The sequence below is a fragment of the Tenrec ecaudatus genome, chromosome 3, assembly GCF_050624435.1.
Source record: "Tenrec ecaudatus isolate mTenEca1 chromosome 3, mTenEca1.hap1, whole genome shotgun sequence".
Classification (NCBI taxonomy): Eukaryota; Metazoa; Chordata; class Mammalia; order Afrosoricida; family Tenrecidae; genus Tenrec; species Tenrec ecaudatus.
In genome coordinates this window covers 194,270,397-194,414,575 of record NC_134532.1, presented here as the reverse complement: position 1 = coordinate 194,414,575, position 144,179 = coordinate 194,270,397, and the positions used below count along the sequence as shown (strand labels likewise).

Here is a 144,179-nt window from a genome sequence, read left to right as displayed (position 1 = left end):
TTCGTTCAAGGTCTGCTTCACCACACAATTGAAATTTACATCTCTTGAGCTTGGGATTGACTGTTGGTGACGTGACTGTTGGTGGCCTGGCTGACTGTTGGTGACCTGCCTTGCTGTTTGCTGCCTGTGCCAGGATAGCCTGAATCTCTCTACAGAGGATTACGTGGCAGCCCTCAAGACTTCAAGGACTGCCAGTGTCTCACAACTCTCTCACGGGAGTGAGTTGCACTGAGCCATTTGTAGTGCCTTATAATTTAACTGCTCATTTCTTGTATTATATATCTATCTACCTGTATATAACTTTATTTCTTGTGTTATATATCTATCTGTATATATATATATATATATGTATATATATAAAATTATTAGCAATCTTACGTTGTATCTCTAGAGAACCCTGTTTAACACATGTATTGTTACATTCATGTTCTTGAAGTTCTGAAGAGATATCAGTCAGTATATGAACACCTCCTGATTTCAGATTCTATACCACAGTATAGATGTGTATGATTATACCCTAGTTTAATAAGTAAACTACCTTTTCTATGTAAACTCAACAGTGAGGTTTATCTTGAAAATCTAGCGATCCCTGAGAAATGTGTGAATCTATGCATTCTGTTATCTCTGCCCCATACATATATCAAGTACTATCAATCAATAGCATAGGCATTTTGAAAAATAAACATCTATAGTAATTAAGAATTTTAATTGTATGGCGATCCTAGCCCTATTTTGTTGCAAAGTAAATTTTGAAGTTACCTTTAAGTTACGGTCTGAGAGAGAAAAGTGCACTGTTCCCTTGACATATGAGCTAGCAGCAGTGTATGCACGGCATATTTGTAACTGACAGCGCCTATGGCTCCATTTAGGTCTGATTCATCAGTCATGTCATCTGCTAAAAGTACAAGAAATAGTGGCGAGACTGGAGTGCCTTCGGAGACATGCTTTCACACTTCCATAAGGTTATTGTACATCCATTAGCCGGATGACAAAGGAAATGCCATCTTAGTTGAGTGAGTGGATGCCAGGATGCTAAAGGCCCTATTGTTTCAGGTGAAAAGGGCAAATGTGCATCCTTGGAGGATGGGAACTTTTGATTCTTTGTCCTATGTCGTCACACATGATGCACATTGTCTTTATAGATTTGCAGGAATGAGGCTCATCAACATCAGTATAACATGACAAATACAGCTGGACCTAAGAGTTGGCCTACATGAGTCTTCATCCATTTTCTACTGATGGCATCTGACTTATAACAAATATCAATGACAAATGAATGTCAGCCCCCAATGAGTCAGTCACACGGAAGGTCTCACATAAGCTTTCCAGAATACACTTGGAGAAATATAGGAAGGATGTTAGCATCTGTAGATGATATTACACCAGAATTGGGAGTGCAAGTGGTTGTTGGCTAAGGATCACATTGTATTGAAGTTTTTAAAAATGGTAGAATAAAAATTAAAATAAAAATGAATAATATTTTATAACAAAGAATTTATACAATTCCTAATGTAGGAAATGCTATAGTTTCAGTAGTAGAATGCTTGCCTTCCAAGGTAAAGATTAGGTTTAATTCTCAGCCAATGCACATCAGTCAGAGGAGGCGTGCATGTTGCTAAGATGCTGACCAGGTTTCACCAACTCACTCAGACTGATATGGGCAAGAAAGAAAGGAGTGGCATTGAACATGCATAAAACAGCCAATGAAAACACTGTGAGTCGCACTTGATCCTGAGTCTAGCACAGGACTGGACAACACTGTTGCTCCATCTGCCTGGGTTCACCAGACGTGTGAAATGACTTGATAGCAATGACCAACAATGATTATTTAGGGGTGATGAAGGAGAAAACAATTGAATATGTATAATCTTATTGGATTAAGTTATCCTACACCCCGCAGAGTTAAGAGTAGATTCTGGAAATCTAAGCCAATTTTAGCTAGACCAATTTGTCTCAAGGGCTTATCTTTAGATCTAGTTAAAAATGCATGGTCTCATGTCAGACATAATGAATTTGAAATGTCGTGAATGAGGTCCTAGAATATAGATATTTTAGCAAATGCCACATTGATGATTTTTGAGATCTATGGTGACAGGCCAAATAGTGGGTTTCTGTACTTGGATCAATAATCTTGCTCTCTCCCTCCTCTATTGCAGAACTCAGTGCACTGAAAATGATGGCATGGGAGATTACCTGAAGGGTGGTGTCACTAAAGTCAGTCAGGATGTAGTATGTAATCTCTGACTAGATTGGATATTAATTTCCTTTCTGAACAATCTGGAGTCAAAAATAGCTTAGCTCATGGGAGGTAAAATGGATGAAGTCTAAGGGATTTGCTACAATGACACTAACTAGAAACTGAGAAATGAAATAATTGCAAGAAAAGCTCTTCTCTAACGAATAAAGCACAAGCTAGCATGTCTGAATAATATGTTATACCACCCAGTGGCATCACAAAAAGTTCTGTCAGCATCATGCTTTTAAAATCCATCTTAATTTTAGGAACTAGTTTGATATAAGAATCAAAGAGTCCGTTTTAGTCTTCATTTTGAAAATAAAATACCAGATAAATTTTAGTAGAATTACAAACCACTACTTTTAGATGCATTTTAAACTCTTAGTGGTGAGTTCTTAGGTTTGTGTCCTCTTTTTGGTAAGATACTAACTGGGATAAAACAACAACTCTAATTTTTTAACTCAATAAATGTTACTCATATAAATGAATAAGTAGCATCAATAATTTTGTAACAATATCAGTATAAAATTTTATTTTATTCATTGTTCTAATATATTAGCATGAATTAATGCATTTATTTATAATAAAGTTTATATCAATCTAAGTTAATTTATTGAGTACTTAGAAATACCCTTCAAACAACTTGAAGGAGGTTTCTTGTAACCGTCATTTGATTGGGGAATTTAAAAAATGAAATTTTGTAAATGAGCAGAGTCACAGTATATAGTGAGTATAGTGAGGGCATTGATTTATCAAAGAAAGAATTGTGCCGGTTGTTGCTGTGAATATGAAGTATCCTTCCTCTCATTACATTTGCTGGGTGCGGGGGCACATGATTAGGTTAATGGCCTAGATCCTGAAGCTTTCAGATTTCAGTGGAATGCTACTTGGCCATTTAGTCAAATTCTGTCAAGCATCCTTCCATTTACAACACCATTACCCTTTGCTAACCATATATAATTTAAATGATTGATACAAATAGATGAAGGCAATGTGTCATCATCACCCTCCTGAATAACACGGAAGTCCAAAATATCCTCTTCTCTTCTCCAAAGTTATACTAGATTTGAAAGCAAACAAAGGGCAGGAGGACCAGATCAGAACAATATTTGATTCATGGTTTTGCTATTTAGTATCTGGCTGATCTTGGGGACAATTCCTTATTCATGGAGATTCTTTCTTTCTTGATCTATGAAATGGAAATAATAAAGAGGCACTGTTGGATAAGCATTGAACTGTTGATGTCGAGGTTGTCTGCTATGTAAATATTTACTTTCCTTGACAACTTATATAGATAGAGTCACTATGGCTTAGAATTGAGTCAGTGACTCTATGCATAAGAGATGGTAACATTGACTTGCCTAGTGTGCAATTCCCACATTCGTCATGTTCAAGGTGATCCTTACAGCCATTATGTCAAGTCATCTTATCAAGGATCTTTCAATTTTTTGCTGTCTCTTGCTTCACCAACTATGTTGTTCTTTTTCAAAGACTGGTTTCTCATACTAACATGTCCAAAGTACTTGAGAAGAACTTTCCCCACCCATGCTACTAAGGAGAATTATGGCTATATTTCTTCCAAAACAGATTTATTTGTATTTTTTGAAGACTCATTATTCTGTATCAGCACCATAATTCAAATACATCCATTGTTCTTTAGTCTATTCCTTATTCAATGACCAAATTTCACATTCATAAGAGGTCATTGAAAATACCATGACTATGGTCAAGTGCTCCATAGTCCTCAAAATAATAGTCTTGAATTTCAACATTTTAAAGAGGTCTTGTGCAACAGATTTACCCAGTACAAAATCATTTTGTCTCTTGACTGCTGCTTCCATGATTATTTATTATGAATTCAAGTAAGATGAAATCCTGGACAACAGCAAACTTTTCTCTGCTTATTATGATTGTACCTATTGGTGCAGTTGTGAGAATTTTAGTTGTCTTTATATTGAAATAATCCACACTGAAGGCCACAGTCCTGGACCTTTATCAGTAAGTGCTTCAAGTCTTCCTCACTTGTGCAACCAAGATTGTGTCATTTGCATATTGCAGGGTGCTAATAAGCCTCCTCCACATGATACCACATTTCTCTTTATATAATCCAGCTTCTCTGAGTATTTGCTAAGCATGAAGATTGAATAAATATGAGGAGACGATACAACCCTGCTGAACACCTTTCCTGATTTTTATTGAGGAAGTATTCCTTTATTTTAGTCATACAACTGCCTCTTAATTCATATACAGTTTGTGATGGAGAACATTGAAATGTCTGGAGTTCCATTCTTCTCAAAGCTATACATAATTTATTATGAAGCACAGTCAAATGCCTTTGCACAGTCAATGAAACACTATATGAAACAATGAACATCTTTCTAGTATTCCCTGGTGTCTGTTCAGAGCTATCTGATATCAGCAATGATATCCCTGTTCCAGTCTTTTTCTGAATATGACCCGAGTGTTTGGCAGCTCCCCACTAATAGACTGATGTAACCATTGTTGAATGATCTTCAGCAAGATTTTGCTTGCATATGAAATCAACAATACTGTCTTTTAATATGTGCATTTCTGTTTGGTCGTCTTCCTTGGGAATGGGTACAAATAGTTGTCTTGCAAACTTCCTGTCAGAGATGAATAACTGCCTCCACTGCTTCATCAGCTGGTTAAAACATTTCAATTGGCAGTCCATCAATTCCTGGAGCTTTGTTTTTGGCTAATGTCTTTATTGCAGCTTGGACTTTTTTCCCTGCTGTACCACTGGTTCTTGTTCATATGCTCCATCTTAAAATGATTGAACATCAACCTGTTCTTTTTATTTGGTGATCTTTCTATCATATTTTACCATCTCCTGCATTGTTCAATATTTTGCCAATAGAAACTTTCAATATTAAAACTCTAGACTCTAATTTTTTTCATGATTTATATCATTTTAAGATATGCTGAGCATATATAGGTTTACTTTTTCCTTTTTTTTAGAATACAATAATTTAATTATACTTATTTGAGATTCATGGTCAGTTGATAATATATATCAATAACATAAATACAATGAAAATTATACAAGAATAAGTAAAATATAAATGTTCAGTGTAAGTATCTAAAAAAATAGAAAACCTATATAAATATGAGACACTAATTTTCTTATCATGATTTATATAATATACTTCATTAACCTCCCTTCCTTTTCCCAACCAATCATTTTCTCATTCTAAATATGTTCACATTTTCACATAAACCTTGGGTCTTCTTGAGCTTTCTTTTGAATATTTTAGTTCACCTCTTTATTTAATCATTTTATTGTCTTAGCTAGTCTATGTTTAAGAGTATCAGCACCTTAATTTCTCTCCTCTGTTTTAATTTTTTTTAATTTCTTCATGTATGCTATTGATATCATTCCACAGATCATCAGGTCTTCAGGCATTAGAAATCAATGAGTCTATTCTGTTCTTGGATGTTCTGAAAATTCAAGTGGTGTATATTCAAAATTGTATTTAGCTCCCATGCACATGTTTCAATTTTCTTCAGTTTCACTTGAACCTTTATATGAACATTTATTTTGTGTTCCACAGTCATCTCCTGGGCTGATTTCAGCTGCAACTTTGAATCAGAGGTGTGAACAGAACAAGGGAATATTGCATGGTTTAAAACCAGGAACTGTGTGCACCAGGTTGTATCCTCTCATCATATTTACTCAAACTTTATCCTCGGCAAATCATCAAAGAAGCTCCATTATATGAGGAAATGTGATTCAAATTTGGAGGAAGACTTATTAACAACCTGCAATATGCATATGACCTAAACTTGCTTGCTGAAAGTGAGGAAGAATTGAAGCATTTGTTGATGAAGACCACGAAGTATAGCTTTCAATATGAATTACAACTCAATGTAAAGAAGTCCAAAATCCTCAATAAGGAACATCACAATAAATGGAGAAAAAGACAAAGTTGTCACAGATTTCATCTTGCTTGGATCCACAATTAGAGCTCATGGAAGCTGTAGCCAAGAGAAAAATAGATGCATTGCATAAAGTAAATTTCCTACACAAGACCTTATTAGAGTATTGAAAAGCGAGGATTTGCTTTTTGAGAATTAAGGTGCACATAACCTGCGTCGTGATAGTTCCGAGTGTGTCGTGTGCATTTGAAAGTTAGTCATTGAATAGGATGACTGAAGAACAATGGATGTAGTTGAATTGTAGTTCTGGCAAATAATTTTGAAAATCCCACGGGCTGCTAGCAGGAACAAGCCATCTATCTTGGAAGAAGTACAGCCCGAGTGCGTCTGAGAGGCAAGGATGGTAAGGCTTTGTCATACGTACTGGGTATATTGTCAGTGCCTGGAGAGAGACACATTCTTGGTAAAGTGGATGGCAGCAAAGAATCGAAAATCCTCAAGGAAATGGGCTGACCGAGAAGAGTGGTTGCAACAGTGGCTAAGCGATGGTGTAAATGTGAAGATGGTACAGAATCAGTGGTTTTTTTCTGTTTTACATAGAGCTGCTGTTCATCAGAACTGACGTGATGACACCGAACAGCACCTGAGTGTCCACCATTGCCTCTACCCACAGGTGAATGAAATTGTACTCCTCCATATTCCCCCTGCAGAAGTCCACCGATAGAGTCCCTGTCTGTTGTTGAAAAAGATATTTGCAATGAAGAAACTGTTAGTCTTGCAAAATTCTACCATCCGATCTCCAGCTTTGTCTTTCTCATAAAGGTCACATTTTTCCTGATGCTGTCACTTCCTCTTTGTTTCCAACTTTTTCATTAAAGTCTCTGATAATTATCAATGGATTTTGATTGCCTGTTTGATCCATTTCAAACTAGAAAACTTGGTAAAATTCCTTACTCTCCCCATCACCAACTTCAGTGGTTGGTGCATAAATTTTAATAATAGTTGTAATGGCTAGGTTTATTTTCATGTGGATAGATATTTTCCTATAAATGACAGCATTGTGTTTTAAGATATATCTTGAATTATCCCTTATTTGAAGATGAATCCTACACAATTCCTCTTGAATTTCCCATTATCCCTATAGTAAACATATGATTCATGCAAATCGGCTCAGTGCTAATCCATTTCTGCTCCCTAAGGTCTAGCATATTGATTTTTATGTAATCCCTTTTATTTATGACAGCTCTACTTTCCCTAGATTCGTATTTTTTACATTCCAAAATCCAATGATTAATATTTGTTACAGCGGCTGCTTCTTCTTTTGAGCAGCACCCCATCAGAAGACGAAAGTCCGGAAGAGTTTTGTTGATTCTCTCTGAAAGTGACTCTTGGTCCTTCATGTTTTGGGGGCCTTCCCAGCGGAGGGGCTCATCTTCTGGCTCTCTCTCTCTGGCGTTGGTCTGCTGCTATTCCTGAGATTTTCATCATCTGAAAATGTTCTTCTGCTATTCATAAAGTTTTCGGTGGCTAATTTTAGAATTGGACCATCTATTCTTTCTTTATAATCTCTTCTGAGTCTGGAGATTCTGCTAAAAATGTTCACTTTGGATGACCTTGACAGTTTTGAAATATCAGTGACATAGTTAAAGCATCACAGCAAGAAGCAATCTACTCCATTACAAAACTGCGGGGGTTATTAATACATACAAAATTCTCCAAACAGGATCTAGCAAGAAGAAGGTAATCTTTTAACCAATTGTATAGCTATATCTAGCCCTTAAGTGTTATCCTTGGTTAAAAAAAAAGGAGTTAATAAATGTGAGTTGAACAAAATACTTATAAATTGTTCCACTTGGGTCCTACCAAATTTAAAACTTTCACAATTATAACAAAATTCATGCTTAAAAAAGTTGGTTCTATTTATAACTAATACAAAATTCAAACCAAACTCACTGCAGTTGATGCAGGCTCATAGCGATCCTATGGGACAGCTAAGAACTGCCTCTGTGTTATCAAGAGGGTAACGCTCTATGGGAGTAGACAGCCATGTAACCTTGGTTAGGGTGTCAGGTAAATATAGGACTGCACAAGTGAAGATTAGTGATTGAAAGAAGCCCACCAACTGCTCCCTGGGAGAAATACAGCTTATCTGAAATTGCTATGAGTAGGACTGGATTACATGACAGTGGAGAACTGTTGCTGTTTGCTGTCGGTAGTTTATTAAGCCCCTAAACCAAACCAAACAAAAACAAACAAACAAAAAAAAACCTCGCCAATGAGTCTATTCCAACTCTAAATGCCCTTCTGTAGTTTTTTTTTTAGGTGTAAGTGAATCTTTATGGAGTTGTATTGTATCATATTTCTGCCAGGAACAGTGGGTTTGAACCACTGACCTTGAGGTTATCATCCCATATCTGAGCATATAACACTACTAGGATTCCTTAGGTAATACAAATTGTTAAATACTCAACTAATAACTTAGGAGTTGGAAGATGAAACCCTGCCAGAGGCACCTATGAAGACAGGCTTAGTGATATATTTTCAAAAGTTCATAGCCCAGAAAACCTTATGGAGCAACGTTTTACTATGCATATAGTTCAATATGAGACAGGGTCAAATTTAACAATTAACAGCAATCTTTATTTTAGGCTGTAAAAGAAAAACAAAACAATAAATGGAAATTTTTGAATATTTAGATTTGGGATAAAATCTCAGTGAAACTGAGCATTAGAATTTGTATGAAGCAAAGTTTCAACATTGCTCATTATGTAAATATATAAGTGTAGGAGTATTTCTCTCTCTCGTGTGTGTGTGTGTGTGTGTGTGTGTGTGTGCAATAAGGTAAGAAATGACTTTGGCCCTCTACTTAAAACTTATCTCAGTACAAGAACTGTTTGTTCTAGTAATGTGGCATTGTATGACACTTACTTTCCTGACATGATCGCTGAAGACAAAATGGGTGCATAAGAAAATGTGGTAAAGAAAGCTGATGGTGCACAGCTATTAAAAAATATAGCGTCTGTGTCTTAAAGCCTTGAAGTTAAACAAGTGGCCATCTAGCATGAAAGCAACAAATTCCACATGGCTGAAACATACCACCCAGTATGATCATGAGGTGTCAACAGGAATAGGTATCAGAAATTCAAATACAAGCAAAAAAATTGACATGAAGGAGTATAGACAAAGTGGAGACCTTAAACCCACCTGTAAGATAATTGGACAGTCCCTCACATAAGGACCACATAGAAGGGATTATATATCTAGGGTGCAGTATAGCACTGATGAACTGTAAAACTGTCCTCTAATTCTTTGATATATCCTCCCCTAATGGTCTTAGTTTTACCTCATTAATCTGGTGAGAACTGTGTATGTTCTTTTGTAATTAAGAAAGTTTGATGCATGAAATACAAGATAGATAAATGCTTCAGAAACAGTAATGGGAGTAATGATTCCCTGAGGGTGCTGGAAAAGATGGGGAATCGAATAGAAAACTAAAACCACCATTCTTTATGCTTTAGAGCCTGTAGTTCTTACCATGGAAATCACAACTTAAATTTTCTAAAATAAGTAGGAAAGTTAACAAATAATAAGAAAAGTAAATAAAGACAATTACTGATTTCCAAACCAAACTCACTGCCATTGAATCAATGCTGACTCATAGCACCCCTGCGGGTTCCCAAGGTGGTGCCTGTTACAGGAGTAGAAAGTCCAGTCTTTCTCCTGAATTATTGACTTAGGGATGCACTGTGGAATAAAATGTACTTATGTGCCTAGATGTTTATCTTAAGTTGTATTTTAATTGAAAAAACTTGGCTTCAGTTAAAACTAAGGAAAGTCTCAACTTTGAATATGAATTTTCTAAGATTTATTTTTGCTTGGGAGTGGGATAACAATCAGAGGCTGGTTTTGGTGTCATTTGCTTCCATCAAGTCAATTTTGACTCATAGTGATCCTTCGGTACAGAGTGGAGCTGCTCTTGTGGGTGTGCAAGGCTGTAAATCTATACCCTATCAGAAAGCTCCGTCTTTCTCTGACAGAGCTGCTATGTATAATCCACTGTTCTACCAGGGCTTCTATTGCTTTTTGATAGAAGATAATAATGAAGTACAAGCTTTTGTTAAAAAAGCAATTTTCTGGTTAAAACCAGATAATTTAATTGCATATAAAGAAAGATAGCTATGATACTTCTTAGGAATATGTTTTACAATTTTTTATCAAAACTAAGCAGCAGGATTTCTGAGATGATTTAACATTTTTTTTCTAATAGTTCTACATGTTATTTAAAGTATGCAGCCTCAATCAGATACCGTGCATATTACTGTACTCTCAGGAAAATATGTAAAAAACTAGTAACTTAAATTGTGACTTAAAATAAATGAAATAATATATCTTAAAGTATATTGGAGTACAGTTTTATTATAATTGTGATTGGGTTTTCCCCACAATATTACTTATTTAAATATGAATCACTTCTCTTGAAAATGCCCAGGTAAAAGGTTAATGTGCAAGAAATACTGAGTTATTAGGGTATAAATTATAATGCACAGAAAAAGGGAAAAATTGACCATTTAAGATTAAATTCTCAACATTATTTGTATTCATTTTCCTTTGCCTTCCAATCAAGATTTTATATTTTTAGGTGGAGAGAATTGTGACCTTTCTGGCATTTGAGGTACCAGTGACATAACTTCCAGCATCATGGAAACATAAACACCACCACAGTACAACAAACTGACAGACAAGTGAACCGATTTCAGCAGAATTTCCAGACTAAGAAGATAAATCTAAAATGACTTGCTTAGGAGCTCCTAAAAACCTTGTGTATAGCTTCAAAAAAATTTCAGATACCAAAGAACTAATGAATAGAAGCAGACTATTTTTGAAGAGAGAGCCAGAACATGGTCCCTTGGGTACAAGGATACTTGACATGTGACTGAGGAGAAGCTGCTTGTTCAGAATGGAGTGGACCATGAAAATATGAGTGTGGGAAAGTCCATGGGAGTGCAGCCTTCAGATTTTCCTATGCTGATGAGCACCACTCAAGGTAAGGAGAAACAGCTACAAAAATCCGATAATGATAAGAATTTGGGACTGGGCAAATAGATAACATCGCGACAAAACAGAAAAGTTTAAAGTTGCCAAGGATTTTTCCTTGGTTGCATACACAATAAAGCTCATGAAAGCAGCAGTCAAGAGACCAAAAGGTGCATGATATTAGTTAAATCTGTTGTCAAAAAGGAGCTATTATGAATAAAGATCCATATTCTAATCATGAGAGAGCTGAAAAGAGCCATTGGTGATTTTGAATGAGGAAACTATATGATTTCCTATGCCAGGAATAACGCAATCAGGAGAAAGCCATAGCATTCACTGCCATGAAGTACGTTACCAAATCAATCATGAAGTACAACGTTACCTGATGGGACTATATTTATCTATCTTCAAGGAAATCCAATCAATACAGCTAGTATTCAAATTTTTACACTAATCACAAAACCTAGTGATGACAAAATTAAAGAATGGTAAAAAAGACTTCAGTTGGAAACCAAGCATATAATCAAAACATATAAAACTAATGGATTATTAGAAAGCTAAAGTTGGAAACATTGAGAAAAGAAAAGTTGCTGGAAAATATGGACTTGATGATAGAGAAGCTGAAGATTACCTGATGGAATTCTGTAAGACCAACCACTGATTCATAGAAAATACCTTTTTTTTTTTTTTGAAAACACAAGGGCAACAGCACATGGACTTCTCCATGTGTAATACAAGGAAATCCCATTGACACTATATGTAGAAAGAGATTATGGAGAAGCTCAATATCAGTAGCTAAAAGCAGGCCATGGGCTGAGTGTAGAACAGAACATCATCTGCTTATATGTAAGTTCAGGGGGAAGCTGAAGAAAATTAAACAAGTCCACAAGAACAAAAATATGTCCTTGAGTCCATCCCACTTGCATTTCAAGAACATCTCAAAACAATTTCAATGCACTTAACACTAATAACAGAAGTAATGATGAGCAGTGGAAGACATAAAACCATTATTCATGAAAAAATCAAGAAGTGCTTTCTTTAACCCATTATTCATGAAGAAAGCAAGAAGTGTTTTATCATTAAAAAGATAAGAAAGATCAAGGCAGATGTCAGAAAGAAGCCTGAAACTTGCTCCTAATTGTAGAATAGCTAAAGTAAATGATGTATTAAAAGAGCTGCATAAAAATTTTTAAAGAGCAACACAAAATGAAAAAATAAAATATTATAATAAATGTGCAAAGATCTAGCCAAAAGGGTTGAATATGTTAAGTATATCTTAAAAAGGAATAAGTTCAACTGAAGTTGCAATAATGAAAGATTCGTTGGGCAAAATATTGAATGACAGAGTATGCATCAAGGAAGATAGCAAGAATAGACTGAGTCAATGTACCAAAAAGAACTAGTCAACATCCACGATTTCAAGAGTTAGCATATGAGCAATGACCAATGATTCTGAAAAAGTTAAAGCTGCAATGAAAGCACTAGCCAAAAACAAGGCTTCAGGTATTGGTGGAAAATAAATTCAAATGCTTCAACAAACTTATGAAGCCCTGGAAGCACTCAACTAAGCTGGGAAATTTAGAAGACAGCTACTTGGCCAACTGACTGGAGATCGATATTTGTAGCAATTCCAGTGAAAGGTGATCAAAAACACTGCTCAAACTATAGAAGCGACCATCTAGCTCAGAAGCAACAAAGCCCACATGGAAGAAGCACACCAGCCTGTGTGATCACGAAGTGTCAAAGGGATCAGGTATAAGAACGGCATCATCAGAACAAAAAAATCTTACCATAGTGAATATGGTTGGGAGTACATAGTGGAGACCCAGAGCTCATTTGTCGGCCACTGGAGATCCCCTCGCAGAGGGGTCTAGGGGAGGAAATGAGCCAGTCAAGGTGTGATGTAGCAATGAAAAACACAACTTTCCTCTAGTTCCTAAATGCTTCCTCCCCCCCAACTATCATGATCCAAATTCTACCTTGCAAGTCTGGCTAAACCAGAAGATATACACTGGTACAGATAGGAACTGGAAACACAGGGAATCCAGGGCAGATGATCCCTTCAGGTCCAGTGGTGTGAGTGGCGATACTGGGAGGGTAGAGGGTGAGTGGGTTGGAAAGAGGGAACCGATTACAAGGATCTACATGTGACCTCCTCCCTGGGGGACAGACAACAGAAAAGTGTGTGAAGGGAGAGGTCGAACAGGGCAAGTTATGACAAAATAATAATTTATAAATTATCAAGCGCTCATGAGGATGGGGGAGTGGGGAGGGAGGGGGAAAATGAGGACCTGATGCCAGGGGCTTAAGTGGAGAGCAAATGTTTTGAGAATGATGAGGGCAATGAATGTACAGATGTACTTTACACAATTGATATGTGTATGGATTGTGATAAGAGTTGTATGAGCCCCTAATAAAATGATTAAATAAAAGAATATTGCCACTGATACCGTTTGCCAGTAAAATTTTGCTGAAGATAATCCAATAACAGTTGCAGGAGTACATGGATGAGAGTGGCTGGATGTTTAGATGAAGAGAACTTGGAACAAGATATACCATTGCTGATGTCTGATGGATCTTGGCTGAAAGCAGAGAGTACAAGAAAGATGCTTCTGTTTTAATGACTATGAAAAAAGATTTGACTCTGGATCATAATAAATTGTGGATAACCTTGAGAAGAATAGCTAATTCAGGACACTTCACTGTGTTCAGGCAGAACTTGTTTAAGAATCGAGGCAGTTTTTCAAAAGGAATAAGGGAATCCCGCAAGGTTGACAGTGAGGAAAGTTGTGTCCTCTCACTGTACTATTGAATCTATATGCTAAGTAAATCATCAGGGACTAGCTCATAGGAAGAAACATGTGGCATTAAGGTTGGAGAAGACTTAACAACTTGCTTTCTGGAAGCAAGGAGAAATTGAGGCACTCATTGATGAAGATCAATAATCGCAGCCTTCTGTATGGATTACAACTCAATGTAAAGAAGACCAAATGGACAAAAGGTTGACGTTGTTAAGGATTTTTTCTTGCTTGGGTCCTCAATCAATGCTCATGGAAGCAGGAGTCAAGACATTAAAAGAAACATTACATTCGGTAAACATGCTTCAAAGATATCCTTTTAATATACTTTAGAGCAGGGCTGCTCAATACGTTGATCGTGATTTGCTAGTTGATCACAAATGTAGCGTGGGTAGATCACATGGCATTAAAAAATATATATGTAAGGCTATCATCAATTCCGTCACTTAATTGATATACAGCGCAGCCAATCAGGTGCAAACTTAGGTGTCGAATGCACGTGCAAACAATTGTGCTAAGTGCCGCAAAACTGACAAGCTAAGTTATCGACAATTTCTAGACCTTGGTCTTTTTCTCTTAAATGCAAAAAAGAACATTAAAATGAGTGGAGGAGCTGGACAAAGTAAGAAGACAAAAGCATATCACTTCCATATGGAATGGGATATTTTGATAGTATAAACCAACATTCAGCTGAAGTCCAGAGCACGCGAATAGTTCTGGAATGTACTCACAGAGGGAAAGTACCCAAACATGAGAAAATGCGCTACCTCCTGGACTGCATTATTTGGCTGTACTTATTTATGTGAGTCAGCCTTTTCCCACATAAAGATCATTAAGTCCAAGCACTGTTCCACCGTGACGGATGATCATTTGGAAGTGTGCTTGAGGCTGGCTGTCAGTAGCTACTCTCTGGAATATGCATCCCAGGCTCATTCCATTCAGTGTAATTCATCAAAATAATCTCAAGTAATGACAAAAATGTGCATAGTCAATTGTGTTATGTTATGCAATATGGACTCATGCATGTAAGCAAGGTACATAAACATAAAAATTATACATGTAAAGAATTCTCAATGTATTTATGAATAAATGTAATAAATAAATAAATGATTTGCATTTTTGTAGCCTGCATGCTGAAGAAGTGAGCACCCCTGATTTGGGGTATTGAAAATCAAGGTTGTTACTTTGAAGACTAAGGTGCATCTGACCCAACTTATGGTATTTTTTTATGGTACCACTTCATACGCATGTGAAAGTTGGACTTGCATAAATAGGGCCAAATACAAATGGATGCATTTGAATTGTGATGCTAGAGAAGAGTATTAGAAATAACATGGACTACCGAAAAGACAAACCACTCTCTCTTGGAAGCCATATTGCCAGGGTACTATTTAGATGCAGGAATTGTGAGACTTCTTACATGCTTTGGACATGTTAGGAGAGACTGTTCTCTGGAGAGGGACATCATTTTTGGTCAAAGAGAGGAGCAGCCACGGAGAGGAAGACTTTCAAGGAGATGGACTGACACCATGACTGCCACATTTGCCCCAGAGAAGGACCATTGTCAGGATGATGCAGGGCCGGCCAGTGCTTCATTCTGTGTTGCACAAGGTGACTATGCATCAGAACTGAATGGATGGGACCTAGCAACACAACCAACAGATGATTGTAGTCGAACATTGGACTAACTCATCTAGTTCAAAATGAGTGAGGTTGAAGCATACTAACATCAAATTGAATCTGATTCCTAAATAAGTTTTCAAGACTATACAACTTTATAAGATCAGCTAGCTTCATTGTTCACCCTCAAAGCAACTAGTGCCTTAGAACTGCTCAATTTGCATTTTGTGGCCTAAGTTAAGCTGCTAGTGTCAGGGGGTGGGGCAACAAAAATGAAAGAAACCAATATTAGATACCTAAGCTATGTCACAAAATAACCAATTGATGATAGACAAAATATTTCATGCAACTGAAAGTAGTTTCACGCTACGTAATAATGAGATCTCTGTACCTCAGAGTATTCTCAGATAATCCATATGAGAACTTGAATAACAACCTGAATTTCCATGCATCAAAAGGAAAGGCAAATTCTACTCAGCTAGTTATCATGGCATCAATTAGGTTATTTCATTGGGTTTTAAAATATCCATCTTTCCTAATGATTTTTATTTCTTCCAGGAAAATAAGTAATTTATTGATTAAGAAAACATGATTCATATTCAAACATTTTTCTTAATATCATCCAAACTAACACGGATTTATATAATCCCCACTGCTAAAGGTCAATCTATTGACCTAGTGTCAAATCTGGTGACATTTATAATTAAGACTGAAAAGAAAACTAGAGATTAAATCAATCAATCAATTAAAAAGAGCTATTTTGCAAACAAAGCAAAGCTATTGAGTGTTTTTAAGTAGGGAAAAGGTATGATCAGATTTACACATATCACTAAGATGGACAATTGCAAAGAGCAAGATTAAAGAGCCACATGAATGCTGCATTACAGCGAGATGAAATCCCATTGATCAGGAACTTAGAGGATGAATGGGAATTAAAGCACAGCCTCTGATCAGGTTTATCGGCACGTTCAAAGTAACATTCTCACTTTTCAACACTTTAAAGCGGTCCCGTGCAGCAGATTTACACAATACAATGTATTGTTTGATCTCTTTAGTGCTGCTGGCAATTGGAACCTACTCAGAGGCGCTGAACAACAAGCGTTCATGGGTTAAAGGTAGATTCTGACCTATTGTCAATTAATATGGGCATATTAAAGTCAAGTGTCAAACAAGAAGGCTACAATTCCTTATGTGGTGTAATTCTGGGCCTTCAGCACCCGTGGTTGTCGCTCCATTTTGGAGGGCATTTGCTACTAAAGAACAAGATTCAGATGGGATTAGACCCTTAATCGAGAGTGTGCATCAGGCCACACTCTTGTTTCCTGGATGACATCTTTGAAGAGTCCACCTTCGAACCGGCCACTAAGCAGGCTACCGTCTTTGTTTGCCTTGGAGAAATAAAGGTGCCAAGGTTCAACTTCACACTTTCATCATCACCTCACCTGCAAAGCCAGACTCCTGGTCCTGACTGTGCTTTGGTGAAAACTACAAGAACAATGGTAGCTGTTCAACACTCTGGATTCTGGATCCACAGCCTGCATTTGGCTTGCCTCTGCCGGACCCTAAGATTTGGGGGTGTCAGCACCCAGAACCACGTGAGACATTTCCTCAGAGATTAGTGTGTTTCGGTGGGATGTGGCAGCAAATAGCAGAACCCAGGCATGAGAAGTGGTGGGGCAATGGAGCACATTCGTATTTTGGAAGAGTTAAAACAGTTGGAACCCCTTCAATCTCCACCTTCTTAAAACTAGCCTCTGATGAGTTCTCACACAAGACATCATTACCACGGACTTCACAATCAGTTCCGGCTAACTGGCTGAGAGACGGGAGCATATAAGTCAAGAAAACCATGCAAATCCCTGATGGGGAAAGTGGGGCGCTGAATGGAGTTCGAGGTCAACTGATTTTGGAGAAGCAAGAGTGGCACAATGAGTTAAGACCTGGACTGCTAATGGAAAGGTTAAAGGTTTGAATCCACTTGTGAGCCCACCACAGTAGACAGCTGGAGCACGCTGCTTCTATAAAGATTTGCAGCCTCAGAAACCCTCTAGAAGACACAGAGGGTCATATGACAGATCTTACTCACCAGAAATGGGCTACAGTGAATGCATTCGATTTTGTATTAGTGTATCCATGTGCAAAAAATACACAAACACATACACACACACACACACACACACACACAGCTTCATGGTGGCTTAGGGATTTCACATTGAGCTGCTAACCTAAGATAAGCAGTTCCTGCATCCCAGATGAAGAAAGCTGTTCCTTTCTACTCCCTTACAGATTTATCATCTTGGAAAACCACAGGGGCGCTTGTAGTCCATATGAGAGGGTTGCTGAGTTGACCAAATTGACAGCAGTTATTTGATGAATTATATATGATATACGATATGCGACATATGATATACGATATATGATATACAATATATAATATATATATATATATAGCTATCTCTCCCTCTGTATCTCTCCCTTTCTGTTTTCTTGTCCTCCCCACTTTCTCTCTCTAAGGGGAGAGAGCAAGAAATAGCCCAGACTTACTAGTTATATACCCAGGTGCTGAAGTTTGAGCATCCATCCAAACAGCAGCTGTTGTACAGGAAGACCCGTCAGTCAATTCCCACAATATGGGTTATGTTGGGGTGTGTTCCGGTCTGTTTGATTTCAAAGCAGAGCAACTCACATGAAGAGTAGACACGTCTCGTAGAGTTTTCGAAATTGTAATCTTTATAGGTCAACGCATCCGGGTTTTCTCCTACTGAGTTCTTTAGTGGATTTCAATCACCGAAGCTTTCGGTTGGAATCTGGATGTGCCTCCAGGATTCCTTCTACAGAAAGATTACGGTCTGAGCAGCACTAGGGAACAATCCTCCTTTTCATATATGTGGCAGTTACGTAATCTGGTGTCAATGGAGTCTAGCCAAAGAGACCTTTGTGTGGGCATGTCCTTCTCCTGAGTCTTCTGGGAACTCCTGTATTACCTCCTTGGAGATAAGAAACTCTCTCTCTCTCTTTCTCTTTCTCTCTCTCTCTCTCTCTCTCTCTCTCTCTCTCTCTCTCTCTCTCTCTCTCTCTCTCTCTCTCGGCTCACTCCCTGTGAGACATTTCTGAGAAGGAACCACCTGAAGATACCCTGAGGCAATCAGAGTTTCAGAGCTGAAGGAACCACGTGGAGACCCCCTGCCAGCACTGAGATGCTCACAACACCACTGGATTCACAAGACTTCCAACCACTGGCCTGTGATCCTCCTGCATTCAGCATCATTGTGTCTCCTGAGTCTGAAAATGACCTTTTAGATTGGTTTGGGACATATGGACGAATATCGGACTTAACTTGATCTGGACTGGGCTGGGATGCTTTCTCAATACTCAAGTGCTCTTGTAGATAAAGCTCTTTCATATACACATGCATGTATTAATTTTTTTCTCTGGTCTGTCCAGACAAACACAACATAGATTTGCTCTGCGTCAGAATTGACTGGATGGTTCACAGTAATAATATATGTGCATGGATGTAGTATATAATCATATTGTTGAAGATTTTCTAATTTGGGTTGTGTGTTAGGCTAGGTTTTCAATATAACAAGGCCAGTGATGCTTTAAAATGTATATCTTGAAATAAATTTCTATCATAAAACTAGGTCACATTACTGTAGAAGTCAAGTTCAAGTTTGTTCAGGTTCAGAGTCTGTAATTCAAATGTTCAGCAGGAGATTTCTTCAGACTTATATAACTTCCAGAGTTGATGAACCGAAGATTAATTGGAAGGCAACAGGCTAATGACTACAGAGGTGAATGAATCCAATGTCAACAAGTCAGATAATAGGCCACATGACTCCCTAAATAAGCAGGCAATATGTCCACCATTGGCTCAATGCAGCATCCAGAAGAGCAAGAAAATAAGCACGTTTTCACACCAGGTCCACTTATATAGGAAGTAAGTCATACCTCATAGGAAGCTTTCTTTCAATTTTATCAGGGGTGACCTGAATAAGGGGGCTGTAATCCATATTTACCTTCTTACAGTTTCTTGGCTGCTCACAACAGATCCCATTATGGAGTTACATTATACTAGGTCACATCATGGGGAATTACTAGTCCTTGGCTCCCAAGCCACTGAGATTTCTGTTCCAGGCAAGTTGACAAAAAAATCTAACTATAACTAGCTCTAGAGAATGTCAACCACATAGAATTATATGTGGTCTTAAACCATTAAAAAGTACTTGATTCTGCAAATTTCTACTGATTATCTGTTATGTTGAGGGCTGTAAGTTGCTGGTTATGCCATGAGAGGAAAACAAAACTGGACATGGCTTTTGCTCTCATGGCTCTGCAATTCCACTCACAGTGAGAGTTTGGGTGAAAAACCACACAGACATCTGGTAACACCAATTTCCAAATGTAATCAGAAAAACCTCAACAATATATCTTCATTTCATTTTGTTGTTTTTTACATTCTCTGTGAACATAAAGTAACTACCTAAGGGCTGTAATTTATCAAAAACAATTAGAGTCTAATCATTCTTTTGTTTGGAAATTCATAGGTGATTTTGGTTACTATTCCGCACTCTTATTGTTCACTTAGGCATTTATTCGATCTTGAATGCCTTTCTCCCCCACCCCCCAAACTTCACTAAGAACATCGAAGTTTTATTTCCAACATTTCTAAGTACCTTTCCCTCATCTGTTGCATTCTGCAAAATCTGCAGAAATTGCACACCACAGGTGCTACATAACACAGCTTATTAAACCACGTTCTCTGTAGTAAGAAAACATGCATAATTCTTATCCCATTAAAATTATTTAATTAGCTTCATGTTTTTTTCTGTCATCATAGGGGATTTTGGTAACAGAAAAAAATGAACAACTCACCTAACAAGCAATGTTTTAAAGATGGGATGAAGTCAATGGATAGAACATTTAAATAGGGGAAGGAGAGACCTTTTAGTCACTTTTACTGTTTAGCTTCATTTCTGGTTTTCTACCAGCGGTGCAAGCTCAAAGCAGGACTACTCTCCCTCTATGTCCTTGAAGTAAAGATGATGACAAGATTTGCACTACCAAATGTGTTCATTTAAATGCTAATTTACAAACTTACATGTTTTCTTTCTGAGTCAGACTGTAGAAGAATCTGTGCATTTGAATTCTGATACTGGTGAAGAATGTTAAAAGTACCATGGACTGCTAAGACAAACATGTCTTGGAAGAAGTACAGCCAGAATGATTCTGAGAAGCACAGATGTGGAGACTTCCTTTCACATACATTGAACATGTTATCGGGAAAGACCAGTCCCTGAACGGGACATCATACTTGATAAAACAGATGGGCAATGACAAAGAGAAAGATCCTTGATGAGATGGATTGACAGTGGATGCAACAATGGACTCCAACATCAGAACACGTGTAAGCAGGACACAGAATTGGATGTTGTTTCCTTCTGTTGAACATAGGGTCACTATGAGTCGGAACCAATTTTACAGCACTTAACACAACAACAAAAACGTTCTGTGTAAGTAATTGTGATAGTTACATAATTTCATGTCAACTTGTTAAATACGTTATAGGGGTTAAATCTAGCATTCAAGTCATAGCCAAAAATGCCTCTGTGTGGGCATGGCCTTCTCCTGAGGATTCTGGGAACTCCTATATTCCTCTATGGAGGCACACTCTCTCTCTCTGTTGTGGCTTCCTGCTGGCAAGCCACATGGAACTATGCTGATAGAACCAGAGCCCAGGAGCTGGAAGAGCTACGTGGAGACCCATACCAAGCTGAGATGATTCCACCACCACTGGATCCACAAGACTTTCCACCCATTGGCCTGTGATCTTCCTGCATAGTGTCATTGGATGTGCTGTGTTAATCTGAAGAGGAATTCATAAACTGCCATGAGTCAAATGGGCCAATACTGGACTTAAGGACTTGAAGTTGACTGGGCTGGGATGTTTTCTTAATATACAATTAGTCTTTTATATAAAGCTCTTTCTTATTCACCTGAGTGTCCCTGAATTTTGTTCTCTAGTCTACCCAGGCTAACACAGTTATGTTCCAGATACTGGGAATTCTCTTGAAGTATATCCTTGAATGCAAAAAATATATATATGTATGATGAACACCCCCCAAGTTAATTAAAAGTGAATATGGAATATTAGACAAAAGATTTGATTGGTTAAGACTATTAAGATTATGATATTGCTACTCCTGGATTACTGTTCCTGGATTCTGTGGGTCATGAGCTCTTATCTCTTATCCGTACCTGTGTACATGTTCCGGTCTATCACAGAGTAAAAGGCAGCACTTAGGTTATGATAGTGGGGGGTGAGGAAGCCTCAAGGAACCAGAGGAATATTGTGTGTTTCATCGGTGCTCTACTGCACACTGACTCGTCTCTTCCTTGTGATCCTTCTGTGAGGGAATGTCCCATTGTCGACAAATGGGTTTTGGGTCTCTGCTCTGAATCCCCTCATTCTCAACAATATGCTCTTTGTTTGTTTGTTTTGGTTCTTGTGATGCCTGTTACCCGATACCATTGACTCCTCATGATTACACAGGCTGGCGTGCTTCTTCCATGTGGACTTGCTGCTACTCTGCTAGATGGCCACTTGATTAACTTGAAGCCATTGGACTAGAGATACCAGGAGGGTAGGCAGAAGGTGAGGAGAGGAGGTGAGGAAGGGGAACTGATTGTAATGATTGGCACATAACTATTCAACCTTCCAGGGGTTTGAACAACAAAAACCATGGGAGAAGGGAGATAGTAGTTGGTGTAAGATTTGAAAATACTAATCATTTATCATTTATCAAGGGTACGTAAGGGTGGGAAGGGGAAGGGAGGTGAAAAAGAAGAGCTGATATCAAGAGCTCAAATAGAAAGCAAATGTTTAGGAAATAACAATGGCAACGTATGCAGAAATATGCTTGATACAACTGATGTCTGTATTGTTATAAGAGCTGTAAAAAAACAATAAAGTGGTCTTTTAACTAAATTTTTTTAAAAGTGCAAAAAAAATTTAAAAATAAAAAGATGATGAGTGTTGTTTATGTCATGATGGACACTTAGCTGTAACTGAGTTGGCTCAGGCACATGGTGAACCTGTGTATAACAGAATGAAATTGTACTGATTACTGCATTGTATTCATGATCACTGGTATCTTTGCATCCATTTTTGTGAAACCGGTGTCTATGTTGCTTATTAACAGTTACCTTAACTTTCATTGGACCTCAAATTTACTAAGCACAAACATTTTCCTAGTTATTCGTCCTTCCTTACATTTGCAAAGTAACAAGGCAATGTTCTCTGACAATATTCTGTGATGCACGGAATCCGATAATTTTCACAAGTAAGTTTCAGAAATAGGTTTAGAGTCCTTTTTTATTTCTTTCATAGTCTGACTAAGTCTGGAAGTGCTACAGAAAAGTTGCACCACAACTGATCCTGCTGGTATATGAAATACTAATGGCATTGCTTCCCGCATCATATCAACCCTCAAGCCATTAAAATACCAACAGTGAGAGAAGACTCTAAATAAAAACAATGAAAACTCAATGGAATTTTGTTTCATAGTTTTGACTCTCAGTAATGCAGGGAAAGAGGTGTGGGAATGAAGCAGGGGGTGGGCGGGGATGCAGGCAGGAAGAAGAAATCTTATTTCTTGTACTCTACTGCACTGAGGGTTGAGCTTAGGTGCGTGGTATCCATAACTAAAATATATCTAAGGTGCGTAGGTAACATTCCAATGTGTCTGTATTGCATGTCACAAAGTGGAAACTTGAAGAAGTATTCATTGAAAAGTCTGCTTAGTCACTTCAATTACATTAAAAAAATACCCAAACTCAGTGCCACCAGGTTGCTGCCCACTCTTGGTGACCCTTTAGGAAAGGGTAGAACTACCTTGGATGAGTTTCTAAGACTGTCTCCCATGGAGTGGCTGGTAGATTTGACCTTCAGACTTTGTGGTTCACAACCCAATGCATAACGAATATGTCACCAGGACTCTTTGTTCAACAAATGCTAAATTTTATTAAAGAAATGTGGTGTTTCCAAAACAAATAAGGAAACTCACTGCTATCTGTTTATTTCTGACTCATAGCAACCCCATAGGCCAGAGTAGAACTACCTTTGTGAGCTTCTGAGACTGTGATTCTTTTGTAGGAGTGAAAAGCCCTGTCTTTCTGTATCAGAGTAACTGGGCGTTTTGCAGCCCAGCAGGTAACCATGATGCCACTGGGACTCCAGTGTTTAGTGCTGTTTCATTATTTAAAGCTTTTGAGCCATAACAGTTGATAAAAAGTCTATCTATCAATCTGAAGACAGACGTGCCCTGGGTGACACATTTGACCTCCCCCAGTTTCTGGGGGAGGAAGAAATCCAGCTCCACACCAGCTGAAGGTTAATTGCAACAAGGCAGAGATAAGACATGCCCACCCTCCATCTTTATTTTATCTTGTGTCTGACAGCAACTGGTGCTCCTGTGGCGCTCTGCTTCTCCCCTGCTTCCTAATCCACTGCAGTGCCACGCGGCACTCAGACAACACTCCCAAGTGTGGGTTTTATTGGGGAAGTTAAAAAGTTACCTTAAGTCAGGATCAAAAACCATTAAGGATAGACTGATCTACAGCAATGTATCTTGCTCACATAGTACCTGAGCCTCTGCTTCTCAGACACATGGCACCTTGGTTTATGCCCTGCTCTATTATCTGGGAATCCCATGTGTTGCTCTGCCTCATAGTATCATGGTCTTTTGACCCAGTATAGCATTCTCACAATCCAAATCTTTAACAGCAAATATGTGCGTGTGTATGCATAATCCTTATAAAGTAAAGAACAAGATCTAGAATAAATTCCTTAATTGTATTACTACAGTCATCTTAGAACATACAGATTTTAGTAACTTACTCATTTAGTAGCGACAACCAACATCCTTACTAAATTCCCGTTACCGGCGAAAGATTATTTTAGAATATGTGGAAAAAAGATGAATCGGAATGCTCACAATAGTGTCATCATGGGATCTGGAGATAAAGAAGGAAGAAAGTAAAGTTGAGGACCATGAAAATCCTGTAATAGAAACATAAAGAAGATAAATAATGAGATTTTATAAAAAATGGAATTTTTCCTTGTCCATTTTTTAAATTTAATTTTATTTCATAAGACCTAACATCAATTAACCTAATAAATGCTAATTGATAAATCAAAAGAACAACACTCATCAGCATCCATTAAAATAAAATAACCCATTAAATATTAAAATATCATTATTCACTATTTATTTAATAAGTAGCAATATATTGCAAACACTCTAAATGTTTGATATATTAGTGACATTAATAAAAGGAAAAAATTCTCCATCTTGTGCTCTTGTTTTTCCCCCATATCATGTAATTCTTGTGACTTTTAATAAGGATTTCCATGGAAAAAATACACAATACTTTTAGAGCCCAGTTTACACAAGAAAGAAAATTTGTCTTCTTATCAGACTTACATCATAATGTTATACTAATCAAATAACTAAGTAAAGCATACATCACCTAAAGTATTTAGTCAAATAAATAAGAACATAAGAGGAAGAAAAAGGGGTTAGTTTCTTTAACATAATTTTTAATAAAAAATTCCAGTAAAAATTATCTGAGTGCCTAATAAAATTCTCAAAATGAATTTTATGCATATTGAAATTGTTAAGCTTAATATAGGGGAGAAAAGCTAGAAGTGGCATGGAACGTTCTGTGTTGCAAAAGGATTAAAACTTTAAAGAAAGTGGTCAGGAATAACTCAATGAAAAAGTTACATCCCAGGAAAAATCAGAAATGCTTATGTAATGAGTCATATACTCCAAATATCTCGGGAAAGCATACATGTTGAGGGAAAAACACATGTTATTATGAGAGATGATTAAGTAGTGCATTGGAAGGAAACAACAAAAAACCCCTAGCTAACCAATGTTGCTGCAGTGGAACAAACAAACACAAAAGGTAGGATAGGCATTCATTAACTATTTCAGTACTAGGAGATTGAGTAGCAGAATGGTTGTGAAAATTTGTCTTTCCTAAAATAAAGAAACTTTGGCAAGTTTCCACCGTGGATAATTGGGCATACTTTATATTATAACCATATAATTCTCATTGCTGTATTAAGAAACAGTCCCAAGCACTGGAGGCAGGAGAGAGAGTGAAGAGATAGTGGAGAGATATCCAGAAGAGCAGATGGGAGACCATTTGGGAAGCTGGCTCCATAATCCCAATGCCTGACATCACTGGGACTAGAGTGACAGCCCAGGAGATCATGAGAAGTGTTTAGATTCCAGAAGTAGAACTACGGATTTGTGATAGAATGGAATGTGAAGTAGGAGAAGAAGGAGACTCTAGGGATTTATCCTGGGCCATGCAAGGATTGTCATTTACTGAGAGAGTGAAAATAACGAAAAGAGCAGATTGGGACATAAGGGAGATAACAGAAGCTTAGATGCCAAAAGTCATTGGTCATAAGTAATTTACCAAAGAAAGAACAGTAGGCTCTGAAAGTCAGCTGAATAATTTGGGCACTCAAGTGAGCTTTTAATAGCATGTACCTAAAACATGAATGCCTCGTAATTGTTACTTTAGCTTCTATTCCTTTGTTGCTAAGTTTCTCATTTGATTTCTTTTCAGAACACAGCAATGTGTACATATTATATATGTGTAAACAATTTATTTTATTTTTGTTGTTGCAAATATACACAGATACACATACAAGCCAATAATGTCTCTGTGTCCAATTTAGGAGCATTGACTATCCATTTCAGATGGTGGATCATTTCTCACTCCCATTTCCCTAAATTGTTCCTCTCCATTAATGTAAACTTAGACTTCCATCTACTCTTTGTAATTTTTATGAATTTGTCTCACGTGGTCTAATTCATGGTGATACTATGTACAACAGAAAGAACTCTGATCACTCCTTCACCATCCTCATTCACAATCGATGTCATATATGAGGCCACTGTTGTAGCCCTGTTTCAGTTCTCTCCTGAGGTCACCCTCTTGTTCAGTGTCCCTCTTCCAAGCATGATGTCTTCCACCAGAGACTGGTGTCTCTTGATAACATGCCGAACATATATGAGACAAATTTTCCTCCTATCTTCTTCCATGTTGCATTCTGGCTATCACTTTTAAGCCAAATGTGTTCTTCCTTCTAGCAAGCCAAAATAATTCAATATGTTCAATGGTGCTACATAATTCAAAGCCAACAATTATTTTTGTCATCCTTTTTCACTGTCCATATGAAGGAGAATAATGAAAATACGTTTGGGGTTAGGCAGACTTTCAGTCTCAAACTGAAATCTTTGCTTAAAAAAACAGATCTACTGCACCACAGTTACCCAGAGCAATATATGGTCTGATTCCTTACTGCTGCCTTCACAGCCTTGGTAATTCACTTCAAAAAGCACAATGTTCAAGACATATGTGTTTTACTAAAAGGTGAATGATTTATAAAAGGTCAACTTGACTGGAGCCAGATGCTTAATGGTCTTAATTTTAAAATTAAGACCTAGCAATATTCTATGATGATGTATCTAACACAATGTAATCAACTTCATGATAAAACTGGTGTGAAAAGTTCATCACTTCTACCCAGATTGGGGTAGAATGCAATCTTCTTAGGCAGACCACACCAATTGAAAGAAAGTTTCTTTTGAGTGTGTCCTACCTTCTATATCAATGAACACTGTGGAGAAGCTTGCTTGCTTTTTGACAGGTTTGGATCTTACATCTGACTCAATAACCTCTAATTCTTTACAATTAAGCTATCATGAGAAGCCACCAACAGTCTACTATTCGACTTACCATCTGACCTGCTAAACTTGGAGTGATGTGTCCCACATGAATCTTGCCTGTTGTACCAAATGGCCCGCATTTTAACTGAGTTTGACACCCCTTCCCTAGAAGAATGTGTTCAAAGTGTTCTAGGGATTGATATGTGACACGCATCTGTCAGCACAGAGCCATAGATTCACTCGCACCACAGTAGTGAGGAATAAATTTGTGAAGCAAACTCCAGGAAATCTGCAGTTTGCTGTGGTTGTCATTTTATGTAAGACACGTCTGACCATTGGAATTGTCCTAATGGAATTAAGGTACCTAATTCAGTGGGTCTGATTGGGATATATAATAGTCGGAGGCAAGCGGCAGCATTAAATCAACAAGGAAGGTGAAGACAATAGCAGAGTCAGAGCAGTATAATCAGAATATTCTTACTGCTATGGATTATGGAGTTGGCCACTTAGGAAGTGTGTCTCTGGGAGTGAACTAGATGGGGAAGTAACACAATATTTACTAGATCTGTACAAGTGGGAGTACTCTAGGTCAGATAAATGGCAGTCTAACTCAATTGTCCCAAATAGAGTCATAAACCAGCAATCAATTTCCAGACTTGAACCATGCACAGGCTCCCAGTACTTTTGCTGAAAGGGAGGCTGTGCTCCTCTGAGGAAGGACCCCACTACCGCACCACATTTAAGCCATTTGTCTTTCTCTCCTGACCTTCCCCAAAGGAATATATATTTTTCAACAGCTCCTGTTTATTGTGGTAAAAATATAGTCATACTTTCTGGGGATTTCTGGGCAACAGTTTAGAATTGCCACTAATCTCAAGAAACTCAAATATTTTAAATGCCCAATGGCCAGAGTAGGGGCTTATAGAGGTCAAGCAATTAATGAACTCTTAGCTCAGGTTCATCTCAAAGGAGTTCAGTGACTCTCCAGAACTACAATACAGTTATTTCCAGATTTCCAGAATGCATAGTTTAAATAAACATACTCAGAAATTGAAAATTGGATGTCTGAGTGTGGAATAATACGCTGTGGCAGGAAATGCCACTAAGAAGCTATTGGAACTGCCCCTGTCCAGGACATAGGTAAGCGAAAGCAGTATTACATTCTTTGAGAGATTGATGAGTTTGGTGTATCATCAAGAACTTAAATGATGCAGGGATGGTGATTCCTACCACATTCCCATATAACTTACCACTTAAGATGAATTTTGGAAATAAAACCGGATTACGATAAACTTAATCAATGGTGACTTCAAGTGCAGCTGCTATTCAAGATGTGACTTCATTGCTGAAGGAAATGAACACTTCTTCTGGTAAGTGGTATGCAGCCATTAATTTCATAAGTACCCTTTTTTTCCCTCTCAATTCCACTTTTGAAGGATTGCCAGGACCAGCTAGCTTTTGGCTTCCAAGAATAAAAAATAGACGTTCATTGCCCTATCAGAGTAATAGCAATACTCTAGCATTATGCCATAATTTACTTCATAGGGACCTTTCTCTTCCACCATGTCACAGGGGTCCATACATTTTTTGCACTGTGGAGTTTAGAAGAAATAAGGAAGAAGTAATAATTACCCTAGACTTATTGGTAACATATGTGCATGCAGTAAAACAAAACCACACTCACTCTCATTGATTAAATTGAAACTCCTAATGACCCTTTAGGCAGGGTAGAACGTTCCCTGCAGGTTACAATACTGTGAAGATGAAAGTAGAAAGCCCCATTGTGTTAGTCTGAGTAGACTAGAGAAATGAACTTTATAGACACTCATATGTATAAGAAATAGCTTTATATAAAGAGTAATAGTATATTGATAAAACATCCCAGCCCAGTCCAGATCACATCCATAAGTCAGATATTAACCCATATGCCCCATACCAATCTATAAATAACTCTTCCGCCTCACGCACTGCAAATAATGACATGGAATGCAGGAAGCTCACAGGCCACTGGGTGGAAAGTCTTGTGGATCCAATGGCAGTGAAGGCATCTCAGTGCTAGCAGGGATCTCCACCGTGGCTCCTCCAGCTCCAGGGTTCTAGCATAGTTCCATGTGTCTTGTAAACAGGAATGTCTCACAGGGAGTGAGTGTGTCCCACCTCCAGTGAGCTATTTATCACCTTCATGCCTCCAAAGGAGATCATCAAGCTGCCACCTGACGGACAGACCAGACTCCACTCCTTCCTCAAGGTAATAGATCATGCAACTGCCTCAGATCACCCCTTGTTAACTTGACACTTACACAGCTCTTTAGCCATATATATGTAAATATATTAAACAACACAGTTATAAAATCATATCTGTACCTAATAGGATAAAAGTAAAATGCATAGAATTCAATAGGTGCCAAAACCTCATTTAAACATAATATCCTATAATTGAATAACATAATATTCTATGCCTAAAATTATAGTTAAGTGAACACCTACACTCTAATTATATGAATATATTCCTTTGAATATATTCCCATACCTATAAAAGTTTGTAAGCCAGCCACTTCATGCTTCTATCTGTCCCATTTTTGGTATCCAATTTCTATACTGCCTACTAACATCAACCCAGTGTGCTGAGAAGACAATCATATTCTTTGATGTGAACAATCTTTATTCCAGTTGGAAATTTGTGAAGTCCTCATCCATAAGCAGTCAAATCAGGACAGGCCACCCTTAAAGTCAGCAGCAATATGCACCAGTTCACAGGCTCAAAAATCTTCTCTTCGGGTGGTGCATCCTACATGAGTATGCTTCCACGGTCACTCCCATCTTTCTTCCAGTGGGCAGCTGGTGGTTTGGAATTGCTGACCTTGAAGTTAGTAGCCTAAGACATAGCCTCTATTTCACCAGGGCTCCTTAGTGAATTGGAAACTAGCCAGAGAAAAATTCAAGTGCTTTCCAGGTCAGTGAGCTTTGCAGGGGTTTAATCTTGTGAGACTGTTGAAAGTTGGTGTCTTTATTATGTGCTGTCGAGTTGGTTCTGAATCATAGCAGCCCTCTGTACCATCAAATAAAACAACTCCCAATTCTGTTCCATCATCATATCATCGTGAATGAGGGGAGTGCATGATGGGGACCCAATGCCCATCTGTAGACAACTGGACATCCCTTGCAGAGGGGTAGTGGGGAGGAGATGAGTCGCTGAGGGTTCAGTGTAGCAACAAAGAAACTCACAACCTTCCTTTAGTTCTTAAATGCTTACTCCCTCCCAACTATCATGATACCAATTCTAGCTTGCAAACCTGGTTAGACCAGAGGATGCACAGTGGTACAGTTGGGGTCTGGAAACATAGGGAATCTAGGACAGATGAACCCCTCAGGACTAATGGTGAGAGTGGTGATACCAGGAGGGAAGGGGGGTTTGAAAGGGGGAACTGATCTCGTGGATCTACATAGAACCTCCTCTCTGGGGGATGGGCAACAGGAAAGTGGGTGAAGGGAGACTCTGGGCAGTGTACGATAAGAAAAAAAATAATTTATAAATTATTAAGGGTTCATGCGGGAGGGATAGCAGGGAGAGAGGGGGAGGGAAAAAAGGAAAATGAGCTGATTCCAGGAACCCAAGTGGAAGGCGAACTTTGAGAATGACGAGGGCAACAAATGTATAAGGGTGCTTTACTCAATTGATGTATGTATGGATTGTGATAACAGTTGTATGAGCCCCAATAAAATGATTAATAAATAGATAGATAGAGAAAGAGAGAGAGAGAATATCTCTATACCTGAGCCTATAGCTTCGAGTCCTCTGTCAATCCACTCAGTTGAGGGCTTTCCTCTTTTTGGCCATCCTCAACTTTACAAGCATCATGTTGTTTTCCAGGGAATTGCCGCTCCATAAATGTCCAAAGTATATAAACTGAAGTCTTGTCATCTTTGGCTCTAAGGGGCACTCTTTTTTTTTTAACAATTTATTGGGGCTCATACAACTCTTATCACAGTTCATACATATACATACATCAATTGTATAAAGCACATCTGTACAGTCTTTGCCCTAATCACTTTTTCTCCTCTTTTCTTTTTTTTACATTTTATTAGGGACTCATACAACTCTTGTCACAATCCATACATATACATACATCAATTGTATAAAGCACATCCATACATTCCCCGCCCCAATCATTCTCAAAGCATTTGCTCTCCACTTAAGCCCCTTGCATCAGGTCCTTTTTTTTCCCCCTCCCTCCCTTCACCCCCTCCCTCATGTGCCCTTGGTAATTTATACATGGTTATTTTGTCATATCTTGCCCTATCCGGAGTCTCCCCCCCCTTCTCTGCTGTCCCTCTCCCAGGGAAGAGGTCACATGTGGATCCTTATAATCAGTTCCCCCTTTCCAGCCCACTCACCCTCCACTCTCCCAGCATCGCCCCTCACACCCTTGGTCCTGAAGGTATCATCCACCCTGGATTCCTAAGGGGCACTCTTACCCCACTTCTTCAAAGAGAAATTCGTCTGTTCTATTAGCAGCTCACAGTACTATCAATGTTCTTCTCCAGCATCACAATTCCAATGTAGCAATTCTTCAGCCTTCTGTGTTCAGTATCCAACTTTCACGTGCATATGAGACCATGGAAAATAACATGCCTTGGCACTGGCTCGCCTTAGTCTTAAAAATAACATAATTGCATTTCAATACTCCAAAGAAGTGGTGTGCAGCAGATTTATCTAATGCGAATTTTCTTCTAATCTCTCTACTTCTGCTTCCATAAGCATTGACTGTGGATCCAAGAAAGACAAAGTCCTTGACCTAAACCTTCTCTCCATTTATCATGGTGTTAGTTATTGGTCCAGTTGTGAGGCTTTGGGTCTTCTTTATATTGATTGGGTTATAATCCACACTGAAGATTAAATCCATGATCTTCATCAGCAAGTGCTTCAAGTCCTCCTCACTTTCAACAAGCAAGATTGTGCCATCTGCATACTTCAGGTTCTTAATAAGCCTTTCTCCATCCTGATGCCACATTCTTCTTCATGTAATTCAGCTACCCCAAGGATTTTCTCAGCATACAGTTTAAATAATACAGTTTAAATAAGAGGATACAGCCCTGTCAGCCACCTTTCCTGATTTTAACGCATTCAATATTCCCTTGTTCTGTTAGTTTAACTGCCTCTTGATCCAAGTCCCATGGGGGCACAATGAAATGTTCTGGAATATCCATTCCTATCAAGCTTATTCAGTGTTTATACCACTTCACACCATTGAATGGTTTTGCATAAGCCATGAAACAGAGTAAACGTCTTTAAAGTATTTCTGCTTTAACCCAAGATCTCTCCAACGCCAGGAATGATTTCCCTTGTTCCATGCCATCTTCTGAATTTAGTCTGAAGCTCTGGCATTTCCCTGTCTATGTACTGTTGCAACCATTGTTGAATGATCTTCAGCAAATTTAATAGAAGGCCATATGCATAATCTTTCCTATAACTTATACATTTTGCGGGCTCACCTTTCTTTGGAATGGGTACAAACATCAAATATGGGTTGTCTCCTATTAGTTGATCAAGTAGCTATCTTCCAAATTCCCTGGCATAAAGGATTGATTGGTTCCAGTACTTCCTCACCTTGTTCAAACACTTCAACTATAATTCATGGAGCCTTGTTTTGGGTTAATGAATTCAGTACAGTTTGAACTTCTTCCATCAGCACAACTGGTTCTCACTCATGTTACCTCTGAGAAGATGGTGGGATGTAGGATAATTTTTGGTCTCTGTGTGTGCAGTGACTCTGTGTTCCTTTCATCTTCATTTGGTGCTTCATGGAACATTCCTTATTTTGCCCAAAGGATATTTTAAGATTTAGACTTAAGGCTTGATTTTTTTTTCTTGATTTCTTTCTATTTAAGATACGGTGAGCATGTTATTTCCTTTAGTTCTCAGATTCTGTCTTTTCACTTTATTTTATTTTTTGTCAAGGATAAGACCACAGTAGTATAAAGACAAAAATACAAATAATAAATGAGAGGGCGTGGATCCAAATCTACATCCAAGAAGCCAGGGAAGACGTTTGTGTCCTGGAACATTTAAGAGATACTGGCCCTCAGAACAGAGTCAGGATGTGTCTATGGGGAGGTCAACTGGCCATGTACTGAGTTCTATCCAGCATAATCAAAGTTACAATGGTCTCTGCCTGCTGGTAGCGCTGTTTGGCTTTGGCTATAGGGGATCTGCAAGCAGCTCACTCTGACTATACATTGCAGATGACTTTTGGGCTCCCTCTGTCCTCCACTGTCATCTACAAATTGGGTGCTCATAATTTTATCTCTCATGCATTTCTCTTGACAATATATAAATTTTGTCATTTTCATTTTCTGTGTGGACTTAGTTGATTCCTTGCTTAGATGTCTGCTTGTTTGAATACAAGCCATTAAGACCTCACCCATTATTTCTGTTGATAGCCAGGCACCATCTACTTTTCTTTACCCCATTTTGCTGTAGCACTCTTCTCTTCAGTGATCATTCCATGAAGGTGAGTATCAAGCAGGGTCATGATGTAAGAACTAATTGTTCTTACGTTGGAGCTAGGATTTAGTGCCTGCCCAAAACTACTTCTTGAATTTATTATATTTATTTATTTTTGCTTATTAAATTGTTGTAGCTATGGCCTTAATGCATATATCTTATCATTCCATAGTTCAATCATTTCAAACATAATTGTACCATGGCTTTCAAAATCAGTCTCAGAACATGTTTTCCTTTCTGGGCTTCTCAATGTCATTTCCTTTTATCTCCGCACCCCTCTTTTATCACTGATTTACTGACTCCTTGTTATGTTTTCTTTCCCTATAGATTCAATACCTATGGGTTTAATCTACTGAAAAACAGAGAAACAAGTAACAGAGCTTCAATGGTGGCACACCTCTGAGATACACCCTAATGTACACGAGCATGTGGACTTACCTTCTCTGCATGCAACGTTTCTGCCACATGTCTCACACATGAATTACACAATGCCCTGCCCAGTGGCATAGTGCCCTGCACAGCATTAACTCAGAACAAGGGCCACACTTCACGGCAAATGCAATCTTGTTGTGGCCCTTCACACATGAACACCACTGCTCTTACCATTTCCCCATTGTCCTGAAGCAGCGTGCCTTATAGGATAATAGAATGGTCTAAGAAAAACACAATGACAGCACCTAAGTGGGAATGCCTTTAAGGTTGCAACATTATTATCCAGGAGGTTGAATGTGCCCTAAAGCATGGTCCAATATCTGGTGATGTTTCTCCAACAGGCAGAATTCACTGATCCAGGAACCAAGGAGTGGAAATGGGAGTGGAACCAGTCATCATTACGCTTAGTGACTCACTAACAACAGGTGGCGGGCTTGCTACCTGTCACTCGCTCTTGAGGTCTGAGATTCAAGAGCAGTAATTCTCCTACCTCAAGACACATCACTTATCCCCTTGAACTGGACGTGAAGAATGTTCCTGAACATTTTGAAGTCCTCATGCCTTGGGGTCAATAAGCGAAGAGTGTTACTGTGTTTAGTTGTGGGATTGATCTTAATTTCCAAGAGGAAATTTGATTGATATTGCACAATAAAAGCAAAGGAGTACAATTCTGGGATTCAGGGGATTCCTTAGGATATCTTTCAGTACTACATGCCCTATGTTTAAACTATAGAAATCTAATTCTGACATGACAATTTGTGGTCCAGACCCTTCAGGAACATAGGTGTGGGTGATCCTGCCAAGTATAACTACTAACTAATCAGTTACAGATGTTTTGTTAATTTATAAAACATAAAATGTGGGAAAGGTAGCTGATTTTCAGCTGCAAGCTTTTTGATTTTATCATGTTATGTGTAAATATGACTTTAATATAGTACTGATTTAGAGATTATGTGTCATTTAAGGAGATATGTACAGGCTCCAAGTTGAGAATGGGTACATCGTTGCAGTGTCAATAATTATTTTATATGACTTTTATAACCATATCTTTTTACTCCCACCAAATCACCTTCATTTTCCTTATGGCCAAAGTCACACATTGTGGGAAGATACTGATTGAATTCTATGTTTCGGTTGTCAGTGATTGCTAACAAAATTGATTCTGATTGCCATCCTGCTGGGTGTAAAATGAGTCATCTCAGAACAAAGCAGGAAACATCTGCTCCCGGGAAGAGAAATTAGCCCGAATTAGAGCATGTCCTTTGGACCAAAGCTTTCTGTGCCTTGAACCTCCTTTATCCAGAAGAAAGCTTTGATAACACAGGAGTAGCATAAGAGCGGCAATAACAGAATCATATGTGAGCATGAGACAGGCCCGTGGATTTCCCAATCCATACAGCAAATAAAGCTGAGTGTGTGGGGGCAGGAGGTTGGCTTGTAAAATGGGAATCTCTGGGCAGTTGGGTCAATTGACCCATGGAGGTAGAGCTGGGTGCCTTTGGGGTAAAGCTCATGGCAGAATGATCATATTCCTTCGGCATTTAGTAACCATCCTGAAAGAACTTTTGGGGCATGGCAAAGAAAACCTTGCTCTGACTGAAAACCTGTGTGCTGAATTGTCACACATGATTTTTAACCTGTTAGCTTCCTTAATAAACCCTATAAACATGAGCATAGTCTGGGAGTTCTGTGTGGCCATCGCTGTGAATTAAAGAACCCAGCTAAAAAGCTCACAATGGAAAGATAGGTAGCAGGCCTATCTGACCTCTGCTTTGTTCCAATCAGCCCTGGACGCTGGAGAATGGCCGATGTGGACCCCAGATGGTTTTTGCCAGTGTGGTAGATAATTTTGTTTCCAGTTTGCTGAAACATATTTCTCAGTGCTTTGACAATTAAAGCCCAGGAATTCCCAATGATATGACCTAACATCGTGTAATCAACTGTACAGTGTAACCAGTTGTGAGTAGCCAATTAATTTTCAGAAGATTGACGTGCATGCAAGCCCCTTACTCAGATCAGGACCCTGAAACAATAGAAAGCAACAGGAATTTTTTTCAGAATGTGGCGATGGGAAGCTGGTAACTCTGAAAGCCTTGTTTGCAAGCCCATACTCAATCACAGCCCTGATGCCACAGAGAGGATGTTTCCTGAGGGATAGAGATGTCGATGCTGGGGGTGGGGTGGGGGGGACTTATGTACTTTTTGCTGCATTTGTATCCTGCATTTGGCTCACTGACCTACAGCTCCTTGATCTTGAGCACAAAGACCTATATCTTCGGCATGAGTGAAGTGAGACTGACTGGCATGGGCCATTTTGAATCAGAAAATCATATGATTTACTAATTTTGGGATAGCACAAGCAAGAAGAATGGCATGGATTGCTGAAAGGACAAGTAAATCAATCTTGGAAGAAGTATAGCCAGCGCTCTCCGTAGAGACAAGGATGGCAATACTTTGTCTTACATGATTTGGTCAAGCAAGGAGAGATCAGTCCCTGGAGAAGGATATATTGCTTGGGGAAGTGGAAATGCAGAGAAAAACAGGAAGATCCACAAGGAGATGGATGGGGACAGTGACGTCAACAATGCGCTCCGGCCTAGGAACAATTGTGAGCACTGGGAAGTATTTTTTTCTGTTGTGCATTAGGTCATTATGGTTCAAAACCAATTTGATGTCACCTAAAAACAGCAAAAACAACAAACAAACAAACAAACCAAAAGAAGGGCAGCTTGTCAGGCTCTGCATGAGATTTTGTTTCTTGGTACGTAGGCCTAATATCCTGGTTTCCAGGGACATTCTAGTAAAGTTACCTCTTGGCAATACTGTGCTAGTGCTTCTGTTCTTCCTACGGGACCCTGGTGGCATTGTGGTTACGCAATGAACTGCTATCTACAAGGTCAGCAGTCAAAACCACCAGGTGTTGCTCTGGAGAAAGACAGGGTTGTCTACTGCTGTGAAAAGCTCCTGTCTTGGAAACTCACAGGGCCAGTTCTACCCTGATCGATAAGCTTGCTATGAGTTGGCATTGCCTTAATGTCAGTGAGTTTGGCTTTGTTTTGGGCTCATCCTCCTAAATTGTTGGGTCCTCTCTTGTCCTAAAGGCTTTAGAGCAGCCATCCATCCAAACAATTGGTATCCATTACCAATACTTTATTTCTTGATTGCACCTTCTTGCTTATTTGCAGCCTGAGATCTATTGGGGCTTCATGCAATACAGGAAAACGCACACCTGATGCTAAATCAAACAATGAGGCTAGAAATGTTGTCATCCCGTTAGCAACATTCTTTCAGTGCTTGACAAATGAAATTCATTAACATTATTCCTGGCCTTTTACAACTACAGGATAAAATATTCTGGCAGCTGGATTACTATATTTCTGTAAAAGTATAAATAATTAAAAACCTTTCAACTTCACTATCTGGAAAATATCTAATTGCAAAATTAATTATTTTTAGAGCTTAAAAATGCCTACCAACTGAGATGAACATATTATGCAAATCAGAAATTTTTAAAATGTAATACAAACCATCACATTGCTATATTACTATACTTTGGAAAGAGTTTGTAAACAAGTGATTTTTACTCTGAAACCCCACCTCCACAGGTTCTGTGTGGCTGCTTTTGTTGTTGAACTTTGTCTTGGCTTTTGGGTTCACCTTGTCAAAACTACACAGACGCTCAGCGATAATTGGAATTAAAGAAGTAATATTTAATCCTTATATCTTTATCTGAAAGACAAATATTATTAGTATCCATCTTATAACCTGTGTATTGTGTTTATTGTTTTTGTTCAGTAAGAGGTGCTTAAGGTTTATGCATAAATTTTAACACCTGTATTTCCTTTTTTTAAGCCTATTGAGGGTTACATTTTTGCTCCCTTATCCTATATTCTGTTTTGTACTAAAGAATGTGATTGGCTGCACTTCCTAATTCATCATTCCAGAATGAATGTGGGTGGGATGGGCAAGGAATTTAACTTTAGATATAAAAGTCAAAACTTTAAAGGTTACAAATTATCCTCTGCAGATCTCTTTCATGCTTTGTTGAATTATTGATTCCATCTCTTCTATTTCTCAATGTCATGTTTCACAAGCATACACTTGGCCTGTTCATTAGAAATTTTAATAACAGACCTACATGAAGATGTCTGAAAGAAGCAGATGGAATTTCCTTGAGACTTCCTATGTGAAAATATGCTTCACAAGCAGCCCTCAGGAACATGCATTCTGTACCAAACAGTGTTTAAAGTGTCTTAGAAAATACTGTACTGTTGCCTGACACTTTAGGTCAACATGGAATCTTCTTCTGTGATTGTGACCCAGCTAAAATCTCAGAGAGAACCTTCAGAATCAAAAACAAATTTGGGGATATAGATCATGACGTGAATATCCTCCAAGGTACACTTAAAGTGAAGCATGAAGGTGAGATATAGTAAATTAATATGACAATTCTGGCCCCGATTCCTCATCAGATATATTATCATTTTAGACCAGTGTTTCTCTTAGTAGAAGATGTGAACCAAGTCATACCCAGAGTTTCCAGGGAGATATAGTCTACCAATAAACAAAACAACCCCTATGACAAAGCCATTTTTGGGGGTTGGGGGGATAAGAACGATCTCAGAAGCAGGAGTACAGAGAGAAATCTCAGAACTCTTGAAAGAACAGTCACCAGAGGAACATATTAGAGACATCCATCTGAAGTGCTGAAAGTGGACACCAGAGGCACCAGAGGCTGGCACACAGACCGCAGGGCAGAGCTAAGGAAACCGTCCAAGACTAGAGACTGAAGCAAAAAGACCATCAGACAGATCAGAGGCGTAGCACTGAGATTCTGAAACTGTGAGGAAGACAAGTGAGCTGGTCTCTTGGCCTTCGGAGACACAAACCAAAGGACCAAATAGCTGATAGGAAAGGGCCAGAGAGATGGAGATGATACTGGATGAGAAATGGAGATGCTGGATGAGAGATGGAGATCCTGGAAGAGAGATGGAGATACTGGATGAGAAATGGTGATGCTGGATGAGAGATGGAGATTCTGGATGGGAGATGGAGGTGCTGGATGAGAGATGGAGATCCTGGATGGGAGATGGAGATGCTGCATGAGGAGAATTGATTGTTACTATTTTACTGTTCCTGACTTGTGGTAACTGTTTGAAGCAAGCCCCACGAGGTATACAGAGACATTGAACTGTTTTTGTAATGCTTGAGTTGTATTCCCTAAGGCCAATAGTTATATATGATAATTCATTTAGCACATAGATTGAATATGTGTGGTGAGAGACTACAACCCTGTGCACACTTCCCCTTATTTGAAACCAGGCAGTATCCCTTTATTCCATTAGCACAATTTCTGGCTGATCCATGTACAAGTTCTCCATGAATACAATGAAGGGTCCTGGAATCTCCATTTTTCTCAAGGTGATCTGCCATCTGTTATGATCTTCATAGTCCAATGCCATAGCACAGTCAATAAAATGCATGTAAACATTTTTTTAGTATTTTCAGCTTTGAGCTAAGAGCCATCCAATATCAATAATGATCTCCCTTGTTCCGTGCCCTCTTCTGAGTCCAGCCTGAACTGCTGGCAATTCCCTACTGCTGCAACTGCTGTTGGATTTACTTGAGCACTCTCTTGGTATTTGCAAATGCACAAGCCCAATCTTGAAGATGGTGCAAGAGCAGGTAGTGTTTCAGGAGGTGTGTAGAAGCTCCCGATGGGTTGGAACTACCATGATTTCATCTGAAAACTGCAACCTGATGTCCTCCTTCACCTGAATGACTTCAGCTTTGTCCTGATGAAGACTGGATAGGGTAGTATATATAAAAATATTTAAATTGGGGGTCTCTAGCTCCTATACAACATCCTTGCAATCTGATCATGATACCATGTAGTGTTTATAGAATTATCCAATACAAAGTTAAAAATAGGTCAATGCTGGAAGAGAGACAGTTCATACAGACTCTTCAAGGCAAGATTGTTATATTTGTTTCTTTGATATAGGAAAATGTGAAAATAATTTGAGCTGATAATTAGAATTCACTTCTCTTTCCTATATGATTAGGTGACATTTTTACTAACCATGGCTCAATAAAACCATTCTATATTCTGAAGTGTATGTCTATTCTTCTCTCTCCATTTACATATTCCACAGGAGTTCTCTTTAGGATTAAACGCATTCCAAAGCAGTCCTCTCATAATCTATTTATATTCAGAAAATCAGACTAGCCCCTTAACCAAGAGAGAACCTGAATACTGAGCGAAAAATCACTTAAATTGTTGAATCCACCAACAGGTAATACATCCAGTACCTGACACAATGTTCACATCATATGTCCAATATGCAAGGATTGATCAATAGTGTTCAGGATGTTTATAACGTGCACGTTAATTATGATGTGAAGCGAGTCTGTAAGTCAGTTTTGACAGTACAAAGTCATCTCCTGTGGCATTTACTTGTTGAACAACTTAACATGACAAGGCTACCTGTGTAAAGCTTCATGGGGACCATATGTTTCAACAGTCACTGTGACTTAAAATTGATTTGATGGAATTTTTTATGAACAACAAAATTATTCTCATTTCACCTAGTGACATATTTTACTTTCTCTTGTTATAGGCCTTTCAGTTAATTTTTAGCTCATCGTTTCCCCTTGGAACAGGGTAGAGCTCTCTGTCCCCTAGGCTATTTCTACTCGTCATATCCATAGGAGAAGATCACTGGGCCTTTGTCCAAGAAGCCATTGAGTGGATTTGAACTGCCAACAATTCACTGTGTCTCCAGGCTCTCTTATAAGTAACCTAGCCAGACAAAGTAATGACATAGTTCTCATTTCAAAAATTAGGCACGCATACCTTACAATAAATGATGCGTGCTCTTGCTGTTAGCTGGGGAAGAGTTGGTTCTGAGTGGTAGCAACAGAACCAGCAAGCCTGGTCCGGTGCCTTTGTCACAGTCATTACTCTGTTTAAGCCCATTGCTGTAGCCGTTTTCCGTCTCTTGAGAATCTTCCTTTTTTTTTTTTTCAATGACCCTCTACTTACCGTCTTTCTTTAAGGGCTTTTCTCTCTGATAACATGTCCAAAGTACATGTGATGATGTCTCCTTGACTTCACTTCTAAGAATCTTTCTGACTGTTCTTCTGCCAGGAGAGATCTAGTGAGTCTTCTGCCATTTCATGCTTTATTTAAATCTTCTTTGGTCAAGTTCAGCTTAATAATGTTACATCTTATTTATGTATGTTGTTTAACCTCATTATTATAAGAAGATATATTGACCTACCATATACATTATTTGATGGAACAACCATTTCGAATTTGGAGATAACATACTCAGAAATAAGCCTACTATGTGCTGAAAACCATAAAAGTGTTTTTTCAAAAGGGCTCCATTCTGGATCCTGACTAAGGGGCAAGATAGGTATGGATCTGGACTCTGGTGCATCGCTGACTAGGTGAGGAGGATTTAAATCATGCTGTGATTTAGATTAAGCCACTTGCAGCTTCATTTCACAAGCGCTTATGAACACCCTCATTCAGATTTACTTAAAAGAGTCCCTTAAACTTCAGACTAGTGTGTTGGATAATCACAACAGCCCATTTATTTTAAATGCTGTATAAACTAAAATGTAATGTAACCTTTACCAAATAGTACAAATCAAAAATATAATTATGTTGCTACTGAAGTTTAGTGAAATTATCTCTTGAAAGGGAGCTGGGTTTTGTAGGAATCATGGTAAATATTAAGGTGTTATTAGTGTTTGAGTGTTTCTATTAATAGACATTTCATGGTTAAGTAATGTAATTTGTATTATGTAACACGCAATGATTCTATGAATTTGGCCTCATAGTTTCTGCCCCCATTGCTGACAGTCCTGGGAAATCATTAATAGTTGTGTTGGGCTTCTGCAGTTGGTGATACCATTGCTATTTGCTTCTCATGCTGAAAGAATTCACACCGAAGCACATGTGTGATATAAGTGGGTTTTTATGAAGGACAAGACAAGTTTCAGGGGTTACAGTCTCAAATAGGTACCCACTATTTCTGGAACGCATGGCAAACCACATGGAAGCCCCGCTGGGGTTGACAACCAGCCACAAACAACCATGTGGGAAAGAGCACACAGGTGTGCAGAACTGGGGGAGGGGGCGTCTTGGGAAAACAGAAACCCAAGAACCATAGAGGCTGAGAGAATAGGGGTCCAAATACTGAGATCATGGGGCCAACGGTTTGTGGGCCCTGAGTAGGCCCGGAGCTGCACATGTGTACCTTCATGGAAGGGGGGAGTAAGGGGTGAGACCCTCTCCCTCCACCTGTCACTGGCCAAGAGCAGGTTAAAAGAGAGCGAGCAACGGGTAAGGGGGCAAAAGGGTAAGAGATCAAGAGCTTATGAGCGTAAGTGCATGTGGACCCTGAGCAGGCCAGAAATAGGCCCTATGGGGCACGCCTAGGCAGTGCATGTGTCCCCTCACCCTCTGACCTGCCAAGAGACCAGAGCACGGGAAAAGAGAACAAGGCCTTTCCACAGCCAGGGTATTTCAAACCACTGGCTGGGGCGGCATTGTTGATGGGATTGGTTGACACCATTGGTTGAGTTAGACCCACCTGTATGATGTCATGGGTGTGGTGCCTAGTGTGGGTGCCCAGGCGGACCTCCCACCTGGCTCGGGGGCTTGAGTATGAGCCTGCTCAGTTTGGGGTCGTCATAGGTGTCCAATGGTTGCCTGCTGGCTTTCCCACCTCCTCTGTGGGGGCCTTTGCAGGCATGGAAGGGACAACTCCCCTGTCCCTCAATCTAGCTGCATAACATTTGTTTCTCTTCAACTCTGATGCCAAATACCATGTCCTTTTGGTGTTTTTCTCCTCTCCCGTTTCTACAACGGGAAGTGTTTGAGAAGCACATGCAATCCGACGCCTTACTCTGAAGCTGATGTTCTCGGAATAAAGACTCGATCCTCAAGAACACGGCCCGCATTGTGCCAAGGGAACCCTGCCCATGACAAAGCCTCTGATTTGTTCTCGAAGTGGAAAGAGGAGCAGGCTGCCATTCCTGTTGTGCACTCAGTAGTGTGTATCCCAAAGGAGAATGCTCTAGTTCTCTTTGGACCTCACACAAGCCCCAAAGATTTAATCTGCGATGAGGGGATAGAGGATGGCTTAAAGAGAGAGAGGATGAATGGTACTCTCTTTCCTTCATAGCTTATGTGCCTACACAGATCTACAGTCTGCTCTGGCCCCAAGAATATGAGCGACCAACATGGCAATAACATGACATTAGAGCAACGGTTCTCAACCTGTGGGTCACGACCCCTTTGGGGGTTGAACTATGCTTTCACAGGGTTCACCCGATTCATAACAGTAGTAAAATTACATTTATGAAATAGCAATGAGAACATCATTTTATGGTTGGGGGGTCACCACAACATGAGCAACTGTATTAAAGGGTCGCAGCATTAGGAAGGTTGAGAACCACTGCATTAGAGTTTTAATTGTATCCCCCCCCCCCCCAGGACTGTATGAAATCCACAGCCCTTACTCCTCTGAATATGATTGATTGGAAATAAGTGGTGATGATGTAGTTGTATTCTCTCTTAATGTTGACAAGGTCAGCTCAATGTAGGGTGAATCCCAAGCCTAATTGCTTTTGAGCTATTTAAAGAACACCATAATCAATGGAATCATATCTGTTAGGGGAGACAGAGGCTAAGGATTGAGGGCCAAAAACACTGAGACCCCAGGTAACACATGGAGCTGCTGACACACAGGACGGTATGGCTAACAGCAGTCAGTCTCTACAACTTTGGGAAAAGGAATGTATGTTCTTCAAAGTCACCTGAGTGTGGTATTTTCATTGCACAGTACTAGATAACTAAGACACTAGGATATGTATACTTCCCCTCTTGGCAAAGGTCAGAGATCTCCTGGTTTCTCAGGGGAAAAGCAGATGGTTGTAACAGTACTGCACTTTGTGAAACATAGTAAGGCTGAATCAAGACTTTTTACTTTAAGTGTAATGGAGAGCCAGTGAGGAGTTTAAAGAAGAGAATAAGTTTTGATGTATGTTGTTAACAAGCTGGTGCTTGTGAAGTCTAGATTATGCAGAATTGAGAGATACTGCAAGAGATTCAGTTAGAGGGCTGTGCCTCCTGACCGAGGCGAGGAAGTGACGTCAAGTTGTTCTAGTAGGGTAACGAGGGAAGCAGAACACGTGAGTTCATTTGGGATATAATTGGGAGGTATGCCAACATACATCATTGGAAGGAGCATAATTAGGAAAGGACACAAGGAAGTTCCAGACCTCCTCCTTGAATTAACAAGGATGAATAGCACTCAGAGTAAGCTTCCCTTTCTGCCTCTGTTCTCAGTCATAAGAAATTCTTGTCAAAAGCTCAGTGTTTGTGGTACCTTCTCCTTTTAAAGAAAGGTGTGTCAGTTCTAAGGCTGTGAAATGTGGTAGCAAGGACATCTCAAAGGTTGGTGGTTCACCCCCAGCTCTGTGGAAGAAAGGAAAATCCACGTCTGTATAAATTACCATTCTAACCTCTATGGGGCTGTTGGGTGTGGAAATTGATGGGCTAGCATCTAAGAACAAAAGTGAAATCATCCCCAAACCCCCTGCCATTCACTTGATTCAGACGCATAGCTAACCTAACCTGTGTCAGGTGTCTGAGATTATATGACTTCACTGGAGCAGATGGGCTCATCTTTCGCCTGTGGAATCAGTGCTGGTTTGAATTGCTGGTCTGTGGTAGCAGAATATGATCTCACACACACACTGTCCCCAGGGACCTAGAACAAAGTCATAGATCACTTATTTCCCCGTCTAAAATATAACCTCACTTGTTCTCCTTCATCCTGATGTTTCCTTTTCCAAAATATTTTTTTAGAAAAATCTAAATAAACATAGAGAATCTGTCTCCTTACATTTTAAATCTCTACCGACGCTTCGATTACTCAACATTTTGTTCATCCCATCTTCCTTTTTCAAATTAACTTTGCTACCTTTTACTCCGGCTTCTCGTCTGGGAGCACGTCATGGCTCACGCTGGTCGTTATCTCATTCGTGGCTTCTTCCTCCACCTGCCACAAAGTTGCCTTTTGTCCTTTACACCTTGTTTTCACATTTGCACTTGATTGGCAACTACTTCTCCCAATTAAATACTCTGCTAACATAATAGGCTTTTGGTTTAGTCCAATTTAAGAGAAGTAGGACAAGGAAGTCCACCTAATTATCTCTATTTCCGAGAAGATGGGAGTTTGCAAGTTTTCACAAAGTCATTTCGCTTCCTAATGTTATGATGTGGTCCAGTCACTTTCTAGCCTGATAAGGAATGGCAGAGTTGTTTAAGTGAGGGAAAGGAGGGTAAGCTGGACCATTAAAACTTCTCATCCATTTTCCTTTTCGTTTTACACTATCATGAATATTCAATTTATATGTTAATGACAAAATAAAAATAATTAATATTTGTTTATAATACCTGTATCATTCTGTCTATTATATAGTTATATATTATCTCTGTTACTAAACCAGGATTTTAGGAATGACAAAATGAGAGATAAGCGGGTCAACAGAGAAAATATTTCTTTAAACCCTGACAAATACACACACCCCACAGAATATAATTCACTTTTGTCTAGTTTTTAAAAATATGCCCATGCAACACAATTGTATTAAATTCCTGTCATGCAGTGACTCATTGAACATAGTCTTTGTTACTCCTACCAAATGCCCTTTTCTTAATGGATCTGAGTAAGAGAGGATGGGGTCAACACTGATGGGACTCCATTGGAAATGATTGCAGGATTGTGCTTGCCTGTTTGCAGGGGGAGCACTTTTGGTGTAGGTGTTCTGAGTTGGGTTGCTAACTGCAAGGTCATTAGTTTGAAACCACCAGCTGCTTCATGGGAGAAGGGTGAGACTTCCTGCCCCTGTAAAGTGGTACAGTCTCTGAAACACACAGAGGCAGCTCTATTCTGTCCAATGGACTTGCTATGAGTCAGAATTGACTTGAGGGCATTGATTTTGGTTGGCTCTTGGGATCTCAGAATCAGAGATCAGGTGAGTTTCGTTATCAGCAAGAAAGGAGAGCCAGAGATGAGTATATCTCTTGGGCGCTGAGTATCTTGGGCATTTTGCTGTAGTGGTGTGTCCCAGGCTTCATCTAATCACCTGGTTCTTAGTCTTCATGTGAGAAAGAAAGCATAGCAAGGACAGTGCTGGTGAAGTTAAAGGTACAGAGGTTCAGTAAAGTATAGGAACATTTTTGTATATTTGATAGAGGTTCAAGCATGAAGCTCAAGAGAGCACTCTGAGCACCCATCCTGCCTGGTGGGTTTCCATTTTCACTGTCCTTTTCCACTTGCCTAAACCTGTGAATCAATGTTTTCTGGTTTGCTGGTCAATTTCTAGTTACCATAGGTTAACTTCTTTGGAGTTAATTTTGCTGGTTAATTACCCATTCCCAGAATAGGGTTCCTACCTCCTTACTCTCTACTCTCAACAAGTGAATGACCTAATAAAACCTCTTTGATGCAGGTAAAAGCTTTGACACCAGAGAAGTGTCAGCAGCAGGACCATTAGACAGAGTAGGAGACATCCTAGCCCATTGAGCAAATAAATACTGAGTGCCTTCAAGCAGGAGAATGGCTTGTTTAGTGGAGTGTATTTAGACACTTACTTGGGGGAGCTAGAGTTGAACAGCTAGGGCTGTTGAACGATGGCTTTGGACTGAAGCTTACAGTAGAGTAGCATGTCGTTTGCATATTTATTGGCAGCCCTAAAAGGGTTTGGGAACATTGCCCAAGCAGAGTGGAGCCAATCAGATGTGTCCTTAAGAGGCCAAAGTCAAGAGAAAGCCCGCCTGTGGGAAGAGCTGAGAAGAGGCTATCCTCTCTGAATAACTGCATTCTGAACATGTGCAGGCTGCTACCTTGCTTAATAAACTCCATAATTGTTCATATTGTCTGTGAGTCCTGTGTGGCCATTGCACTGATTTACCAAACCCAGCTGAATTGTAGAGAGAGCTGTGGGAGGGACACTTGGAGTTAGAATTAATAGGGCAATGGGAAGGGGAATGTCTGACCTCAGCCTCTTAAAAATTGAAATTAGGTGAAGCTGATGTGGAGTTTGATTTTCCATCTCCCTTGCATAGCTCGGGGAGGTAAAACCTCACCTCTACGTCATTCTGTTATACAGTCCCTATGTCATGAGATGCACTGTGTTCATTGCTAATGGTTCAAAGGAAATTAGAAAGACACTGTCCTAGCTTATGGATCAGATTAGTTATGGAGGACCTTGGGTCTTTAAAAAAGCATCTTCCCAAATGAGTTGCTTGCAGTTTGGGAGGAAAAGAGAACAGCCAGGCCCTCGAATCTCTCTTCGTTGCGTGTTTCTAAATAGACTCACAAGCCTGGAAGAGTGATGGTGGTGACATTCACCCAGCTCTATCAACGGGACAAGGAAGTCTTAGTTCTACATCTAAGAAGGTCTCAGCTGCTCATTATTCTTTGGACTCAGGCTCTGGCTTGCAGGGCACTTTCCACAATGAAATACTTTGACTTATCTCTTGCCATCTGAGCCAGATAAAAATTTCCTAGACATTTAATGTCTTTATGTCAGAGACAACAAATAATACAACAAGAAAAATAATGTCGGGCTAATGTATTTTTTTCTTTTCCATTTATCATGTTTTCACAAATGATTATATCATATATATGCATATATATTTTTAATGGAATGAAAGATTCCACCCATGTTATTTTTGGAATCTTGGAAGGAGGAAAAAATATCTCTAATTTGGATTTTTCTTAGAATTGATACCAATTCTGATGCCATTATTTCCAAAAGAGTAACAGCCAAAAGCTAGAAAAAGGAAAAGGGGGGGGGGTATGGGGAGGATCTAGTGTTCAACTGTTTAATTGCTTTTTTAAATTGAGGCTTTCCATTAACTTTAATTAAACATTTAATAAAGATTACCCGCAGAATATATATTTTCCCATTGAAATTAAATTACTTCCCCCAAAGGAAACAGTGTGGGCGGATAACTGGGTGGTAGGCTCCTCAATAGCGTTCTCTCTGTCTTCTTCCTTTTCAGAGTAATTACTGACCTGTGAGCACTCCAGGGAAAATCCTTCTGGTGATTTGCATTTCTGGATCACTCTCTCGCTTGTCTGTGACTACAGTAAGTGCAGGATGTATCCTTTGTTCCACAGGACCAGATGCTTCAGTTTCTAACTCTTTGTTTCATTTGGAACATTGGAAACCAAGAGGCTAGTTTCTACAGATCAAGGCAATGCCCTCGGCCACAGAGCGTGGCACATACCTGAGAGAGACCGATTGGAGCGGCTCTCTGTACCCATGGGGTTGAAAAGAGGAAGCACAGAGTTTTGCTTTTTGATCTGGTTCCTTCTTCGTGTCTTTTAAGACTGTCCCAAATAACGTAGCTCTCATATTCTGCAGTCTCTGGCAATGCATTACATGTTGATTTTTTATGGTAGCATTTGTCTCAGATGAGAGTTACAGTAAAGCTCATCATAGAAGCTTATAATTTTTAGTGCTGTGTATAATTTATCGTTCCATTTTTAAATCAAATACACCATAATAAATTGTCTGAAGGCTTTGAAGATACATCATGGAGTTAGCTATCCCTTGCAGCATCATTTATAATGTCAGGATAGAACTTTATGCTTGAGGGATGTACTTTACTTGGAGCACAATAGTGCATTGATGAACTTGTAGTGAATTATCTCAAAGGAAGAGCATCTCACAGGATTAGTGAGACACGTGTCAGTTTATAGCTTATACAGTGGCACCAGAATCTTCTTGAAAATATAATGGATGTCTGAAGAAATTCAGAAACTGTTTTTGCCCTACTTAAGGATAGATCATCAGTTGCTATGTGAAATCATTTCAACAAAAAAACAAACCAAAACCATTCCTGCTGAGTTGAATTCCTCTTGGCCTTATAGGACAGAATGGAACTTTCCCATAGGGGTTCAAAGCTGTGAACCCTTAGCTATACAGACTACCTCTTTCTTCTGCAGGGTGACTGGTGGATTTGAATGGTTGACCCTTTGGTGAGGAGCCCGACACTTAAATATTGTGCCAGATGAGTTCCTAGTAATTCCTTACCTGAGTCTAATTTATCTTTTGTATCTAAAATCTATCTTTTCCTTATACACACTATCCTATAAGCTTATAAAGTGACTCATTTCCCCCATCATTTACATTATAACTTGAAAATTTATATCCCACTGCTCATTGAAGTACTCTTGCACTTCCCTTGCTTACAGGATAAAGTGGAGGCATTTTAATTACACAAACAAAAACTTCTCTAATTGGTATCAGTATTCTCCCCAAGAAAACAATTTGATTATAGTTTAATAATCTATCGGTATTATTTTGTGTCTTGCCTTATTATTTTATTATCTCATCTTTCACATATATATTGTGTATCATATCTTTCAAAATGTTGTGCTATATGAACAAAATCTGACTTGATCCTTGAGCTCATGATTCTTATCAAATTGTTAAATATAAAATTGAAAGTACAAGATGTGTCATCAATGCAAATAAGAAGTTGTTACTTAAACCTATGGTAATAATTGTACCCTTACAACTCAATGTAAAGAAGACCCAAATGTTCACAACTAGATCAAAAACAATTCAGTAGCATTGATTATATTCTTCATGTTGCTATCTTGAATAATTGTGAGATTTTCAAGGGCACAAGCAATGCACTTCAAATAAATCACATATTTCATTTTATATCCGGTTTGTTAAAGAAGGGGTAATAGTTTTTGTGCCAACATGGCACCCATAGGAACATGTGGGTGGAATTTAGCCTGTCAATCAGGTGGCAGCACAATTGGAGGGAGACTGTGCTAAATGACTCACCAAGGCCAGCCTCTTCCTTGTTCCTTGGAGGTGGGCCACACAGACTCTCTATGCTTCACCTTCCCATTGAAGAACCACACTCTGAGAGCACCTGGGGCCATGCTACCACCTGCGTTAGCTGTGGCGGTGTATCTACCGCCATTTAATCCATAAAGCTTTTACCCACTGGCCTGTGTTCTTCCTGCATTCTGCATCATGGCATGTGGCTGTGTGACTCTGAATAGGGATTTATAATCTAGTATCTGCCTTGTGGAGTAGTAGTCTTGAATTTAGGGACTTGATTTGGACTGGGCTGGAATTTTTGCTTTATAGATAATTACTTCTTGATATAAAGTTTTCTCTTGCACATAATATAGTGTCTCTGAATTTGTTTCTGTAGTCAAGCTAGTCTAACACAGAAGGGAAAGGAAGTTGGGAAAAAATGTCACTGGTTATGAGATTATTTCTTTTCTATTAATAATCCACCTATGTATTACGGTTGAGTTAAAATATCTACATTTCTTTATTCATTTATTCTTGATTTTCCAGGCAAAATGTGTTCTCTCCTAAAACATTTCCATCTATTTTATAGAACTATTTGGTTCTGTTTACATTATAGTTTGGGTGCTTCGTGTATTTTGAATGTTTGTGAGAGTGTGTGTGTGTGTAGTATTTTTTTCTTCTTTCCTTTTTTGTCATATACCCAATCATAAGTAATTTGAAAATCCTTAAAGATAGGATATAGGTTTACTCATTATTTCACTCATTGTTTGTATTAAAATTGAGAAACAAACTCAAACAAAGTTATATTCGTGCATTAGATTGTTTGCTCCTCATTTTAGTCTACTCTATGTTAAAGTCTTTCTATACATTTATTAGTTTCTGAAACTTGCCCATGTCGATTTCTAATAGCTCAGATGGAAACACAGAAATTTACATGGAGTTGCAGGATAAAGTTCATTGCATTTCTTTAGCAGGGCGGGTGCCAAGATCCAGCACCGTGGGCATTGTTCCTGGTCCGGTGATGGCTTTGGCAGGAAGCTGCCTTATGCATTGCAGAGTGATTCGCAGTATTCGCTTCCTGTACTCATCAAATGCCAGAAATATGTTTCCCATCACAAGCTGTAACTAGTATCCCTTGGAAAGGAGTATAATGAACTCAGACTAAAAATCATTATTTTTACTCTCAAGGAATCCTATTTTCCTCAGATATAAAAGGGAAACCCTGAGAGTCTTCTTAAGGTTTTCTAAGACATTAAATACCTACAAAATGTGGTAAAAAGCCCATGCTACTATCAACTTGAGAATTATGATTATTTTTCCTTTTTTTTTCAGTGAGAACCACCATGATGTGGTCCTCTTAAGCCAAATTGCCATATTAATTCATTGACTTGATGAAATGATTTTTAAAGGTTTGACTTCTTCTTTTGCATGGGGTGAGGGGGGAGTGGAAGGAGACTATCAACTCAATTCCTCAGATGTTATCACTGTAGAAATATAGTTTTGTTCTTTTTTCCCCAAAAACAATATAACCTTACATTTTCCCATATTATCTGCTACACAGCTCCCCACCCACATTGATAGTAGGAATTTGAAATGCATCCTAGTTGGCTTGATATTTCAGTATGTGGGAGAGATGAAAATCATTGGCAAGCAAAGTATTCTATCCTGTTGGTCATTTATAAAAATGCTAAATATGGAAAAGCATCCTTCCAAAACCCAGCTACATCTGACCTGTTAGACAATTCATTGCGAAGAAACATAAACAACACTGTTAAAGGATATTCTACAATCTTTCAGATCACATTTTTTACTTAATTACATAAAGAACTAATGCAAGTGTCTTCTTTGATGGTAAACATTTTGCCTGTAAGTTGTTATCATTAAAAAAGTCTTCTCTTTTATGGGAGCTTCACCTTTCTCTGACAGAGCATCTGGTCAGTTTGAACTGCTGACCTTCCTTACAATTAGGGGTCCAGATGCACCAGACAATCCCAGGCTGACTTCCTTAGTCCAGAGACTGAGAACCAAATAATTATCTAATTAAACCAATGTACCCAATTCTGTATTACATTGTTTGTTTAAAAGTTCATAGTAACCAATCCATAAGATATATTATCTTACTCTTCCTGAAAACAAAAGTATATATCTATAGTTTATAAACTACTTTAGTTAAAATTATATGTGCGTGTGTTTATATATTCATGTGTTCCATAAATCCAATGCAGACTTATGGTAAGTATCATTTATTCAGAATCTCCATAACTAGGATTAATAATATCTACATAACTCTTGTTTGAATGAGAAAGTTGCATGACAAAACATATGTTCTCCATTGGGCTTCCACCCAAGTACTCCCTCAATGCAAGACAATTTGTTCTACAACATGGCACTCTGTGATGTTCACATTCCCTGACATGATCACTGAAGAAGACAAAATGGCTGTGTAAGCAAATGTAGTACAGAAAGCTGATGGTGTCCACTATCAAAAGATATAGTGTCTGAGGTCTTAAAGGTTTGAGATAAACAAGCGGCCATGTAGCTGAGAAGCAACAAAGCCTACGTAGAAGAAGCACACCAGACTGTGTGATCATGAGGTGTCTATGGGATCAGGTATCAGGCATCAAAGACACAAAACAAAACAAACAAAAAGCATGTCAGTGGGAATGAGGCAGAGAGCAGAGTGGAGACCCAAAGCCCATTAGTAGTCAATTGGACACTCCCCTGTAAGAATGGTCACAAGGAAGAGAAGAGCCAGTCAGAGTGCATTATAACACTGATGAAACACACGCCTTCCTCTAGATCTTTAATGATTTCTCCCCCTATTGCCCTCTACCATGACCGCACTTATATCTTACCAATCTGGCTACACCAGAACATGTATGCTGGTACAGATAAGAGCTTGAAACACAGGGCATCCAGAACATATAAAACCCTTAGAACTAATAAGGGGAGCAGCGATACTAGGAGGGTTAGGGAGGTGGGGGAAAGGAAGAACCGATCATAATTATCAATGTATGGCCCCCCCATCCCAGGAGGATGGACAGCAGAAAAATGGAAGAAATAAAACAGTAGTCGGTATAAGACATGAAACTAATAATAGTAATAATTTATAAAATATTAGGGGGCATGGGGGAGGGAAGGTAGGGGAAAATGAGGAGCTGATGCCAGGGGCTCAGGTAGAAAGAAAATGTCTTGAGAAAAGATGATGTCAACAGATGTACAAATGTGTTAACAACATAGATATTTGTATGGATTGTGATTAGAGCTGTAAGAGCACCCAAGAAAATATAAAAAAAATAACCAAAAAAAACAAAAACACATGTCCTCAATCTTGCGGCAGGATCATTTAAGAACTGATAGCAGGAAGTTCTGGAGGTGTGGTGGCTTACTAGTTGGGTTTCCTTCGGGGCAAGGGCAGCAATTTGAAAGTATGACCGGATTCCCCACAGAAAGATGAGGCTTTTCCGCTGCTGTAAGCATTTATCCTTGGTGATATACAGGAGTTCTTCTTTGTCCTGTAGGCTCCCCAAGATTCAGAATCAATTTAGTGGCAGTGAGAGAGTGAGTGAGTGTAAAATTGTGGGTGAGTGAGTGAGCGAGCGAGATTTCAGATATGTGTTGCTTACTTATTGATTACAGGGTGCTGCTAAGTATATACAAATCAAAGAGTTTTTATGTCTATTCTAAACATTTAATTATTTTAATCTGTGTGCTTGTAGTTTGATATCACTTATGTATACTTTAAGCATTTCCAATCTTATTTTTTAATGTAATTAGAAGTTGTTAATTAAAGTAAAACTCTGGTTAAGAAAAAAAATCTACCAAAGATTTAATGTAGATACAAAGAACATGATGAGAATTGAAATTTTAATCTATGCAAAATAATAAGATAATCTACCCTATTTTAGCAAATTAAATGAAAATGACAGAGAAAAATTATTTTAAATTTTGGATAAGCTGTTTGGTGGTTTTGATTTAAATATTTTCTTGGTCACCTACTTTACAGTTTAATATATTGGAAACATATTCATAATAAAATAAAATGGTGACATGACAGACTATAGAAGTCCTATGGTGTATCATTACCTTCTATACTTGGAAAAATTTAAAAGACATTAAGCTTCTTCCTCCATGAGGGCACAGGCCACTTTTCCCCTGTTTGTTCCATTTTTCTGCAAGTTATCTTCCACATGCTCTGGGTCTCATTCCAATTCTACCATTGCCTCTAGCTTTAGTGTATAGTTTTATACAGGACTATTATTTAAGTATTGAAAACATGCATCAGACTGGATCTGCAGGGGATAAGAATTATTCAATGTGGTTATTCAAGTCCAAGTATCTAATCACCACCAAAAGACCTTTCCCAGAATAGGTCTGGTAAGAAGGTGGGCAAAGATACTGGCAAGATTCTTCAGAGAGTACTGGTAATATGAGTAACCAGTAAGGATGTCCTGAGTGCCATCATGCTCTGTATGAAATGAGCTCTCTGAGAAGCAGGAGGAGGGATCTCGTTACTAGCAACAGCCAGAGTAGAGCATGTCATTTGGATTCAGGATGTCTGTGTAGTGAGCCTCCAGGAGTTAGATGGGAGCTATGCACGAGAGGAGCAGCAGAAGCGGAACCAAGAGTTACCCTGTTTCCCTGAAAATATGACAGTGTCTTATATTAATATTTGCTCCCAAAGATGCGCTAGGTCTTATTTTCAGGGAATGTACTATTTTTCCATGAAGAAGAATATGGTACACATTTATTGTTTATTAAATGAGACCTCACACTTCCTGTCTGCTCCAGCTAAGCTGCAGCCAACAGTGAGCTGTGCGGCAGCACCCGCCACTACGGTCCAGAGTACAGAGTTATGGTAGCTTTGGGGGGCCTTATTTTGGGGGAGGTCTTATTTTCAGGGGATGTGTGATATATTCAAAACTGTAAGTAGGTCTTATTTTGGGGGGATGTCTTACTTTCGGGGAAGCAGGGTAGAACATGAAACAGACTGGTGGTTTTCAGAACCCACAGAGCACATGAAGCTGAGTGCTGTTTACAGGAGACTGGCTTGAGAAAGCGGGTACCTGTGATCACTACTCAGAGAAATTAGACTGGCTGACTCATAGGAATGGAGCTGGGGCCTTTAGGCTGAGGCTTATGAGAGGGGGTGTCTTTGGGCACTTCATTCAGGATTGAAGTTTACTCACCCAAAGAATTTCGGCTGAACGCCTTCTGGTTGAGGATTATAGCAAAGTGGCCTGCCCTTTGGACACCTATTAGCAGATGTCACACAATTTTAGAACATATCCTGGTAAACAACGCTGAGCATTTGTCACTGGTATTATAACTTGTTAATATCCTTAGTAAATCCTTTAATCGTGATTTTCCCCTGTGAATTCTGCATAAGCATTTAAATGGATATTAGAAACTAGCAAGCAAAAATAGTGAACATTAATTAAAACCGTGCAGGACTTAAAGGTTTTTAAGTATGAGATGCTTTTAAAAGTTCATGGGAAATGAATGTTATGAGGGGGAAAAATATTTTTATAGAAATTTAAAAAATTGTACCAAAAATGAAAACTAACTTTTTTATGTAATATGCTTAAACAAGATCTAGTTTGAGACACTAAGAAGGATAAAGCATCAGTTTGATTAATCTTTATCAGAAATATATGAGTTCTGCTAAATTTGGAGACCAAACCACTTGAACAAAGAAAATCACTACCATCAAGTCAATTCCCAATTACAGAGACTTTATAGGACAGAGAAAGACTGCCTCTTAAGTTTCTGAGGCTGGAAATAGTTATATGATAAAACAAATAAACAACCAACAAAAACCCCTTATCTTTGTCTCCAAGAGTTGCTGTTGGTTGTAAATAACTAATTGTGGTCAGTGGCCTGTTCAGTGACCCACTATGCCACCAAGAACAAATATCAAATTTATGGTGAATCTTGGGTAAAAGAATATATAAATAATTGATGTTTCATGAAAAGTTTATGGGGAAAATGCTCACAAAGAAACCAGTAGTTTACAAATGAATAACTAATTTTAAAAAGGGCTAAGATTGGTAAAGATGAAGGGAGCACAAACAGACCATCTCCACCATCTTCAAGACAACCTTACGCACGTTGTTATTGAAGACAAGCAACCAGTCCCAGCAGAAGCCACGGCTAACACCACAGATAGCTTAATTTATTGAAACTACACAAACTTAAGCTGAGCAAAATCTCTTCTTGATGAGCTCCAAAATGGTACCCAGATCAGCTGCAGAGCACAGTAGGGGGACATGTAAGCAGAGTTTATCCAGATCCTGAAGCATTTCTTGGAAGAATTTGAACAGTATGATCTTGAAGATATAATGCAATGCAAACAAGGCTTACTAAAAGGTGGAGTGGCAACAGAGTTGTGAGATATTCTAGGCGTTGTGCTAGTTGACTTTCTGAATGGGCAAAGTCTGATAAATTCTGTTCATTATAAAAGTGTTTTGAGAAAGTTAGTCAAGACTTGAGCAGCAAAATGCCCGAGGAAGCTTGAGTAGAGAGTCCTTCTCCATCAGGACTGTGCTCCTGCTCATTTCTCTCATTGCAACGACAATAATTTTAATGGAAAATCATTAAGTATCCACCTTACAGTCTTGACTTGGGTCCTTCTCATTAATTTTGTTGTTGTATTCTAATGTTAAAAAAAGAAATTTAAAGGTTGTAAATTTACCTTTAGTTGATATGATCAAATCCATTGTGTTTGCTTGGTTAAATTGCCAGACCCTTAGTTCTTTATGGGCGTCCAGCATTGACTGATATTATTGCTTACAAAAGTGTCTCAAAACTGATGTAACCACATGTGAAGAAATGAAAAGTTAATGGAGAAATTGCCTTAAATTCAAAATACATATAAATGTACATTTTATTTCTTCACATATGTCATATCAATTTCGATACACAGACTAGAAGCTAGAGATCACATGCTAGAATTTTACAAGACTAACAACTTCATCACAAACACCTCTTTCAACAACACAAAATGGGACTATACACACAGACTTCTCCAGAGGGAATACATAGAAATAAAATTGATTAAATCCGTAGAAAGAAAAAACAAAGGAGCTCAATATTAGCAGCTAAAACCAGATGAGTACCTGACAGTAGAACAGACTTCAATTACTCATATGTACGTTCAGGTTCAAGTTGAAACAAATTAAAACAAGTCTAAGCGAGTCAAAATACAGCCTTGAGCCTAGCCCCACCTATTTTTCCAGAACATCTCAAGAAGAGATTTGATGCATTGAACACGAATGATAGAAGATCTGATAAGCTGTGAGAAGAAATCTAGAACATCATTCATGAAGAAAGGAAAATCTAATTTAAAAGACAAGGAATGAAGTAATAAACAATCAAGGTGGATATCAGAGGAGATTCTGAAACTTGCTCCAAATTTAACAGTAGCAAAAGCAAATGGAAGAAACAATGAGGTCCAAGAACTGAATAGAACATTTCAAAGGGAAGCTCAAGAAGAAATGTGGCTGTCCTAGAGTTAGGAACGCCCCCTCCAAAAAAAATCACACACACATTCAGCAGATCTTTAACTGAAGAAAAAATGAAAGAAAAATTCAAACCTAGAGTTGTAATGTTGAAAAATTCTCACAGCTTAGTGTTTAATGATGCAGGAAACACCAAAAGAAGATGAAAATAGTACACAGTCACTGTACCAAAAAGGACTAGTCGATATTATACTATTTCAGGAGGTAGCATATGAGCAAGAACCAATGATGCTGAATGAAGAATTCAAGTTGCACTGAAGTGTTAGGCAAAAACAACACTCCAGGAATTGATGGGATGCCGATGGAAATGTGTTGAAAGGCGGATGAAGCACTGGACTCAATCAGCTATGCCAGGAAATGTAAAAGACAGATATTTGGCCAGCTGGCTGGAAGAGATGCCTATTTGTGCCCATTTCAGAAAGATGACCCAAAAGAAAGCTCAGGTTATAAGACAATATCATTCCTATCACTTAGAAGTACATTTTCGCCAATGCTCATTCAACAATTGTAGCAGTCCACTGACAGGGAACTGTCAGATGTTTGGGTTGGAATCACAAGAGGTCCTGAATCAATGGATATTATTGCTGATGTCAGACGGATCTGTTGGATCTTCAACCTTAATATGGTGTGTCAACTTCCTGCCATATTGTCTGCCAATTCCATGAGTCATCAGCAGACTACTGACCTTAGATGCATCAGCGTCTGTGTTCTCTGATCTGTGGTTTTCCTTACTCATCTTCCTGCTTCTTGGTTCTTCAGCTCCTGCAGCTCCATGACTCAGGAGAAATCTCCAGCTTACCACCTGGCCCACAGACTTGAGCCAGATGGGTCTTATGTGATGCTACAAATGTATGATATATATATATATATATATTCATATATATGTGTCACACACGTATATGTAAGATACAAGTGTGTGTTTATGTATGTATGTATATATATATATATATATGCACAAAGAAGTGTCACTGGCTTTGCATCTCTAGAGAGCCCAGCCTAACACACTCATAATTATTGGGGTTTAATGGGGGAAGTCAAGTTACCACAAGTCAGGACCAGAAAACATTAAGGATTTCATATTTTCTCTACTGCAATGCGTCTCTTCACCCAGCAGTCAAATCTCTCTTTGGTCCTCAGTCTCTCAGCCACATGATCCCTTGGTCTATGTCTTGTTCTGTAGGCTGGTGCTGCTTTTCTGCTGTTTTATGATCTCAATCCATCCCGTCTGCTTTGTCCCTGCTGCCTCTACTAGTGTAGGCAGAGATCTTGTATGTGCTCCACTGGTGATGACTGTCGTTATGCTGATGGGGTGCATGCTGTTGCATCTACACTGTCTATTTTATACTGATAAGAATGGAGTACTGACAAATATTCAAGTGAGAGTCATGTGTCCCTTATTGCTATGCTTTCACCAACTCAATGGGTGGGAGGTTAAAAGAATATAGATGGAAGAAACACACCAAGCAATTTCACTACACCACAGGTGACCTGCTGCCTGCTCAAAAAGTTGATTGCATTATGCTACTTCTCGTCACGGGTATGATTACCTTGTGTGAGTTCACATTATGGGGTGTTGTTGTTGTTAGTGCCATCAAGTTTGTCCCAATTCCTAGTGTCCCTATGTCCAACTGATTGAAACATTGCCAAGACCTGAGCCATCCTCACAACTGCCACTGTGTCTACCCATCTGGTTGAGTAATTTCCTCTGTTTCACTGCCTACTGACTTTATCAAGCATGACAAAGTCCTTGTCCAGCAACTGGTCTCTCCTGAAAACTTACCCAAAGTATGAGACAGTGTCACCCTTCCTGCTTCTGAAGAGCATTCTGGCTAAACTTTCATCAAGACGTATCTGTTAGCTCTTTAGTCAGTCCACGGTCCTTTCAATAGTCTTCACAACACTATAATGCAAATGCATGGATTTTTCTCTAGTCTTCCTTATGATGTACAATGTCCACAGGCATATGAGGTGATTGAAAACACCATAGGTTAGGTCAAGGGTCCCTCAAAGTAATCTCCTCATTTTTCAGCATGTTAAAGAAGTCCCATGCAACAGATTTATCCAATGCATTGTATTTCTTAATATACTGACGGCTGCCTACATGAGAACTGACTGTTCATCCAAGCAAGATGAAATCTTTGACAACTTCAACCTTTTCTCCCTTTATGATTCTGTTACCTATTGGTCCAGTTGAGAGAATTTTTATCTTTCGCATGAATATGAGGCAATGGAAAATACCACGACTTGGCACACAGTCCTCAAAGTAACATCCTTGTTTTTCAATGCTTTAAAGATACATTGTGCAGCAGATGCACCCAGTGCCAATGTGTTGTTTGGACCTCTGGACTGCTGCTTCCATGGCTGTGGATCTGAAACAAACAGAAACCACGAGGGGCTCCCTATGATTCATAGTGAATGCTGTCTGGTCGGCGTAAAATAAAAACTCACAGACAAAATAGTGAATGCAGCACTCCCACTCTGTACATTGTTTTCTCAATGTGTGTGTTTGGCTGTGTGAGAAAAGGCATCACGCATTTAGATCTTAGACTGCCTCTGAGGGAACTTTGTCCCAGACTTTCAAGGTGTTATGTGCTATCTGACACAATAATTTAAGTAACAAAAGACCATTCCATTATTTTTTTTAATCTAGTGCGGCCAGGATGATTCAAAAAATGGAAAGACCAGTGACTTCCCTGTAACAGCTCCCCTTTCCCCTCTTATCACACTCCATTTGCTGTAAAATCAGTGTTTCCAGATCAGAGGTCTTGCTGTGAGTTCACGTATGGTAGTTTAAGCAGAAGAACTGTATATAGGAAATGCAAATCCTAATCCAGAGAATATGACATTCCAGGAAAGAAATACTGAACTTTTCATGATGAAAGAAGTTCAATGTAATTTGTGTTGTTTTGTGATTAATCCCTATGCTTTAATGATGTTTAATTATGTCCGATTGTAACAATGAAAATACAGCCTGCATATCAGATATTTACATTATAATTTATAACAGTAGCAAAATTACAGTTATGAAGTAGCAACAAAAATAATTTTATCTGTGGGGGTCACCACACCATGAGGAACTGTCTTAAAGAGTCGCAGCATTAGGAAGGTTGAGAACCACTGCTCTAAGACATTTAGAAAGATGTATTCTCTTGAGTAATCTCAGCATAAGAAAATGGGTTTACATTATAAATCTACTCTAACAATAAAACTCTCGTAACCCTTGGGGTATCCTCTTTTACAACATACAAAAGCAATTCTGGTAGGTAATATTTTGGATTTTGATTGATCCAACCAGCCAGCCAAATTTTAGATCCCTTCCTAACCACTGGAACTAAAGTATTGAATGAAAGCATTGTCCTTAGTGAACATATAATATGTTATGACTCAGCCAACTGTACATTCTTACTACCACATGCCACACCTTTCCTATCCATTCTGACAGTCACCGTTTCCTGTCTGTATAATGAATAGTTCTTTCAGAGTATAGACATCTCTTCTTGGATCACATTTTAAATCTCAACCTTTCGTCCTATTTAGAGTTCAGTTACATGATAGGTATAAAAGCAAAGACAGGGTGAATTCTAAAGAAATTTAAGCCTTATTGTTCATGGATCTGCATCCAGTGAGGCTATTATGATTTCCCCATGCACCACATATGAGGCTGGAATGCTACTTATACTGACAAAGATGCCTCAATAAAATATATAGGAAGTATGTCTCCAGTATTATATGTATCTTCCCATATGCCTCCATTCCAATTTTTAGAATCCCATTTCTTTGCAATAAATGGCCTCATTTTAACATCAAACACCTTGCAAATTTGAGAATTCAATTTGCATTGTAATTCAGCCACTCATAGAATGAAATTCTTGGGTAAGTTCTATTAATTTCAGTTCTTTGGTTCAATGAGATAAGGTTTTCTTTGAGGTCACACGTAGCCATTTTTAAAGCATTGAAATATTGCAGTGGGAATTAGAAGTTTTGAACTTATCATCTTCTTTTCCAATGCATAGGTTCAGGAAAGTAGGGTCAATCAGTCAATGTCATAATACTTTCCAGTTTGTCAGGATGTTCTGAAATTCTTACTAACCTATAACCTCTCACATAAGTACTTGATTGGAAGTGTCAAAGGGTGATGTTGCTATTGCTATATCCTTATACTATCTAGTCTATGAGCACCCTTTTCACTACTGGAAATTGTCACTAGTGCCTTTATATGTAACTAGATTTCAGAACTAATTTCTGAAATTCCAGAACCAATTGAAAGAACTTATCCATTAGGTAGTCCATTTAGTATCATTTTCAGTTGGAGGATGTTTTGGTGCCACTAAAGAAACACAATTGGTATTATATACTTTAAGTTAGCTTATTTAATTAGACCAGTTTGACCAAATAACTGGCCATCAATACCTAGCCAATATAACAAATACAACTAATCATCACACCTCCCACCTCCCCAAAATTGATATACTAAAAGTAAAACCACTACATTTCAGGCATTGTAAAATATTTGATGAATTTCTCCTCTTTTTCTGGATATCATAATGACAATTACTGTGCTTTTATTATTTGCAGGGGGGACAACTGAATTAATAATTCAATAATGTTCATAATCCTTTGAGTTACTTTGCTCACTGTACTAAGGGTGGAAATCAAATCATGGGTAAAGCAGCTGCACAGGTTTCTATAAAGTCTTTAAAAATAATGATGTTACTTTGTGCACATAACCCAATCCAAGTTATTTTCAATTTCCTCACATGAATGTGAAAGTTGAATATTGAATAACGAAGATCAGAGAAGAATTAATTCATTTTAGCTATGCTGCTGGTGAAGAATATTAAAAAATACGATGGACTTCAAAGGGGAAAAATTGTCTTGGAAGAAGTATAGTCAGAATGACCCTTTGAATCAAGAATATCAAGACTTCATCTTAATTATTTTGGACACGTTATCAGGACATACCTGTTCCTGTAAAAGGACATCATGCTTGGTAAAGTGGATGCGCATCAATAGAAAGGAGTATCTTTAAGAAGATGGACTGACACAGTGGCTGCAATAACTTGCTCAAAAAAGAGGAATAATTGTGAGGAGGCTGCAGGTCTGGGGGATGTTTCATTCTGCTGTACATGAGTTGCAATGCATCTGAACTGGCTCAAATGCTCTTAATAATGCAACAGTCAATATATGGATTCTGTTTCTAGGCATTATCGTTAAGTTTTTATGTCAACTTGGCTACGTCAGGACTCTCAGTGGTTTGGCAGTTAAAGTCCAGTAATCCCCAATGATGTGATGAAGACCATCATGTGATTAATACCACAAAGGGATTTGCTGTGAATAGATAAACAATGTTAAGACACTAATGTTGGAAGGCAACCCACTACTCAGGCCACACCTTTGAAGTAACTGAAAGGAAATTGCTCAGGTGCATGGACTAATTTCTAAACTAGGGCACTAGATGGGAAAGTTTACATATTTTTCCTGAGTCTAGAGGCTACATTTCGTTCACAGATCACCAGTTCTTTGGACTTAAACCAACAATCTGCTATATTGCTTGCGATTTTCAGGGGCCCACAGATCACCAGTTCTTTGGACTTAAACCAACAATCTGCTATATTGCTTGCGATTTTCAGGGGCCATCAGTGGCCTGCCATCTGACCTAGGGATCTTGGATTCGTCTACTTTTGAAGTAATGAGTTTTTGATGTTCATCAGCCTCTGAAGCGATGCTAGTCAGGAGAGGCTTCCAAAATAACACCTGATCCACAGACTTGGAACCTGTCTGGACTCAGACCAGAAATGTCTACTGCCCCAACTGTCTGAGTTATTTTCTTAATATATTTTTCTGTCTTTTCCTCTATCATCAGTCTATTATCTCTCCATTTACCCATCTTATGTATCTATATTATTAGTTTTACTTCTATAGATAACCCAGCCTAAGACAATTGGTGTACATACTAGAATTTTTAAAAATGATTTTAGGCAAAAAGTTAATAAAAAAGAGTTGAAGAATAACTTTCATTGGAAATTGGACCTAGAATATGGATTTAACAACTGCTCTAAATTTGGGAGGTGGATAAGATTCATCTGGAGAAGACTAAATGACGGTCATATTGTTTTGTGGAAATAAAACTCATAAAAAAGACACCACAACCACATCATTAATTTTGTGGAACTTTAAATATTTACCCCCAACCATTAAACATTAAAGATATTGAATCAAAAGGAAATAATAAAATAATTTTTAATTGGTTTACATTTTGTAATATTTTGCCTCATTGGGTCAGGCAACACAAACCAGAATGGCTTAAACAAATAAATAAAATAAAATTTTGGTCCTTGAGCCTGCCTGGTTTTAAGCATCTACCATCTAAGGGCAAATATTAATCCCCAGGGAACCAACCATTCCGTTCTCTCCATGCTGTTTTCCTCTACTCTAATGTAACCTCTTTTCTGGAAAAATGACTGGCAGAAGTAGAGCTTTGATTTTCTCGTCAAGTTCAATAAGAAAGACACTCTTGTCTCCCAGGTGTTTGAACAAAATACTGAGATTGACTCTCAGTCACTCACGTTGGGTTACACCCTGTTTTTTAAACTATTCCCGTGTTTAAGTGTAAAGTGTGCTTATTGGGTATGGCCCGAATATGACGTTATGGATTGAATTTTCCCACTGCCCCTACATATGGTCAGGAGAAACCGGTCCCTAGAAGACACTGTGCTTGCTAAAGTGGAGAGCAGCCCAAGAAGAGGAAGTCCTCAACAAGATGACTGACCCAGTGGCTACAACAATGGGCTCAGGTGTAGGTACACTTGTGAGGACGGCGCAGGACCGGGCCCGTTTCATTCCGTTATGCATCGGGTCTCTATGCATCAGAGGTGGCTCCTCAACTGACGCCAACCACCCCCAAATCGCAACATGGAATCATGAATCCTAAATCTGTGAATGGGATTCCATGTGACAATAGGGATGTCTTTACGTTTCCGTGTAACTTTAGTGGCAGTCACTTCTGAAGAGCAGCGTACACATAGAGACCAGCGAGTACTCTTGCGAGGTAGACACAATCTGAGTAACCTAGGAAATGTAGGAATGGCAAAGATGCACAAACGGAGACAAAGACCGTGCCACAGAGTCAACAGAGCCCCACCCGAAGCTTCTGCCTCTGATTCAGATTTTAAGTCTTCTAAATCAGGAGAAACTAAATGCCTGGCTCGAAAATCAGTCCCTGGTGAGATTTCTTTTACAGCCATCTTGTTAAGGAAGACACATAACCATACCCATAGTCAGTGCAGAAATGAGACGGCATTAGCTTCACTGAAAACATACAAGTTGAGGGTTGAGATCAATTTATGACTTCATCCCTTCCACTAAAAAAGCAAGGTTTCTGATGACAAAATCAGGAGAAAGAGAAGAATGGATACTGAATATACAAAGGTCATTTCTATTGTACAACAGTTATTTATTCAGTGACTAAATATCAAGTGTTCTCAGTTATAAGCAGTCTTGACAAGCTATCTGTACAATAAGTCATTTCATTTCTATTTGAAGCTGAAGAAAATGTAATCTCCCCAAGGGCATATGGGAAGAAGTGGTGCTTGTGTGGAGTGATACCTAAACGACAGTTGCTACAATCAGCACCTTTTCTATACAGTAAAATTCCTTCATAAAGCAATCATAATGTTATTTATTTCAAGGTAGATTTATGTCTACCTAACACCAAAGGCATGATATATATGTATATACGTATATACACACTGTATATACTTGAGTGTAAGCTGGCCTGAATATCAGCTGAGACACCTAATTTTACCACAAAAACTGCATTAAAAATGTGCTGAAAAACCTCGGCTTCTACTCGAATATATACAGTACATGCACATGTCATATATATACATGAATGTCAATATTTATCAACGTTGTACATTCTTTTATAAGAATATGCCTAAACACACCCATGGATACCTATGTACATATACCCACATGTATATATAGATTTAATGGAAGATATTTCTACACTTGTGTTTAACTTCAATGTAAATATATTCATGAATATAATAGAGTACACAGGGACAAAGCCATAGTATCTTCCCAGTTAAAGCAACACATTCAGTGGGTATCCGGCTCAGACTATCATGCAAGGGTTAGCAAGGTCCATTCGATGGTGTCCAGCTATCATTTTTGACTATTCTGAAAGGAATCATATTGGAAGTTTCTAGATAGATAGAAGAAAAATTTGGGGGGGGATTAAAGATGGTTAAAAAAAGATCAGAGAGAGAGACAGAACCCTTGAAAGGATGACTCATAGTTACCCCTCTGTCTAGAACTGAATTTACCATGGGACTCAAATTTCAGCAAAAGATCAAATGGGTCTATGTAATTAGAAAGGAAAAAAAGATGATGAATAAGAAGCAGAACCCAAAATTCTGAGATTTCAGATTATTTTTTAGATTTATTTGAAGTTGAACATGGTAAAGCTGGGGCATTAAAATTTCTAAAACCTCCCGACATGAGCCAAACACGCAGTTCAATGTATTAATGTTTGCTATCAAGATCGGAAGGAAGTCTGGCGTTATGAAACCTACTATCTGCTGCTGCTAAGATGTATCGAATTCCATATTAAAATTGTTTTTTAAAAAGAAATAGTATATCTATCCTGGGATTATCTCCTCACAAAGAACGTTTTCTAAATGGTGTTTTTAGCTGCTTTTGAATGGACCCCACTAAACCTGTTCAGCATCATAGCAACAGTGGAAGGTGCCTTCCACAGAAGGTGATGCCGCATATGCCGAAGATTGACCAGAAACCCAATGGAAGATGATCTCTTGGAAGGATAGGTACCACTGAATCACCACGGCCCTCAAGACCTTAATTAAAATATGTGCTAGTTCCTTTACATTGCTTCTCATTTCCATCAGGTCGATGCAGCCTCATGGGGACCCTGTGGGGATGGGTAGAGCTTCCCCTGTGCATTTCCAAGATCGTAACTGTTTACAAGGCAGAAAGCCCTGTCTTTCTGGCTGGTGGTTTCCAACTCCTGACCTCGGAGATCCCAGTCCACTGCATAGCCACTATTTCAGCAGGGCTCCTATTACCTTGTTAGGTAAAGTTGAATTAGGTGGACAAGACCCTTGTTGGGAAATAATTCATCTTTCTGAACTACAGGGACATGTTTCTCAAAGAATGTGATAATTGACAGAAACAAATCTGAGAAAATGCAGCAAAGAAAAATGAATAATGTTCCCTTAATGTTATCCTCCTAGTACACTATATATTAGCTCAAGCTTGGCTAGCAAAGCTGGAATATCAGAATGCCAAACAGCATGTCAGGAGCCTAGCTGAGCAGGTCTACTCTCCTGTGGACCTTGCCTGCCTGCAGAGAGAACAGCAGTCTGCCTTCTCTGCAGCCTGAGCACGCTCATCAGTGTAGTTGCTATAGTTGCATCAGTTTTCCTTAAGCCCAATCCATGGCTCCTTCGTAGAAGCTGGCTCTGAGAAAAGAGAGATAATTATCTCCCATAGTCTGAAATAGTGCAGCACCATTTCCCACCTAAATTAAAAGGCAGAGGACCGAAGACAAATGTACTTATGTAAAATCTAGTTGGTGAGGCGCTTGAATGAAATGAAGTCAGACTGGAGATCAGTACAATTTTTTTTTTCGTGAGGAGACTAATGCATAAAAGTCCTTGAGTGAGCACCTAAAAGCCATCTAAATCTTTGCTAAGGGAGAAAAAAAATTGTATAGCGAGAGCTTGGGTAAAAGTAAGCCAATTGCTCTGAGCGGTATCATACTTCAGTGGTATCGAGGTTCAGATTGTGTTCTTTAAATATATTAAAATGTATGATCCTGTATGTCGTATGATATGTTAAATGATATTCATGGTCTCATAAATTCTTATAATAAGCTACAATACATGCTAAAGTGTAATGCGTTTCCTCCTCTGCCTGCAGATGCTGCTTCCACAAAGAATACATTCAAACCGATTCAGAGGTATATAGACCTTCTTTAAATATGTGGAATAGAGTAGTACTTTGCTAAATCTAACAAAAATTGGGCTTTTCTTCAGTTATTTTTTAAGCATTCAAAAGTTAGGATCAGAAGCATTGTTTTCTTCCTTCAAAGAGTGTCTTCAAATTAACAAAATGAAAACCCTTTCTGCTCTAAGCTTGTCAGCTGAAAACAATGTCAGCCACCTGCAGCCTTTTAATTTCATTAAAAAATAATGATAAGTTTGTATAGACTGCAATTCATTTCAAACTCTAGACTGAGAATTATGTGTTCTAAGGTCCTAAAATGACCTTCAACATTTTGAAAACACCACCTAATGGTAGAAAATATAAACAGGACATATAAATTGAAATGCAGACTTTGAAGTTCATAGAAGATGCCAAGTAACTTAGAGGTTCACCTTAGCCCCACTAGACTAAAGTAGAACAATTAGAATCCTTAGCATACACTGGGACCCAAGCAAGGCACAGAAGGTGCCTTTAAAGGTTGCAGGGCTTCCAGGAGTAAAGAAAGACACTGGAGTGTTTTAGGAAAGAAGGGCAATGCACTTATTTAAGATATCACTGTAAAACTCTTCGGGATAAATGCGAAGAGAGCCTGGGGGTAGCATATCTGCTAAAATGGTTTGGCTCTCCAAAATACACTGAATCACAGGTCACTACTGTAATTTATTTAGTTAATATATGTAATATATATATATAGCGAGTCTTCCTTGTTTGCCAGCCTAGAGCTTGAACGTCTTTATGGGGAAACCTCAGTGGAACACACAGAGAACGATCATATTGTTTAATATATCTTTTGATGTACTTTTACAAATTGATGCTTTCCAAATATAGCTGTGTTCCCTTGAACAAAGAGAGATGTGGCAAAGACCTCAAAGGTGTCTCCTGGTATCAGATACAGAAAAGGAACACTTTACCACATGAAGGTGGGAAAATGGGGCCAATATCCCAGAAAGATGCTTTACTCATGGCTAGTCTCTTGTGTTGCTGGTAGTGAGATTCTCTACCTCTGCTTCAGGGATGGCTCATTTTATGCCCACCGGGATGGCAATAACACACTGCTTTATCATTGATCACAATTACTATCGTCCCCGCGCTCATCAGGGAAAAGTCACTTGGTAGGAGTAACAAATCTATGCTTGTGGTTAGTAGGTGCTCATCCCATAGCAACCCTGTGTGCAACGGAAGGAAGTGCTACTGGGTCAGAGGCCATCCTCAGGACTACTCTTATATGTGAGCACATCAGAGAAGCTACTTGGTCAGTCATCTTGACAAAGGTGTTCCCCTTTTTTACTGCCCTGCTAATTTTCTGAACACGATGTCCCTCTCCTGGGATGGTCTCTCCTGGCAACAGGTCCAAAGTGTGTTGTTCGATGCCATCCAGTCAGCCCCGACCCATAGTTACCCTATCTTTGTGCAACAGAATGAAACATGACATGGTCTTGTGCCAGCCTCACCTTGGTTCCCAGGCCTCAGCCCAGTGATTCCGCTCCCGTTTTCTCTCCACCCCTTCACTTTATCAAACATGATGTCCTTCTCTCGGGGCTGGTCTCGGCTGACTGTATGTCCAAAGGACATAAAACAAAGTCTTATCATCCTTGCCTCCAAGGAGTACTCTGGTCTGACTTCTTCCAATAGAGACCTATTTGTGCCTCTAGCAGTTCTTGGTACTTTCTGTATTCTTCTCTAGCACCACAATTCAAATGCATCTATTCGTGTAGAGTTTTCCTTATTCAATGTACAGCTTTCACGTGCATACGAGCCAATGGAGAGTACCATAACTTTAGTCAGGTTCATCTTAGTCTTCAGAGTAACATCCTTATTCTTCAACACTTAAAAAAAATAACTTTGTGAAGCAGATTTACCAAATGCAATGCCTTTTGATCTCTTGACTGCTGCTTCCATGAGCATTTATTGTCGATCAAAGTAAGCCAAAATCCTTGACAACTTCAACCTTTTCTTCATTTGCCACTATGCTACCTATTAGTCCAATTGGGTAGATTTTGGCCTTCCTTATAATGAGTAGTAATCCATACTGGAGCCTACAGTCCTTGATCTTCATCATCAAGTACTTCAATTCCTCCTCACTTTCAGCAAGCAAAGTGTGTCATTTGCATATTGCTGATTGTTAATAAGCTTTCTGCCAATCCTGATGCTACTCTCTTCATCATATAAACCAGCTTCTCCGATAATTTGCTCAGCAGACGGAATGAACAAGTATGATGAGAGGATATAACACAGATGCACACCTTTCTCAATTTAAACCATGCAGTATCCCTTGTTTTGTTTGCACAACTGCCTCTTGATCCATAATCAAGTTCTGAATGAGCAAAATGAAGTGTTCTGGAACCCCCATTCTTCTCAATGTCGTCACAGTTCATTATGGTCCATATGTTCGACTGCCTTGGCATAGTCAGTGACACACAAATAAACATCTTTCTGGTATTTTCTACTTTGAGCCAAGATTTATTTTGTATCAGCAATGATAGCCTTTGTCCCATGTCCTCTTCTGAATTGACCTGTACTTCTGGTACTTCCTGTCAATGTTCTATTGCAGCTATTGTGGGGTGATCTTAAGTAAAATTTTATTTGTGTCTTGTATCTATGATATCATTCTATATTTTGAGCATTCTGTTAGATCATGATTCTTTAAAAAGGGCGAAATTATGAATCTCTTCCCATCAGTTGGCCAGGTAGTTGCTTTCCGAATCTCTTGGCATAAATGAACGAGTACTTCCATTGCTTCTTCAGATTTCTGAAATATTTCTATGTCACTGGTAGTCCCCATGCCAGCAGGGTCACCCAAAGTGTGTAGGTTTCAGTAGAGCTTCAATTCTAAGGACAGACAACAAAGAGGGGGAAGAAACCACTTAAAATCTTCTACATAGCTTCAAAGCATTGTCAGATAGCCAAAGTATGTGAGATTAAGCTTCCCCATCCTTGCCTCTAAGGAGAATTCTGGTTTTACTTCTTCCAACACGGATTTATTTGTTCTCTTTGACAGCCCATGATACTTTCAACATTCTATACCAATATCATAATTTAATGCACTGATTTTTCTTCAGCTTTCCTTATTTATTATCCAACTTTCATCAACATCGGTGACAACTGAAAATACCATTGCTTTGGTAAGGCACACCTTAGTCCTCAAGGTAATCTCATTGTTTTTCAACACTGTAAAGAGAACTTGTGCAGCAGATTTACCCAATGGAATGTGTCCATTGCTCTTTGACTGCTGTTTCCATGAGCATTGATTGTGGATCCAAGCAGGAGAAAATTCTTGACAACTTCAACATTTTCTCTGTTTTTCTTAGTGTTACCCACTTGTATTATTACAATTTTGGTTTTCTTAATACTGCCTTGTAATCAATACTGGAGTCTTCATTCCTTTATAATCAACACCAAGTGATGCACGCCCTCCTCCCCTTCACAAGGTTGTTTCATTTGCCTATTTCAGGCTTCTAATAACACTTCTTCCACTCCTGATACTGAATTCTTCTCCATGTTAGACAGTTTCTCTGCTCATTTCTTCAGCAGAAAGACCGAATAAGTATGGTGAATGTATGCAACCCTGACACGCACCTTTCCTAATTTTAATCCATGCAGTAGGCCCTTATTCTGTTTGCACAACTGCCTCTCACTCTATGTTCATTTTCCACATGAGCACAATGTCTTGTTGTAGGATTTCCATTCTTCTCAAAGATATATATAGTTTGTTATGGGCCTTACCATATTTAATAAAACACAAGAAAACATCGTTCTGATGCGTTGTGCTTTATCTGACATCAGCGGTAATATACCTTGTTCCAGGTCCTCTTCGGAATCAAGTGTCTGGAAGCTCCCTGTCAATATATTGCTGTAACTATAAGTAAGATAGTCATAAAAATGCACTGCAATTTGAAATGCATATGTAATTATCTGCTAATTGTGGGAATAGCATTTTACTCAAAACTAGGAAATGATTATTTATTTAAAGAGAATAAATTTCAGATGTGCCATTGAATTTAGTACTAATATTATGTACAGTGTTGTATGGTTTTTATAAAACACATTTGTTCTTATGCCTGTGGAATAGTAGAGTCATAAAGACATGCTGTATAATTCAACAGCATTATAAATTATTTTTAGACACAAATAAATATTGATACACATGTAAGGCAATGGTGTTGTAACTTGATTTTAGTCAAAAAAAGCAATGTTGATGCCTGCCAGGGGTAAAAAGACACACATAGTCTCACTACACGGGAGGATAGGACTGAAAGCAATAGTTGGAAGCTGGAAGGGAACAGATTTGAGTGTAACTTGACATTGGCTGAATTCGTTTCCTCGCATAGTAGAACGAGCTGTCGGATAAAGAGGTGAGCACCGAACTGTTCAAGCGGAGGGCTCTGACATTCTTTGGGAAGGAGAAAGCAACAGTTGCTGTTTGGGGAAGTTTGGCATCTGTTTTAATACAGGACCCAGTGCTAAAAATGGACAGCGAGAGCGCAACTGTCATCCCTGGCAACTGTTAGTTCGCAGCAAGTTTACCCCTTTCGGCATTGGAAAGTTTTAGGGAGTGAATGAGGGTAATTAAGAAGAAGTTGTGACAATAGTTTGAGAGTAAGTTAACTACCTATTGAAGGCAGTAGGCAGACGGAAAGAAGTCGTGGGACCAGGTACCTAGAGGCAGACATCTGGATGGTGCTGATTGGCAGCTTAATGGCTCTTATCTGTCACAAATTAAGCACCCAGTGGCTTTTTCTCTCCTTTCTCCACACACTGGAATATCCAGTGTAACAATACTGAGGAATAGGAAACTGGTGACAAAACTGTAGATGTCAGTGAATACTGAGATTGAGAAATAATTAAAACAATTTCATATAAAGTCTCTCAGTCAATGTCCCAGCAAGAAAGAGACGATTCAGTCAAATTGGGAAAATTTTACAAAGCAACTTTTGAAAATGTAGATGGCATGAAGGAGAAAATGCCAGGCATACTGTTGATCCCTGCTTTTCACAACAGAGCTCTATGAAGCCACCTCCAAGTCCGGAGAGACAGAGCCTGGACGCGCACCTTAGACTGCGGAGGAGAAACCGGGGTGGAGCCGCACTTCTCAAGCTCTCCGAGGTTGCCACACATGATATTTGAGCGAGATGTTCATTATAAAAAGGAAAAAAGAATCCTGTTTTTTGAAGTGCAAATGTAACTGAGCATATTCCCTGGCCTCCGTGCTCCGGAGTGGGGCTGCTAACTGCGAGGTCAGCGGTTTGAAACCAGCAGCAGCACCGCAGAGGAAATATGAGGCGTTCTACTCCCATAAAAGAGTACAGTCTGGAAACCCACGGGGCCGTTCTCCTCGGTCCCACAGGGCCATTGGGGTAGGAATCCGCTGGATGGCAGTGAGAGACCTAGTCTCTAGGAAGGCATGGCTGGCTCGGTGGGATTCTCCTATTTCACGAAGAATGCTCAGGTTAGATTTTCAGTCAGTACAACCACTCACCGATCGCTGCAATAAGGTTGTTATAACACAGAAAGGGTGTAGTGGAGTTTTCTGATAGTCTAGAAAGGAAGTACCGGCGCTCTAGTCCTAAACATCAGCCATTGAAAACCAAATGGATCGGCATCAAATCTGCCCTTACCTACATTTGGAAAACTTCCTATCTTTGGAAAAATGTTGACTTTTGTATTGCTTTTTGTTTTGTTTTAGCTTATTGTTTCTGGGAACAGTCTCACTGTCTCACTCTCTCTCACTGCCTTTGAGTTGATGGTGATTCGTTGTGATCCTATTGGACAGAGTAGAATTGCCCACATGCGTGTCTGAGAATGTCAACCTTTGTGGGAACAGATGTGTTGCCTCTTAGCCATTCTTGCCCTATGCAATTTTCTTCACACACCATAATTCTTTGATCTTTCTTGTTCATTTGTCCAGCTTTCCCTTGCAGTTGAGACAATTGAAAATATCATGGCCAGTTTCAGGTTCATGTTAGTTGTCAAAGTAACATCGTTGCATTTTATGGCTTTAAAGGTATCTTTTGTAGCAGTTTTTGACAATACAAGAGGGTGTTTGATTTTCTCCACTGCAGCTTCCTTGGGGGTGATTTTGCATCAAAGTAAAACGAGATCCTTGACAAATGCAATCATCTTTCCATGGATTGTGATGCTGTTTGTGTTGCAGTTGTGAGGACGTCTATTGTCTTTAGGTTATGGTCTAATCTGTACTGAAGACTGTAATCTTTGATCTTCATCAGTAAGCGCTTTCAGTCCCCACCACTTCTCATAAAGAAGGCAGTGCCATCGCCGAACTGCATGTTCTTAATAAGTCTCACCCTGATCTTGATGCCATATTCTTCTTCATTAAGTTCTACTTCTCAGATTATTTGTGCAGGACACAGATGGAATAATTGTACTGAAAGCATACAATCCTGTAACACATCTTACCTGATTTTAAAATGCACACAACCCCCTTGTTTTGGTGGAATGACCATCTTTTGGTCTATGTGCATGTTCTTCATGAGTATTATGGAGGACTGTAGAATTCTTATTGTTCACAATCTTAACCATAATTTATTATGATCCGTTCTGCTGAATGCCTTCCCACAGTGAGCAAAATACAGGTAAAATAGCTTTGGTGTTCTTTGTTTTAGCCACGACCCATCTGCCATCAGCTGTGATACCTTTTGTTCCAAGTCCTCTTCTCAAATTGGCTTGGATTTATTGAACTATTCTATCAATGTATTACTGCAACTCTTTTTAAAATTATGCCCAGCAAAACCGGCATATATGGGAAAATTGAACATGTCTAAGAGTTTTTGTAAACTCTTAAGTTCATTCTGATTCAAAATGATCCCTTGGGACAGAATAGAGCCACTCTATTGGGTTATCAAGGTTTTAATCATTAAAAATGGCCACTGAATCTTCCTCCCGCATTGTCTCTGGTAGCCTCAGAGTAGCTGAACACTTAACCATATCCAACCATGTTTCCTAATGGTTTTTAAACTAGATTATGTTAATAAATTATGTAATTTATTTAAAGTACAAAAGAGCGGGTACCACCACCTGTAAATTCTGACTGAAGAGATTAGGTCTATAATACAAAAATCTTGATATTGATATCCAAGGGTCCTGAATCATTGGTCACAAGATCTTTGGAACCCCCCAATAGTACACCTGTGCATAATAGTGTGGGATCCGCTTTGACTTGTAGTGCAGCCAGCTCTCTGATATTTGTCTTCACAATTCTCTTCCTCCACCTCAAATCCCTGACCCTACTCAATTTTATGAAGGTCTTTTGGACACCAGATTAATTTATAGCTGCCTCCTTTGCTCAAATGACTGCTACAAGCCACATGCCCCTGGCCTTTGGCCGGGGGCGGGCCTTCCAGATGAACACTGACTGACCTTTCAAGGCCCATTGCCGCTGTTGGCTTAGGGGTCATTTCCTTCTTGACTACTTCCACTCAAGTCAAGACAGGGATTCGACTTCTCGATCCTTCATTTTCTTAGTACTGTGCCTTTTGCATCCCAAGCATTGTATCTGTAGATCAATTTTGGAAGGAAATATTTTTCTCTGCTTGCTACAGGGATTGCAAAATGGAAGCATTAGCACATTTGCCAGATTATCTGGTCTCAGTTACAGTTCTGACACTCAAATGCTGTGTGATATAAAGTGACTTAATTTTTCTGGAATTTAGTTTCATCATCTGAAATATGTGAATAATAATTTATTTCAAAGACCCTGTGTTAATAAAATTAGCATTATTATCAATTAGCATATCATAGTGCCTAGTTCATAACACTTGATAAACACACCTAATAGTGACAAAGTTATTATTAATTTTACTTGTGTTACATGATATTCTACTTAGGTATTCTCTTTCACATTCTTATTGAGTATTCAAAACATCTCTCCTAACCTAGAATTTAATAGAAGATCATGTTTAAGGATCCCTGGTGGTTCAGTGGCTTAAGGGTTGAGCTGCTAACTATAAAATGGCAATTCAAATCCACTACCACCGTGTGTGAGAAAGATGAAGCTGTCTGCTCTCTTAGAGATTTGCAATTTTGGAAACCTTAAGAAGCCATTCTGCTCCGTCTGATTCTATACTATAACCCCTACTACTGAGTTGATTACTAGTCACAGAAAGCAGATCTAGGAATGCTGAAGCTTTATGGCTCTTTATGGAGCAAGCTGTGTCATCCTTTTTCCATGGAGTGATTGCCCTCCGCGGAGCAGTGCCAGGCTTACTTGGAAGGGCCACCAGGGCCCTATCCTACGGGGTCACTCCAGGGCCACTATGAGTCAAAACAACTCAATGACAGTGGGTTTGGGGTTTGAGCTTAGCTCATGTTTGCTTAATGAGCAAGTAATGGTCCTTTTAGGTAGTTTTTATATTGAGAAGAGTTTTAAAAATTGCTGTGTACCTTTATATTTATTTCTATATATGTGTCTTAACTTTTAACAGTTTATGAGCATACAGTTTGCATATCATACACTTCTATAGTTCAATCACATTCATAAGCATGGGAAAGTATCATCACAATCAATCCCAGTACATTTCTTCTCCCTTGGGGCCATTGTAACTTCCCCATCTCCCTCACACATCACTTGTTGCTTGCTCTCTTAGCTTGGAGTCAGAGTGTGACCTTACTCTCATGCAAAGTGCATTAGGGAAAGTGGGTTGTTGCAGATAGACAAATTAAAAATGGGGACCTTCTCATATAATCTCTCTTATGATCCATTTAAAATGTGTTCTTTTAAAATAATTTTCTGCTTTCTTTTCTATTGAAATGTTTATCTGGTTTTTTCTTATTGTTGTTTGTTCAGTAAACTGTATATGGAATCCCGGATGGGTAACGCTAAGCACTATGAACTGGAGACACGGTTCCTTAGGGCTAAGGAAGGGGAGGTTGGAAAATATGGGATGCTAACAACACTTGAGTTAATGGCTTCATTGGTCCAGATCTGAGTGGACATGGAGGGGATGGGGTTCATGCCTTTCAATGGGACAGTGATCTTTAAGAAGCGACTGAGGAGGAAAGCACAGAGCTGGCATTTTTTATTGTGATGACTTATTGGAGAGGAGGTCGGACACTAGTAGCCCCGGCAGCAGGATATTGCTCTGAAGAGCCTGGAGTAGTCTTAATAAGATGTTGACTGGGAAATTAGGCTATTTCTGACTTAAAGATTATAAAACATAGTAGAAAATATTTTACTAAAATATAAAAGGATAATATTAATTGTAAAGGAATAATAAAAATAATAAAATGCTTTGTTCTTCTCCCACTCAAGTAAGATTTGTCGTTTGTCTTTGCACTATTATGATCTCATCCTCACCGCCTTAGTATGATTTGTTTGTCACTGTCTTCTGCTGGCTTCCCAGCTGTGAAGCACAGGCAGAATGAGGGTTTAAGGATAATAACTGGTACTAGGTGTTATGAAGAATGCAGGTGTGGGGGGTGGGCAAAGCGAGAGGTCAGGGATTTCTGGAATAAACAATGAAGGCAGGAGCAGGGAAGGGAGCATGAGAACTGACTGGCATTGCCCAGCTCAGTTTAAAAGCGATTTAGCCGTGGTGCTCGGGTGATGGTGCGTGGTTATGTCTATGATCTACGTGGTTCTCATTGTACAATTCCCCTTGATATGACTCAATCATTGAAATATTCAATTGTTTAATGTGTGAATTGTGAGGCAATAACAATGTTGGCAGGGGTGGGAGGAAGCGGGGAGTGTTAAAAGAAAAAGTAATTGTTCTAAATTCCATCCGTGGAGAGTTCTGGAATGTTCAGGGTGCAGATCCTTAGAGAAACTGGGAGCAGGGCTAGGAGTGCGCGGGTTTGCTGATGTGGAGTCCTGCACTGGTCAGGAGAGGATCCGGCAGACTCTGGGTTGAGGTTGAGGGAGCTGAGTGTCTGTGCAGGAACTAAGGGACTAAAGGTCTTGTAGTTTGGGAGGTTGGGTGGGGCTGACTGCAGCCTGCTCTCCTGAAGGAATAGACTACTTGTGGCCCTAGGGGGACAGGGCTCACATTTGTCATGTGCTGCTGGTCTCTGGGGATGGGAATGAGGGATCTGTGCCAGGAGATCTCCCAGGTGAAAGACCTTTCTCAGGATGGCCTAGGGTTGAGAAGTTGCCTTCGTAGAAGACAGGCTGTTGCTCTGTATGGTGTGAGCTGGTCTAAATGGAGTGCCGTCTGGGTTTGGGATCCAAAGGGACCCCTGGTTGCTCCGGGCAGCCAGCGCTTCAGAAAGGACATGGAGCGGTGATGGGAGAGGTCTGATCCCAGGACATATGACTTGTGCACCAGCCAAGGGGTGCTCACTGTCATGAGGCACTTGCCTGTGAAGGGTGAAGGAGCCTGTGTGGATGGTCTGGATACCAGGTGTATGAGAGCCCACCAGCTAAGAAGTGACAAGGCCTCCCAAGTTCTGTCATGTGATCAGTAACTGGACCTCTTGGGAAGAAAGATTCAGCATCTCTGGGGCCCGTTTATCCTTCACTGGTGCCCCTGCCCCTCCCATCATCTCTGGACCTGGGTGGGCTTGGGGTACTGACCTGCTGAGTTGTTCTCCATGATTGCTTTCACCCCATTTTCTCTTCCTTGATCTCTTCTTCCTGAATGTTGGATAAGGATTCACTCTCAGTGTGATCAGTCAGCCTTCTTGAACCCAAAGCTTGTGTCACAATGTTTAAGATACATAATACCTAGACTTTCACTGAAAGCATATTCTCAAATGTATCTTTAAGGTCCTAAGTATGGACATAGATCTATGTACATATATTTTTTTGTTAAGTATTAAGGTAGCAGATGGACATTGGGCCTCTATTCAAGTCCTCCCTCAATGAAAGAATATTTTGTTCTAATAACCTGGAATGCTGTGATTCTCACCTTCCCGAAGCAATCACTGAAGACAGAATGAGTGCATAAGCTAAGGTGGTGAAGAAAGCTGATGGTATCTGGCTATTACAAGATAGAGCGTCTAAGGTCTTAAAAGTTTGAACTTAATCAAATGGACGTCTAGCAGGGAAGCAACAAAGCCCATATGGAAGAAGCACAGCAACTCTTAGGATCATCAGATGTCAATAGGATCAAGTATCAGGCCTCAGAAGACAAAAATACCCCAGCCATTTTGATGAATAAGGGGGGATGGAATGGAGACCCAAAGACCACCTGTAGACAATTGGACATTGTATCACAGAAGGGTCACAAGGAAGGGTAAAGCCAGCCAGGTTGCACTATACCACTGATGAAACAAACAATATTCCTCTAGTTCTTTAATGCTTTCTCTCCCCGCTCCATCCTCTACCCCCAACAATCATGACCCAAGTTTGATCTTACATCTGGCTAGACCAGAGCATGTACAGTGGTACAGCAAGGAGTTTTGACACACAGAATCCAGGACAGATAAACTCCTCAGGATAAATAATGAGAGTAACTATATCATGAGAGTAGGTGAAAGGTGGGGGTGGAAGGAGAAATGGGAAACCAATAGCAATGATCGATGTATATCCCCCACCGCTTCAGGGGAATGAACAACAGAAATGTGGGTGAAGGAAGCAACATACAGTGTAAAATATGAAAATAAAATGATTTATAAATTACCAAGGTTTCACGAGGGTGGGCGGTTAGGGAGGGAGGGGAAAAAGAGGAGCTGTTACCAAGGGCTCGAGTGGAAAGAAAATCTCTTGGAAATTATTATGGCAATCTGTGTACAAATGTGCTTGATACATTGAGGTATGGAGTGTTATAAGAGCTGTGAGAGTTCCCAATAACATAATCTATTAAAATAAAAATAATTTAAAAAATAAAGTTTAAAAAAGGTTCTGAAAATGGTTGAGACTGATGGAATTTCATTAACTTAATGTTTGATGAGAGTACAGTGATTGCAGAAACCTAAATTTGAGATCAGGGCACTACTTTCTCAAACAATACAAACACAGAGAGACACAGGTACACAGACTCGGAGATAATTTTTTTCAGATGTTTCTCAAACTTACAGATAAGAAGAAATGGTTCTGAATAGGGCTGCCCATTGGTCAACCCAATGAAGCATGTGCACCTGCACAACTTAGGTTACGGAAATAACAATGAAGGCAAACTTTATCAGTTCAAACTCATATTTTATTTTATGCCTTGATTTAAAAGTACAAGAAGAAACAATTTGGTCAAATTTACTTGTGTGTTTTTCTCACTTATTTTAGATATAAATCCCTTGCTTTTTGCAAATTCAAATAGGTGCACTGTTTAAATGCTGAAATTTATTCTCCACTGACTATCTAAATCCAATGTCATAACATTCTAATAACCTAATTCTTGTACCACAATTGCCTCAGTCATTCTAAACTAATGAATGTAAATTATAAGACAATAAATAAATAAGCAACAATTTCCCTTGGGTGACATAACTACTGCTTTTAATTACTTTAAAACCAGCTTTTCAGAGTCAATACTGAATTGTTGTTTGATAAACATACTGAAAAAGCAAGAGCTCTCATTTTTGCTTTAATAAATTCATGATGTTACAGTAATGGAAGGCCTTAGTGATATAAAGCCAGCTGAAATGGAGTCGTGTCATCCTGGGGGTGACTATACCTTTATAGCAATAACTGAATGAAAATGAACTGTGGTCCTTCAACTTGCTTATCCTTCTGGAAGGATACATAAAATAAAAAGGAAACTTTGAAAATGTATCTTTTAAATTCTGATCCAGAATTGCATAGTTGTTTAACTATGTACAGACAAATAAACTGATATTCGCAAAACAGATATGTGAGGCATTTGCTTTAATGAAAACAGAACAGCTGTTATGGCATCACTCAATGTAGTTAATATGGATCAAGACTTTGGAGCATTTAAGTTACTAATCCACTGGACAAAGTCACCAACTTATGATAATATAGTGTCATATTACTACATAGGGAGAAGTAGGAGCAATTGAGCAGTCTGTTAAGAATGCTGCTTACTAGAACCCACTCCACAATGGCAGAAATCTAAATGCAATTAGCTTACCCCAAGAGGCCTTTAAAATTCACATTCCATACATTTCTTATGATAATAATAATAAAGTTTTATTATTTATCCAAAAAATAATACCACATAGGTGTCCCTTCAATAGCCACAGTTTCTTATGTTTTATTGAGTTTGTAAAGTACTATTTTTTTATTAGCTATTAATTACTATTATTTTTCTATTAACTATTAGACATTAATGGTACTGATGATGAGCCAATAATGGGGCAATAGACAAAAAAAGTCTTATTTTTTTTAGAGAAAGAAAAAGGAAGGGGAATATACATATATATTAAAATAAATATATATTTCACATATAATACAAAGTTATATTATTGTTGTATTTAATATATTTATACAATTTCATAAATATACATATATTTATGAAAATATGTATGAAAATAAAAGAGCATAAGGGAATAATAAATGATAGGAGATGATATTGTACATACATGATTAAAGAAAGGCCTTAAAACAACAGGTTAAAGGATTTCGCCATAGGAATAGAGCATAGGAAACGATGGAAAGAGCTGGTGAAGGCTGGGACAGGAACACTCTTAGAATACTTATGAAGCAAGCAGTCCACTCTGGCCAGAGTGGTGAGAATCAGAGGAGATTAAATGTGAAAGTCAGCAGAGATCCTATAGACCACAAAAGACTTTGTGTTACGTGCACTGCATTTACCCATGAGTGCCACGATCTCATTTTCACTCCTGAAAGACCATGTCCGATACGTGAAGCATATCCATTAACAGGCTGAAGATAAAAATGTAGAGACACTTAAAAAAGAAGCTGCTACAATAACCTAGTGTGAAGCAGTGAGGGATCAAAATGAGATAATATGGCTTAGATGCTTGATTTTGTGTAGATTGTATAGGAAGCCAAACAAGATGGATTTTGTATAAGCAGTTGAAGAAATAAAAGGGTTGATAGTCTGAAAAACTGAGGGAAACATTCAATGACCTTTTGCTGATATGAGGAATTCAACTGGAAGTGAAAAGTTTATTTCATGAGGGTAACAAATGTTCTTTTTTGACAATACTAATTTGTTGTTACTTATTACCAATTCCAAGTGGAGATGTTAAAAAATTGTGTATATAAATCTTTAGATTTACTGGATATACTCGAGTATAAGCCAACCTGAATATCCGCTGAGGCACCTAATTTTACCACAAAACCTGCATTTAAAAAATGTGCTGAATGAAGGCTGAGCATGGTGGTGGGACAGGAAGAAAGTAAAGGGAAGTGGAGGAGGGAACTGGGTGACAAGGGGTATTTGTAGAGCGGTACAAAGACTGGAATGTACATATGTAAATATATTTATATGAGTGTAGGGAAATAGATCTATATGCATATATTTATAGGTTTAGTACTAAGGCAGCAGATGGACATTGGGCCTCCACTCAGGCACTTGCTCATTGCTGAGAGGCATCGAAGCCCGCATGGAAGAAGAACGCCAGCTTGGCTGACCACGAGGTCAGACATCAAAGATCTGGAAATCATATCAGTGGGTGCCCACCTTCCTGATGTGACCACTGAAGACAAACACGTGCATGAGCAAAGGTGGTGAGGAAAGCAAATGGTTCCCGGCTATCAAAAGATATAGTGTCTGGGGTCTTGGAGGCTTGAGGTTAAACGGGGTGCCATCTGGCTGAGAAGCATCAAAGCCCGCGTGGAGGAGGCACACTAGCCTGTCTGACCATAGCGTGCAGAAGGGACCAGTTATCAGACATCAGAGAACTAAAGATCATGTCAATGGGTGCCCACCTCCCTGATATGATCAGTGAAGACAAACATGTGCATAAGCAAATGTGGTGAGGGGAGCTGATGGTGCCCGGCTATCTAAAGATATAGTGTCTGAGGGCTTAAAGGCTCAAAGATAAGCAAATGGCCATCTAACTCAGAAGCAACAAGGCCCACATGGAGGAAACACACCAGCCTGTGTGACCACGAGCTGTTGAGGGGATCAGGTATCAACCATCAAGGAAAACAAAAAATCATATCATTGAAAATGTGGGTGAGTGCAGAGTGGAGACTCAAAGCCCAATGGTAGCCAACCGGACACCCCTTACTGAAGAGTTGTGGGGAGGAGATGAACCAGTCAGGGTGCAGGGTAGCAATGATGAAACATAGAACTTTCCTCTAGTTCTTAAATGCTTCCTTCCTCCACTATCATGATCCCAATTCTACCTTACAAATCTGGCTAGACCACATGATGTACATAGCCACAGATAGCAACTGGAAACACAGGAAATCCAGGACAGGTGACTCCTTCAGGACCAGTGGTGAGAGTGCTGATGCCTGGAGGGTGGAGAGAATGTGGGATAGAAAGGGGGAACTGATTACATGAATATAAGTATGGCCTCCTCCCTGGGGGAGATGACATCAGAGAAGGCGGGGGGAGATGTTGGACTGTGTAATATATGGCAAAATAATAATAATTTATGAATGATGAAGGGTTCATGAGGTAGGGGGGAGTGGGGAGGGAGGGGGAAAATGAGCAGCAGATATTAAGGACTCAAATAGAAGGCAAATGTTTTGAGAATGATGATGGCAACAAATGTGCATATGTTCTTGACACAATGGATGGATGGATGGTTTGTGATAAGAATTGTACGAGCCCCCAATAAAATGATTTTTTTAAATGTGCTGAGAAACTCGGCTTATACTTGAGTATATAGGTATACCCTAATCTGTAGATTCGGGTCTGTAAAGAACAAATGGGTGCACAAGCAAATGTGGTGAAGAAAGCTGATGGTGCCCGGCTATCAAAAGAGATAGTGTCTGGGGTCTTAAAGGCTTGAAGGTGAACAAGCGGCCATCTCGCTCAGAAACAAATAAGCCCACATGGAAGAAGCACACCGGCCAGTGCGATCACGAGGTGCCCAAGGGACCAGATATAAGGCATCATGCAAAAAAAAAGATATAAGTGTGTGTATGTATGTGTATATATGTGTATATGTATATATGTATGTGTATATATATATATTATATTAAATGAAGGGGGAAGTGCAGAGTGGAGACCCAAGGCCCAAGTGTCGGCCAATGGAGATCCCCTCATAGAGGGGCTTAGGAGAGGAGATGGGTTAATTAGGGTGTGAGGTAGTATCGATGAAGAACACAGCTTTCCCCCAGATCCTGGATGCTTCCTCCCCCCAACTACCATGATCCGAATTCTACCTTGCAGGGCTGGATAGGACAGAGGCTGTACACTGGTACATATGAGGGTTGGGGGTACAGGGAATCCAGGGTGGATGATACCTTCAGGACCAAGGGTGTGAGGGACGATGCTGGGAGAGTGGAGGGTGAGTGGGTTGGAAAGGGGGAACTGATTACAAGGAGCCACATGTGACCTCTTCCCTGGGAGAGGGACAGCAGAGAAGGGGGGAAGGGAGACCCCGAATAGGGCAAGATATGACAAAATAACGAGGTATAAATTACCAAGGGCATATGAGGGAGGGGGGAAAGGGGAGGGAGGGGGGGAAAAAAAAGAGGACCTGATGCAAGGGGCTTAAGTGGAGAGCAAATGCCTTGAGAATGATTGGGGCAGGGAATGTATGGATGTGCTTTATACAATTGATGTATGTATATGTATGGATTGTGTTAAGAGTTGTTGGAGTCCCTAATAAAATGTAAAAGAAGAAAAGAGAAAAAAATGATTAGGGCAAAGACTGTACAGATGTGCTTTATACAATTGATGTATGTATATGTATGAACTGTGAAAAGAATTGTATCAGCCCCAATAAATTGTTAAAAAAAATTAAAAAAAAAAAAAGATCACATGAAGAGTGAGAATTACTATTGTTTTGTTTTTGTTGCTGGTGCTGTTCTTGTTGTTAACTGACCCCCAAGTGAGCCCTGAGTGATTCCTGGTGATCTCATGCACAATTCAATGCAGCACTCCATGCCCTGCATCATTCCCTTGTTCTGTTAGGGATCTGAACCTATGACCTGTAGGCACATTGGCAAGTTGGCTTACTCTGGAAACCTTCTTGAAACCTGCTCAGCACCAGCATCTACTAATAGACACACGTTTGCTGTGCTTGAGTGCACTGGTAAGACCTAGTGCACTTGTCCAGCAGGAGAAAACCCTACCACGGAACCACCAATGCCTCCGCATAGCCAGTGGAATCTTCTCCTCTTACAAACCAAACCAGTGCCATCAGCTAGATCCCAACTCATTCTTCTACGGGTTTCTGGAGACGGGCACTCGGTTTTCTGAGTCTGGAAATATTGGTGGGAGCAGCTAGTCATCTTCCTCCCAAGGAACAGCTGGTGGGTTTGAACCATAAACATTGATATTTGCAACTCAGCACTTAATCCCAAGTACTTTGAGTCAATTCTTAAGGACAGTAGTCATATTTAGGGTTTCCAAAACTGTAAATATTTACATGAGACAACCTCAACAGCCTCCTCCCCTAGTCCCCTTGAGAAACAGTTCTTGGATTAGAACTGCTGACCTTGTGGCTAGTAGCCCAGTACTAACCCACAGTGTCCCCAGAGATGCTTTAGGCCATACAATGACAACTCATATTAAACAGTTACTGTGACACTTCTAAGTCCCAATTAGGCAATACCAAGGCCCTTCGATGAGTTATCCGGATGACCGCAATAACATTGGAATCAAGGACTAGAATATACTGTGTAACGTCTGTACTCTGCTGACTTGATTCTTCTCTTTTTGCTCTTTTCTCTCCTTCTTACTCTCCTTTTAGTTTTCTACCTTAAATGTTCCAAGTTAATTTTTGTTAGGGTTTTCTCTTTTAGTAAATAAGCTCTGGATGAGTTTTCCCTAAGCTTCGAAAGCTATCGTCATCACACCCTTTGGAATTGCTTTTCGAATGCTATTTCCTCATAAAGCCGTCCCATGAGTATCATGTACAAGTCTCTCCAACTTCTCCCATGCCCCGCGTCCCCTTGTCTCACCACCTGCCTCATAAATTCTAGCTGTCTGTTCGATCCACCTCTTAGAGCTGTCCTCTTCATCCATTGAGGCACTAGTTTCCTTTGGAGTTATTTTTTTTCTGCACAGCATCAGGGAGATGCCTCCAAATTATGAGGAAAGGCAATTTGCCTTAAAACTATTTTCACCCTTCCCCAGAGAATATAGCTATCCAGTGCCTGTTTTATAGTGTCTGAAACTTTTATATTATATTAATTTCATTTGTTTAAAGCTTCAGGATACATTTGAATTATGATATTCATGAAACAGAAAGTTATTAATGGTTTTAGACACATCCTTATTTATGGACTCAGTATATCACTCAGTTTTCTACTAGAGAGAATAAATTAAATATGAATAAATCCAAGAAGTAGATAAGGTATTCGAATTTTTGAGGTAAATTAGATTTTTAAGTTATATTTCTGCTATATTGAACTCATTTTTACTTCCAGTTATGTGTAAGTATAACCAAAAAGATAACTTGAGACCTTGTTAAATATGCAGTTAATAGGGAATAAATAACACCTAATTATATGATTTATCAACTTTCCTCTCAGTGGAGTAGATTTGGCCTACGTGGAGCTCCCTTCATATTTCTTTAGTTCTTATTTTTCTCACACATTTTGTGTTGACATGATAAGTTATGAAGTGTTAATATCTTAAAAGTCTTTATAGGAGGTGGGAAATTTTTTCATTGATTTTTGTAAATGATGTATAAATCCTCATGAAAATACTATTTTAAAATGATCTTGATTATAAAAGAATGAAATTATTTTTAAGTATGTGCATTTGTGTCTGAACTTCGGTGTGTCTGAATACAACACTTCATATAGCGGTCATCGTCAGCTGCCTTTGAGTAGGTTCTGAATCATAGCGACCTGATGGACAACAGAACAAAAGAGAACTTGGTCCTGCAAAAGCCTCACAATGGTTCCCATGTATGAGGCCATGTGTGCAGTCACTGTGTTAGCCCACCTGTTCTAGGGCCATGTGTGGGGGCTTTTTTGCTGCCTCTCACTTAACAAGAATGATGCCCTTCTCTGGGGACTGGTCTCTCCTAACAAGTTGAACAAAGTATATGAGACCACATTTGTCCATCCCTGCTTCTGAGGAGCATTTGGGCTGCTCTTCTTAAAACAAAACAAAACAAAACAAAAAACAGATGTTTGTTCTTTAGGCGATCCATCAGACTTTTCATATTTTCCCATAGCACCATAATTGAATGCATCAATTCTCCCTTGGTCTTCCGTATTCAATGTCCAATTTTCACATGCATATAAAGCGAACAAAAATACCGTGGCTTGAGTCAAGGTTACCTTTGTCCTCAAAATAATATCAGTGCTTTTCAACAATTTAAAGAGGTTTATGTATCAGTTACCTAATGTGATGAGCAGTTTGATTCTTGACTGCTGTGTTATGGTTATCCTGTATATATTTTTAAAATACTGAAATTAATCATTTTTCCTTTATAATATAACAGTTTTAATCACAGCATCTTATAATATTGTCTAAAGATACAGGCAACCAAAGATATGATTAAATAAAAAAGCTAAAGAGAAGATTTTCAATGCCGATTCAAGAGGAAAATAAAACAAAAATGAAAAGCAAATAACAGCTTTAAAGTCAATTCTGATTCAAAGTGAATCCACAAGGCAGAATAGAACTGCCCTTTGAGTTTTTGAGACCATAAATCTTTACAGGAATGGATGATGTTATTATGTTATTATTGTTAGTTGACAATGAGTAGACTCCAAGCCAGAGCAGCCCTCTGCACAACATAACCAAACACTGCACAGTCCTGTGCCAAGCTCACAATTGTTCCCATGCCTCAGCTCATTGGTGCAGGCACTGTGTCCGTCCACACCATCTAGGCCTTTTTTTTCTTTCTTTCTTTCTTTTCCACCCCTCCACCAAGCATGATGTCATTCTCCAGGGACTGGTCTCTCCTGAAAATACACAGTCTCACCCTCCTTCCCTCAAAGAAGCCCTCTGGCCTCACTTCTTCCAATTCAGATGTTTGTCCACTAGACACTACATGGTATCTTCAATATTCTGCTTCAACACCACAATTCAAATGCATGTGTTCTTCCATGGCCTTCCACATTCAAAGTTCAGCTTTCTTTTACCTGCATATGATCCAGTGGAGAATACCAGGTGCACCTCAGTCCTCAAAGTAATAGCCTTATTCTTCAATACGCTAAAGAGGTCTTGTGCAGCAGGTTTACCTAATGCAATCTGTTATTTTATCTCTTGATTGCTACTCCCATGAGCATTGATTGTTAATCCAAGTAAGATAAAATCCCATTTATCATGGCGTTACCTATTGTGAGTATTTGAGTCTTCCTTATATTGAGTTGTAATCCATATTGAAGCCTTCAGTCCTTGATTTTCATCAGCAAGTGCTTCAAGTCCTACTCATTTTCCCTGCTCAGGGCCGTGTATTGTGCATCCTGCAGGTAGTAATACAACTTCCTGCAAGCCTGGTGCCATACCCTTCTTCACAGGACCCGTCTTCTCTGATGACTCGCTCAGAAGATAGATTGAACCAGTATGGTGAGTGGATACCACCTTGACACACACCTTTCCTGATTGTAAGCCATGCAGTATGCCCTTGTTATTTTTGTACAACTGCCTCTTGAACGATGTATAAGTTCATGTACACAATGCAGTGTTCTGGAATTCCCATTCTTCTCCAGGTTATTTACACTCTACTGAGGCCCACATAGTCACATGCCTTTGCATAGTCTATGAAACACAAGGAAGCATATTTCTGTTATTCTCTGCTTTGAACCAAGAACCATCGGACATTAGCAAGCATATTCCTTGGTCCAGGTCCTCTTCTGAGTGTGGCCGGAACTTCTAGCAGTTCCCTATCAATATATGGCTGCCAGTGTTGCTCGATGATCCTAAGCAATACTTTGTGTATGACATCAGTGATGTCATTCTGTAGTCTGAACATTCTCTTGTGCTACCTCTCTTGGACTGGGCGCATATATGCCAAGTAGCTGTTGTCTAACTTTCCTTGCCTAGATAGACATCAGTGCTCCCAGTGCCTGTCAACTTTCTGAAACATTGCAAGGGACATGCAGCCAGTTCCTGGACCCATGTTTTTGGCTAGTGCCTTCTGTGCAGTTTGTACTTCTTCTTTAAGCACCATTGGTTCTTGATCATATGTTACCTCCTGAAATTGTGGATAGTTGACTACACCGATGAATAGATAGAATCATCTTTCTGATAAAAAAGAGGCTGATGGACTCGAACTACTCAATTTGTAGTAGCTTGAAAATGTAAATGTCACTAAGTCACCCAGGCTTCTTTGAGAAAGACAAAGAAAAAGATTATAATGACATATAGACATCCTTGGACTTAGAAAAGAAAAAAGTAGTACATCATATTTGTCGCTCTCAAGAAACTGAAAAGAAAACACCTCAAATTGAAATAGTCACCAATTCTATGTGCCAAATTTTGAACTACAAAGAAAGATGTAAAGAATACAGAGTTACTGTATTGAAACGTTTTGCTCAACATTCAACTACCTCAGGAAGTACGATGTGATCAAGACCTAATGGTATTGAAAGAAGAAGTTCATGTTGCACTAGAAGCATTAACAAAAAGCACGGCTCCAGGAATTGACAGAGTAACAATTGAGATGTTTCAACAAATTGATACAGTGCTAGGGGTTATCACCCATCGATGCCCAGACATTTGGAACACAGCTATCTGCCATCCATCTGGAATGGATTCATATGTGTGTACATTCCGAAGAAAGTTGATGCAACAGAATCTGGAAATTATTGAATGACATTTTTAACATCATAAGAAAGTCGATTTTTGAAGGAAATAATTTAGAAGCAGTTGCAATAGCATATTGAGCGGAAGCTGCCAGAAATTTAAGTCATATTAATAGGGCTATCACTAAGAGAGATATGATTTCAAATTTTAGAGGAACTTTGGCTGAAATCAGAAAACATCGGAAGGATGTTTGACTATATTTCATTGATTATGCAAAGGTATTCTATCGTGTGAATCATAACACCTATGGATAACATCAGGAAGAATGGGAATTCTAGAATACTTAATTGTGACCTAACCCCCCATCCCTGTTTTCTTTTGTTGTTTACTCTTTTCCCATTGAATTTTGTTTGTTTCATGGAGATTTTTAAAATTATTTCTTTAATATAGAGAAATTTCCTGGAAAGCTTAGCAGTTCTTCAAACTGTCATCTGCCTTTCATTTTTTTTATATAAGAAACTTCACTGACAGAAGTTCTGTGCTTTTAATTCTCTAAACAAATCTGCTATGTTTTGCATGGTTTTACATTTTACTTATTTTTATGAACTCTCTTTTTGATTTCTAGGTCAAAATTAAATCATTGCAGTCTACGGTTTGAATGAAGTTCTGGCAACACACTGGGTTCTTTGCTACTGAAGGAGTTTAGTGGTTTTTATCCACCCAGCTGCTCCCATAGATGAAAGATCGAGCATCTGCTTCTGCAATGTTCACAGAACAGGAAACCCTATGGGACAGTTCCACTCTGTCACCTGGGGTAACTGTGAGTCAGATTTAATATCGTTAACCATAAGAAGGTGATTTTAATTTATAAATCACGTTGGCTTTGTGAATGACATTATGTGGAAATCTAGTAGTATTTTTTCTACAGATTGAGACAATATTATGTGATGTCCAATGCCAGAGGATCAAATGCTCAAAATCCCTCAAATCACGATGATGCTGATTGAACTTTTCCAGTTGGATAGGAACTTATCCTCAGCCTGGGAGCCATGGGCCATGTACCGTCCGTTTCACCCATGCACGTTCAGTTGCGTGGACTTACCTCAGTGGACTCTGCTGCACTTGACCTTTTGCACTTGGCTCACTTCGCTCAGCACAGTCTTCCAACTCTTTCCACGAGATGCGGTGCTTCATCCTTCATCACTGTTTTTCAGGGATGCATAGTACTCCATTGTGTACGCATACCAGGGCTTTATAATCCATTTGCTATATTTGGAAAGGTGGACAGTTTCCAATTCCTTGTGATAATGAACTATACATCAATGAACATTGGAGTACAAATGTCTGGTTGTGGCCTATTTCTTATTTCTTCTGGGTATATGCCCAGTGGTGGAATTGCTGGGTCATAACATAAGTAACACAATTTCCATCTGTTTTATGTATTACCAAATCACTTCCCACAGTGGCTTGTATCAACAGTGAATGAAAGCTCCTATCTCACCACACCTCTTCCAATGTTTGTTGTTTACTGGGTTTTTCTGTTTGTTTGTTTTTTTAAATGGGCTGTCCTTGAGAGTGTTAGGTGGTATCTCATAGTTGTTTTGATTTTCATTTTCCAGATGGTTAATGATGGGGGGCAATTTCTCCTGTTTATGGGCCATTCGGTTTCCATACAAATCTGTCTTGGAAGAAGAATGCCCAGTGTGCTCCTTAGAGGAAAGGAAGGCAAAACTTCTTTTTATATCTTTTGCATATGGTGTCAGGAGAGACAGTCCCTGGAGAACACATCATGCTTGGTAAAGCAGAGGGGCAGCCAAAGAGAGGAAGGCCCTCAAGGAGGTGGATTAACACATTGGCTGAAAAAATGGGTTTAAGAATAAAAATAATTGCGTGGATGGTGCAGGGCATGCAGTGTTTCCTTCTGATGTGCCTGGGGTCATTATGGGTCAGAACCTGCTCTTTGATACCTAAACAATAACTTGCACCAACAGAGACTAGTACAGGGTGCTTGGCACAGAAGAAGGTTAATAAAGAGAAGACCTTCAAATGTGATGGATTGTCAGAGCGTTTTCAGCAATGCATGCTAGCATTTTCATGACTGAGGGTCCTATCGGTCCAGGCAGTGTTTTGTTCTGCTGAACGTAGGGTCTCTATGGGTTGGAAATGATTAATAAGAACATAGCAATAACAGACACTATGCACATTCATTGGTTCCTAGCCACTCTCCTCATTTTAAGAGCCAGAAATTCTGCAAGTCTTAACTCTGGTGCCCACATTGCATCTCTAGATGCCCACACCTTAACAAGGGTTTCCAATTTTAACAAGTCATGTGATTAGACTGGTCCTACTGGATACTCCAGGATGATCTCCCATTTCAAAGTTCATCCATAGCCTGAATCACAAATATAATGTCCCATTGGGCAAGAAAGTTAATGTATTTACAAATCCTGAGGGTTAGGTTATAGAGATGTCATGTGGGGGCCTTATCATGTCTGCCACAGGGGCTGTAGAAGGATCGTCATCATGAGTTTAAGGATCATTCTTGTTGACCTTGATCATAAACCCATTGACCTGTCAAGATTTTATTTTGAAAGGATATATAACCATCTACTGTTGATGGCATGACCATCTATAAACTTTATGCTCTGCATTTTCATTCTCCTAATCTGCCTTTCTAGGACATAGGCTGTATTATTTGACTACAGATGCATATTCTAGACAGCGTTCTACCTGACAAGGAATGACTACATTTCCATAGGAAATCCTAAATTTTATGGCACAAATGCTAGGGCCATTACCACTCTTGCACAATGTGTGATTATCCCTGAGCATTCCTCTTCTTTTACACTCATAACTACTATCAGAAATGGCAGAAAATGTGTTGTTGTTTCTAACATCAAAATAAGAAGTGCTGCTATTGTTGCCAGGTGCCAGAGAGTGCATTCAAACTCATCGCCACCCTGTGTAACTCTGAAGGATACACTGTCTGGCCCTGGGCCATCTCACAATTGCTCTTATGTCTGAACCACTGCTTCAACCACCTGGTTAGGATATGCAACTTAAATTACCCAAAATCATCTCTTCTAAAATTCATGAAAACATATTAGTTGATATTTAGTTATGATCATATTTAAAATTTTATTTGTATATAGAGCCATTTTTAAATTGTATCACTAAATTTTATTCTGATTGGACCATTTGGTGATAAGAACCTACATTTGGAAAATTGATTCAGGGTTATTAATAATATACCCTGATTTGTGAGAATTATTTTTATTTGTGTTTCTAAGCCATTCATAAACAAGAATTATAATCAAAGCACATCAAATGAGAAGGTATCAATTTTATTTTTCAGCATTTTTAAGAAGTGAAAATTATTACTCCTTGATTGGTATTTTTCTTTTGTTTTTTGTTTGTTTGTTTTTGGTATTTTTCTTACAGTCAGTAATGCAAATGTAGAAAATTGTGTATGCCTTAGTAGACACAGTATGTCAGGATATTTTTGTTCTTTGTTGCAATTTTTTAAATAAGATAGCTTTGTGAGTTTGTTAGTGATCACATTCATAAAAATATATATGTCAATATAGATTGCCTTTGGACTTGATGATGTTGTTCAACTTTATAGCTTCCTTAATGCTTTAAAGATCTGATATTTTACTTCTAAGAAATTGAGTTACGTATATGACTATTACATTTGAACAAAAGAGATGGACAGATTTGCTTGCTCAGTGTGAATGTAAAGTCAAATGATTTCCACATCCTGTCTTGGTTTAACGTTCTTTTCCGCTACAAGTGAAAAAAATTAAGATAACTATAGCATTGATTCTCCTAATTAAAAAAATTTCCACCAAACACCTCTTAGCAAGAGAAATACAATAACAATTATAGTTGCTCACAAAGGATTTCAGAAATGGCAAAAGGGCCAGCACAAAACCCCCTATTTTTAATCTTCCAGATAGAAACTCTACTCTTTCATTTCCATTATACAGGAGTATAAGAAATCAATGACAGGTACAACTCTCTTTGGAATAACTTTTATAACCTTCTCTGAGAAAAAAGTCTATATTCCCGGCATGCCACCCACAGTTCACTGACTTTGAACTAGTCCTGTCCAATCCCCAGCCCATCTAGGTTGCTTCTGCTCTCTCTGGTGGAAGAATCCCCTGAGACCTCTTTTTTTTTTTTTTTTTGCTGAGATATTTCCAGTTACTCTTCTTATAATAAAGATGACTTTTTAGAGGCCAGCCATGTTATTCATCAAATGAAGTTCAGAGATTAGTTCTTTAAAAAAAAGTATTTCAAAGGTCATATCAGCTTATTAGTGTATATTACAAAATTTAAAAATTCTTATACATTAGTTTTATATCTCTGTATTTAATTATTTACAGATCCCCATAAAATTATCTTTTCATTAGATAATTAGATAATTTTCTATTTAGGAAAGAGTGAAAACAAAACTTTAATCATGACTGTTAATAGCTGCAAAATGAGCTCATTTGTTATATTGATGTGTCTGTTGCTGTCGTGAAGTACTGTGTCGTCAGTTTCAACACATGCGGACCTTGGGAGCAGCTTAACAACATCCTGTCTAATCCTGAACCATCCTCGGGTCCTTGCTAGGGTTGAGCCCGTTGTTACAGCCACCAGGGTCAATTCATCTCCTTGCAGGCTTCCTATTTTCTGATGACCGTCTACCAGGAATGATGTCCTTCTCTAGGGAATCATCTCTCCTGATAATATGTCTGAGGCATGTGAAAGGCATCTTGCCATGTGCACTTTTTAGGAGCATTATGGCTACAATTTTGGCAAGACAGCTTTGCTGTTCTGGTAATTCACTTTTGAAACACCAGAATTCAAACCAATCTGTTCTTTGGTCTTATTCCTTTTCTGGCTTTCACAAACATATGGAACAAATGAAAAGACCACGGCTTGGGTCCAGCACCACCAGGCTTCATGTTGGCTCCTTTACTTTTTAAACAAGTCGTAGGTATCCTTTACCTATCATAAATAAATAACTAAACATTAATACTTAATATCTGATGTGGATATATATATATATATATATATTTTGATGTGGATATATTTTTCCTACCACTGTCAAATATTGAAGTGTTCTAAGATTTATATTTATTATTTTTTAGTCTTTCTGAAAATTAAGAAGGTCTGCTTTGGAAATGATTAAGTGCTAGCCTGACAACAGAAAGATTAGCTGTTTGAACCCACTGCCCAATCCATGAGAAAAGAGACCTGAGCATTTTTCCTCACAAAACCCTGTAGCACTTTAACTCTGCCCTTTGGGTTTCTATAAATTGGTATCAACTAGTTGGCATGCAACAATAACCAAGATTAATTAATTCAAATATTAGTATGCTAAACACTATATAGTAGACTTAAGATAGAAATAAGATTTGGAAAGAAGCATGAACTCATGCAGTCTACCTTTAGTGAAAAGGTAGAGAGAAGCAGGAATAAGTGAGGTCACTTTACAGTATGGTAAAAGATGACGTATGGTAAGAGAAACGAAAGAACTAAAAGTCTGAGGTGGGCACAGGGCTGGATGTACTGGATTATGATACAAACTGAGAGGAAGGTGACATCTGGCATAATTTTTCAAACAGAGGGAACAAGAAACAACACATGGCACTCAGAGCAACCTGACATGATTTATTAATTGCAAATAGGTCACTGTTACAGTAAATTAGTGCTGCTGATGAGGTCAGATATTTCACTAGCATCTGGATTGTGCAGAGAAGAGCAGAGCGTGGAAAATGTTTAATCTTTGTGAGATAATACACCACTGTAAGGTATTTGTCCGAAGTGTAAATTGATTTCATTCACACCTGGAAAGATCATTTTGGTTGCTCTGATTCCGAGAGACCCTGGCGTCCAGAATGGAAGTGGAGAGAGTGGAAGTGGAGAGAGCGCACAAGTGGAAGCAATGGCTCTTTGAGAAGGCAGAGCATAGCAGTGCTAGAAAGAGGGGTCTCCTGGGAATATTCTGAAAATTGCCAATCTTTTGAATTTAATTTCCTTTTCCTCTTTCTTTCTGAGTGCTGGAAGGCTACAAACCCACAATGAGGAAGACTATGTAGAGGTGAGACAGCTCTCAGGGGGACAATTAGCAGCAATGGAGTGGGTATCAAGTTTGAGATATTCCAAGTAAACATGTGAAGTACATACCAGCACATAGATTTATGGAGTCAGCAGAGAAGCAGATGGCAGAGATACATTAAAGCAGTTAGAATAAAATTGGAATTTCAACACTAGACAACATCAGTGACTTAAAAAGGGGAGAGCTCTGGTTGTGTAGTGGCTACGTGTTGACTGTTAAACACAAGGTCAGCAATTTGAAACCGTCAGTGGTTCCATGGGAAAATGATGAGGCTGAATATTCTGGTAAAGAACTCTCATCTCAGCAGCCTACAGGGACAGTTTGACCCTGTCCTTCAGGGTTGCTGTGTACCAGCCTCAATGCATTGCCCGTAACTTTGTTCTCTGATATGGAGTCACCCCAGTTATACCAGTTGGTGAAAATTGGGATTCCCAAATACTTATTAATCAGAGAATATGTTGTCTAGAAACCAAGTGAACAGTGAAGTTTTACAACGATGATATGTATATATACACATGTATATCATAAAATATATAGTATGTTTGGTATTCAATATTGTTTTATAGATCATTAAGACTTTACTCATTTTGTTATTGCATGTTTTGTTTTGTTTTCTCCTCAATGCTTTAGGTAGCTTCTATTCCAATATCTTTTAAAAAATCAAAAAGATTATTATATTATCCTCTGTAGACATTCTCTAGCTCTCTTTTCGTGTTTGTTTTTCTTCTGAACCAATTGCTGACTATTGAAATTCTGAGACACTGATAATTTCAAACTGCTGATCACAGATTCATGATTTCAATGGAATGATTAACACAAATCTAATTTATGTGTATCCCTCGGAGGAAGAGCCTAGAAACACCGTATCCACTCATATGGGTTATATGCCTAGAACAAGTGGGAAGTAGACCTATATTTAGAATGAAATCATATCTTTGAAATCTCTTGTTCTTCAATTGGACCAAGAGTATATGGAATTTCTGGCTTGTCTACCTTAATTGTGTATTAAAAAGAGGAAGAAAAATTCCCCTCTGGGATTTTATGACTATAATTTTTCATATTGACTAAAATTAACAATAACCAAGTATATAAAAAGAGTTTCCATAAGTATTCAAAAGAAAACAAAATATGAACAAATATCAAAAGATAAATGCATAAAATGAAATTATAGACAGTGTTTTAATGCATTTGACTAATAAATTTTAAAAGTACATCCTACACTGTAAAGCACAAAAGACTAAACACAGGAATCAAATGAAAATTACAGAACTGAATATTTTATTTTGTTGCCTTTTCATTTACAAATTATTTCTCCAACTAAGTCCAATTCTCTGTTAAGTTAAGCCTGTGAATTTTGTTTTAGATATTTTTTAACAATCCATAGCATATATATAATAAACAAACACACCAAATTCGCTCCCATTGATTAAATTCTGGTTCAAAGAATCCCTATTGGAGAGGGTAGAATTGCCCATGTGGGGTTCAGAGACTGCCAATCTTTGAGAGTAGAAGCCTCATCTTTTTCTTATGGAGTTACTGGTGGTTTCAAACTGCTGCACTTGTGTTTTAAAGGCCATCGTGTCAACAGTACTTTTATAGATATAATAATTAAGGTTTTTATTAACTTGACTTTCACTAGGACTCTCACTGATTTTACAATTTTGACCTAGGAATTCTCCCATCTGAGCTATACATAGGCAAGAAAACATATTGACTGTGAAGACAGTAAGTGATTTTAAAACATATCTATTTCATTTGTCACATTATTTATTTAATTTGTTTAATTTGAATTTTATTTGTCTCAGAATTATAAACTTAAATAAGCATATGTTTTCAATTGTATACATACTATATGGATGTTGTGCTTATATTCTTTCATGCTTCTATATAGTAAAATTATGTTAATATACAATCTATTTAATGTAGATTGTAAAATTTCATGAGGGAAATTATATAAAATTGTATAGTCTTTCATCTAATTTGATTAACTTATTTTTACCCTGAATTACTAAATGTCCATTTATCCATCTTTTAGCTTGATATGTTCTTTTTCACTTACTAGAGTTTAAAAATCATTTTATCTATCTTCCCATCAAAATGTCTATCATCTAACTTTTATCTATCTAGCAATCATCTTTAGAGAACTGAGATATACTAATAACCCAATAGAGTTCAAAATTAGACTCAGTCAATAGACTGAGAAAATAATGTTCAAATCACAGTACTTTCATAAAAAAACCCAGAGACCTGAGACAAAATGGTTCCCTCCTATTCCCTTTTTCAAATTCAAGACTTACAATTTCCCTAATTAAAATCTGGACTTAGAGAAGAATATTAAACCACTCATCCATCTTTAATCTGAGAATCACCTCTTATTAAATTAGCGATCTATTTTTATAGCTAGGTGCCCTCAATTTTTCCTGACTCATAGTGCCTGAATCTATAACAAAATGAAAAATTACACACCAGCCCTACACCATCCTCTCCACTGCTGAAATGCCTGAGACCATTGTTGCAGGCACTGTGCCAATGAATATTGTTTAGATCTCTCCCTTTTTGGTGACCCTCTGCCTTCACGAGCATGCTGTCTTTTCCCCGGAACTGATCCCTCCTGATAGCATGTCTGAAGTACTCGATATGGAATTGGGCCATCCTTGTTTCCAAGGAGCATTCTGGCTGTATTTCTAAGACAGACTTGTTCATTTTGGGGACAGCCAATGGAACGTGCAATGTTCTTTCCTAGAGTCATATTTAAATAGATAAATCATTTATCAACCTTTCTTATTCACCACCCCGTTTTCAGAGAAAATTGAGTGTCTGGGCTTGGCAAAGCCAGGATTCTCCCATGATGTGAGCTAACATAATCTCATCAACTTAATGCTAGAGCTTTGAATGTAAGCCGCCCAGCAATTGTGGGAAGAGTAAGGTAGAGGACGACCTGTATCACCTGGTTATAGTCTTGATACAACTGAAATGATGTTTCATTAGGTTTCTGTGGCTTACTTTTAATACAAATTGGCACCATGGGGAAGCTGGCTCACTTCTTCTTGCTGTCCTCTTGCTGGGCTGATTCTTACATCTGGATTATCGGTTTGCCAATCCCAGTAGCTATCATCATTTTACTTGTCAACCTTGGATTCAATTATTCAGCTCTATAGCCACTGCCCTGTCTTGCTGACCTCGGGGCCATCTGACTTTGACTTCACCAGACTGTGCTCTTCCTGCTTCCTGGTTCCTCTGATGGCTTCTGGATTTATCAGCCCCAATAGGAAAAGCCTCCAGCTTTACTCCTGACTCATGGACTGAAATGGAATGTGACTTAACCAGTTTCTACCCCTGTGAGTCTCTTTCTTGACCCGTTTATTTATACATAAAATTAAGAAATTACTTGCTTTTCTCCTCTTGAGAATTCAGCCTGACACATTTGGTGCTAGGATTGGGTCTAGAGAAATAAATCATAAGTATGAGTTTTCTAAATTAGTTCTCAAATCTGATTAGCTATAAAGGCTCTGAAAATTCTGTTTCTGCCTCTGTGATTATGGATAAGTATAGCTATTAGAATTCTGGCACTCTTAATCCATGACATGAAGGGACAATTTGACCCAAGTACCCCAAATAGCTTGCAACAATAGAAGAACAGTTGACCATCTGACCTCCTCATGCTTCCTTAATTCCACAAAGCAGGCGTGCGTCAGATATACCTCCACTGCATCCTTCATTACCTTATTCTTACAGCAACAATTCTTCTCATACCACTCTATTTCTATGCTGGATTTGGCAATCGTTGCTGTGGCCACCCAGAATCACAGTCCATACTCAGGATTAAGGAACTTTATTAGGGGAGTTGAGAATCCTTGGAGGAGCAGGGGTTACATGTTGGGCTATGATCTACAAGGTCAGCAGTTTGAAACCACCAGCTTCTCCACAAGAGAAAGACAGAACTTTCTACTACCATTTCCAGTGATAGACTTACAGACTCACAGGGACAATTCTACAATGTCCTGTAGAGTCACTATGAGTTTGGTTTGGATTGTTATTGTTTTTTTTCATTAAGGGAGTTAACAGGTTAGCAGAAGTCAGATTAGTAAACAGTCAGGCTACAGTAATTGGTCCACAGCATCACTTTAACCAGAAACCAAGTCGTGATCTAGTCCTCAGCCTCTCAGTGACATTATCTCTTGGCTTCATGGGCCATTAAACTCCCAGAATCCATTGAGCCACTCCCCAAACCAGCAGCCCCCTCCATCTGAATAGATTTATCACCCACACTTGAGCACAATAGCTCCACAGAGCATGCTGACAAGGCGTGTGTGCTTTGTCTGGAACATTGCCCAAGGCATACATCTTATAATGCATTGCTGCAAGTTTCTAGGACACATGGCACTTAGACTGTATCACAGCAAGTCCACCCAGCAAGAGGTACACTATACTCCTAAAGAAACGCTAGCATTTCCTAATACATGCTGACAAAATCCTGGAGAGTATGTGTAAGAATGGTTATTAAAGGTGTTGGGGAATGATAAAAGGAACAAGTGGTTGGGTCAGCACTGAGCACAGATCTTTCATTTGGTGTTTAGGTTAGGAGAGGATGTAGGAGTTTATGAGGTTGATTGGTTGTTTGGATGAAACATGGGTTGAAAAATGGACTACAACAGGTCAAGTAGAAGTACCAGACCTGTCTTGGTCTACTGTAGAAAAAGGTATTCAAAGATTTAGAGAAATTGGTATGTTAAGAGTTGATTTATAATGATAAACCTATTACCCACATATGATGTACCCTGAAGATCCATCTTTTACTAAAACAGTAAGTTAACATTTTTAAAGGGAACCACAGCATCTCTGAGGCATCCAGTGGTTGCTATTTCATGTCAGATACTTTATTTTAAATCTTTGAATAAACTCTAGATCAGGTGAAAGGCAGTCAAAATCAAATAATCCCTCAATCAATTACCAGACTTCACCCAGTTTACAGAGCCCCCACCTTGAATGAAGGGGAGGCCAGTCTACTTTGAGTAAGGACCCACTACACCACCAGAGGTTTATCTCATTAATCTTTCCTCCAGCCTTTCCCAAAATGACCTATGCCTTTTCAGAAGAGTGACTGCTTTTGGAGAAAAAGAAGCATGTTCAAGGATGACTGGAAACTAGCTCATAATTGACACCAATCCTAGGAGACCCAAAATAGTTTGAAAGCTCACCAGTCAGAGTGAAGGCTAGAGCTACATCAATGTTTTGAAACATTTTGATTAGTGTTTTATCAATTTCTCGAGCCTTATTTTTCACAAGTGCCTTGGGTGTAGCTTGCACTCCTATCATTGGTATCTCAGGTCTTGATCATTAAGCTACCTCTTGACGTGATTTTATGTCCATGAATTCTTTTAGGTACAATGACCTCATGGATCGTTTCAATATTTCAATATCATTTTTATTATCGATAGGGTGAAAGGTCATAGAACAGTTCATCAGTTTTCCAGTCAATGATTAATATACATTCTCCTTCCTTCCATTCATTGCACTCCCTTCAAAGAAGCCTCAATCATCCCGCATCATCCCTGTGTTTTATATCCCCACTCTGCCTTCTTTCCTGGCCTTTAGGGACTTGTTCCTTTGGTAAATGCTTCCTCATTGTTCTGAAATGGCCAATAACCCTAAGGTGTGCACACATCACTAGTGTTATTATTCTCTTTATTGCTTGGCTGCAATTTGGGTCACAGAGTGAGTTCATTTTCCAGACCAAAAAGGTGATGAGGCATGTAGTTTGGGGAATTTCACCTGGCTTTATCCAAGGAGAAAGCCTGATCCCGTCATGATTTTTATTTTTGTTCCAAGACTTTATCGCATTCAACAAGAAATGTCTGATGTGATTCCATTCAGAGTATTTGGTAGTAGCAGCCAGGGACCATCTAATACTTCTGATCTCAGGGTCAATGGAGACTGATGTTCAGATGGTATGCTAGTCTACTCAAACTGGATTGTTTCCATTTGCCATTGATTTCGATCACTCTTTCTTCCTCTGTACAGGGAAAGACCACTTGTTCACTATATGTGGCTGTTCTTGAACTTTTCTGACAGAGTAGCTACTCACCAAAGTATGAGGAGGACTTTGTGGACTCTGTCAGGGCAATTTAACTGTGTCTCCCAAGACTATGATTCTGAGGTCCCAACCCCAGTGACCCAGTCTCTCAAGGTGCCTTGTTATATCCAGTAAGCATTCCTTATGTAGACCCCTGTAAGGTGTACCAGCTACATGGCTATAGTTGGAGCAAAGATACATACCTAGGTATGAATATATTATATTTAACCTATAGATAAGAAAATAGATATAGATGGCGATTGCCACTCTCCCACAAGATGTCGATGCTGCAGGGGTCCTTCCTTTTTTCAACCATAGTATTTTGACTCAATAATTGACAGTTTTTCTTTAGTTCTTCAGCTTGAGAAATGCTGAATAGATTCTTTTTGGGTTTTTTCTAACTCCAGTTCTTTGCACATTTCATTATAATACTTTACCCTGTCTTCCGATGCTGCCTTTTGTAGTCCTCTATTCTGCTCCTATTTCACTGTTTCTTACATTTATTTAGACTTTTGTTCATTCAAGAGCCAATTTCAGACATTATTCTGATGTTCAGCTTTTAGTTCCTGATGTTTTGATGACTTTTTGCTTTCTTCATGTAAGATGAGTTTGATGTCATCCCACAAGTTCTCTGGTCTTCTACTCATTGGCGTTCAGTGAGTTAAATCTCTTCCTGACATGACCACTACATCCAGGATAGACTTAAGGTTGTATTTTAGCTCTCCTAGATTTGTTTCTTCAGCTTCAACATGAACTTGCATGTTGGCAACTGATAATCTCCTCCACACAAGGCCCCTGGATTTATCTTGGCTATTGTGATTAAGTTCCTCCAACATCTGTACATGGTACTTCTCAAAGTACCGTGCAAAGAACTATGGACTGCCAAAAGAACAAACAAGTCTATTATGAAAGAGATATAGCTAGAAGGTTCCTGAGAAGAAAAAGTGTTGAAACTTCAACCCCATTTTTTGGACATGTTATCAGGAAAGCTCAGTGCCTTGGAAGGACTGTGTTGGGTAGAGTAGAAGGGGAGCGAAAAGAGAAAGACGTCAATAGGATGGATTGATACAATGGTGGTAAAAATGGATTGAAACAAGAACAATGGCAAGGATGGTGCAAGGCTTGGCAATGTTTCACTCTGATGTTCATAAGGTTACTCTGTTGTGGAACAAACAGAGGCACCTGACAACAACAACAACAACACCTGCTCCTAAGCTATTCTCTCTGGAGAAGTCCATGTCTATCATTACCATTTATAATTTTGAAAAGAGATATTTTCCATAAACATGTACTTGGTCTTGCAAAATTCTACTATGGGATCTTCAACCCCATTTTTTCATACCAAAGCCATATTTTCAAACTTCTGATACTTCCTTTTGGTCTCCAACTTTCAAATTCTCTCACCAGTAGTGATCAAGCCATCTGAATACATATTTAATCATCTTCAGATTGAAAACATTGTTAGAATTCTTCAATTTCTTCATTACTGATACTCATGGTTAGTGTGTAAATTGCAATAATAGTTATGTCAACTGGACTTACTTTTAGGAGTGTAGATACTGTCCTTTATATAGCATTATACTTCAAGATACTTTTCTTAGTTTTATATCTTGAAAATTCTGCATTCAATTTATTAATGGATATTTTCAGGTTTTTGTTTTGTTTTTTCTTATTTTAAGTCCACTACATCAACTCATGAAGGTCCCGAAAGCCTTGCGCAATCCACACTGTGTTAGGCTGGACTCTCTAGAGAAGAATAACATACTGACAGCATGTAGATATATTTATACTAAGAAATAACACACACCATTGTAGAAAGGAGTAAGGCAAGGAGTTCGAGTCCCTGGATCAGATGTAAGCTGAAGGCTACTCCTTATTTCTGCCTCTACGGGGCTTTACAAACAGGGAGCAGGAAGATGAAGCAAGAAGATCACACCCTAGTGACTAGTGAACTTAATGAATCTGAGATTGATGAAATGAATCAAAAGTTGGCAGTCCAGTGATAGTGTCTGTGGTAGGCAGGAAATAAAACAAGAAGTCAACAATACAGATGCACTATCCAAATCCAGCAACAGGAGCTGCTTCTCCACAGTGTAAAATTATACAAAGAGTATGTCACACCCTAAATCAGATTAAAGAGTTCTATATTCCCTACAAAGGACTCACGATGACATAGTAGTCACCCATCAGGTTGCTAATTGTGATGACTAGGTGCTCCGTGGCGGGAGGTGGGGGGGGAGAAAGTGGGGGGAATGTGTTCTCTTATCTGGAAAAGTTGCAGTCTAAAAAATCCATATGGGCACTTCTACTTTATCCTATCAAGTCCCTTTGAGTTGGTGTGGTAGTCATAAAATCTTTTGTCAATTTGAGACTTAAGAGTGAAAGGGTGGAGTTTAGCCTGTCAATCAGGTCACAGCTTGATGACCTCATTTGGAAGCACTAAGGAGATAAATAGCTCACTGAAAATCGGACACAGACTGACTCCCTGAGAGGCATTCCAGATGAAAAGACACATGGAGCTATGCTAGTCCCTTGAGCTGAAGGAGCCACATGGAGACCCCTGCCAATGCTGAGCTTCTCACACCACCACTGGATCCACAAGACCTTTCATCTACTGGCCTGAGATCTTACCGCATTCTTAGTTATTTCATGGGTCACATGAGTCTTAAGGGGAATTTACAGATTGGTTTCGGGTATATGGGCTAACATTGGACTTATGGACTTGATCTGGACTGGGCTGGGACATTTCTCAATATTCAATTGTTCTTGTATATAAAGCTCTTTCTTACACACATATGAGACTCCCTTGTTTTGTTTCTCTTGTCTACCCAAACTAACACAGTTGGAATAACTTCAAGGCCAGTGATTTTGATGAGTTCATTCTCCCCACACCTGCTTGGCTACTTTGCAAAAGATTCCATTATAGAATCCTAACCATACTATGTTAGAGCATATCATGGGAGAATCCTGGTCCACTTAAGGTGACATAAAATTGAATGATTACATATGCCATTCATGTCAACTCTACTTTGAGTTTGCAGCTCTTGAACAGGTATATGAATTCCTCCCAAACGGTGGGACTCATTCACCAGTATTATATCAAACAATCCTCAGCTACTATTCATACATCTTTCAATGGCTAATTTTTCTGGAGTTAAGCACCACTTCCTTCTTTAAAGGCCGCTTTAGTCTGGAGACTGCACTCAAATCTGTCCACCATGGGTGACCCTGAACATATTTGAAATACCGGTGTATGTCTTCCAGCCTCGCAACAACTACAAGCCATCACAGTAGGGTAAACTGACAGAGAATTGAAATGCCATGCACTTCTGAAATAATGTTTTCTGCCTATCAACTCCTTGCATACTCCTGATAACCCTATACAATTCATATTTATATGACAAGACAAATATAGAGATCTTAGATAATTAGACCAAAATTAAATATAAGAGAGTGTGTTTTAACTGATGATATAACTAGATTTAAGGCACCACCTTAGAAGACCAACTATTTTCCTAGTACCTGCAGCACCATGCTTTTCTCCACTTCACTCCATTAAGCTCCATTCTGATCACCGCCTCGTGAAGCAAGATCATATTTGGAGTCCAGAAAATATGAGAAATACAACCTGGGGTGCAATTGTAGTTAGGAGGTCATCTATGAATGATGATAATTAGGATTATGGATTTTATATGTAAAATATCATATAACAATACTTTTAGAATGATCTACTTAGAACACATATATAAACTAAATCCTGTCATGGAGTTAAATCTGACGCATTTCAATCCTGCAGGACAGGGTAGAAGTGCCCTTTGGGTTTCTGAGACGGTAACTCTTTCCAGGAATAGAAATGCTCATCTTTCTCCCGTGGAGAGGCTGGTGATTTTTCCACTGCTGAGCATGTAAGGTAGCAGCCCAATACATAACTCAATACACCACCAGGTCTCCTCAAGGATATATTTATACTCCCACTCATGATTCTACATTCATGTGAGAGCTAGATGCAACTTTTTCTGTGAGAATTTGCTTTATTTTTCCATTCCCTCTGCTGTGTATTAAACCCATTGTCACCACGGGTATGAAGTTTTAGTAAAAATTGCTCAATACCTATATTTCTGTGAACTCTAGGCCAAATACCATTTCTTGAAAGCCAGAATGTATATGTGTCACTGCATTATCTAAAGACTAGGAGGATAAATGTGATTTTAATTTTCATTTGCATATCCTATATAATGAAGAAGGTGGAAAACAGCTTTCTACAACATTGCCAAGATCCGCCTTAAAATCAAGATGATCTTATATTTGTTGTTTCACTGTGAAGCCATGGGCTTGTTGTGCTATGGTTATTTTCAGTATTGCTGCTGAAGAGTTTGACAAGGTTTATACTGTGAAAGATAGGCTCATGTCTACCTTTGTCGTAGAAAGTTCAAATTCCTTACTTTAACCTTGGCTGTGATGTGATATTATCTATCAGTACAATCAAGTAAACTTTCATTTGAACACTTATTATCTCAATGAATTGTTGTGAGAAAAAAATGACAATTGAGACTTTTCTGAGAACATATAAGTACTATATCTAAAGGAATTATTTAACAGCATAAACATTTTAATGGAAGACATTAAATTAGCTAAAAACACTTTATTTTGCAAACAGCTGTACAATTAGACTGTGAGAACAAGTGGCTAAAGTTGTTTTAAAGGGTGGCATGATGTGAGTCACACATGTGGCAATCTATGAATCCATGCGGAAGAATAATCCCACAAAAAACACCTAATTAACTTTTGGCTGAAAATAATGAGCTTTCTCGTTCTACCTTTTCTTTCTCTTCTAGTGAGTCTCACTTAGTAAACTGTTTAGGTTGCCTCAGGACATGAAATCCATCAAGATTGTTGAGATCTGGGGGGAGGTGGGTAGAATCTTCTCCATCAGAAAGGATGACATCTAATTATAGCCCAGAAATTGGAAACCCCTGGGGAAGAAATGAAGTCTGAGTCTGCCCAGATAAAGTTGTTTGAGGCTATATTTTGATAGTGAGAGTATTTATGAGTTGTATTAATAATTTATGGAGTAACGCAATAGCACTAAAATATGAAAATATTCTATTTGACCACGAAGAAGTTGCTTACTTGGCAAGAACAATAAAACTAATGTACTCTAATATATCACTCCTTTAGAAGAAATATTTCATGAAATACTTTAATATTCATGAAGTTGTTAACAAAGGTCGTTAAAACTTTACAGGGTAGTGTTATGAGAGAAATGAAGGAATGTGCTTTTCATTAATTTTTTTAAGTTTTGCATTTTCCCCATTATAATTACTGTGCTTTTCTTAGCTCTATAACATATTCTCTGTGTAGTCTTTATTATTAAGTGATTAAAACTATTTATAATAGAGTAACACTATTAGATTTCCTTTATATTATATAATATTTAATAATTAGATCATGAGTTTTAATATTTTGTCCAATTTCCAAGTTCAGGAAAAAAAAGGAGCCTCTTGATTTCTCTCTCACATCATGAGAAGGATTCTTCCCACCCACTCTACACATTTCTCCCTGGAGAGCAATCACTAGTGCTGCTTGATTTAAGCAGTATCAGGAAAACTTCTCAACTCTCAAGCATCACTCACATTCTAGTGCCACAATGTTTAAATTTTTACAATGAGCAGCAGCACATTTTCATTCAACAGTATCTTCCTTAGGTTTTGTTAAAAGTAAAATGTGGAGGACATCTGGAAGGACAGGAGTTCCTACCACTTTGGTGTGAATAAGTCAATTAAATATTTTTTAAAATCATTTTTGGGGGGACTCATACAACTCTTATCACAATCCTTACATACATACCTGGTGTCAAACACATTTGTACATATGTTGTCATCATTGTTTTCAAAGCATTTTCTTTCTAATTGAGCCCTAGGTATCAGCTCATTTTCCCCCTTCCTCCATCTCCCTTTCTCCCTCATGAACCCTTGATAATTTATAAATTATTATTATTTTGTCATGACTTGCACTGTCATATGTCTCTCTTTAACCCATTGTCTGTTGTCCATCCCACTGGGAGGGGGTTATAAGTAGGTCATTGTGATCAGCTCCCCTTTGTCACCCCACCTCCCCTTTCCCTCCTGGTATGGTTACTTTCAATACATTCCTGAGCAGTTTATGTGTCCTGTATTCCCTGTGTTTCCAGCTCTTATCTGTACCCATGTATATGTTCTGGTCTAGTCAAATTTGTAAGATAGAATTGGGGTCCTGATAGTGGGGAGGGAGGAAGCATTAAAGAACTAGAGGACAACTTTAAGTTTCATCGGTGCTATAGTGCACTTGACTTGCCTGTCTTCTCCCCATGACCCTTCTGTAAGGGGATGTCCAATTGCTTACAGATAGGCTTTGGGACTCCACTCCACACTACTCCTGCCCTCACCACAACCTCAATCACATTATGATTTTTTGCTTTGTGTCCTTGGAGCCTGATACCTGATCCCTTTGATACCTCATGCTCACACAGGCTGGTGTCCTTCTTCCACGTGGGCTTTGTTGCTTCTCAGCTAGATAGTCGCTTGTTTATCTTCAAGCCTTTACATATTGTCTCTGGCCAAGTAGTTAGAATTTGGAGCACGTGGAATGGTAAAGACAGACATTGTTTTCTCACATTTTAGCTCTTTATGTAAAATTAGAGTCCCTATGTAGTGTAAATGATGAACATGCTTGACTGTGAACAGAAAAGGTCAGAAGCTTGAGACCATTCAAAGTTTCCTTGAAAGAAAAGTTTGGCCATATACCCCGCACCCCGCCGCGCCCCACCGTCAGCCATTGAAAACCCTGAGTGCATGTCTCTAAAGCAAGGATGGTGAGACTTCATGCTATGTATTCATATCACAAGGCTTAGCATATGTTATGAGAAAGGGGGTGGTAACCCCCTGCAAAAAATCTTCATGCGTGGAGAGCTGGAGAGCCAGTGAAAAAGACAAAGAGCCTAATCTATGGATTGACCCGGTGGCTGCCATGATGGACTCATGCATACCCTACTTAAAGACACATGAGGATAAAGCAGCATTCCATTCTGTCATTCACAAGGTTTCTATGAGTTGTAAGTGAATTGATGGCACTGTACAATACCAACAACAAACTTATTAGACACAGATGAACTTTGGGAATATTACTTAGATATAAAAGATATTCTTACACATATTACAACATGGATGAACCTTGAAAGCATTATGCCATGTGAAATGGGCAATTACAAATGATAAATACTGATTGAATGATCTTTCTTATATGAAATATATCAGCTCAAATAATTGCCATCCAGTCAATGCTAATTCAAAACAATCCATGGGGGTTTCTAATTGTAACTGTTTCTGCAAGTAGAAAGCCCAGTGTTTCGCCTGGAGGTGCTGGTCCATGAGGATCACAGCCCAATATGTACCCTCTATACCATTAAATCTCCTATAGAGTCAAAAATTTCATAAAATTTTAGTTTCTAAAATTGTCTTATATTCCTTTTCTTTGGCTTATAATGTATCTTAAAACTGTCTGCTGATACTGATTGTATTTTCTCAAGTATTTAATAAGACTGATATGGAATGATGTCAATAATGAGAAGGAAGAGGAAGAAGAAGACAATCACAAACATCACTGCCATTTTTTGGCATGGGCTGTCACAAGAACTATGGTAAGCGCTGTTACCTTGCTCTTATACATAGCAGTTCCTAAAGCAACATCATGCGTTAGATGTTATTTATCCCTTAGCAGATAATTATGAATTGTGGAGGCTGTGGTTGCTAGATGCTGTCAAATGGATTCAGAATCACAATGATCTTTTGCATAAGAGATCATACACTGCATAGTCCTGGTTGGGAGGTAGAATTTACCTTTTATTTACATTTGTACTCCAGCCCTTATTGTTATTTCTGATTCCATGGGTTGGAGCGATGATCATATAGGAAAAAGGGTAGAAAATGGAAACATATTAACATACACAAGCAATTAGCAAAATTGCTCAAACTGTTATACTTGGATTGCTAAATCTTACCAAGTTTTCTTGCCCTACATAAAAACAATGTTACTACTATCAGTTAACTATAGTACTATCTTCCTTTTGTTGAACATTCTTAGCATAATATTTGTATCTTTTGCATTTTACTTCTTGTTTGTTTAATTGTTCTGTTACACTCACTTGCAAAACTATCTTTTATGGAGAAGGAAAACTCAAAATTTATAAACTCAAAAATATATAAATAACATTAAAACATAAGGACTATGATGAGCAAGGAATATTAAAACCTGAATAATTACTTTCTTCATTAAGCATTTCATGGTCAAAGGCATTTTATATTATGTTTAACAGAGATAAAATACTTTAAGAAGAGAAATTTTGTAATTCTGTAAAATATTTAATATTTTATCACAATTCAGAAAAACCATATCTAGACCATATTTGTGGCAGATTTTTAAAGCACTTGTCATAAAATAATGTAAAAAATAATATTGATGATGATGATAAAATATTAGATGCATATATAACTAATGTCCTTAAACTAACTGTTATGTGCGTTATTAAAATAATACTTTTACATAAATGTTACAATTTAATCTCTGTATATTTTTGAGAGAGAAATTTGCTAGCTTTCTGAACAAAGTTATTGGATAATATTTTGCCATGGACACTCTAACAAATGATTCCATTTTTCCCCCAAGTTTCAGACAAGTTATGAAATAAATGAAATGTTACCAAGAAGTTAATGTGTAGCAGCACAGTATTTCAAATGATCAAAAATACACAGGACACTCAGAGGATAAATGAAGCATTAATACTGAGTGGCTGTCTCACTGGAAAAAAAGGAAAAAGGAAAGTTTACCTCATTAGGCCATTATTCAGACCTGATATGACAGTCATAAACTTCTCAGAAATGTCATGAAAATTCTAAAATGTCCAGTCCAATCTCCAAGAATTTTAAGTCATCTTTTCCTGTGTTCACCAATACCCAAGCTACTTTTTCCTGAATAGCATCACAAACAGCTGAATGATGTTACCAGGAACAGAAAAGAAATTGAAATTGCTTGGTCCTACCATGTCTTCTCTGGCATTCCACAGGAGGACGTTGGTACTCAGACCAGACATGGAATTGTTAATGATCACTAGCACGTGCATGTATGTGTGTGTCAAAGATGATAATTCACTTTTGCTTTAGATTATTGCATATCTATAATTCATATGAAAAGGTGCATGGAGCTAGTTTCCATGTTTCAATCAACATAGACTACTTATATATTTAGTATTAGTTACACTGGAAGCAAAGCTTATGCCCAGAAACTTGAGTGTTTGAGAGAGACATGGATACCGACCTCAAACAGACTATGGCCAAATATACAATATACGTGTACATAGATAATTTTTATCCCCATGCTCCAAGCCCCATTTGCCTTCACAAACATTGTTTCTTCACCTGGAAATAATATTTCCCATTTGGCAAATTCTTGATTACCTGCTTTATGGTTACTTCCACACCGAGCAGGTCCCTATCATTTGAATTTTCAAGGACACTACGCTTAAGTTATCTGTTGAAATCCTGCAGCCAGAACATTCTAGATTATCTGTACCTACTAAGCTCTGTTACTATTCCCTTGCATTGTGCATGTGACATAGCAGTTCTATTTACTGTTGGCGGGGCTGTGTGTAGACAGCTGATGGGAACAGCTCCCATTTGGGTCACTAATATCAGTGAACTTGCTACTGGCTCTGCTACACTGTATTATACTGTTTGGAAGCTACTTGAAACCGAATCAATAACTCCTCTGGATCTGACTCAGCTATGATCCTTGACACTGTAGACTGTACTCTTGAGGAAAGCAGAGAATTGGCCAGGGCAATTTTAGACATTCTCTGTCTTCCACTGAATAGCCTGAATTAAAATTAAAACACACGTCCTGTCTGTAAATTTGTCACAATGTGGTGACTAGGAGGCTGCTATGATGCTGGAAATTAAGCCACTGGTATTTCAAATACAATGATTCCTGAGTTGTCAATCTCAGTGCATCCCGAATTCATGGTAGAATATCGAGAAGCTCGAGGACTAAAGGTCTTTTCCCCCCAAAATACTGGAAAACCAAATAGTGGTTCATGAGTTCCCATATTACACTTGTATGTCCACTATGGTGGTTTTTACCCTTCTCAACACCATTGTCTCAGATATGCAATTGTCAAAGAGGTGTTTTTCATTTAGCCAAATTTATAAATCATTTTGTTTGGGGCTCATACAACTCTCATCACAATCCATACATAAGTTAATTGTGTAAAGCACATTTATAAATATATTGCCCTCATCGTTCTCAAAACATTAGCTTTCCACTTGGGCTTTTGGATTCAGCCCCTCATTTTTCATTTTTTCCCCTTCCTCCCACCACTCCTCATGAACCCTTGGTAATTTATTAATTATTATTATTTTGTCATATCTTACACGGTGGTGTCTCTCTTCACCCAATTTTCTGTTGGAGGAGTATATGTAGATTCTTGTAATCAATTCACCCTTTCTACCCCACCTTCCCTCCAACCTCCCAGAATCGCCACTCTCACCACTGCTCCTGAAGGGATTATCTGTCCTGGATTCCCTGTTTCCAGTTCCTATCTGTACCAGTGTACATCCTCCAGTCTAGCCAGGTTAACGGTACAGGTCAACCTCATCAGTGGTCTGGGTTCTTTGTTTTGTGGTTAACAATTCATGCCTTTTCTACATTAGCAGCTTTAATAATAAAAAAATAAGGCCCCCAAAATTCTGATCATTTTGACTTAGCCATGTTGTATTCAGACAAATGACAACCTGATTCAAATTCCGCAATGTTTTCTGTCTTTAACTATTTGGTGGTTATTACAGTTTTCCTCTTAAATCTACTGCTGAGGTAGCTAATATTTTTGTAGGTTTTTAAAATAATTTTATTCAGTGCTCTTATCACAACCTATATCTCCATCGCATCAAGCACATTTCTACCTATGTTGCTATAATCCTTTTCAAGACATACTCTTTCTACTTGATACCTTGGTGTCATAATTCTATATACCACTCAAAGTAAGTGCACAAAGACGCACACTAAGTGGCGTACTCACTGTTGTCTGAGTGAGCTGAACCTGACCCTTTTTGTCCAGCACAGGACTCACTTTCGATCCCTTCAGGATTTTTCAAGTCTTAATTTTTAGTTTGACTATCGATCAATATTATGAAAATTAACCAGGTCCTTTCCCCCACACTATGTCGTTAGAGTAGTTGAACATTTTAACTTGGAGCTGTGTGATAAGCAAGCTATCTAAGTACCAATAACACCAGGCTCGGTGGACAGGTTGCATCAGATCTTCTAGGCTGAGGCAAACTAGAAAGAGTGGCCTCATGATCTATTTCTAAGTAATATATGATACAAATTTTAGTATCTATTAAAAAATACTGAGTCACAATGTTTGATCCATTATCTTTAATGACCTTATGCAACAGTACATTCTAGTTGATGCTCAAATATCTGTTGACAAAAAGAAAAAAATACATATATATATATATCAGAAACAGATCAGAACCTGGTTTAAATTTTAAAAAGAGGCAAGAATAGATGAAATATGTAAATGTGGGAGTCTTGGCTATTTCCAAGATGGAAAACTGTAATCTGAGTCAATCTGACACAGAGGAGAAGAAGAATGTCTGTTTTCCTGGATCAGTAGAAAATTCTGCTCAGAAGAAATCATTAGCTAGATTCAGGTGAAAAAAAAATCTGCTTTACTCAATCTCCTCTATGGACGTGTCTAAACTTTCTCTCATCCAAAAGCTATCTTTACCTTATCTGTGTATTTCCCAACAGCATATTGACACATTACTTTATGAGTTCAATTTTCTTTCTTTGGTCAAGAAAAACCCTTTGAAAAATGTCCACTCTAGAAAGAAAGTCCTTCGTGGATTGTTTTATTTTGTTTTAGCATTCTGACCATTACTAGTTTGAAGGATAGAAATGAATAATTAACTGCTTTGCTGACAGTTGAAATTGAATTGACTCTGACTCCTGGCATGGACCTCGATCTCCCCCTAGTCTTAAGCAGATATATTTGATATATTTGAGTCTATTGATAAGGCAATAATGTTAGTCCATCTTGTTGAGGGATTCCCTTGTTTCCATTGATCGTTTACTTTAACAAATATGCTGTCCCTTTCTACTTATTGATCTCTCTCAATGATGTGAGCAAAATAAACAAGGCCGAGTCTCCCCTCCTCACTTGTGTGGAGCATTTTCACTGTACTTCCAACACAATCAATCTGTTCTTCTGTCAACACATCGTACATTTGACATTCTTCACAGGCGTCACGTTTGCAGTGCATCAATTCTTATTCTGTCTTGTTTTTATTTTATTTTAATCATTTCTTGGCAATCCCATGCCTTGAAAGAGATTGAAAACCACCAAGAGGTAAAGAAGGTAGAATGATTTTATCACTTGAAACAATATTCCATGTTCTTACTCAACTCTCTTCAAGGGTTCCAAGTGAAGAGTCTAATTAAAGTTCTGCTTGCTTGACTCTCATTCCGTTCCCTAATTTATTTTTTTATAATTCAGCTTCAAAACAAGGGACATGCATTTGCAAGATTGTGTGTGCATTTTCATGCTTGTGCAAGTCATAGGAACCTATTCTCATATAAATGTACCTTTATAAGAGAAATAGATTTTTGTTATTATTTTTTAATTGTTTAATTAGGGGTTCATATACAACTCTTATCATGATTCATACATACTTCAATTGTGTAAACCACATTTGTACATTCATTGTCCTCATCATTCTCAGAACATTTTCTCTCCACCCAAGCCCCTGGCATCAGCTCCTCACTTTCTCCCCTCCCTCTCTAGTCCCCCCTCCCTCAAGAACCCTTGATAATTTACAAATTATTGTTGTTATTCTTAATATAAGAGATGTGTGCAATTCGGAACAAGGAAAAACTGCCTATGGAAATCCTATAGTCTGATTTGGTCAAACGCTTCCTGGTGTCATTTTATGAATTTGCATTACTTCTGCTTACTAGTGACAGGATGAAAAAAATCATTAATATATTTCTAAAATCATGTTAATACAGGATAATGAAGAACACTATCCATCCACAACCACAATTTAATATTTAATACATGGTTTACATTTGTAGTAGCAATTTCATTCATGAAAATTAACACAAGATTGGTGCCAAGAAGATGGAGGCTAAATATAACTCAAACGTCCTCCCTCTCACACTGCTGTACCACTCCATCATGTCTGACCGCAACCACCACCTTCTTTTGCATTCCAGGTTCAGTCATTGACTGCAATGGGGACTCAGAACTCACATATTCAAAGAGAGTGGCTCACGTCTTGAAAGAGCTTCTATGTCAGAAATCAAAATTCAGATGTCCATCTGGAAGATCCTCCTTATTCCCCAAAATGTGAAAGCTGGTGAAATCAGGTCCAAGAATCAGATGGAGAATACAAAGGATGTGCTGTTTCTGGTAGTGAAATCCTTTCTCTTCCTTCACAGAGGGTTCACTGTGTATCGGCAGAATGTATGCTGTTCGTATTTACTCACAAGTTAATCCTATCTCTTTACCCAAAACCCATGCCAGAAAAGGTCTTTTGGTGTGAGTTACCAATACTTTGGCTGGAAGGGACACATTAAATCATACACTAACCCTACAATAATATTTGAACAACTATTTGTGAGTAAAGTTCAGATAAATAGGATAAAAACACTGAATTCAATTTTTTTAATACTTGACAAGCTTGGGAATGGTATATGGCATAATTTTTTGGTTGATTGTATGTTTTATGTAAACTTCTTAATGTCTTAGCATTTAAAATTTGCATTCATATTTTTTCATTTTTTTCTAGACATGTAATTTTTTTCTTTCATTTAGTATTATTAAGAATGTTGCAATGATTTTTGAAAATTGGTTAACCTATTTTATCTTAAGTTATTAAAATTAGAAGCGAAAGAAATAATCCAGAAGATAATCCCCCAACTTGTTTTCAAAGTTTAACTAATAGCTATTAAAGGACATGAAGTCATGTAAGAAAACAAATGAGCATACGAAAACTCAAAATTAGTTGAAGACATACTGCCCTAATTTGGAACTTTAATCATAATTGTTTTTAAAAAAATCCTCAAATCATTTTCAAAATATAATATTATACTAAATTAGTTATAGTTTGAGTAATTAATTTATTATCTTTCTTTTTTGAAAGCATACTTACAGAGGCACTGTTATGAGGATTTTTTCTGTAGTTCAGACAATATATTTCCTCTAGGAACTAAGAAGAGATTGAGTGATAAGGTACACATGAAATAATTAAATTATGAAAATTAAATAATTGCCATAAAGCTTGTAAATTTTTGAGTAGAATACATGAACTTTGGAATAATGAACTTTTACCGGAGCAACAACATAACATCATTTTATTTTGATATTCAATGATAGACACGATTTATAAAGACAAAGATTTCTGTTAAGTGTTACTGAATTGGTTGTGATTATTATCAGTTATATATACCAGAGTGAAAAACTGCAGTGTCTTCCACCATCATCACAATCGTTGCTCTGTTTCACCCATTACTTCAGCCAGTGTCAATCTATCTCATTGAGAGTTACAGTCATCAAGATTTAATATCAATTTGGCTGACCCAGGATTCTCAGTGGTTTAGCAGTTAAGATTTAATAATTCCTCATGGTGAGATCAACTATAAACACTAAATCAACTGAAGGAAGTTTTCTTGAGGATAGGGCCTGCTTACAATATAAGTAGATGCTGTGAAAGGCATATAGCTTTTGACTGGGTCTGGAGCCTGCATCTGTCTGGTCATCTGACCTATGTTTCTTCGGATAAGCAAGTGACCTGCAAAGTTGTCTGTTGAAATTGTCAGCACCCTGCCATTTTCCTTGCTGATGTTTGAATCTACAGATACTGAAAGGAGAGAAGGTCCTTCCTCCTAATCTCTAGAGTGGAAAAACGTTCTCCAAAACCTAAAACTGTGAATGCAGACATCTGTCCTCTTAAATATGAGGTGAGATAATAAATTCCTGTTTTAAAAACAACTCATATGTGATATATCTCTTGCAGTAACACTAGATAATTAAGACACAAGATATCATTTCCTTTATAAACTTTTTCTAACCCCATTAAGCAAGCTTTCTATTCTCCCTTCTATGAGCAAATATAAGAAGGAGGAACAGGTTGTTCACTTCAAGGAAATTAGCCACCGAGGCCTTATAAATAGCAGTGGGACATTGTCTTATGGGATGTTCTAGGATGAGCTGCTCAGTTTGAAAGGGACACAAAATATGGCTGGGGAAGAGCTGCCTCCTCAAAGCACAGCTAACCTTAATTATTTGAATGGAGCAAAGCTTTTAGGACCTTCCTTTGCTCTTCAGACATGACTAGACATTCAACCATTTCAAGAAGTAATATATAATAAAAAAATAAATCAATGGTACTGACTAAAGAAGTTCAAGTGGAACTGAAGATGTGGTAGTTACATAATCTGGTGTCAATTTGGCACTCAAGGGGATTAAGAGTGAAGCGGTGGAGTCTACTCTGTCAGTGTGGTCATAGCCAATGAGGCCTCGGTGTGAGCCTAGCTTTCTCCTGAGTATTTTGAGAGCTCCTCTATTCCTCCTTGGAAGTGGGAGACACACACACTCTCTGCTCACTCCCTGATAGATGCTCTACTGACAAGACACATGTAACTACACTAGTGCCCTGGGAAATGGTGGAGCCATGTGGGCACCCCTGGCAGTGCTGAGATGCTTACAACACCCCTAGATCCACAATACTTCCTACCCATTCTCCTGTGATTTTCCTGTATTTGGTATCATTGCATGTGTTTCATGAGTCTGAAGAGGACTTTATAGATGGATATCAGACATATGGGCTAATATCAGACTTAATGGACTTGATGTGGATTGTGCTGGGATGTTTTCTCAATATTCAATTGCTCTTGTATATACATCTCTTTTTATGCACATATGAGTGTCTGTGAATTTATTTCTCTAGTCTACCCAGACTAACACATAAGGTATTAACATAAAAACAGTGTTCTGAGAATTGGATGGACAACAATAGAAATGTTTTCCCCCCAAAATGATCGCTGGAAACACTCACTAACATATTGTCAACAAAATGGACAACTGCCTTATGGCCAACAGGAGGAGATCCATATTGGCGCTCATTCCAAAGAAAGGCGGTGCAAGGGGATGTGGAAATACTGAAAATAGCATGGCTCTGACATGCAAGCAAACATTTGCTGAAGTAAATTCAGCAATAGTTTCAGCAGTACATCACAACAGACCTGCCAGAAAGGAAGAGTAGAATCGAAAGAGGACAAGGAAGGAGGAATATCATTGCTGCCATCAGACGGATCTTGACCTAAATCATAAAATTCTAGAAAGGTGTTTTAATGGCCATTCAATGTGGGTGTATTGTAACAAACTTTGTACAGCAATGCAAAGAATGGTAACTCCAGAACACGGAACTATGCTGATGTGAACGCTGTAATAAGATCAAGACATGGTGACTCGAAGGGAAGAGGAGATAATCCATGGTTTGATATCAGAGAGAAAATGTGTGTCAGGGTTGTATTCTTTCAGTACTCTTATTTTATATGCTGATTAAATAATATGAAAAGTCATACTTCATGAAATATAATATAGCATAGGTTTAAAGAAAGGCTTTTTAACAACATGCAATTTACAGATGAAGGAATCTGGTTTACTGTGAGGAAGGCATGAGGTACTAGCTGAGAAAGTTCAAGGACCACAGCCTTCAATATTGATTACAACTCAATGTAAAGAAAAACAAACCCTCACAACTGGGCCAGTAAGCATAATGATAAGAGGATGGAAGTTTGAAATGGCCAAGGATTTTACTTTATTTGGATTCAAATCGATGCTCAGGCAATCAGCAGTCAAGAATTCAATGCTGCATTGCATTGCTGAAATGTGCTGCCTGAGAGCTGACCCAAGCTACTTAATTTTCAATAACCTCACATATATGTGAATGTTGCGTATTGGATATGTAGGACTGAAGAAGGATTGATGTTTCTAAATGATGGTATTGGTGAAAAGTATTTTCAGAACAATGGGCTACCAGATGCATAAGTCTGTCTTGGAGGCACTAACTGGAGTCGCAATGCTCCTTGGAAACGAATGTGGAAAGCCTTAGTCTGATGTGCTTGGACATGTTTTCAGGAGGGGACCAATCGATGCAGAAGAAAACAAGCTTGGTAAAGTCGAGGGTCAGTGAAGAAAATAAATATCCTTAATGAGATGGGTTGATACAGTGATGCAGCAGTAAGTGTGGGCATATGAACAATTTTGAGGATCATGGAGGCCAAGACATATTGTGATATTCAGAATTAGTATGAATCATGAGTCAGATCCAACTTCGGGGCATTTAATAACCAAAGCATGCGCAATCCTGACTTGTGTGAGGGCATATACAATATTCCAAAGGCTTCTGCATTTAAGTTGCTTCTCTTCCTGTAAGCTCTCTAAAGTTAGACAAACGTGTTATTGCTATTGGTACACATCACATCTGCATAGCATAGAGTCTATGACCCAGCAAAGGTTGAACACTGATTAAGTGAAACTTAAAATAAATGAGAATTATTGTAAATGTAACTGGAATTATCCTGGATTTAACAGTTAACCTCTGCTATAAACAGGAGGAAACTGCTAAGTGAGGGGAAAATTAAAACATGATTCTTTCCCTCAAGCCTTTGCAGTGGCCAAATTAGGGTATAATTTAATTGTAAATGATGTCAATGAAGTCCTAAAGATTAAGACCTTGTTTGTGCACAAGCCGGAGCTATAATCTAATGTACCAGCAGAAAAGGTCTAAATTAAAGTAGCTGGGAACTGTCACACAGAGCTGCTCTACGTTCCCAAAAGGTGCCTGGAAAGCCACATTTGAGGGGGTGGGGTGAGAAGCAGAGAGCAAGGCCCAGAGAATGAAATAGGGAGTGGGGGTGAAGGTGCGAGAAATCCAGGGTGCAGAAAAGAAAAGTCAAGATAATTAGCTGCGGTGATTAAAGGCTTCATTTTAAAAAATTACTTTACAATCAAATTCATATCATATTAAATGCTAATATCTACTCCTAGGGTAAATACCATCTATAGTACACAACAAAAATGATAAATAATTTTTATATTTTATTCATAAATATTTTAAGACAAATCCACTTAATTACTATAACCTACCATGATAGGACATTGGCCAGGGCTTGATGAATTGCTATTTCTTGCCTGACCTGTGTATTTGGCCTTGAGCATCCCGTGTGAAAACCTGGAGGCAGAAGCTAGCCCATCTCCTTCCAGTTCGCAGCAGTGTGCAGCCTGTCACACTGTTCATTTTCTCATGTACAGGCTTTGTTCTTCCTTTAGGGAATGGGATTCTGACAGGTACTTTATCTCAACCCATGGAGTCTCCTATGAAATTGTCACTTTCTCTTGTCGCCTCACTAGTTAGTTCTGTCCTATGAAGAAATACAGAGTGAGATTTTATGCGGATGTCAAGCTGTGCGGCAGTTGTTTCCTGGAAAGTGCCCTGTTTTTAACATTCCTGGAGAAATCAATGGGAAGGGCAGTGAAGTTTGGTTGTTATATTATAAACTGGAACCCTATCATTTATACAGCTCATTGTGGGCTCATATGTGCATCTGGGGTTGTTAAAGGTCTGTATGAGAAAGTTCTGATGCAATCGTGATCCGATGTACAATAGAAGAAAGTTACTGTCCAGTTCAGCACCATCCTTGCAATTGCTACTATGCTGGAAACAATTGCTGCAACCACTGTGATAATTCTAGAGAACTTTTTTTTGTTTTTTCTTTTTGCTGACCATCTATCAATCATGAACTCCTTTTCCACGGCCAGATCCCACATGATACCATGTTCCAATTATTTACGATTAAGACACACCATCTTCCTATAAAAGGAATATTCTGACTATACATCTTCTAAGAGATTTCTTAGTTCTTTTGACAGTCTAGAGTATACTCAATATTTTTCCCAACCATCAAAAGGCATATATTTGTCTCCTACCTTTCCTATTCATTGGACAGCTTTCATTTGCATATAAGACCACCATAACATATAATAAAATATTGGTTCAGGCACATAATATTTTTAAATTGACGTCACAGACTTTTAACCCTGTGTAAAAGACTTTTGCAACATGTTGGCAATTTCCACATATCTCATTTGATTTCTTTCTTTCCTTTTTAATAATCACTTTATTGGGAGCTCTTACAGATATCATATCATTCCATAATTCAATCGCATCAAGCAGTATTGTATAATTGCACCACAATCCATTTCAAAACATTTTCTTTCTTCTTGAATTCCTTGATATCAGCTCCCCTTCATCCCCTTTCTCATGCACTCCACCTCCCCAGGAACCCTTATTATTTTTATTATTTTATTTTAGCTGTATCTTACAATATCCAATATGTCCATTCACATGCATTTCTGTTGTCCCCACCCCCATCTTCCCCATCTTCAAGAATCAGTGCTCTCCTTACTACTTCCATGAGCACTGCTTATGGATCCTAGTAATATAAAATCCTTGACAGTTTCAACCTTTCCTCCGTTTATTATTGGGTTTTCTTTTCTTTATATTAAGGTCTGATCTATAATGAAGGCCGTGCTGGGCTGGGTTGAGTAGAGAAACCCCGGGATACTCATGTATGTATAAGAAAGAACATTGTAACAAAGAATAATTGTATAATAAAACATCCCTGTAAGTCCAGTCCAGATTAAGTCCATGAGTCTGATATTAGCCCATATGCCTGATACTAATCTGTAAATTCCTCTTCAGACTCACACAAGACATGATATGATGCTAAATGCAGGAAAATCACAGGGCGGTGAGTGGGAAGTCTTGTGGATCCAGAGGTAGGAGAACCAGCTCCAGGACTCTGGCCGCCTTCAGCGTGGCTCTTTGTGGCTTGTCAACAGGAACATGAAGCAGTGAGAGAGTGTGTCCTTCCTCTGGGAGGAAGAGAGGAAGTTTCCAGAATCCTTATGAGAACTTCATGCCCACAAAGCCTGATTGGCTAGCCTCCACCCCTTCATTCTGTTTTCAAGTTGACATGAAATTGGGTAACTACCACAAAAGCTGTAGTCATTGATTTTCTCCAAAATCAAAGGCCAAAAATGCAGATATTATGAATCACATCATTGATGCCCTCCAATCGCCTGTCCACATGCTGTATGTACAGTGGCGACTTGCTTGTCTCTGTGATGCTGGAGTCTCTACCGCCAGTGTTTTAAATAACACAAGGGTCACCCATGGTGAACAAATTTCAGCAGAGCTGCCAGACTCAGAATAAAGTAGGGAGAAGGAATTGTTGGCACACTGAGAGGTTAGGGACTGAAAGCCATATTAATAGCAGGCAAACATTTTCTGGAAAATGAGTGCCATTTGTTGGAATATAGCTCGATCTAGCCCCACTTGCTCAAAAAGCGAGCAAGAGCTATGTCGATGCCAAGTCATCTTTAATATCTTTGATTGTGTGAATCTTTTGGATTTCATTTGCTATCAGGGCATCCCTCACAATGAGAAGGGCCAGCTGGAAGATCCATAAATAATCACAATGTGGAATGAATGAATGAAGCCTGGCTACAGGAAAATTGGAAGCTGTTCACATGGACTGAAATGCACCAAGAATAGCATCATCCTAGGCATTGTTCTTATTGTTTTAGGTGTCTTCCAGTCGATGACAATACACAGTAACTTTACACACAATCCAATCAAGCAGGCCTCCCCTACACCATTTGAACCAATTGTTGCAGCCACTGTGTCAATCCATCTCATGGAGAGTTTTCTGCCCCTTTGCTAACTCCCTATCAAGAATCATGACCTTTTTCAGGAATTGGTTTCTCCTGTGAAAATGTCCAAAGTACACGAGACAGTTTCTCTCTATTTTCACATTTAAGGATAATTCTGCCAATATGTCTTCCAAGACAGGTTGTTTGTTCCCCTGGTAGTCCATGGTATCTTGGGTATTCTTTGCCAGCTCTGTACTTCAAATGCATCCATTCTTCTGATGTCTTCTGTATCCACTGCTCAACTTTCACGTACATGAGGGGTTTGAAAACACTGTGGATGGGGTCAGGCTAAGCTTTGTCCTCAAAGTGGCATCCTTGCTCTTCAACACTTTAAAGAAGTCTTGTGCAACAGGTTTGCTGAACATCATATCATTTTATTTATTGACTACTGATGCCCTGAGAATTGATTGCAGATCCAAGCAAAATGAAATCTTTAACATCAGTCTTTCTCGTTTATTTATGATGTATGCTAATGATTCAGTTGGGGTGATTTTGCTTTTCTTTACATTAAATTAAAATTAATACTGAAGGTTGAGGTTTGTATTTTTATCAGCAGGTGCTTTGAGTCCTCTTCACGTTAAGCAATCAAGGGGTGTTATCTCCATATAGCAGGATATTAATAAGCATTCCCCTAACTTTAGGCTGCAGTCTTCTTCATATACTCCAGATCCTTAGATTGTTTGTTGAGCATACAATTGAATAAGTATGACAAATGACACAACCCTGACAGACATCTCCCTTGATTTTCAAGCATGCATAATCCCTTGCTCTATTCAAATGACCGCCTCTTGGTCTCCATACAGGTTTCCCCTGAGCAGTATAAGCATTCTGGAATCCAAAGTCCCCTCAATGTGATCCATAGTGGGTTACTCTCCACACAGTCAAATGCCTTTGCATATTAACAAAGTACAAGGAAGCATCTGTGCAGTCCTCAGCCAAGACCTATTTGATGTCAGTAATGACACCTCTTGTGCCAAATCCTCCTTTGAATCCAGCTGGAGTTTCTGGACGCTCCCTGTTGATTCACTGCTCCAACCAGTATTAATTTAGCTTTAGAAAAAAATGACTTTCATTTGGCATTAATGATGTTGCTAATTGGCTTTACACTCTGTTGAGACACATTCTGTGGAATGGGCTCATATATGGTTCTCCCTTATTTGCTTTGCCTGGCAGCTGTTTTACAAATGGCTTGCCATAGATGACTTAGTACTTATGGTACTTAATGATCTTATTGAAATATTTCAATTGATATTTTATCAACTCCTGGAGCCTTGTTTTTCACTAATGAGTTCAGCGTACCCAAGACTTCTCTTTCAATAACCTGTTTTTGACCATAGCTGCCTCTTAAAATGGTTGAATAAAAGTCAATTCTTTTTGGCATAGTGGCTCTATATATTCACTCCATCTTGTTTTGATGATATTTGCACTGTTCAATATTTTTCCAATGGAATAGTCAATATGCAACTGAAGGCATGACTGTTTTCTGTAGTTCTTTTAGGTTGAGATATGCTAAATGCTCTACTCAACCAACACCATTAAGGTCAACTGGGAAGAGGAAACTCATCCCAGTCATATTTTGACTGGCTTCCAAACTGAGAACATCAGGTCTTGTGTCTTAATTGGCTTTAATTTGGAAGCTTCCCTGAAATGTTTCCACGATGGGTTACCTTGTCGGCCTTTTAACATACTGGTGGCATCGGTTTCAGCATCACAACCACACCTAAACCAGCAAATAATAACAGACTATATGTAATATTTAGAACAGTGTTCGAATGCCCTACTCTCTTTTGATGGCAAATTAACAGTAGTTTAGGAAGTTAATCAACATTCTATATATGTAACTCTTCTAAGAGCCAGCATTGGTATTCTGCAAATCAAATATGAAATGATAATCAACCTTATGTAATGTTGACTGAAAGTATATAAATTAATAATTTTTAAAATAAAATTAATCATAACCAGAAAACTTCTATTAGGTTAAGCTCTAGTAATCCACTAACACTATTTTCTTTTTTTTAATTAATAAATCTTTTTATTAGGGCTCATAAAGCTCTTATCACAATCCATACATACAGCAATTGAGCAAAGCACCCTTATACATTCGTTGCACTTGTCATTCTCATAATTCACCTTCCACTTGGGTTCCTGGAATCAGCTCGGTTTCCCTTTTTTCCCCCTCTCCCTCCCTCCATGCTCCCCCCTTCCCCCTGGTCCCTTGATAGTTTATAAATAATTATTATATCTTGCCTTATACTCCCCGGCATCTCCCTTCACCCACCGCCCCATTGCCCATCTCCCAGAGAGGAAGTTACAGATAGATCTCCAAGATCGGTTCTCCCTTTCTACACCCCCTTCCATCCTGGTGTCGCCACTCCTACTGCGGATGTTGAGGGGTTCGTCTGTCCTAGATTCCCTGCGTTTCCAGATCCCTAGTGCACAGCTGTACATCCTCTGGTATAACCAGGTCCGCAAGGTAGAATTGGGGTCATGATAATTGGGAGGGGAGGAAGCGTTCAGGAACTAGAGGAAGGTTTTGAGTTTCATTGTTGCTACAATGAACCCTGAGGGACTCATCTCCTCCCCACTACCCCTCTGGAAGGGATGTCCAGCGGTCTGCAGATGGACATTGGGTTCCCATCACGCCCTCCCCCTCATTCACAGTGATGTGATTCTCACCACCATCCCGCCTTTGTTGTTTGAGACCTGGTCTCCTCTGCCCTTCACGATCACCTATGTTGGTGTGCTGCTTCCGTGTGGGCTTTGTTGCTTTTGGGCTAGATGGCTGCTTGTTTGTTTTCAAGCCTTTAAGGCCCCAGACGCTATATCTCTCAGTAGCCGGGCACCATCAGCCTTCTTCACCACACTTGCTTAGGCACACTTTCGTCTTCAGCGATTATGTGAGGAAGGTAATCACACAATGAATGTTTTTTTCCTTGTTGTCTACTACATGGTCCATTCAACACCTTGTATTCGCTTAGGCCATGTGCTCCTTCTCTGTGGGCTTTGTTGCTTCTGAGCTAGATGGCCGCTTGTTTGCCTTCAAGCCTTTAAGACCCCAGAAGCTATATCTTTTTGATAGCCAGGCACCATCAGCTTTCTTCACCACGTTTGCTTACACACACATCTGTCTTCAGTGATTATGACGGGAAGGTGGTTATCATGCAATGACCGTTTAGCAGGGTGAAGTGCTATTGTATTGGGGGATAATGCATGAGGAGGCTATTTTCTTATAAGCAAAAACATTCTCACAACCCCTATCTGCATAGGAACACAATGAGTTGGAATTGACTTGATGGTAGTGGGTTTATAAATAAAAAAGGAAAGCAAGAGACCATTAACAAAGGTAAAAAATGTAGTAACTTATAACTCAATAGAATGATACACATTTTTGTCCACCCTATTATCTGCCTTTAATATAATAAACAAAACACATTTAAGAAAACAAACAACCCCCTGAACTTTCTATGCTTCTTTGGCTGTTAAAATTTTGACCATCAATTATAAAAAAATATAATCATTTTCTTTGAAAGTTAATTGTTTTTGAGTGTTCTTGGAGGCATGTCTTCTGACATACTATAGTATTCTGCTGTATCCAAATTTTGCCCCCCATTTTTTGACAACTAGATTATATGGTACAACTCCAGACCTCAACAGGACTCTGTTCTAGAAGGACATCGAGATGTGATGCAGTCAAGTTCCAAATCAATTTTTCACACAAGAAATAACTGAAAATAGATTAATTCATTCTCTACCACCAAGTTTTTCCCCTAATCTTGACTTTTTATACAAAACATTACACAGAAATTTTTAAGTAAATAAGTTCAGAGTTAAATAATTTAAATAAGAAACACACATTTAAAAGGTTTTTAACAAGTACAATCTGGCCCATACCTTGAAATGGATGTGGAGAAGAGGGATGGAGAAAGTTATTGTTTGGAAAGGGAATCTCCTTCCATAAAATCAATGGGGAGGAGCCAGCGAGATGCCCAAGTCCAAGCATGACCAAAAGTCTCCTTAACCAAAACTGACAAGAAAGGCTTGGAACTGAAACAGAACCTGATAGAAGAGCTAAAGAAATGTGTGGACACATACAAGTGCCTCTTCATCTTCTCCGTGGCCAACATGAGGAACAGCAAGCTGAAGGACATCCGGAACGCCTGGAAGCACAGCCGGATGTTCTTTGGGAAAAACAAAGCGCTGACGGTGGCCTTGGGTCGAAGCCCCTCTGAGAAGTACAAAGACAACCTGCACCAGGTCAGCAGGAAGCTGAAGGGTGAAGTTGGTCTCCTTTTTACCAATCGAACTAAGGAGTAAGTGAACGAGTGGTTCACCAAGTTCACGGAGATGGACTAAGCCAAGCCGGTAACAAAGCATCCTGCTCGGAGAGCCTGCATCCTGGGCCCCTTTAGCAGTTCCCACACTCCATGGAGCCACAGCTGAGGCAGCTGGGCCTGCCCACCGCCCTCAAGAAAGGTGTGGTCACCCTGCTGTCTGACTAGGAGGTATGTAAGGAGGGCGACATGCTGACACTGGAGCAGGCCCATGTCCTGAAGCTTTTTGGCTATGAGATGGCTGAGTTCAAAGTGACCGTCAGGTACATGTGGGACGGGACCCACAGTCTGGAAGGTTTGCGCAGATGGGCGACGACCTGTCGGAGAGTGCAGAAGAGTCAGCGGAAGAGTCAGCAGAAGACAGCGACTGAGTTGCCCACATACACACCCACCGGGCAGCCCCAGGTCTCCTCTCGCCCCAGCAGCAGGACGCCCCTGCCTCCACTCCACCCCCACCCTGTGAGGGAGCAGCTGTTTATTGTGCAACAGGAACGGACTGTTTTTATATAAGAATAAAACCTCACCCACAGGGTTCCTCCTGTGGGCAGTTAAAAAAAAAAATCAACGGGGATCTGCTTTTCAGCTTTTCTCCTTCCTTCCCTGTTTTCACTAGCACCTGTCTGGCTTTCTCTAAAAATTTTTTTAAATTTTTTAAAAATTAAATTTGTCTAATGTGGTCTACTGTTAGCTTTTCCTTGCCTGTTTTCTAAGAGTTGCTAAATTATCATCGACAACATCGATAACATGGCTAACCAGTTTTTATCATAATGATACTTTTCAAAAAACTTTCTTGGGACTCATGCTTTGTTTTGTTTTTACCTAAAAGCAGTACAAAAAGCTACACAAAAATTAAGAAAATTATAGCTAAACGCTTGGAACACAACCATAAAAGGTTTAAAGCATGCATACTAACGCCAACTAACACCAAGTGATGGAAACAGGAACTGCGTTTGTTTACAAAAATCACATGTCATGTTGGATTCTGATGTTTGGTCTAGCTCCGCTGCAAAGTTGTCTCTGCATTTCGTGTCAAACTCTGCTTGGGTTGAGTACTGATGCGGGTCGAGGACCGGGGTCTACTGTAAAACGCTCTGTAAAATATTTAATGCCTTTTGATGTAGACTACTTATTTCAAAGTTGGGGGTGGGGAGGTGGGCGGGGGAGGCTTTGAGTCGTTTTGTCTGAAAATGCTGTCACTCATCAGAGAGATCCGTGTGTTGGGCACGTCTCATTCTGGAAAAGATGTCAGAGACAGTCACCCTGTCCCTTTAACATACATGTTGCTAGCATGAATCTAAATTAGAGTAAGAAAGGAAAATGAACTTGATTGTAATCAAAGCTGTTCGTATTGAATGAAGACAGGTCAGGAAGAATTCCCGGTATTTTACTGCTCTAACTCGTATTACCCTGACAACAGCTGTGTGGGACTGTTACACCACTGTTACTCACAAAGCAGTGTGAATAGTAAGAGAGAAAGAAACTTCCATAAGATTCTTCAGATACTTAGTGGCTGATACTTTGGCTTCAGATTTGTGCTTTCAAAATGCCCATGCATAAAGTGGATACTTTTAGGATTCTTTACTACAGGGCAGATGCATCAATGATTTTGTACACGATTAAATGGCCTGAGTAAACACTTCAAACAAATCTGTGGGAATCCATTTCTACGTTTGTACAATGGGGATACTTAGATATATAGAGGACTGAATGGTAAAATATATATAAACTATTTTCAAAGAGAAAATATGAAATTCAAAGAAAGTAAATGTGCAAGACTGAAGTTCTGGGGGACCTATACTACGAACTGATGCACAGATTGGCTGAGTGGCAGGGATATGTTTATAATTTCTGAGCTCTTCTGTTCTACAGAGTTGTGTATGTGTCTATATATATTAGGCCCGCTTGAATGGCACTATAGTGGTGATGGCACATTGTGATTAGAACACGTCAATAAGCTCACCTATGAGTCATAGAAATTCATAACTTAGAGAGTCCATGAGGCTTGCAGACTCAATAGGACTAATGTAATTAACAGAATATTAAGTCTCCTTTCCCACTTGAATGCAGTTGGCCTTTGACATAAGAATATAATTTGTCAATAATCACATCACAATGATGAGTATAATTGAAAACTGAAAGCTTCAATGAGATGCTCCAGAGAATGTATACTCTGGAATTCCATGCTTGTTCTGTTGGCATGAGCATTGCTAATTTATTTTTTTCTTAACTTGCAGTGTTATTTAACTTAGGAATTACAGGTTTCGAAGGCTCTAAGCGACTATAAATCTCATAATGAAAAGCAACACTTTCAAGGTCAGGAGGACAAACTACGTTAAATAATTGCCTATTGCCAGCTATATTTTAAATGAAAGAGAACTAAATCAAAACAGCAAATGCAACTTGAATAAATTTTTAGTCCTTTTAATCACTGAAAACTCACATTTTACTTACTCAGTTAATTAGCAGCTGGCACATCAAGTGATACATAATGCCAGTTCGAGTACAAAACAGAACATTAAAGAAAACTTATGAGTAGGTAGGAAAATCTTTTAAAGGAAATAATGATCAGTGAAATTCTGCAATTGGATTGGGGTTTAAAACATGTCAACATGTAATCTAATCTCAGCAGAGAATTATGTCAACTCTTCAAGAGTCATCATCATCAATGGATATTTCTCATGCTGCCGCTACTAAAGACTTTAGTTGGCAATTAAACAGAGAGGAGAGAATTAGTGTGAAATTCAATCTCTCATTGTTGGTGCAATATTCATCAACTACGTTGCATTCAAGATCATACACAATGAATTCTATTTCTAATATATCTTTTAAATGTGTCCTTGATTTCCTTCTGTTTTACAAGATTGATATTTTAAGAGCTTAAGGACATTTTATGTACAAAGTTAAAGATAAGCTTATTTTCTTAATCTTGTATTTATGGGAATTGTGCCAAGCTGCATATGCAAAAAAAAAAAAAAGATAGAACAGATGGACAGGTAACTTCTTCATTGAGCTAAGCTCAGTATTCTGGGAAGCTGACAGTTAGAGGTATGCCAAGAGTTACAGATAAAACGCAAAACTCCAACCTACGGAAATCATGGCCTTAGAACACATGACAACTGCCTCTGAGGCAGAATGAAACACGGAGACAGTTCTGTTTGGAATTTCTCAAAACAGATCTATGAGGATTCTCACTTTTGCTTTTTACTCTTTTCTAAAAATCAATAGGCATTCATTGCTTTAAAATGTTGAAGAGCAGAATATTACTTTGAGGATTAAGGTGTGCCAGTGTTTTCAATCACTTCATGTGTATTTGACAGTTGGCCAGTGCAGAAGGGAAACCAAAAAGGAATTTATGCACTTGAATTATGGTGCTAGCAAAGAAGGTTGAAAGTCCCTTGGACTGCCAAAATAACAAGCAAATCTGCCTTGAGGAAGTCCAGCTAGAATGAGCCTTACAAAGGAGAAGGGTTAGACTCTGTCACATGTAGTGTGTACATGTTATGAAGTGGTAGCAATCCTTGGAGTAGAATGTCACTCTTGGTAAAGCAGAAGGACATCACAAGAGAGGAAGTTCCTCTTCAAGATGGATTCACACAGTGGCTGTAATAATGGGCTCAAGCATAACAGTGATTGTGAGGATGGTGTAGAGCTGGGCAAGGTTATTACATGGGATAATTATGAATTGGAAATGACTCATTGACACCTAAAAAGAACATAGATACTGTAATCAATGTTTGTGGAACCAACAGTCAAGAACTCAAACAACAAATTGCACTTGAAAAATCTGCTGACCAATAATATTTCAAGGTATTAAAGAGCAAAGTGGTCATTTTAAGGACATAAGGTGCACTTAAACCAATCATGCTACTTCCCATAGCCTCATATACACGAGTATATGAATGTTGAACACTGAATAAGGAAGACCAGAGAGCAATGGATGCACTTGAATTATGGTGCTGATGAATACTGTGGACGCCAGAAGAACAAACAAGTAAGTCTTGGAAGAAGTACAGCCAAAGTGCTCATTAGAGGTGTCGATGGTGAGACTTCATCTCACTTATTTTGGACATGTCAGGACAGATTGCTCTGTTGACAGGGACATAATGCTTGTTAAAGTAGAGGCTCAAAGAAAACAAGGATGACCTTAAGAGATCAAAGACAATGGATCTAGGATGGACCCAGAACTAATTTCCAGGTATATATTGTTAATGAGAAAAATGTACAGTTTGTTTTTAACTAAAGAGAAATGGTGGTTAATGAGATAATAGATAAGTAATCCATGTGTGTACATTTGATACTTTATACACTAGATACAATGAAACACAAAATATACTGTTACAGAATCGTAGAAACTTTTATTTCAAAATAAAACGTGAATATCTAATAAAATAAAACACTTATCATGCATGTCTACATATTTCTGAAGGGAGCGCTTCCATTTGTCTGGAAATTCTCCAAAGAATTCTATGCTTTTCTAGTTAAATCGCCACGCTATGACTGTTTTAGTAACCTCAAGAGACATAAATCGTGTTTCTTTTAAAGGATCTCTGAGTTTGGAGGACACAACGAAGCCAGGAGTGGAAGATAAGGAAGGTCTGTAGAGTGGACAGGTTAGTCCCTGTGGAATGCTTCTAGAATAGACTTGGCTACCGTCAGTGCATCAGCAAATGCACTGCCATGATGAAAAACAAAAACACAGGCATAACTCTCCTGGACTTTTTCTCACCAATGCAGTTTCCAACTATCTTCATAGTAAACAGTGACTGTTTTGCATTCTATGAGAAAAATCAGTCTAGCTTACCCTTTAAAATAACCCAAATCAGTGATCCTAACTTTCTAATCTGTCATCTCAGACTTGAATTTAATCAGCCCTGTATATCTCTGCAAGTGTTGGAAGCAAAGAAGAAGGAACAGTAGTTGGAAAATATGATCTTGGTAATAGAAATGAAGCTGGAGATCGCATGATGGAATTTTTCAAGACCAATAACTTCTGCATCATAATACATTTTTTCAACCACAGAAATGGTTACTGTACATGCGGCCTTCTCCAAATGGAACAGACACCAATCAAATCGACTATATCTGTTGGAAAAGACAGAGGTGAAGCACAATATCATCAGCTCCAACTAGGCCAGGGGCTGACAAAATAAAACATCAAATTCTCAAATTTAAGTTCAGGTTGAAGTTGAAGAAGATAAAAATTTCCACAAGGGCCAAAATATGACTGTGAGTCTATCCCACTCAAATTTCAGAAGATCTCAAGAGTAGCTTTCAAGCATTAGCCACTGATGACAGAATACTGGAGAAGCTGTGCCATGACCTCAAGAACAGATACATGAAGAAATCAAAAAAGGTCATTAAAAAGGCAGGAAAGAAAGAAAAGATCAAAACTAGAGTTTCAAAGAGAAGACGTTAAAACTTGCTATTAATCATAGAGTTGCTAAGGCAAGTAGAAGAAATAATAATGTTGAGTGCAGAATAGAAAATTTCTAAAGACTGGGAGAATACACAGTCAAATATTATACTGAAATATGCAAAAATCTAGAGTTAGAAGACCAGAAGGGAAGAAGATGCTCAGCATTTGTTAAAATGCAAGAATGCAAGAACAAATCCAAGCCTAAAGTTGTAATATTGGAAGAGTCTATGGGGAAAACATGAAGTGATTCAGGAAACATCCAAACAAGAGGGAAGGAATGCACAGAGTCACCGTACCAAAGAGAACTAATCTACATTGAACCATTTCAGTAAGAATCAGTGGTACCGAAGGAAGAAATACAAGCTGCACTGAAAGCATTAGCCAAACATAAGGATCCAGGAATTGATGGAATTCTCATTTAAACAAGATGAAGTAGTACTGGCAGCACTCACTTGTTTGCTAAGAAAGTTGGAAGACACCTGCTTATCCAAGTGACTGGAATCAATTCATAACTGTACCCATTCCAAAGAAAAGTGACCCCACAGAATATGCAAATTTTAAAACAATACCATTGATATCACATGCAAGTAAAATTTTCTGCAGACATTGCAACGAAGTTATAGTGGTACATAGAGATGCCGGATGTTCAGGCATCATTGTTGATGTCAGGTGGGTCTTGGTTGAGAGTAGGGAACACCAGAGAGATGTTTACTTGTGTTTCATTGACTCTGCAATGTCACAGCACACTATGGATAGCCTGGATAAGAATGGAAATTCCAGAACACTTCATTGTGTTCATGTGGAACCTGTACATGGATTGAGAGGAAATTGTATGAATAAAACAAGGGGAAACTGTGTGGTTTAAAATAATGAAAAATGTATGTGCCAAAGGGTTGGGTCCAGTGTTCTGCAGGGTCGTCTAGAGAAACAAAACCAGGTTATTATGACTATATATCTATGAGGATACGTTTATACAGCGAGAAAGAATATAATAACTAATTAGTCCACTCAGCAGTACAGAGGGCTCAGTTCAACTCACTTTCTTAATATACTGGAAGTCCTGCATGCAACTCATGTGAGCTGCCAGATCCAAGGCCAAGGAAGTAGACAGTGGGGTCCTCCCTTGGCAAAGCAGGCAGAGTCTGTCCGTAGGCAACTAACAGCAGGTTGGGCCAGCAACAGTAAGGACCTTAGCACCAGCAACGTGGCAAAGCAGGTCTCAAGCTTTAGCGATACCATCTAGTGGTTGGTTTGGCCCACAAGTAGTATAGAGAGGTTGAGGCAGAGAACTAATGAAATCATTAGCACACTGGTCTGATCACCAGAGAGCAAGAGAGATGGGGATGGGCCTTGCGGAATCCTTTATCTCTTTGTCCTCCGACCAAACTGCGACCTGATCAATCCCATTTGTTCCACTTGGCCAAGTTGGCACAATAAATCTAACTATCACAGTCCACTCCTTGCCAACTTGGCACCTGTACACAATTCTGTAACCATATATAATTTCCAGACATTAATTAAATCACACATACACCTAACATCATACATCTATCATACATATAAATGGAAACACACTGAATCTAATTATATCTGGAACATCATACAAGAACAAAGGAAAGATATCCAATAAGCACATATAAGGAACAAATACTGACAATCACAAACCTCCCTTCTGCAACTGTTCACATGTTCATTCATAACTGATAGGTAGAACTACCTTCTTCTACTACTCATTCTGTATTACACTTGCCTTCGGCCAGCACCTCAGCTAACCATGGTTCGTTGTCTGGTGGAGTGACCCATACCTTCATTCCTGAGGGGTCTGGGTCATTATACATCCTGTCAGGCTTGGGTTGCTGTAATTTAGCATTGACTTTAACCACAGGGTATGGTAGTACTAAGAGTCGGCCAATGGGATCTCCTAGATTCCAGACACGTTCTTTACCTCCATTATGTAGCACCAAGCCAGTTTCTCCTTGGCAATGAGGATCAGTCATACCATTCAGTAAAGTGACACCCAATTCTTCACCTGTTGATCCAAAGTCAGGAAGAGTCCAAAGTGGCCAGCGGGCATTCTCAGCTACCAGTTCAGTGCAATCAGTGCTGTGTTTCCAGGTGAGAGAATGCCTTCCTTCAGAACTAGGACCCCCAAGCTAGAAGAGCATAGGGTTGCTGGGACAGGAAGAAAAAATGCTGCAAGGGGATCACTAGGAGGAATAATGAGTGGTGCCACTCTGGCTTCCAGCTCGTGGTACCTGGAGCCATAAATCCTGGCTATTGCACACAGCACCATATATTGGCCCCTGGTTTAGAACATATACAGCCTCCTGGAGAACATTGCTCCAGCCCCGCAAGGTGTTTCCATGGAGCTGGCACCACAATAGTGTCTTTAGGAGACCATCCCATCATTCTCTCAAGCCAGCTGCTTCCGGTGGACCCATGGGCATGGGCCCATTGCCACACTTCATTTGCTGTGAAGTTAGCTCCCTCATCTGAAGCAATGCTCTGTGGGATGCCATGCCAGAGGTTGAAGCATTCTCTAAGTCCACGGATGTTAGTTTTGGAAAAAGCATTGCATCTATGGAAGGCAAATCCATACCCAGAGTAAGTGTCTATTCCAGTAAGAACAAAACTCTGCCCTGTCCATGATGGAAGTAGTCCTAAGTAATCAGCCTGCCATCATGTTGATCTTACCTATAAGTGGCCCCATGTCTTGGATTCTAGCTGTCTTCTGCTGCTGGCAAATGGTGCACTCAGCAGTGGCAGTGGCAAAGTCAGCCTGTTGAGTGGAAGTTCATATTTCTGCAACCATGCATAACTTCCCTCCCTGCCTCCATGTCCACTTGTTTCATGTGCCCATTGGTAATACCAGGAGTGGCAGGAGAAGGAAGGAATCGTCTCCACAGTGCCTGACATCTTATCAACTTGATTGTTAAAGTCCTCCTCTTCAGAGGTAGCTCTTTGGTGAGCGTTCACATGAGACATGATTATCTTTACTTTCTTGGCCCATTCAGAGAGGTCTATCCTCATGACTCTTCCCCACACCTTCTTTTCACCAGTTTTCCAATCATGTTCCTTCCAAATTCCTGACCATCCAGCCAAGCCAATAGCCACAGCCCATGAATCGATATATAATCTCACACTTGGCCATTTCTCCTTTCAGAAAAACTGAACAGTCTTACTAATCCCACGTGTTCCTATTGGCCAGGTTGTTACAATAACGCTAACTATCACAGGACCTCTCACCATATTTATTCAAACTGCAGGCTTTCACATCATCAGAGATGTTTGATTATATGTCAAAAAATGTGGCATCGGGATGTGAGGAAGGATTATTAACAATCTGAGATATGCAAATAACACTAGATTGCTTGTTGAAAGAAAGTGAGAAGGCCTTGAAGCTGTTGCTGATCAAGGTCAAGGATTGCAGATATCAGCATGGGCTACAACTCTAAGTAAAGGAAACAAAAATATTCAGAACTATAGCATTAGGTAACATCATGCTAAATGGAAAAGGTGTGAAGTTGTCAAGCTTTCCATCTTGCTTATTCCATAATCAATATTAATGGAAGCAGCAGTCAAGATATAAAATGAAGCATTGCATCTGCCAAGTCTACAGCAGAGGACCTCTCTAAAGTGTTAAAAAGCAATGATGTTACTTTGAGAATATTTTAAATCACTTCAAATACGTGTGAAAGTTGGACATTAAATAAAATAACTTAAAAACACAGATGTATTTGAACTATGATCTTGGTGAATAATATCGAAACTATCATGGACAGCCTAGAGAAGAAAGAAATATTAGCAGAATATCTTGGAAATATTACTATTTCTTAGAGGCAAGGATGGGGAGGCTTCCTGCCAGGTACCTTTTGACATGTTATCAATAGCAAATAGTCTCTGCAGAAGGACATCCTGCTAGATAAAAAACATAAAAAGGGGGAGTCCCTCTATGAAATGGATTGAAGCAATGGATGCAACAATGGGCTTCGACTGTGAAGATGGCCCAGCACCAGAGATTGTTCAGTTGTACAGCAGTACATTGTTCAACCTGAGTGTGAAGCAACCTCATGGCATCTCACAACACCAGCAACACAAACCTCCACATGAAGTCACTCTTTTGATAGAACCATACTCTCTGAATTATTTTGGTAAATCCAAGGTTATCCCTAGTTACAATTTGTTCCATAAGGTCATGGTTGTTAGCGTTCATCTTTTCAAAGTCTTAAAGAAATATCAGCACTTTGAGCTAGCTGATCATTTTTATGTGTGTGGGTTTGACACCTATTGAGATGGAAGCTTGTTAAGGTCAAGATATTCACTTAAAATTAGAAGTGGTTAGTTGTGTGCATCCCAAACATCAGTATTTATGATATCAATGGAATTGTTATGTTTCTGTCATTAGCTTACGCACTGCAGCCATTGAATATTTGAAGTATTCCTTCACTTCCTTAAAAACTTGTTTCAGCTAGAAAAATGAATTGTTTATGTTGGGCAATAATATTATATACTATTTTCAGAAATTCAATTAGTTTTATTAAAAATTTTATATTAGCTCTAAATTAAAAATCTCCCCTGACCCATTCATAAACATGCATGTGTGTGTGTCTGTGTGTCCTTAGTTTTGCAGACTAATGTATAAGAGAATTTTTCTGCAGTTATCCACTGGTCAAAGACTCATGTTTGAGTACATTTTGTTTGAAATAAGCCTGCGTATAGTATGAACTGAAATTCTAGTTGCAATACATTTTTACTTAATGGTGTGTGTGAGAGAAAGAAAGACTTACAGGATTGTTGTTGTATGCAATTGAGTTGATTCAAATACATAGCAATCCTGTAAGATAGAGGAAAGCTTCCCCATAGTATTTGCTAGGCTAAAATCTTTATAGAAGGTGTTTATCACATTTTTCTCCAATGGAGTATCCAGTAGCTTAAAACTGCCCACTTTTGGTTAGGGGGGGACTGCATAAAAACACCATCAACAGAATTATTTTGTATCATACACATGAGAGGACATATAAAAGTTCATAAAATTTTGCATTTTTCTTCAGTTCCAGTTTTCCATGAGCACGAATGAGCTCCTCATTCGTGCACACATGTCCAAAAGTCTGATACCTTTTATTAACATGCAAGTACATTTTTAGTTGATATATATATGTAAAATCCTTTGGCAAATTAAATCCATATACATTGCTTTCAATGACATATTGGCTCTAAAATATTTGGGTTGGTTCAGTGCTTACAGGCTTTCTTACTTCTCAGAATTTGAATTAATTGGGTAAAATCAGATTGTGATCTTAAGACATCAAATTACTTTTATCCTCTCAATTTTAAATTATTCTTATCAAAGACTATGAAGCCAAATATATTTCTTCTTCATTGATTATATTTTGATTTATTTTGATGCAGAAAGAAAATTCCCAGAAATGGTGACGGTACATAGATATATACATACAACTGAAGTGGGCCACAAACGTTCTAAGTTACAGATGATTTTTCAAGTTGAAAATTTTAGGGTATAGAGTTTTATCACAGGGGTTAACACAATACAAATGAAGTTGTATTTGAGTTGTTTATTAAACTCTACATTCAACAGAAACCCTGAGATGTGGAAAAGAATAAACCTCTCCTGATACAAGTTTACCCAGTCTGCTAAGCCACTGTACACTTGTACAGTTGTGGAAAAGGATCTACCCATGTATCTTGAGGAAATCAGTAATTCCAACCACACATCTGTTCAAGTGGATTTTCCGGATTCACGGTACATAAGCAAAGAAAACATTAAAAGATAAATAATTTACAGCAGGAAATCTGGTTATTTAAAGAGGAAATTAAAAAGAACATCTTGGAGTTAAATGCTTTGGCTTTGCATTCCATTAGCCCTAATGGTAAAGCTTGACGTCGATACTCAACCGGGGCCATGAGCACGAGCAGGCTGTGGAACTCTGCTTGACACAGGAGGGGCAGCAGGATGAAGTCATTGGTGATCAAATACCCACCCGCACACTAACAGGTGCACAGCACATAGGCAGAGTCTGAGTCACCATTCCAGTTCTAAAAACGCTTGGCATTGCTATGAAGTAGCTAATGCGAGACATGACTAGTGTTTTGAGATATTTGTACCATTTTAATAAAAAAGAAAAACTACTAACAAATGAAAATGCTTGTTACTGACAACTGTATCAGTTTGCCAACCATTAAATTGATTAGAAGTTGCAAATAGAATAAAATGTACACTGAATATATATATATATATGTAGATGTGAACATGTATGTGTATGCAATGTCATGACACACAGAGATCTATATTACACATATACGCAATATATATAATTAATATAAATTAGTATATCTAGTCACACATAGTTATATAATATATGCAATATATTATATAATATAGTTACAGTGTATATATAAAGGCAAACCCTGGTGGTGTAAGGGTTACTCATTGGGCTGTGGTTTGCAAAGTCAGCAGTTGAAGACCTTCAGCCTATCTGAAGGAAAAAGATGGGACTCTGCATTCCCATGAACAGTTCCTCTCAGAAACTCACAGAACAGGTTTACCCTTCCCTGTGGGGTCTCTTTGTGTCAGCATCGCCTTAATGGCAGTGAGCTTGGTTTGGTATGTGTCAAAAAGGATTGTTACCGGAGTTCTGGTTCATACATGTACGGGTGAAGTCCAAACAAAATGCGTTTGGACATATCTCTGCACTCAGTGGCTGTTCCCGACAAGTTCTATAAGTACTACACTTGCCTTAGTCTCATTCGTATGCCTTTAAAAAACCATCCTGAAGAAACAGTAGCTCTTGTGGGGCACTATCTGTTAAATTCAGCAGCAAAGAGTTTAGCTCATTGAACACAAATGCACACACAACATACATGGGAGGGCTTCAGAAAGATAATTTATATATGACTTTTAGAATATATGTATGCATGTATTATATTGAATATGTATAGAATATGTGTGCATTTGAATCTATACATTTTAATATATACATATAAATAATATATGCACATATGTGTGTGTTGTTATGAACTGCAATTGAGTGAATTCCAACTCTTAACGGCTCTATGTGCAGCACAATAAAACATACTCCATCCTGCACTATCCTCACAAATTTGAGCCCATTTTTCCCACCACACTTATCACTTGTACATATACGTATTATAAATTTTAGGTGCCATCAAGTTGCTTGTGACCCATAACAACTCTATTTACAACAGAAATAACATTCAAAAGAATTTAACATTTTAGAGGAAGTACTGCATAGTCCTAAATAGTGTTATCTTTGAGTGCATTGTTACGGCCAGGAAATCAATCCATCTCATTGAGTGTCTTCCTTTTTTATTGCTGATCTTCTACTTTACCAGGCATAACTTCTTTCTCCAAAGATTGATATCTCTTGATAACAAATCCAATGTATATGAAATGAAAGGTCCCTGTTTGCCCTTTTAATGGACATTCTGTCCCTTCGTAAAAGGTTCTTTTCAAAAGACAGATTTATTGGTTTTTCTGGCCGTCTGTATTATATTCATATATTCTTTACCAACATAGTAATCCATATGCAACAGTTCTTATCTCTCCTTCTTAATTCATTATCCAGATTTTACATACAACTGAGGGATTATAAAACAGCATGGCTTGGATCAACACGCCTTAAGCCTCTTTGTAACATTCCTCTGTAACACTTCGAAGAATGCAGTTGTATGAAACGTCCCCATGCAATAATTCATGTGGTGTCGGGATCACTGCTTCCCTGCTGCCTTTATATTGAATTGTAATCCATATTACAGCTGCATCGTTTGTCTTTCATCAGCAAGTGCCTTAAGTCCCCTTCACCTTCAGCAAGCTAGGTGGTTACATCTGCATATCACAGATAGTTAACAAAAATTTCTCCAATCTTCATAGACTCTAGCTTCTTTGAGTACTTGCTCAGCACACAGATTGAGAAAATATGGTGAGAGAATACATCTGTGACACACACTTTTCCAAATTTTAAACCATGAAACGTCCCCTTAATTCTATTTGTAAGACTGTTTCGTGGGTTCTGTGCAGGTTCCGAATGAGCATAATTAGGTGTTCTTGAATTTTCCTCCTTGGGTTTCTTAGCCACCATCTGTTAGTATCCACATAGTGGAATGTCTTTCATAACCAACAAAACACAAGGAAACTTCTTTCCAGTTTCATTGAATATTGTAACTCAAAGTTTGGTTGTCTTTCCATTTCTTTCAGCGCGAGATATGCTGAGTTTGTTTTTCCTTTTCAGTTGTCTAACTCCAGAGCTTTTTCATTATAATATTGTACTTTGTCTTTTCAAAATGCCTCTTTAATATTTTCTCTCCAGTTCTTTGACTTCACAATTACTTCCATTTGTCTTAGCTTCTCTATATTCAGGAGCAAGTTTTCCCTAGGTCTTTTCTTTCTTTTGTTAATGCTTGTATTTCTTTTCAACAGTTTTCCTGGGATTTAATTCACATACCGTATAATTCAATAGATCAAACAGGTCAGGAAGAACAGAACTTCCATCACCACAATCCACTTGTGGAGGTTGAAGGTAAATGAGGAGCTAATAACGGTATTTATAAGAATGAAAAAAATGTTGGAAAACATTCTTGTCATTTTAATGACTCTGCTTTTATCATACATGGTGTTCTTGATAACACCTCATAGCTAGTTTTCCATGTGTCAAGTCAATTCTTGAGATAGTCTCTAAATCCAGGTGGGATGGGCCCAGAGTCTGCTTTAGCTATCACAGACTTTATGTTTCTTCAAATTGAACTTGAATTGAAAAGTGGGCAGTTAAGTTCCAAAAGGGGGGCTCTGGCCTTGCTTGGGCTGATAATATTAACTTCTCCTTTGTCTCTAGCCCTAGGCTTTTTTATTCTATGAAAGTAGACTGGGAAAAATGTCTAGCATAACTACTTTGTGGGGTGTGGGAGATCGTCTAATATGGGGGCTGTCAGGCTGTTTTGTGCCCATTGTGATACTCTAGAATGGATTTGAACTGTTCCACAGTGTGTGAGATACTGCAGATTGTGTGTGAGGCAGTACTCTCCATTACACTTAATACGTTGGTCAAATTTGTGATTCCATATTTGGAAACATTTTTCAAACTCATCTGTTGAGTTGATGGCTGATAGTAGCTCCTTGTTTTTCGTTCACCTCTTCTACATCATCAACTCACTGTCCTTTCATGTCCCTCTTCATTTGGGGAAACAAAAAGAAGCAAAGTCAGGTGAGTAAGGTGCATGGGACAAGAGAGCATGCAGTTTTTGCCAAACAGCTGGAGCACTGCGATGGCTGCATATGCCGGTGCATGGTCGTGGTGGTGAAAACAGTCCCCTGTCTTTCACAAATCAGACCTCTTTGTCACACACTGTTACACAATCTTTTAAGAACCTCTAAATAGAAAGCTTGATTAACAATCTGATCTGGTGGAATGAACACAAATACACTATCCCCCCTCATATCAAAACACAAAACAAAGCAAATGAACATAGTCTTCATCTTGGATTTCGCTTGCAAATCTTCATTTGGGTGAGGTGACAATGGCATCTTCCATGGGGTTGATTGGTGCTTGATTTGAGGTTGTAATAATAGCACCATGTCTTGTCATGAGTAATGCCCTTGGGACAAGGAAGTCTGGGTCACCTCAGAGACGCTCTTTCAAAGCATAGCACGTTTCCATTGGACACTCTTTCTTGGTCAGACAGAACCCAAGGCACAAATATCACAGTGACCTTTCTCAGTTCCAAAACTTTTGTTAAAATTCACTGAACCAAGGTCCAAAATAGTCCAAATAACCTCCACATCTATTCAATGGTCTCATCGGTCTTTAATCACAAGTGCATGGCTTTTATCAACATTTTGTCCAATGAGGAACTTGGTGGGTATCCAGAATGAGGTGTGTGATCAATTGATGTATCACCTTTTCTGAAACAAATCAGCCACTAATAATACACTTGAGTTTTTCCCATAGCACTGTCCTTGTAAGCTGTGTTCAACATCACAACAGTTTCTGTGGCACTTTTCCAGAGCAGGAAACAAAATTTCATTGCCCTAAGTTATTTTTTTTAATTGGTCATCACTAAAAGCAAGCTTCAAGAAAATTGTTTTAAAAAGAAAAATCACTGTGACCAGCAGACACCACTGGGTGTACTAAATCACAGCGAGTTATTTGATGTTCTGCCCACTAGCAGGAAATATGCATACAACAAAAGCTCCGCCCAGCTGTTTTTTTCCTGGTTTTTATTTGGTACTCCTTGAGTGAATGCTACCATTTTCATCTGCATCAACATTACCTCTTTATGTGACTTAATACCTTTCTGACAGATGTTTATTTTATTATTCCTGACTGCAGTCTCTTTTGATATGTTCTTTAAAAAAACCCTTGTGATTCCCATAAATTCAAGCCTTTTCATATGAGTTCTCTGCTTGGAATTGTAGCTCTCCACTTCCTAGCATCTTACAGTGAACGACCTAAGATGGCATGCCTTGCACAGTTGCTCATTTTTCCCCTGTGTTCTTTTCTCCCACAATTTTCAACATTGCTCTGTTGAAGCCACACTTCATCATTTTCTGTTACATGGTAACACCAGACATAGTCCTACATGTTCTCCTCTCCCTAGAAATAGTTTAAGTTCTCTCTTCAGTCGGTTCACATATTTTATCAAATCTTGTATTCTAAGATGTTTTTATTTTCCAAAGGTTTGCTAGTTGTCAGTTTGCAATCCCAAATTCACTCTTTGGTTCCATCTGAGGGAGGGAGGGAAAGGATGACTTCTTATTTCCTTTTGCCAGCTTTGAAGTAAATATTTACCAGTAAGGACTATTGGGGAAGGCTTCTTTGGGGCTAATTATTTCTCTGCCTCTTGCAACCTAGGTAGTTTCTTGAGTACCTGTTTTTTACAGCAAGAGTGACTCCTCCAGTACCAGGTTCCAGTTACATAATCGTTTTCACCAATCCCAGGCTCCTGTTGTGTTGTGTACACTGGTCGACTTAGTGGTCTGAAGACGTGACCTTGATCATCATCTTTAGAAATTTTTTCTATGAATATGTTTTCTGAGTAGCCTAGAAGGTAGCTTTCAAGTTGTGCCAGAGCACCTCAGTGACATCTCTGTTTTTAAATACATCATAATGAAGCCCTCTCCAAGATCTGGATCTCAGCTTTGGTAAGCTCTCCTCCTTGTATAATTTATCTAAGCTGTAACGAGCACTATTGTTGTTGTTAGGTGCAATGAAGTCAGTTTAGATCCACAGCAACCCTCTGCACCACATAATAATGTACCACCCACTTCTGCACCATGCGCACAGTTGTTCTTATGCATGAGCTCATGGGTACAGCCAGTGTATCAGTTCATCCCATTGAGGGCCTTCCTCTACTTTACCAGGAATGATGTCCTTCCCCAAGGACTGGCCTCTCCTGAAAACGTGTTCCATACATGAGACAGGAACATTCTGATTGTACTTCTTCCAAGACAGATGTTTGTTCTTTTGGCAGTCCATGGTACTTTCAGTAATCTTCACCAGCTTCATAATTCAAATGAATTGATTCTTTTTCACTAGCCCTTATACAATGACAAACTTCCACATGCATATGAGGCAATTGAAAATAGCATGGCTTGAGTCAGGAATACTTTAGTACTCAAAGTACTTTAGTACTCAAAGGGCAGAAGATTTAGCCAATGTAATGCACACTTAGATCTCTTGACTTTTGACTTCCATGAGCTGGGTTGCTACCCATAGCAACTAAAAGTTGCTAGTCTTTATTTTCAGAGTCACTTTTACTTCTGACAGACAATTCCTCATTGCTTAAATCACTTCTATCTTCAACAGTTCTTTGTTGTAAGCTTTTACTTTTCACAAATTAATTTATTGAACCCAAACCAGGATATATGATACCTCTCTCTAGATTCTATATCATTCCTACCTTTTTTCATTTCTCTTATATTTTTTCATTATGGCAAAAGAACAAATTGATGAATGACATATACAGATATGCACTCACAAATATTTTATTTACATTTTTACTTATT

At 38.7% G+C, this 144,179-nt stretch overlaps 1 pseudogene; it reads left to right on the top strand.

The window, feature by feature from the left end:
* Positions 1–64,637: 64,637 nt before the first annotated feature.
* Positions 64,638–127,097, top strand: LOC142442492 (mRNA turnover protein 4 homolog; annotated as a pseudogene).
* Positions 127,098–144,179: the final 17,082 nt, after the last annotated feature.